At 37.9% G+C, this 138,659-nt stretch overlaps 6 protein-coding genes, 2 long non-coding RNA genes and 1 pseudogene across 15 annotated transcripts in view; 6 read left to right on the forward strand and 3 right to left on the reverse strand.

Moving 5' to 3' along the window:
- The window catches only part of LOC310716617 (P2Y purinoceptor 11-like), a gene marked incomplete at its 3' end in the record, with an annotated part of 7,183 nt that extends 3,657 nt beyond the window's left edge, over positions 1 to 3,526 (forward strand). Inside the window, exon 2 of the mRNA XM_083523900.1 lies at positions 2,593 to 3,526. Within this exon, the coding sequence (XP_083380026.1) occupies positions 2,593 to 3,526 (934 nt within the window). The remainder of the gene's footprint in view (positions 1 to 2,592) is intronic.
- Positions 3,527 to 8,917: 5,391 nt separating this feature from the next.
- LOC310716944 (P2Y purinoceptor 11-like) lies at positions 8,918 to 15,459 on the forward strand. Its single transcript, XM_083524598.1, has 2 exons — positions 8,918 to 9,011; positions 14,500 to 15,459. Exon 2 carries the CDS (start codon positions 14,513 to 14,515, stop codon positions 15,446 to 15,448), a length of 936 nt encoding a protein of 311 aa, XP_083380724.1. The 5' UTR covers positions 8,918 to 9,011; positions 14,500 to 14,512; the 3' UTR covers positions 15,449 to 15,459.
- An 8,646-nt stretch (positions 15,460 to 24,105) lies between these two features.
- On the forward strand, positions 24,106 to 25,099 carry LOC310716953 (P2Y purinoceptor 11 pseudogene; annotated as a pseudogene). Its single transcript has one exon. The product of its transcript is annotated as a P2Y purinoceptor 11 pseudogene (transcript).
- A 2,047-nt stretch (positions 25,100 to 27,146) lies between these two features.
- LOC310717019 lies at positions 27,147 to 31,952 on the reverse strand. Its single transcript, XR_014530726.1, has 3 exons — positions 31,932 to 31,952; positions 27,339 to 27,415; positions 27,147 to 27,217 (listed from the first exon to the last, which is right to left on the reverse strand). It is a non-coding gene; the product is annotated as an uncharacterized lncRNA (long non-coding RNA).
- On the forward strand, positions 27,633 to 37,953 carry LOC310716947 (P2Y purinoceptor 11-like). Of its 3 annotated transcripts, none has more exons than XM_083524602.1 (2): positions 27,633 to 27,737; positions 35,764 to 37,953. In XM_083524602.1, the coding sequence occupies exon 2, from the start codon at positions 35,777 to 35,779 to the stop codon at positions 36,677 to 36,679; it is 903 nt and encodes a 300-aa protein (XP_083380728.1). In that variant the 5' UTR covers positions 27,633 to 27,737; positions 35,764 to 35,776; the 3' UTR covers positions 36,680 to 37,953. The 3 variants fall into 3 exon arrangements, with proteins under 3 accessions (XP_083380728.1, XP_083380729.1, XP_083380730.1); XM_083524603.1 differs by lacking the exon at positions 27,633 to 27,737 and adding an exon at positions 31,716 to 32,635; XM_083524604.1 differs by lacking the exon at positions 27,633 to 27,737 and adding an exon at positions 32,812 to 32,892.
- A 2,201-nt stretch (positions 37,954 to 40,154) lies between these two features.
- Positions 40,155 to 48,459, forward strand: eif3g (eukaryotic translation initiation factor 3, subunit G; the record flags this gene model as incomplete). 4 transcript variants are annotated; one of them, XR_014530691.1, is made up of 10 exons in its annotated part: positions 40,155 to 40,297; positions 40,375 to 40,421; positions 44,341 to 44,429; positions 44,519 to 44,578; positions 44,662 to 44,766; positions 45,403 to 45,598; positions 46,080 to 46,187; positions 46,273 to 47,071; positions 47,199 to 48,273; positions 48,359 to 48,459. XR_014530691.1 is itself a non-coding variant. In XM_083524606.1 (10 exons), exons 1-10 carry the CDS (start codon positions 40,275 to 40,277, stop codon positions 48,372 to 48,374), a joined length of 888 nt encoding a protein of 295 aa, XP_083380732.1. In that variant the 5' UTR covers positions 40,155 to 40,274. The 4 variants fall into 4 exon arrangements, 3 of the variants coding, with proteins under 3 accessions (XP_083380732.1, XP_083380731.1, XP_083380733.1); XM_083524606.1 differs by having other exon boundaries at positions 46,273 to 46,409; positions 48,167 to 48,273; XM_083524605.1 differs by having other exon boundaries at positions 40,375 to 40,420; positions 44,337 to 44,429; positions 46,273 to 46,409; positions 48,167 to 48,273.
- A 1,619-nt stretch (positions 48,460 to 50,078) lies between these two features.
- On the reverse strand, positions 50,079 to 64,787 carry dnmt1 (DNA (cytosine-5-)-methyltransferase 1). 2 transcript variants are annotated; one of them, XM_083524317.1, is made up of 34 exons: positions 64,549 to 64,787; positions 62,844 to 62,886; positions 62,169 to 62,276; positions 61,818 to 62,061; positions 61,633 to 61,705; positions 61,317 to 61,401; positions 61,184 to 61,224; positions 60,990 to 61,044; positions 60,833 to 60,916; positions 60,630 to 60,739; positions 60,420 to 60,538; positions 60,255 to 60,347; positions 60,015 to 60,166; positions 59,746 to 59,933; positions 58,155 to 58,335; positions 57,786 to 57,883; positions 57,284 to 57,437; positions 57,019 to 57,134; positions 56,431 to 56,629; positions 56,036 to 56,169; positions 55,705 to 55,884; positions 55,348 to 55,569; positions 55,079 to 55,271; positions 54,764 to 54,854; positions 54,553 to 54,684; positions 54,184 to 54,466; positions 53,931 to 54,072; positions 53,674 to 53,840; positions 53,427 to 53,604; positions 52,640 to 52,835; positions 52,371 to 52,534; positions 50,685 to 50,801; positions 50,489 to 50,579; positions 50,079 to 50,405 (listed from the first exon to the last, which is right to left on the reverse strand). In XM_083524317.1, the coding sequence occupies exons 1-34, from the start codon at positions 64,593 to 64,595 to the stop codon at positions 50,368 to 50,370; spliced, it is 4,518 nt and encodes a 1,505-aa protein (XP_083380443.1). In that variant the 5' UTR covers positions 64,596 to 64,787; the 3' UTR covers positions 50,079 to 50,367. The 2 variants fall into 2 exon arrangements, with proteins under 2 accessions (XP_083380443.1, XP_083380444.1); XM_083524318.1 differs by lacking the exons at positions 50,079 to 50,405; positions 50,489 to 50,579 and having other exon boundaries at positions 50,685 to 50,910; positions 52,296 to 52,534.
- Positions 64,788 to 71,864: 7,077 nt separating this feature from the next.
- On the reverse strand, positions 71,865 to 103,248 carry s1pr2 (sphingosine-1-phosphate receptor 2). The gene is made up of 2 exons (XM_083524577.1): positions 102,568 to 103,248; positions 71,865 to 75,010 (listed from the first exon to the last, which is right to left on the reverse strand). The coding sequence occupies exon 2, from the start codon at positions 74,916 to 74,918 to the stop codon at positions 73,809 to 73,811; it is 1,110 nt and encodes a 369-aa protein (XP_083380703.1). The 5' UTR covers positions 74,919 to 75,010; positions 102,568 to 103,248; the 3' UTR covers positions 71,865 to 73,808.
- Positions 103,249 to 103,373: 125 nt separating this feature from the next.
- On the forward strand, positions 103,374 to 121,591 carry LOC310716998. The gene is made up of 4 exons (XR_014530703.1): positions 103,374 to 103,493; positions 104,212 to 104,345; positions 108,212 to 108,277; positions 121,165 to 121,591. It is a non-coding gene; the product is annotated as an uncharacterized lncRNA (long non-coding RNA).
- The last annotated feature ends 17,068 nt before the right edge of the window (positions 121,592 to 138,659 follow it).

Genomic DNA, 138,659 nt, shown 5'->3' on the forward strand with positions numbered 1-138,659 from the left:
TTGAACTTATTTTGGCGCTTGGTGGAATCTGCTTATCACCATCATACAGTTCAGCGTCAGTTTAACAGCAAGGAGAACAATTTGAGCGGAATAAATGAAGGAAGAAACTCCTGACTCGAACTTGCAACAGCACCTTCTTTAAGTGAATTTTTTTAAGTAGTTAAAAAAAAAAAAAGGTTTTGGGTTCATTATGATTTTAATGGATATCAATCAGTTTGAATAAGTAATATCATTTAATTAATAGAGTGTGCTAAGAGTAACATTAAAGTCTTTTCACATAAACTGAGTTGATTATGCAATGAGTCTTGTGACAAATATGACAACAGGAAAATTATAGGCATAATAAATTATAGTAATCTGGACACGTAAGTACATTTAAAGGCAAATACTTTTGTACTTTTACTCAGGTTAAAGGTTTTTACTTTTACTGGAGTAATATTTTACCTCGTGTATTTCTACTTTAACTCAACTACATGGTTTGTGTACTTCGTCCACCACTAAACCAGACCAATGCAATTCTTCACCAAACTGTTGCTATAAAGTTGCTGTACAATTACAACCTTATTTCACTGAAACTAAGAAACAAAAACAATTGTTCAAGCAAGACAATGTTTCTGTGATAAATAAAAAATAAAAAAGTTTTTTTTTGGAAGAACTTGAGTGTCTTGCACAAAGCACTGGCCTTGACCCCACAGTTTTGAGATAAATTGGAATAATGACTGCACCCCAGGCCACCTCATGCAACATCATCTTATCAATTTGTTTTTTTAAATCCCCACAACCATATGAAAATCTAATAGAAAGCATTAGTAAAAGAATAAAAGAGACTAGCTCCATATTAATATGCATGAAATATGATGTTCAGTATATATACACAGATGTTCACATACTTCTGGCCATAAAATATAGCAGACCATATGGAATATACTATAAGTTCCATAATATGCAAGTGGTTTTAAATAAATATTTTTACTGTTTTAAAGGCCAAAACAATGGATAATGGCATAAGTAAAAAATATAAAAAGTAAAAAGTCTTTTTGCCCTGAAGTAAAGAGGCTCATGACATTTTAGCTTCATGAAAAACATTAGTTTTCATGCCTGATATATTTCAATACAGAATTCAGTCCTAAATGTAAATAAAAACAGAATGCAATAATTTGCAAATTTCAAAAACCCATATTTTATTCATAATAGAACATAGAAAACATCAAATATTGAAACTGAGAAAATGTAAAATTTTAAGTGAAAAAAAGGTAATTTTGATTTGATGGCTGTAACACCTTTCGAAAAGTTGGGACACGGCCATGTTTATCACTGTGTAGCATCATCTGGGAACTGAGGAGGGCACTTGCTGAAGTTTTGGGAGAGGAATGTTGTCCCATATGTGTCTGGTACAGGACTTTAGCTCCCCAACATTTCAAGGTGTCCTTTGTTGTATTTTTTGTTTCATGATGCACCAAATATTTTTAAAAGTGTGAAAGGTCTAGACTGCATCTTCAGCACTACAGAACAGCATCTACTGCATAGTCATATAAAAGATTACGTATGCAGTAAGCATTGTCATCCTTGAAAAAGACATATTCTGGATGGAAGCATTTGTTTTGCTCCAGGACCTGTATATATATTCCGTTAAGCATAGAGTCTTGCCAAATGTGCAAGCTGCCTATTCCACAGGCTCTAATGAACTCCCATACAATCAGAGATGTGGCTTTTTAAACTGAGTGCTGAAAACAAGAAAGATCTTCCCTCTCCTCTTTAGTCTGAAGGACTGAACAAAGAACGGTTTTCCACTTAGACTTTTAACATTTTAAATTAGCTTTGGCCCAGAGAGGAAGGCAGCATTTCTGGATCATTTCACACATCTTTTTTTTGCATCATAAAAATTTAACCTGCATTTGTGAATGACAGGCAAAGCTGTGTTCACAGACAATGATTTCTGGAGGTGTTTCTGGAGCCCATGCAGTGATTTCATTTACAAAATCATGACTTTTTTTTTAATGCAATGCCGCCTAAGAGCCCGAAGAGCATGGACATCCAATATTGATGTTCACCCTTGTCCCTTGTGCACAGAGATTTCTCCAGATTCTTTTAAACATTTGATGATATTATATATTGTAAATGTTGAAATATTCAACTGCAATTTTATGTTAAGGAATATTATTCTGAAATTGTTGACCTTATTTGTTTCTTAAAATAGTAAATTTCTTGTTATGAATAAAATATTGGTTTATGAGATATGCAAATCATTGCATTCTGATTTTATTTATATTTTACACAGTGTCGCAAGTTTTTTTTTTTTATTTGGGTTATATGATGTATTTGGCTCACTATTATTAAATTATTATTAATATCACTATTATAACAGTAATATCACTGTTTCTCTAAATTTTGAGAAAATAGTCATAGAAATTTTGAGCATCAAGATGTATTCTTCTAAGCGTGAATGGATATTCTATCAAATTGTTTTATGAAATTGTTTTTGTGCTGTTACAAATATGTGTCTGGAGGCAAGACATGATGACAAATTATCTGTCCTATATAGTTCTTTAAATTTATTCTAACACAAATGCTTTGTATTGATGTTTTTAATAGGCTCAATAAAATGAATAGAAGCGGCAGCATGTGTAACAGTACATTTCAAACCAACCTGTTACCTTCCATCTACGGTGTGGAGATGTGTGTGGCGCTGATGGGGAACATCCTGGCTCTGTGGCTGCTGGTGACTAAAGAGAGGAGGAACTGGCACACGGGAGTGGTGTTCTCCTGCAACCTGGTTATCAGTGACATCTTTTACGCCCTCAGTCTGCCACTTCTTATTGTCTACTATTCTAGAGAAATGAAGTGGGGATTTAGTAATGCTGTCTGCAAAATAGAGCGCTTTCTCTTCACCTGTAACCTCTACGTCAGCATTTACTTCATCACATGCATCAGTGTTAATCGATACCTGGCCATCGTTCATCCCTTCTTCACACGCAAGCACATTCGTCCAAAACATGCCAAGATCATCAGCGTGTTAATCTGGATTTTAGTGGCGAGCCTTTCATCTCCAATCCTCTATTATTCAGGTATTAGTGGGAAAAGATGTTTTTTATTTGCAAAATCCAGTAGCCCAACATCCAGTAGCCCTACAAGCCAAAAAACAATAAATGTTAACTTCAGGATATTTATGACTGTTATAGGCTGCTTAGTCCCTTTTGTAGTTACGTTTGCTTCCTATTTTGGTGTTTTGTGGGTAGTTTGTAGAAATAAAAATATCACCTTACTGGAAAAGAAAAAAGTGGCTCTTATTGTGGGTTTAGCCTGCATCCTGTATGCAGTGTCTTTTGTCCCTTATCACATTTTACAAATATGGTATTTTAAACTAAAAGAAGAAGGTAAATCTAATTGTTATGTACGTGGTGGATACCACGTGTCAAAGGCATTAGCCTGTGTGAACATGTGCCTTCATCCCATCCTGTATATGGCTGTGTTTGACAGCATTGCGGCAGTGTGCTGCCGAAGGTGCCCAGATGTATCCAGTGGCTAAAATCCAGAAGCTAAAATTGCAAACCGTTTAGATTTTCTGCAAAGCTTTGTGTTGATTTAGATGTATTTTTGGGATCATTACTATGTTAAATAAAAAAATATCTATGGCCAATCTTATCTTCTGGCAAAAAGGTTTTGGGCTCAATGTTACTGTAATGTAATTGTTAATACACTTAATATTCAAAAGCTGCTTTAATAAAAGCCCCAAAAGGTTTTTCCATCGCCCTATTTTATTTTTACAATTGGTTTGTAGGATTTTCCTTGTTTGCAGTTCTGTTGCAAAACTATTCTTCCACATTTCTTCTTTGACAGTAGCAGCACTCTTACAGTGAAATTACATACAATAAATACATACCAAATGGTGTATGCTATGAGTTCCAAAATACACAATAGTCTGCATACATAGGTTAGTCCAAGACTATATTTAAAGGAATATAAAAAATTGCATAAATGTTATTTTGTTTCAGTAGATAAGCTGATGACTGCTTATTATAATTGGAAATTAAAATATCCAAACATACCAGAATATAAATACAGAATGTATGACTATTTTAAGCACATAAACCTTTAGATAAAGCTTGAATTGGAAAATGACTGACTCCACTGGTGACAGGGGAGGAATTAAAATGTCTTTGTGTGGTAATCATTCGTAATTCAATTAGGATTTAAGGTTTTAAGAACAGTGAATTAAACCATTCATAATGGCCCACTAAGAATGTACACCTCTTTTGTTTAAGATTAAAATATTACATTTATAATTCCAATATTAGCAGGGTTCTCTGTAAATTTTAGTAAAAAAAAAATAATATATATATATATATATATATATATATATATATATATATATATATATATATATATATATATATATATATATATAATATATTTATTTATATATTTTTACTAAAATATATAAATAAATATATTATATTTATATATTATAAATAATAAAAGACTTACATTCCGCATACATTCGTAATGGTTACCACATCTAATTTATTTATCAGATTGCATTTGGGTGGCACCCAATGTCTTTCTTTGTCTAATCAAGAGGGAAGAGCAGTTAATAGTCTTTGTCCTTCAAGAACTATAAAACGAAAAGTATTAATAATATCAAATATGAACATTGTCGATGATGTTATTTATTACATTTTGAAGTGTACATACCATACCTGAATAATGGAAGAAAAGAGGTTGGGTATGAAGCTTGTCTCCAGCATCAATTTATGGCATGTTATTTAGACTCTAAACCAAGTCTACTTGTAAACATGTTCATCTCTTTTATATTTTGCTAAAAGTAATTTAATTTTTATATATGTATTTATGAATGTATGTATTTATGTATGTATGTATGTATGTATGTATGTATGTATGTATGTATGTATGTATGTATGTATGTGTATACATATATGTACATGTGTGCAGTATGTTGCAACACAAGACAGAAGACATTGAGTTATGTAGCAGGTAACCTGAGCATCCTTTACCAATACTATCTCAGGAATTTGATTAGGTCTAAATCCTGAATTATTTAATCGATATGAATGATGCACTGTATGCAGAAATGTATGTGGGCATATGACCATCACAGCTATAAGAGTTTAAAAACCGTGAGCAATAATGTGTGGTTGGTGACACCTTTGCAGCTTCAAAAGGTCTCTGCACTCAATCTGTGTAAATCTGTTCCCATTCAGTCAAAAGATGTGTAAGGTCAGGCACTGGTGTTGGACAAAGATCAACATCAATAAACATTTTAATTCATTTTAAAGATGTTTCATGGCTCTGTGGTACCTCCACAACAAACTTGTCAAAGCATGTATTTTTGTAATTTAGGATTTTGACTTTGTCTTTTGTCCACTAGTTGTCCCCATTGTTCCCCTAGCTTGTTCTTCACCGTTTGTTACCTTATTCCCTGTTTGTCATAGTTGACTTTGGACTGTATTATTAATCTTTGGGTTTTTTTTTTTATTTGTTTTGTTATTGCCTAATTTTCTCTTTTGTATTTTTTAATCTCTAATTATTTCTGCATGGGAGTTCACCTACTATCAGGTAGCTTGAGTCCTGGCCCTGACATTTAGCTTTGCGCACAGGAGCACTGTCATGCTGAAACAAGAAATAATCATCCTAATGATAATAAAGAAAGTAAAATAAATTGTCTTTGTATTGCTACAGTAAAAACACTACACTTCACAGGTACTAAGTTGCTTAGCCTAAACCCTAAATAACAGCCTTTTGGTACAATGTGTGCAAATGCACATTGAACATTGTGTTTCTGGAGTTTGTTGATGACTCCACTTTCTTCATTTATTTTTATGTAACCATTAACTATACAAAGAAAAATATACAGTAGGTCTAGGAAATTGAAAAAAATTTTGTGGCTGAAAAGTAAGAAAAATAAAACAACCACCACTATTTCCTGACCTCAGGATGACTTAGGAAACTTATTCTGAATGAATGCAAATATGGGTCAAGATACAAGACTAAGTGAAAAAGAATGTCTTATATTACTTCATTTATTTTTTCTTTGTGCTTTGTATCGATGTTTATAGAAGACTCAGTAAAATGAATGAAAACAGTAGGTGTAACAGTATGTTTCAAAGAACCTGTTATCTAATATCTACAGTGTGGAGAACTGTGTGGCACTGCTGAGGAACATAATGGCACTGTGGCTGCTTATAACTAATGAAAGGAGAAACTATTGCATGGGGGTGGTGTTCCATGGAATCAGGTCATCATTTACAACTTTTACACCTTCTGTCTATTACTTCTTATTGTCTACTATTCAAGAATGTAGATTAAGAAATTTGGTAATGCTGTCTGCAAACTAAAGCACTTTCACTTCACCTATAATTTCTACGTCATTGATCCCTGGCCATTGTTGTTGCCATTGTAAAAAGTTTAAGTTAAAGTTAAAGTTAAAGAAGTTTGGGCTCTGACATGTACTTAAGTAAAAAGTAGCTACTAATACTACTACCTGTTTTACATTTACATTTACAATCTCTGGTAATGAATAAATCTACAATGGTACGCCAGATTACAAACTTAATATAAATATAATCCTAGAATTCTACAAACTAGGAAAATGCAAATTTAAGTGTTTCAGGAAGAGGTAGGACTTTAGTCGTCGCTTGAAGATAGTCAGGGACTCCGCTGTACGGACATCTAGGGGAAGTTCATTCCACCACCTCGGTGCCAGAACAGAGAAGAGCCTTGAAGTGTACCTACCTCTCATTCTGAAAGAAGGTGGTACCAGTCGAGGATCTCAGACAGCGTGGTGCAGTGCGAGATGTGATGAGGTCACTGAGGTAAGATGGCACTGGTCCATTTTTGGCCTTGTAGGCAAGCATCAGTTTTAGTGTCACACTGGTAACCTCAAATCATATTAATATATTATTACAAAATAATTTTAAATGTTGTTATCTAATGAATGTATCCAGGCTGAAAAACCACCATATAGAACACAAGCAGAGAAAAGGTAATGATGTCAAGTTTACATCACTGACTCCCTCTGTCTCATCCATGTTAGTCCCATACTTCGTGTTGCCTCCATGAGCTTTGTAAACTAGGCTACATCTGTGGTGAGTGAAATACAGGAAATGATACGCCAGTGATAGATTGAAAAAGCCACACAATGACAAGAAATAGGTTGATGGGCTAAATAAAATGCCGCAATGAGAAGAAACTTTGTTAATGTTCTAAAGTAGATTTTCTAGTAGCAGTACTTTACTTCATTATTTATTTTTAGGACAACCATTTTTATTTTCATTCAATTAATTTTTTTTTTTACACAAAATTAATGAATAAAAATAAAAAGGTTGTCCTTAAAATAAATAATAAAGTAAAGTACTGCTGCCAAAAAAATCTACTTTAGAAAGTATTTGTACTTAATTACTTTTCATCTCTGGTTATTCACCTTTAAGCTTTCAAATTAGATTAGATTAGATTCGACTTTATTGTCATTACACATGTACAAGTACAAGGCAACGGAATGCAGTTTGGGTCTAACCAGAGTGCAATAGCAGCAAGTGCAGGATATACAGTGTTTACATGATTTACATAAATTAAATAAAATGGTATTATAGTACTATAAACAGTCATTTACAGATAAGTATGTACTATGAATATAATATACAGATTAATATATATGTACTATAAATATAATATACAGATGAATATATATGTACTATGAACAAAATATACAGATGGCTATTACTATAAACAAAAATTCACAGCAGGATGTGAACGGTGAACATAATATATTACTATTACTGTAAACAGATGACGGATATATATATATATATATATATATATATATATATATATATATATATATATATATATATATATAATGGTAAATAGGTTATGGTGAGCAGCAATGTAAAGAAGAGCAAGTGTGCAAATAAGCATAGTTTTGTGTAAACAGTCCATTAGTGCAATAACAAAGTGTAAGGTGAAAATGAGCAGTGTACAAGTGAGTATCAGTTTTTGTGTAGACAGTCCATTAGCGCAATAATGGAGTGTGAGGTGTGGGGGGGAATGTAGCAGTGTATGAAGGGTAGTAGGATCAGTGAGGGGCAGAGTTCAGTAAAGAGACAGCTCTAGGAAAAAAGCTGTTCTTTAGTCGGCTGGTCCTGAGGCACCTGAAACAGCTGCCGGAGGGCAGAAGAGAAAACAGTCTATGGGTGGGATGAGAGGAGTTCTTAAGAATGCTGCGAGCTCGACGCAGACAACATGTCGAGTGATATTGATGAATGTAAGACATTACATTAATGCTATCTTTGTTGCAAACATTTTCTTTTTCACACAGTAGCATTGTCTTTTGCTGCAAATGTTACTAAATGACTATAAGCAAATGATGCATTGGCAACCAGTTGTAATTCCTGAATCACTGAGAAAAATTTCTATTGGACAGACTGCCTGAAGTCTCTATAAGGCAATTTTCATGTCAGAAGAGTGCACACGAAGCTTTTTTGACTTTTGTTGAGAACATTTTACTTGCCTTTGACAAGTAACTGCATCCATTACTAGATAATGAATAACTTTTAACTCTCAATTTGCTTAAAATGTATGTACATACATTAGACACCCTTATCCAGAGCAACAATTATCTCGTTTACACAATTGAGCATTTGATGGGTTAAGGGTGTTGCTCCAAGGCCAACAGTAGCAGCATGAATTAATCAATTTATGGAATAACTTATGAAAGAATGGCACCTCATTCCTTCAGTACAGTTCCTAAAACTTTTGGAACCCATGTGAAGGTTTTCGATGGATCAACTTTTTTATTACTTTTTATTTTAATCTCAACTATACAACCAGATATATACATTATATAAAGTAAATTGAATGACAGTGGTCTACCACTATGTAATGCTCTCACACTCAGAGATGGTACTCAAATGGCATGCTTAGAATCCACAGACAACTAGTAAGTTGGGAGACAAACTTGGGACCAAGTAAAAAAAAATTACCAAGGCATTCCCAAGGTATGTATGATTTGATTCTATATAAATATTCTGCAGTAGCTTTTTTGGTTAGATATTTGGTTTTGTCTGAGTTAACGCCCTTTGTACTGTACCTTAATAAATAAGTAACAGACCAGATTCTGATATTAAAAGCGTAAACTAAAATTAAGAATAATGTTGTATGTTCAAATTATCACCGGACACTGAAACAGAGCACGTCCAGGTCTAACCTGGTGCATGCGCCTGCTGCCACAAACATATATACTGAATATGCATATATACTGAATATACTGTATATACTGAAGTTTATACATAACGATAGTGTCATTTGGTCTGCTCTGCTAACTTATATAGTGTGATTTGAAAACTATTAACAAATAGTATATAACAGTATATAACCAATACTGATCACCATTTTTTGAGATTCCTTGGTGGGCTAGGCCATGTCTTGAATTACAATATTTTGACAATGTATATATATATATATATACATGCATGTATATATACAGTAAGAAAAATAAGTATTTGAACACCCTGCTATTTTGCAAGTTCTCCCACTTAGAAATTATGGAGGGGTCTGAAATTGTCATCGTAGGTGCATGTCCACTGTGAGAGACATAATCAAAAAAAAAATAATCCAGAAATCACAATATATGATTTTTAAACTATTTATTTGTATGATACAGCTGCAAATAATTATTTGAACACCTGTGTATCAGCTAGAATTCTGACCCTCAAAGACCTGTTAGTCTGCCTTTAAAATGTCCACCTCCACCACATTTATTATCCTAAATTAGATGCACCTGTTTGAGGTCGTTAGCTGCATAAAGACACCTGTCCACCCCATACAATCAGTAAGAATCCAACTACTAACATGGCCAAGACCAAAGAGCTGTCCAAAGACACTAGAGACAAAATTGTACACCTCCACTAGGCTGGAAAGGGCTACGGGGAAATTGCCAAGCAGCTTGGTGAAAAAAGGTCCACTGTTGGAGCAATCATTAGAAAATGGAAGAAGCTAAACATGACTGTCAATCTCCCTCGGACTGGGGCTCCATGCAAGATCTCACCTCGTGGGGTCTCAATGATCCTAAGGAAGGTGAGAAATCAGCCTAGAACTACACGGGAGGAGCTGGTCAATGACCTGAAAAGAGCTGGGACCACCGTTTCCAAGGTTACTGTTGGTAATACACCAAGACGTCATGGTTTGAAATCATGCATGGCACGGAAGGTTCCCCTGCTTAAACCAGCACATGTCCAGGCACGTCTTAAGTTTGCCAATGACCATTTGGATGATCCAGAGGAGTCATGGGAGAAAGTCATGTGGTCAGATGAGACCAAAATAGAACTTTTGGGTCATAATTCCACTAAACGTGTTTGGAGGAAGAAGAATGATGAGTACCATCCCAAGAACACCATCCCTACTGTGAAGCATGGGGGTGGTAGCATCATGCTTTGGGGGTGTTTTTCTGCACATGGGACAGGGCGACTGCACTGTATTAAGGAGAGGATGACCGGGGCCATGTATTGCGAGATTTTGGGGAACAACCTCTTTTAGACCTCAGTTAGAGCATTGAAGATGGGTCGAGGCTGGGTCTTCCAACAAGACAATGACCCGAAGCACACAGCCAGGATAACCAAGGAGTGGCTCTGTATGAAGCATATCAAGGTTCTGGCGTGGCCTAGCCAGTCTCCAGACCTAAACCCAATAGAGAATCTTTGGAGGGAGCTCAAACTCCATGTTTCTCAGCGACAGGCCAGAAACCTGCCTGATCTAGAGAAGATCTGTGTGGAGGAGTGGGCCAAAATCCCTCCTGCAGTGTGTGCAAACCTGGTGAAAAACTACAGGAAACGTTTGACCTCTGTAATTGCAAACAAAGGCTACTGTACCAAATATAAACATTGAGTTTCTCAGGTGTTCAAATACTTTTATAATTAAAAAATCATACATTTTGATTTCTGGATTTTTTTTTTTTATTATGTCTCTCACAGTGGACATGCACCTACGATGACAATTTCAGACCCCTCCATGATTTCTAAGTGGGAGAACTTGCAAAATAGCAGGGTGTTCAAATACTTATTTTCCTCACTGTATATACAGTGGGTACGGAAAGTATTCAGACCCCCTTAAATTTTTCACTCTTTTTTATTTTGCAGCCATTTGCTAAAATTATTTAAGTTCATTTCTTTTCCTCATTAATGCACACATAGCACCCTATATTGACAGAAAAACACAGAATTGTTGACACTGTTGCAGATTTATTAAAAAAGAAAAACTAAAATATCACATGGTCCTAAGTATTCAGACCCTTTGCTCAGTATTTAGTAGAAGCCCCCTTTTGATCTAATACAGCCATGAGTCTTTTTGGGAAGGATGCAACAAATTTTTCACACCTGGATTCAGGGATCCTCTGCCATTCCTCCTTGCAGATCCTCTCCAGTTCTGTCAGGTTGGACGGTAAACGTTGGTGGACAGCTATTTTTAGGTCTCTCCAGAGATGCTCAATTGGGTTTAAGTCATTGCTCTGGCTGGGCCATTCAAGAACAGTCACAGAGTTGTTGTGAAGCCACTCCATTGTTATTTTAGCTGTGTGCTTAGGGTCATTGTCTTGTTGGAAGGTAAACCTTCAGCCCAGTCTGAGGTCCAAAGCACTCTGGAGAAGGTTTTCGTCCAGGATATCCCTGTGCTTGGCCGCATTCATCTTTCCCTTGATTGCAACCAGTCGTCCTGTCCCTGCAGCTGAAAAACACCCCCACAGCATGATGCTGCCACCACCATGCTTCATTGTTGAGACTGTACTGGACAGGTGATGAGCAGTGCCTGGTTTTCTCCACACATACCGCTTAGAATTAAGGCCAAAAAGTTCTATCTTGGTCTCATCAGACCAGAGAATCTTATTTCTCACCATCTTGGAGAACTCCATGCAGGTTTTCATGTGTCCTGCACTGAGGAGAGGCTTCCGTCGGGCCACTCTGCTATAAAGCCCCACTGGTGAAGGGCTGCAGTGATGGTTGACTTTCTACAACTTTCTCCCATCTCCCGACTGCATCTCTGGAGCTCAGCCACAGTGATCTTTGGGTTCTTCTTTACCTCTCTCACCAAGGCTCTTCTCCCCCGATAGCTCAGTTTGGCCGGTCGGCCAGCTCTAGGAATGGTTCTGGTCGTCCCAAACGTCTTCCATTTGAGGATTATGGAGGCCACTGTGCTCTTAGGAACCTTAAGTGCAGCAAAAGGTTTTTTTGGAACCTTGGCCAGATCTGTGCCTTGCCACAATTCTGTCTCTGAGCTCTTCAGGCAGTTCCTTTGACCTTAATGATTCTCATTTGCTCTGACATGCATTGTGATCTGAAAGGTCTTATATAAACAGGTGTGTGGCTTTCCTAATTAAGTCCAATCAGTATAATAATTTCTGGACTCAAATGAAGGTGTAGAACCATCTCAAGGATGATCAGAAGAAATGGAGAGCACCTGAGTTAAATATATGAGTGCCACAGCAAAGGGTCTGAATACTTAGGACCAAGTGATATTTCAGTTTTTCTTTTTTAATAAATCTGCAAAAAGGTCAACAATTCTGTGTTTTTCTGTCAGTATGGGGTGCTATGTGTACATTCATGAGGAAAAGAAATGAACTTAAATGATTTTAGCAAATGGCTGCAATATAACAAAAAGTGAAAAATTTAAGGGGGTCTGAGTACTTTCCGTACCCACTGTATATATATATATATATATATATAGATAGATAGATAGATAGATAGATAGATAGATAGATAGATAGATAGATAGATAGATAGATAGATAGATAGATAGATAGATAGATAGATATACATGCACACACACTCACACCACTCACACATACACACATTTTATCCTATAGTAACTGTTAATGCAGACTTTACAACCAGTATTCAATTTAAAATTGGTTTTATCATTTTTATAAATCTTCATATGATGACATTTTTGCTCTGAGGGACATATTTACCACATATGGAAGAAGTCACTGTGTAAGTGTTTCCCCCATTTCTTGGTAAAAACGACAGGATGTACTGTGGGCATGTGTGTGTGCATGCGTAAGCATATATGTGTGTAGGCTGGTGCAGTGTTAAGTATCATGTTCAATGTTTATTACAGCTATAATATAGGTGAGAGAGGTGGAAAGGAACTGACTAACCATGTAGTGCCACAAAATTACATTTTATTTAAATAAATAAAAATAAATTATAAACCGTTAACATGAATTTCATGCTGCATGACTATAATGAATATTGGCAGCACTGTGATTTAGACATAATGATGTAGCTAATCCCAGATTGCAAGTGAAATATAGCTTTTATACACCAAAACAAAAGTCATATTTATGACAATTTACCATACCTTACAATTGCATAAACACTGCACGGAAGTGTTTCTGTAGTAAGCCAATGAGTGAAGTGTTACCCACAGTGTCTCTCACTTGGCTTTATTTAAGCAAAGTCAGTAAAAGTCTTGCAATTGTGGAAGCTTATGTGGATTAGCATGTTGAGTCCTATGTTCAAACATCATACTCAATATTCTTCATATACAATATTCCCCAAAAAAATTTATGTTTAATGTTAAGAAATGTAAAACAGTGTTTGAATGCAAATATGGGTTCAGAGGCAGGACTAGCTGAAAATGAATGTCCAATATTATTCCTAGCGAGTAATTCGATTACAAAAATTCATTGAGGTAAATTAATTTGCCTCGATGCTTCGTTTACTTCATTAAACAAAACACAAAGGACTGTGTTTCCCAAGGATCATTATTTCTGACGCACCGCCCGCTAAACTCTGCAGATTGAAAAAATTGATGAACGGGGAGAAAACAGCGAGGGGCGAGGACTAGATTTAGGTCAAAAACTTTTTTCCAAAGATTGGGCTCATTTCAATTTGGATTTAGTTTTCACTGATATTTTGTATGCAATACATACAATATATTTCAGCAATAACATAAAAAAAATTTCTAAAAAGAAAAAAAAAATGTGTTATTCATTTAAGAGACTCGTCTTTTTTTCAAATCAAGAATCAAGTCAAGAAGATTTTATTGTTATTTTAACCATATAAAGCTGACACAGTACACCCAGATCTCCTCACCCTACATCAGTACCTGCCTTTCATAACACCCTTGTGGCTGATGAACAAAAAATATCCATAAGCACACCTCAAAATCTAGAGGAACATCTTCCCAAAAGAGTGGAGGTTATTATAAAAGCAAATTGGGACTAAATGTGGAATGCGATGTTTAGAAATCACAGACTGTACTGATGACGAGGTGACTCAATACTTTTGAAAGTATAGTGTAAAGCTACATCACACAACATAGAGCTACACACATTCTCTCTCTTAATTAGTATTGCTTAAGAGTAAGTACTTATTATCCGATTACTTGATTAATCAGAGAAATAATCTTTAGAATACCCAATTACTAAAACATTCAATAGCAGCAGCCCTAATTACTAATTTATTCTAATTTATGTGCTATTTCTGTTCTTAGGAGGCTCAATAAAATGAATGGAAGCAGGTGTAACAGTACTTTTCACACAAATCTGTTACCTCCCATCTACAGTGTGGAGATGTGTGTGGCACTGCTTGGAAACATAATGGCACTGTGGCTTCTTGTGACTAAGGAGAGGAGGAACTGGCACATGGGGGTGGTGTTCTCCTGCAACCTGGTCATCAGTGACATCTTTTACGCCCTCAGTCTTCCACTTCAGATTGACTACTATTCAAGAGAACGGATTTGGAGATTTGGTGGTGTTGTCTGCAAAATAGAGAACTTTCTCTTTTCCTGTAACCTCTACGTCAGCATTTACTTCATCATGTGCATTAGTGTTCATCGATACCTGGCTATCGTTCATCCCTTCTTCACACGCAACCACATTCTCCCAAAACATGCCAAGATCATCAGCGTGTTTGTCTGGATCTTTGTGGCAAGCATTTCATCTCCAATACTCTTCTATTCAGGTGTTGCTGGGAAAAGATGTTTTTTTTTTAATCAACACAGTAAAAAAAATAAATTGTATATCTACAGGATGTTTATGGCTGTTATAGGCTGTTTGGTCCCATTTGTTGTTACATTTGCATCCTATGTTGGTGTAATAAGTGCTGTTTTTCAAAATATAAAAATTACCAAACTGCAGAAGAGAAAAGTGGCTCTGATTGTGGGTTCTGGCTGCGTGCTGTATGCTGTGTCCTTTGTCCCCTATCACATTCTACAGATATGGATAGCTAACTTGCCAAAAGGAGATAAGTCTAAATGTAACAAGTTTTTTGCTTACCAAGTGTCAAAGACATTAGCCTGTCTGAACATGTGCCTCCATCCCATCCTGTATATGGCAGTGTTGGACAGTATCAGGGCAAAGTGCTGTAAAAAGGTATCACAATCCCAGGTGGAGAACTCAAATCAAACAACAAATACCATTGCACTGATACCCAGAGACTGAATTTATATATATATATATATATATATATATATATATATATATATATATATATATATATATATATATATATATATATATATATATATATATATAATTCCATTGATAAAGCCAGTAATTTGATGCTCTCCAAAAAAAATAAATAAATAAATAAATAAAAAAATGGTCCTTTTGTGCAATTCCTCCAAAACGTGTGTTGTTATGGAAGTGCTTACTTTTAAAACCCTAACCCTATCCCAACCCCACTTAAAATAATAAACTTTACAGTTCTGATATTGTAAACATGTATTCTGCTGATTTAGCTTTAGATTATCTACTTTCTATGTACAGTGACACTGGTCTACATTTGATTATTTATTATTGTATTAAATTATATGTCAATTAAATGCAATGATAAGAGAGTGGCTATTTTTGAAGGTTTTTCACCCGTGGGGTCGGGGATCCATAATGTAATATTTGATTTATATTTAAAATAATGAGTGCTTATTATTAAGATTTCATTAGCCATTATTAGCCAGTTGAAGTACGTAAAAAGAATCAGGAAACTGTCAGGATCTAAGGCATCCTGCTAATTCATTAGCCTTTTGGGGTTTTTTTGTCTGTTTCTTGTGTTTTTTTTGTTTTTTCTCCCACGAGATGTCGCCATTTTAGCCCTATGTCCCTAATTAGCGCCCATTATTCACACTTGCATCCTGTTAAGCCGGTGTGTATATAAGTTCCCCCTCCTGTTACCCTGGTGTGTATATAAGTTCCCCCTCCTGTTACCCTGGTGTGTATTTAAGTTCCCCCTCCTGTTACCCTGGTGTGTATTTAAGTTCCCCCTCCTATTACCCTGGTGTGTATTTAAGTTCCTCCTCCTGTTACCCTGGTGTGTATTTAAGTTCCCCCTCCTATTACCCTGGTGTGTATTTAAGTTCCTCCTCCTGTTACCCTGGTGTATATTCAAGTTCCCCATTTTTGGGTCTGTTGCTGTTTGTTAAGTTGTGTGGTCTGGTTTCCTGTTTGTCTTCCCAAGTTGTTTGCCTTTTCTTGAGTTGATATTAAGTCTTTGTGTCTGAGTTTGCTTTTTGCTTTGGTTTTTTTTGCCACATCCTCAGAGCTGAGTTTCTGATGAGTTTTTTATTTTTCTTTCTTCAAATGTTAACTGAGTTTTGAGCTGTATTTATGTCAGACATTTGAGACCTAAATAATTTGGAGTTATACTTTAGCAATTTTTTTTTTGTTTTTGTACATTTTAGATGTGTAAATAAAAATTATGGATTTTCCTACATTTCCGAGTTTCTCTCTCATGCAGTTGACCCTGGGTCGAGCCCTGACACTGACAGTAACAATCATGGTCAGTGTGACACAAGCAGGTAATGTGTGTGTGTGTGTGTGTGTGTGTGTGTGTGTGTGTGTGTGTGTGTGTGTGTGTGTGTGTGTGTGTGTGTGTGTGTGTGTGTGTGTGTATATCTAGTCATTTACATATTATTTATCCAAAACAGCCTTACAACAAATATGAAATAAAAACTGATCAGCATAAACTTACACAAGAACAAATATGCAAATAAGGTTTATCACAGAAGTATTTGCTAGCCATAACAAATCAATAGTCAAAGATTAAAGATGAATAGACTAAAAAGGTTTTCATTTTGAAGAGATTATCAAATCGAATGGAAAAACAGGAAATAGGAAAATGCAAACACAGAAAGAATTTCAGGCTTACTGCTGTTTTAATGAATCATTAGCATTTTGTTTAACTCTGAGAAAATCTGTGTTATTACAGTGTTTCTCAGTTGCTTTGGAGCGTTTCTCAGATCAGAAATTCTCAAAACTACCTGTTCCTCTGTGTCATTTAGTCACTTGTGCACATCATAAAAACATTTCTTGTTGCTTTGATCAAAATGCGAATGCTTTTGTAGATTCATTTAATCGATAGTGTATAATCGTCTGTTTCCTACATTATCAGTTGTTTATGGTAATGTTGATCCAAATTTTTAATACTGGTTTTACCTGAATAGTTTTAACCCCCAAAACATCTCAGCATCAGTTCATTGTATAAGTCATTGAATGTAAAATGGTTAAACCAGTTGTCAGAATCTGTCATCTAAAATTTCCATTAAGCTTTTTTTCTGGTAGATGTTTCTTGAATGGATGAATTGTGCAGATGAATCTTGAATGTCACTAATGAAGGAGAGTAAACGGCATCAGATCAACAAATAATCAACTAGTTCTCTAAAACAGGTCAAATGTGAATCTTGTGAACCTTCAGTTGGAAAGTGAATACAGACAGAGCAAAACACAGAATTCTACATTCTGAAAATGGATGAACAACTAAGAAATTCATTACATTACAGTAAAAGTGTGAATCCAAGAAATACTGAGACATAGCGTCATACTGACAACACGACTAAACATTTTGACGACCGTGTTTGTAATCAATGAAAAAAGAACTTGTTATTCTGATGGGAATGAGATGTATATTGACACAAATACTTTTGAGAGATGAACTATCGATTTTGAGAAAAATACAGGCTTTTGCGAGACATCCAAAGTGATGTGTTGCTTGTACAAATTGTTTTGAGAAATGCACCTCCTGGTTTGCGAATATTAAGAATGATTTGTGAGCAAATGAGAAAAACCAAGTAACCAAGTAACTGGTGTGATGCTATCATCCTGTAAGTGCTTAATGCAATTGTTACAAAATCTAGTCTATGTTTGTCAGAAGACTGCATGAGAAGCTGTTTTGGCTTTTGTGAAGAACATTTTGCTTGCCATTGTCAGGCACATGCATTCATTATTATATTATTAAATACAACCTAACTATGATACAATGACTAGAATCTGATTGTTCATAGTTTGGACATCTTCAGCATTAATGAACAATGTTGAAAAAAAACAAACAAACAATGAAAGGGAAGGAGTGTCCAAAATTTTTGCTGGTACTGTAAACCTTAACTGTACAAAGAGATATGAACAGTTTATCCAGTAAATTGAATATGACAGTTGTGTCTGTGAAGTTAGAAGAGGAAATGAAATACCACTATACAATGATCTCACACTTAGAAATATTCAGAATTCTCAAGCAGACCACAAGTGAGTCGGGAGACAAACTTAGTACCAAGTAACATTTTACCAAGACAGTTTCAAGGTATGTAGGATTTGATTTTATGCTACAATATTATGTGGTAACTATTTCTTCTGCATACATGAGGTCTAGGTGGTATTATTAATATTTAGTACATAGGTAGTATTTTTTTCACAACCTTTGCATTGTACCTCAATAAATAAATAACAGACCTGATTTTGATATTAATAGCAAAAAACACCAAAATAAAGAATATATATATTTGTTAAATTTTCAGTGTTATTCATTAAAGATTGCGTATATACAATGCATTCGGAAAGTATTCCGACCCCCTTTACTTTTAAAAATTTTGTTATGTTGCAGCCTGATATTAAAATCTTTCAAATTGATGTTTAAAAATAAAAAATCTACATTCAGTATCCCATAATGACAAGTGAAAACTAAACTCTAGAAATGTATGTAAATTTTTTTTATAGAAAAACTGAAATATCACATGTACATGAGTATTCAGTCCTGTTCACTGAATATTTAGTTAAAGCACCTTTAGAAACAATTACACCCTCATATCAATTGTGTATTACAGAACAAAGCTTAGCGCACCTTAATTGGGGGATTTTCTGCCATTTTTTTATTGTAAACCTCTCAAGCTGGATTAAATGAGGACCGTCAGTGGACAGCCAATTTCAAGTCTCTTCAAATATGTTCAATATGGTTTAGCTCACAAATCTGTCTGGGCCACTGTCTGACATTTACAGAGTTGTTCCTGTGCCACTCCTGTGTCATCTTGGCCTGGTGTGCTTTTTGTCATATAAAAAGGTGAACCTCGGTTCAGTTTGAGGTCCTAAGTTGACTTTTTTTTTTTTTTTTTTTTTAGAATATTTCTTTACTTTGCTCTGTTCAGTTTTTCCTTAACCCTGACCAGTTGCCAAGTCCCTGCTGTGGAAAAACACCCCCACAGCATTATGCTGCCACCATCATGCTTGACTTTTGGGATGTTTTTGGACAGGGGATGAGCAGTGCCACACATAACGTTTAGAATTGAAGCCAAAAAGTTCCCTTTTGGTTTCATCAAACCAGAGAATCTGTTCCACACAATTTTAGAGTCCTTCAGGTGCCTGTTGGCCAACTCTAAGCGAGCTTCTATGGTTTTTGCACAGAGGGGAAGCTTCCGTTTAGCCACTCTGCCATAAAGTCCAGATCAGTGGAGGGCTGCAGTGATGCTTGTTCTTGTACTTTTCCCCCATCTCCACACAGGATCTCTGGAGCTCATTCGTCATGACAGACAGGTTTTTGGCCACCTCTCTAAGGTCACCTCAATAAGGCACTTTTCCACCGATTGCTTAGTTTGGCCAGATGACCAGCTCTTGGAAGAATCCTGGTTATCAAACACTTCTTCCATTTGAGAATTATGGCAGACAATATGTTGCTAGTCAGTTTTATGTTAATCCTGGTTAATATTTTTATACTAAATAGACAGAAATGGACAGAAAATGGTATAGGAAAATGGTATAGGTAGGGGCATAGACAGAAATGGTAGCTAGCAGAAATTCGCAAGTAAAACCTTAGGAACATTAACCTTGTACAAGGACACTTTGCCATACTATGCGAATATCTGTGATAAAACTTATTTTAGAATTTGGGCTGGATATACTGTACTGTATACAACTAGCACTCGACATCTAAAATTATTAATAAACATTTTTAAAAATGGGGGGAGTGGTGGCTCCAGCGGTTAAGGCACTGGGTTGCCAATCGGAAGGTCTGGGGTTCAAGCCCCGGTATTGCCAAGCTGCCACTCTTGGGCCCTTGAGCAAGGCCCTTAACCCTCTATGCTCCGGGGGTCCCTTAAGAGGGAAATATCAAGGTGACGTGGGGCCGCCTTCCCGTGGGCTCACCACCTGCAGGAGGGACCGTAAGGGACGGTGCTTTGAGTATTGGGCAGCAGGCGGGGGCGGGGGCAGAGACTGCTGCCCCCGCGACCAGAATTACGGATAAGCGGGAGAAAATGAATGAATGAATTTAAAAAAATGGGTTATTGTTCATCATATGTTCATATATATTTTTATTCTAAAAGATTTATATTCAGGATGTGCTGTGGGCTTTTTTAGGATGTGCTGTGTGTGTGTGTGTGTGTGTGTGTGTGTGTGTGTGTGTGTGTGTGTGTGTGTGTAAGCATATGTGTGTGTTTGTGACATCTCAAAATGCTTTATTAATGTTTATTACAGATATGACGTGAGTGAGAGGGGTGGAAAGGAACTGACTAACCATGTAATTAAATACAATTATAAACATTAACATGAATTTCAGGCTGCATGACATGCCAAGAGTATGGCTATAATGAATATTGGAAGATCTGTGATTTAGCCATAGTGATGTAGCTAATCTCAGATTGCAAATGGATGCTTTTATACACAAACACAAAAGTCATATTAATGACAATTTACCATATCTGACAAGGATATCATGAACACTGCTGTTGTAAGTGTTTCTGTGGTGAGTGGACAGAGAGGAGTGATACCCACAGATTCTCTCACTTGGCTATATTTAAGCAAAGTCAGTAAAAAGTCATGCAATTGAGCCATCTTATGTTATTTAGCGCATTGAGTACTATTTTGGAATCCGTAATTCGCCTATTTCGTAATCAATATTCTACATTCAACGTTACCAGAAGATTTATTTCTAGTCACTAAAATAAACATGTGCTTACTTCGTCTTTACAAGTTCTGCTGTGGAGTTAAAATTACATACACAACAGACCATATGGCAAATAACAAGTTGCACAATACACATTGTTGAAAGATTTATGACCAAACTCTTGATGTCACCCATATGAGGATGGGTTCCCCTTTGAGTCTGGTTCCTCTCAAGGTTTCTTCCTCATATCATCTAAGGGAGTTTTTCCTTGCCACTGTCGCCACGGCTGCTCATCAGGGACAAACGCACACCATTCACCTTCACTGTTGTTTTCTGTAAAGCTGCTTTAAGACAATGTCTGTTGTGAAAAGCGCTATACAAATAAACTTGACTTGACTTGACTTGACAAGAAACCCTGCTTAAATTGTTTAGGCCAATACTATAATCAATAATAGTTGCTGTGCTTCAGATTATACCGTAGAGAGTCTGATAAACATTGGAGTATCATGTCAAACAGTATGCTTCATCTATCACTTTCCTAAACTGACATGACATTTTTATTTAGCTATCAAAATATTTCACATTACGCCAATTAAGTAAATCTACAATGTAATTATTAAATTAATAATATATATGAAAGTTCTTAAAGTTTAATGTTAAGAAATATGGAAATATTGCAAAAATGTGTCAGGAGGCAAGACTAGCTGAAAATAACTGCGTATATTATTTTTCTAATTCATGTTCTTTGTATTGCTGTTCTTAGGAGGCTTAATAAAATGAATGGAAGCAGCAGCAGGTGTAACGATAGATTTCAGACTGCCCTGTTACCTCCTGTCTACAGTGTAGAGATGTGTGTATTACTGCTGGGGAGCATACTGGCACTGTGGCTTCTTGTGACTAAGGAGAGGAGAAACTGGCACATGGGGATGGTGTTCGCCTGCAACCTGGTCATCAGTGACATATTTTACGCCCTCAATCTTCCACTTTATATCGACTACTATTTAAGAGGACAGATTTGGAAATTTGGTGATGTTGTCTGTAAAAATAGAGCGCTTTCTATTTCCCTGTAACCTCTATGCCAGCATTTACTTCATCATGTGCATTAGTATATACATATATATTTTTACTCTGCACACATATTTGTATTATATTTATGCCACCCAGCTGCAATTGCTTTGGCAGTATAAATGCACATTTTTTTGTCGTTTAAATAAAGCAAACCTAAATTGAAAATAAAATTTAAGTGGATATTTTGAAGTTTCTCAACCTTGGGGTCAGGGATCCATAATTTAGTATTAATTTATAAATTTTGTATAGTAAAAACAATAATAATAATTATTATTATTACCATTACAATTACAATTACAATAAACTGATGATTATTATTAGGATTTCATTAGCCATTATTAGCTATCTGAATTTGAAAAATAATGAAAAATAATCAGGTTATAGTGATTTGTTGAAAAAGTATTGTTGAGAGAATCTGTACTCTTCAATCCAATTTACTGGAGTGAGGTAATTATAAGTTTGCTTTATACAAATGATACATAATTTAGGTCCAGTCCACATTTATACAATTATGCATTTAAATTACTGCCATAAAATAAAATTAAAAAAAAATTTATTTAAAAGGGATTTAGTCAGGGAGTAGATGCTGCGAAGAGATTAAGTAAACATGACATGGTGGCCATCTACTGTTAAATTTTCCAAGATTACCTCTAATAAAATATCTTATTTTTCAAATTTTAAAAGCCACTGAAAAATGGTTGGTGGTCTGGGTGAATTTCCAAAGAATCAAAAGATGGTCCCTGGCTATTAAAAAATGTGAAGGGGAAAACATCTAATTGCTTTGTGTTGTACCAAGATAAATTCAATGGCTCACAAAAAAATTGCTACACAAAGACAAATAGCCACATTAATGTTAAGAATTGCAGATATAGTTTTAAAGTAATCATACAAGGACCTTTGTAACATTGGGCAAAAGAAGAACATGTGACTTAAATTGCAAGGTAAATGATAACATCTGTCACAGCTGTCATTATTAATAGGGTAAATTGTGGATAGCCTAGTTTAGAAAAACAAACTTTGTACAACACTTTAAATTGTATAAGAGTAAGACAAGAACACAGAACTTGAATGGATTCATTCTATTGACCTTTCCCACACTTTTGGAAACACCAAATTACGATTTACCAATTCTGTCAATTAAATTAACCAAATTATGTTGCTTGACCTCGGAGGTTGAATAAGACACTTTGATTTTCTTTTGACAAAAAGCCCAAAAGCATCTTTTTTAAAGCATCCTCAGAGCACAATGCTGCCACCACCATGTTTCATTATTTATTTCCAGGTTCAGTGTAAAACAGCATTAGAATGTTGAATGCAAATATAAGTTTCAAAGGCTTAAGCCTGTATGAACATGTGCCTCCATCCCATCCTGTATATGGCAGTGTTTGACAGTGTTAGGACAATGTGCTGTAGAAACTTAAATAACCTTGAAGTGATATGACTATGCAGATCTGACGTTTGATTTGTTTGTTTTTTACCCTTATGTCTTTCTTTTTGTGAGCGTAATTCCCCAATGTATTTTTTTACTATGATTTTCTTTTGACAAAAAGCCCAGATTTTAAAGCATCCCCAGACCACAATGCTGCCACCACCATGTTTCATCATTTATTTCTAGGTTCAATGTAAAACAACATTAGAATGTTGAATGCAAATATAAGTCCATAGGCAAGACTAGCTGAAAATAACTGATATTATTCCTAATTTATTCTAATACATGTGTTTTTCCTTGCTGTTTTAGGAGGCTTTCTAAAATGTCAAGTCAAGTCAAGTCAAGTTTATTTGTATAGCGCTTTTCACAACAGACATTGTCTCAAAGCAGCTTTACAGAAAACAACAGTGAAGGTGAATGGTGTGCGTTTGTCCCTGATGAAAAATGAATAACAGCAGCAGCATCTGTAACGGTGCATTTGAGACCGCCCTGTTACCTCCTATCTACAGTGTGGAGATGTGTGTGGCACTGCTGGGGAACATAATGGCACTGTGGATTCTTGTGACTAAGGAGAGGAGGACCTCGAACATGGGGATGGTGTTCTCCTGCAACTTGGTCATCAGTGACATCTTCTATGCCCTCAGTCTGCCACTTCTTATCGGCTACTATTCAAGAAAACGGATTTGGAAATATGGTGATGTTGTCTGCAAAATAGAGCGCTTTCTCTTTTCCTGTAACCTCTACGTCAGCATTTACTTTATCATGTGCATTAGTGTTCATCGATACCTGGCTATCGTTCATCCCTTCTTTACACGCAAACACATTCTCCCAAAACATGCCAAGATCATCAGCGTGTTCGTTTGGATCTTTGTGGCAAGCATTTCATCTCCTAACCTCTACTATACAGGTGTCAATATGTATAGATGTACCTTATTTGCAAACCCATTTAATAACTCAATATTGTATATCTACAGGATGTTTATGGCTGTTATAGGCTGCTTGGTCCCATTTATTGTTACTTTTGCATACTATGTTGGTGTAATAAGTGCTGTTTTTAAAAATAAAAAAATTACCACACTGCAGAAGAAAAAAGTGGCTTTGATTGTGGGTTTGGGCTGCGCACTGTATGCTGTGTCCTTTGTCCCCTATCACATTCTGCAGATATGGAAGGCTAAATTGACAAAGGAAGATGGAACTAATTGTTACATGCTTAATGCTTACCAAGTTTCAAAGGCATTAGCCTGCATGAACATGTGCCTCCATCCTATTCTGTATATGGCAGTGTTTGACAGTATCAGGGCAAAGTGCTGTAGAAATGTACCAGAATCCCCAGTGGAAACTTAAATAACCTTGCAGTGATATGACTATGCAGATCTGATGTTTGATTTGTTTTTTCTTTTACCCTTATGTCTTTCTTTTTCTGACCATAATCTTTTGTAATTCCCCCATGTATTTTTTTAACAGATTTGAAAGCATTCCCAGAGCACAATGCTGCCACCACCATGTTTCATCATAGACACTTTTAATAAAGTTTCCAAATAAAGTATCTTGGTCCTTTGGTGTGATTTTTCTTTTAAGCCAGTGTGCAACACTAGCTGACTTTTGCATTTTATTCTCTGTTGACTTGTTTCTTTTCCACTCTGGTTTTGTCATTGTTCTTTGTGTTTACAAATTACAGGAGTGGTCTTCTCCTGCAACCTGGTCATCAATTGCATCTTTCAACCCCTTAGTTTGCCATTTCTTATCGTCTAATAATCAAGAGGACAGATTTGGGGATTTGGTGATGCTGTTTGCAAAATAGAACACTTCCTCATCACCAGTAACCTTTACATCTGCAATTACTACATCATGTGCATCAGTGTCGCTCTATACCCGGCCATCATTCATGTTTCCTTCCCACATTTGTTTAAAACGTGCCAAGATCATTAGTGTGTTAATGTGGATTTTTGTAGCAAGCGTCTCCAGTTCTCCACTATTCAAGTGTAAAGGAGGACAGATGTGTATAATTCGTTTAACCAGGCCAGGAATCTAAAAAGGTTTGTGGCTGTTATAGGGTGTATAATCGCATTTGTTCCAACATCCTCATTTTATTTCGGTTTAATGGTGGCTGTTTTTAAAAATGCAAATATATCTTTCATTAGAAAAGAGAAAAGTGGCCCTGATTGTGGGTTTAGTTTGTGTTCTGTACACAGTGTATCACATTCTACAAATTATTATGTGTGTAATGAATACCCAGAGTCAAATGCACAAGCCTGCCTGAACTCCCATCCTGTACATGGCAATGCCTGGCAGCATCATGAATATTTATGAAATGTTTACCAACAGCCCTAAAACATCTACACTATATAAGCTTAGAATCAGCTAACAAAAAAAATCAGTCAAACAGTCAAAAACAGGTTAAACCATCAAAGGAGTCCTTAAAGAAAAATGTTCAAAGCAAAGCAGAATAAAAATTAAAAGTTAAAGGAGCTGTCAATGCTCCTTAAGATAAAACTCAAACCAGTGTCTACACATCAGTGGCTGAACTAGCACAATTAAACCAGGTGATGGCGATGTTGCCAAGTTATTCAACATGATTGAACGATTTCTAGTTTTTCATCTCGTTGGTCCATTTCTGGTTTATGGGATACTTTCAAGTAAACAAGAGCTTAGTTTAATTGACATAAAAGAAACAATGCTCTAGATGCTTTGGCAAGATTCCCACCTAGTGAACAGAGTTAAGAGCTTTTGTACAGTCACAAAGTAGCTAAAAGTGAGCTCTAAGTAAACACAAGCGTTAAGCACTACTAACATAAATTTAGTGTGACGTGTAATGTTTAAGGGCCTCTTTGTTGCATTCTAACAGGCCTGATTTACTCACAACTGTTATGGAAACACAGCAAGCTGCAATGATGATTACAAGCAATCGAACAGAATGCAAAATAAAGTCAACTCATCCTATTTACACAGGTCATAAATTACGTACACAGCACCTGGCACCTGTCGCACCAGCCTATGTGAAAAGACGTTCCAGACTTTTTCCATGGCTTCTACATCTATAACAGTATTAAATGCAATCTTTGAATGTTGGATCAGACACATCTTTGGTTAGGACAGGTCAAACAACCCATGTGCATTTAAGTAAGAGATTTTGGGGATTTTGGTGAACTGTAAGCCATACAGAGTCAAACAATGAAACTGTGGTGGCTAGAAACTAGTCTTACTAGATTGGACTGGCTGGTCAAAGTAAACCCACTGATGTATTTTTTTTGAGTCATGCACTATGATACACAGTATTTCCTGTTGCTTTTAAATGAGGCATGGAATTGTTTCCTGTTCACTCATCAGATTTGAACAACCACACAAACAGGATGCACAAATAGTCCAATCCAGTGGTTCTGAATGCATTTCACCTGGAGCAAGTGTAAAAAAGCAAAACATTTCTGGGAAAGCAACACAAATCCTCCATGACATTAGGTGAAGGAAAAGATGATCAAATTCAGAAGGATTGTGAGATGGAAAAAAACTGTAAAACAAGCAAGGAATGAGGATGAGGATCAGAAAATCTGATGAAGAACAGCCAGTTTCATCAGACCTGAGATGAAAACATGCAACACAGAACATAGAACATGATGCAAAGTTAAAAGAGCAGTTAATACTGAGATAAAACCTGAAGCAGGATTTGCACATGAATGGATGAATGAGCAGAATTGAACCCAGTGGTGGCGATGTGGTCCAATCACTCAGTGAGAGAATTATTCTTCTTTAAGCAGCCATGGAGCCTGCATCCTTCCTGGAGTTATATAAAAAAAGAAATTGTTCAAATTTCTTGCATTTTTAGTAATAGATATTTTAACTCTTCTAATCTCTAGTTGCTAAATTATTCTGTGTTTTATATTAAAATGAAAAAAAAAAAAAAAACATGAGGAGGAAATGAAAGTCATGTTTGAGCAGATGTACTGTATGTGATGCGTTGATTTGACGTGAATGTCACACAGGAAAACATAGGCGTAGATGTGATCTATCTGAGCAGCAGAGTTTGACAAAAGGTGTGAGTGACTGCACTACTACTGAGCAAGCAGAAAAATTCAGCAATTTGTCTTCATATTCTGAAGGTAATTTATCTAAGTTAATTTTTTTACTTGGGGAAACGTGAGTGATGATTTTTCCAGATCCTACTCAGTACCGTATTTAATATTTGATCATTTTGTTTCAAATTTGTAATCTTTTTATTTAGCATTGATGTATCGAGCTAATTATATTAAAATATTTCCTCAGTTCACCAAATAATAATCACTGATCATTCGGTTCAAAGGTTTTCAGACCTTGTTGCATGGTGCCCTCTTCAGAATAAGTAAACATTTGCACCCTTTGTAATTGTGTGTTTGTGTGTGTTTGTATGAGTTTGTATAAGTTTTACTCCCCGTGTGTATAAAAGATGGTTCTTATGAATGTAGATGTCAAATATGTAGAGGTTACTGGAAAATAATAATGTGCAAATAATGTCCAGTTCTTAAAAAAGTTTAATTATAAAGAATGGGCAGTTTACGTGCTCAAAGACAAACAAGGGACTCATGAAGAGCTTTTGCAAAACATAAGAACAGTCATTGATCATCCACATAACAGCGTGGAGTATTAAGAATCAACATGTGTACACTCTTGATCTGGTTTATTTGTGTCAATTCGGTAATGATCTTGTCTTTTGGATAAACATCTTCCATGTGAAAAAAAAATTCAGAGCATAATAAAACAAAGGACTCTATCATACTACAGTTAACACCCAGGAAGCATGATTTCTCACATTTACAGAGGTAGAGCAAACATAAAACCACAGCTGTTGAATTAAATGCGCACCTTGATTCTCTATTTCCCTGTTTAGAGCTCAACAGTGTATCTATTCATAGTCAAAAGCTTAAATGGTGCCAGCTGCGAAAATCTTGTTCTGTGGACAATATGAAACATGTGACCCCAGAGTGAAGCACAGGGGTGGATCAGAGATGGTTTGGCCTACAATCTCATGGCATTCCCTATGCCCACTATTTATTCGAGATGGGCACGTCACTATCAAGGGCTCACGGACCATTATAGAGGACCATGTGCAGCCAATGGTTCAAATACCGTACCCTGAATGTGGTGCAATGTATCAGGATGATACATGGAAAGACTGGTAACAGAGTGGTTTGATGAACATTAAATATTAACATCTCCCATGGCCTTCACAGTCACAAGATTTGAATATTAGTGAACCACTTTGGTGTGTTTTAGAGGATCATTTTGTGACTTGCAAGAGGAATGGCTCAAAAAAAAACCTGGCCCTTTGTATCTGTCATGTTCAAGACAAACTGATGCTGTATTGGCCTCAAAGGAATTTCTGTCCAACCCCCTTACTTCTTCCAAGCTTTTGTTCTGTCACTCATGCTGCAGCTTAAGACATTTTAAGAAATGCGCTGTCCACCTTCTTCCACGTACATGAGCTCACAGATGCACATAACTGTCTGCTGTTGCTGTAATTGACAGCATTTAATAACCAAATTGAGACTTTGCTCCTAGATTTTAACTTGTGCTCTCTGGATGATAGCACAAACACTTTCACTTTTTCACCTCCAAGGAGCCCTGTTTAAATTTTTATATTTTAATTGACCAAAAAGATCAAAGTCACATCCTTTTACTTTCTGTTGGCTCACAAAACCAAAGTGACAGATCAACATTCACCTTGTCAGGAAGAAATGAAAGTAAGTTACCAGAAGTGAGACTTTCACGTCCATGCATTCTTTTTCAGTTTAAAATTCTTTTTAGGTTTTGGGTCGACAATGAAAATGTCTCTCCCAGATAGTAATAATAAAGTGATCTTCAAGATTAAATATATAAAAAAAAAATCTAAAAAATATCATTACTATGTAAGAACAAAAAGTCATGCAAAATTGCTAATTTAAAGCAAGATCCAATTGATTTAGTACGTAGGCTTAGTGGTCTTCTGCTGTTGCAGGTCATCCCCTACAAAATTCAATGCTTTGTGCAGGTTGGTATGTTTTTCTGCTCAGCACGGATGTAAAGACCGTTTTTTTTTTAGTTACTATGTGTATCATTTCTGGCAGCTCTTTTCATTCTAGCCATTTCCTCTGACCTCTCTTATCACTGAAGACCTGAAACACGATTTAGAGCAGCAACAACAGTGCCCCAATCTTGTTGCGTAAAACAGAAGCATTCAGTGCCATGATTTTAATATTTAACGGTAAACTTTATGCCAATTTCTATTATAAAGCATATTTTTTCAGCAGTATTATCAAATTATATTTATATTTTAAATCCCATTTCACCAGTGTAAACATAGCATCTAACAAGTAGATGATAAACCCTATGCTACATTATAATGCCATAGTGTATCCAGGAGTAAAATTACCTTAAAGACTTGTGATAGTGTTGCAGCTAAATAATATAAGGGTAACATTTTATGCACAAGATCCCATAAGCACTGCATCCCGATGGGACGTCCTGAGTTATGAATCTCAGAGTCAGTCCCTGTCATGCAAAGAGAAGAAGCATAACATATCCAAACTTCTGTCATTTTCTTATAAATCCCAATACCTGTTCATTTTTATTATTCATACACACATTTTACACTTCAGTGTCTAGCATTATTTATTTGTAATGGACTGTGGTCCTTATTCCTCAGAATTGTGAAAGTGCCAGTATTAACAGGGGTGATGATCTGTGAGAAAATGGCAATTCACCTTCAATTGCATGAGTGCAAGCGACTTTCTACTACTTTACATCAGGCTTTGCGACTTTATCACGTAGGGTTTGTGACCGTGAGAAAATAAATGGAAAAAGCTTAGCCAGTTGCATGTTTCCCAGCAGATGAACAGACTTGATATTGTAATTGATCAAAGCCACAGAGAGGTTAAATATCTGATATAGCATCCTTCCCATTAGAAGCAGATTTTAATGCATTTCAGTCACACAAAATAGAAGCAAAAAGGACTAGACTTGGCAATGTTAGCTATTTAATAAGGAGGGCGGTAGTAGCTAAAAAATAACAGTGTATGGTGCGAAACAGACAACTTGACATGTTTTTAATCCAAGAAATGCGTACACAATGACACCATGATATAATTCAATTCACAATATCAGGATTAGCTCATTTCAGGTTTCAGTTAGCTAATGTGCTTGTAGTATTAATTGTTAGCTTGTATCTGTGCTGTGCATAACGATCATATGTTAATTAATTTATTAAATACAGCTTTTTGACAGCACAGTGCTTAGTTCTTTTTGAATTAGTTATTGTTTGAGTATTATAGTATTGTTTTTTTTTTTTTTTGAGTAAAGTAAAAACACATTTCCAAAGCACACATTAGTATTATTAAAATTTGTTTTATGGAATTTCTTTTAAACTAAGCGCTTAACAGCAGCCCATCATAACTATATGCTTGCTTTTAGTTTGATGTGTTTAGTTAGCTGGGTTTAAGGAGTGCTTTTTTTTGATGGTTTGTTCGAATTATGATAGTCATAAAAAAATGCAATGAAGATGGGATGAAATGGAAAGAAACTGTGAAGAGATGAAAGATTTTATAAATGCGTCAGTATGTGTCATCTGGGAACTTTCTACCCATTCTACTCTCCCTCTGAGTGTGTGTGTGTGTGTGTGTGTGTGTGTGTGTGTGTGTGTGTGTGTGTGTTTTGTAACAAGACCTGAATGCGACAGACTTCTGTGTTGCCAGGTCAGCAGTTATGTCGCCTTACTGTTTTTTTAAATGATCTTTCTTTCTTTCTTTCTTTCTTTCTTTCTTTCTTTCTTTCTTTCTTTCTTTCTTTCTTTCTTTCTTTGTCTATGTCTTATTTCTATACTCAAAGTACTATACAAATGTATATAAGTATGTGTGTGTGTGTGTGTGTGTGTGTGTGTGTGTGTGTGTGTGTGTGTGTGTGTGTGGGTGTGTATGTATGTGTGTGTAATGGGAACTGATCACACACACACACACACACACACACACACACACACACACACACACACACACACACACACACACACACACTTATATGCACATGCTTGTATTTTAAATTTAATTTAATGTAATTATTTACATTTGTGCCTATTTAGTAGATTACTCAATTTAATCAGTATAATAAAAAAGTGTATTGCATTACTTTCATTTATTCTATTTTAATTTAGTTGTATTTTTTTATTTCAAACAAGCATGCATTATATGTAAATAAATTGTCAAATTAAAGTGTTTATATTCACAAATGTTAATAGTAATAAAACTGCGTTAATAAAAAAACGACAAGCGATTTTGTTTTGCATTACTTACCGCTAACTGTACCGAAATTAAACCACAACCACATACGCGCGCGTGTGTGTGTGTGTGTGTGTGTGTGTGTGTGTGTGTGTGTGTTCAAAACTTTGTGTATGTCTAACCATTGTATTTGCATGTTGAACATCCCAGTCAAACTTATTTCTCATTTTCTGTAAAATAAAACAATGTTGTTAAGAGCATTATAAGTTTTATATTTGCTTTAAACTTTACCAGTAGTTAATACTGTATATTTGTGGTTCACCTTCATTGACTAAAAAAGTGATACACTAGGTCTACCGCTAATTAGGCCTAATTGATTAGTTCGGATGAATTAGAGCAAACCTGGCAACCCTGCGAGCTATGTAGACAGCAGTCTGAGTAAGGCATCTCGGGTCTGAGAGGTGTATTCATAGATATCAGTCTAAATATGTGACTTGTTATTAGACGTTGTTGAGTATTTTTGGCGTTATTTACTAAGACTCTTGCCAGTCTTTGGATGTTATTATTTTTAATATTTGAGCTAGTTCAGCTTCTCAGCTCCAGGTGCTGAGGCATTTCACTGAAGCGGCGCGTATAACGGTTTCCTGTTAAGAGTAAAAAGGAGCCTGTGTACTGAAGAGGGTCTGCGGGTCAGAGTTACATCTGAGCGGCTCCTCTCTACATAGTAACACTGACGTGCATGCAAAGTGAAAGAAGAAAGTTTATACATTAAGTAAAAGGTAAGAGCATGCGTTCATATACACACACACACACGCATGTGTGTGTGTGTGTGTGTGTGTGTGTTTTGGTAATTTAGTAATTGATTCATTTTTTGTTTCTTTTTTTTATATTTATACTATTGTATGTTCTCTAACTATTCTAGGCAAATTGCAACTGATTTAATGCTGGGTGACAGCTTTAATAAAAAAATCAATAAATGAATAAAATAACATTACATACATTTAAAACATTTAAAAAAGAAGAGAAGAGAAAAAAGGTCTACTTTTAAGGTCATTCTTTCATTCTCGGTTGTCACATTTAGGTGCATGCAATGTAATAGAAATGAAAGGGTCCACTTGGAAATGTGTGTGTGTGTGTGTGTGTGTGTGTGTGTGTGTGTGTGTGTGTGTGTGTGTGTGTGTACAAATGCAGTTTGTTCTCTCAGTATTGTAGAGCTGCCTGGAAACATTGCAACTGATTTAATGCTGGGTAATGCCTTGATTTTCAAAAGGAAAAAAAAAAAGAGAGTTAGCGAGAGAGAGAGAGAGAGAGAGAGAGAGAGAGAGAGAGAGAGAGAGAAGGGTCTATAGGTCAGGTTGACTTTCGAGGTCTTTTCTCTACCAGGTTGTCTCACATTGCTAGCATTCTTTCATTCTACATAGTAGCACTGAAGTGCATGCAAATACTGTACATGAGAGAGAGAGAGAGAGAGAGAGAGAGAGAGAGAGAGAGAGAGAGAAAGAGAGAGAGAAAGAGGATAGAGTCATTATCCTAGCCGTGGCATGATTTGACAGAAATTAGTAGAAATGGAAACTTGTTTATAAATGCATCTATTGTATGTTCTCAGTATTCTACAGCTGCATATATGTCAACTGCTTTCATTTTCCACACACAAAGAAAAACAAAAAAAACATCTGCTTTTCCTTAAACAGCCAGAGAGATTTCCCTCCCCTACATATTTAATCTCAGCGCTCATTCCATAAAGATTACAGCAGGGGCAGCTTGTGTAGCTCAGCCCAGTGGTTTCTCCGTTCATACACTACTTTCCACTGCAGTATTCTTCTGCTCTCCAACAGCTCGTATTTCATTGTATGCTTTTACTGTATTAGAGGTTTTCTCAGTTGCTTTGGAGCGTTTCTCAGATCAGGAAATTAAATTCTCAAAACTACTTGTTCAACCTCCACATCATTTAGTCACTTGTGCACATCATAAGAACATTTCTCGTTGCTTTGATCAAATTGCGAATGCGTTTGTTTGAAACTAAAATGTCTATTAAACTCTTTTTTGTAAATGTGACTTGAATGGATGAATTGTGCAGACGAATTTTGAATGTCACTAATGAAGGGCGAGGGAACTGCATCAGATCAACCAATAATCAACTCGGTTTCTAAAAGATAAGATAAGATATACCTTATCTTTTAAAACAGGTCAAAGGTGAATCTTGTGAACCTTCAATTGGAGAGTGAATACAAACAGAGCAAAACACAGAATTATACATTTTAAAATGGATGAACAACTAAGAAACAAACGAACACTTGTACAGTTCAGTAAAAGTGTGAAATTGATGAAACTGATGAAATTTAAAGATGATCGGTCACATTGTTCACTGTAATCACTGTAAACCAAACCACATGGTGAAACTGTGCAGCGTCATACATGACAGCATGACTAAACATTTTGATGATCGTGTTTGTGAACAATGACAAACACACTTTTTTATTCTGATGAGAATGAGATGTTCATGGACAGAAATATTAACTTTTAAGGATTTAGAGAAAAGTACAGGCTTTTGCAAGAAATCCAATGAGTTGTGCTGTTTGTACAAATTGTTTTGAGAAATGCACTTACTGGTTTGCAAATATTAAGGATGATTCAAGAAATGCTCCAAAGCAGCTGAGAAAAACTGTAATGAGAAAACCAATTTGAATGATCATGGTATCAGGCTGCAACATAAAAAAAATGAAGGGGGTCTAAATAGTTTCTGAATGCACGGTATATATAATATAGTATAGATAGATAGATAGATAGATAGATAGATAGATAGATAGATAGATAGATAGATAGATAGATAGATAGATAGATAGATAGATAGATAGATAGATAGATAGATAGATAGTGTGTGTGTGTGTGTGTGTGTGTGTGTGATATTGCAAATTGTAATAACAATTAAAACTGGAAGTTATGTTAATGATAACATTTGCTCTTGTGCAAACTTCATAAAATTAAATAATGTGGTTTGTTTACGGCGTATTATTTGTAAATGTGACCCAAAAAGCACAGAGGTGGAAATGTAGATAGAGTAAAGGTTGTAAAGGTACAACAAGGAGAAGGTTATAAGTCTATGGCATTAAAATATTTTAAAATGCTGAATAAACAAGTCCACTAGATATATGTTTACGTATATATGAAATATTAGGCAGGATGTACAGTATGTAAGTTATATATAGATACACATACATATAAATGATGTATCTGTATAAATAATATCTTATGAATGTATATAATATGTAAATAAGGTATTATTGGGTGGAGCTTGGACCCACACAGCTAAATCTAAATCGTCAAATGCTCTTAAAGCATGCGTTGTTTTATTTCATTTGTGCTTTGTGTGAATTCCTATGAGTTCAGTATTTTTTAGAATGCTGTCAGGCGCAAAGAACGTACTGGAAACCGAAGTGATTTCAACGATGGCCTTTTAATAAGGATCAAAAAAGGGCAAGGCAGAAAGCACGAATAGCACCAAACAAGGGTAAACTAAACCAAGAGAAAACTGTGGCAGAGTGAGAGCAAATAACACACAGAATCTTGCACGCTAAAAGAAACCGAACGGAGTGGCTTGGGTAGTCTGCAGTGTTCATTAGCCTAAGCTGTAGAACAGACAATGAGCTTGTGGATAAACGGGGTTATTATAGTGTGGTGACTGATTTGGACCAGGTGTGGATGATTAGTAAGTTGGTGAGCTGCTTGGAGTGATTGGAGGGTTTGGCGAGGGTGTGGCTGGTGGATCCCTGACAAATGCATAACATTCATAACTTGCTAACCTACTTGTCTTGGCAAACTATTTGAAGCAACTGGAAGTTTTTTTATTGTCAGCTGATACCATATGTATAGCTGTACGGCAGAAATTAACTTTACATTTATTTTGCAGGAGACACCGTAAAATGGCAGGGAACATGAGCGGCAGTGGCAGCTGTAACAGTTCATTCACAAAGGAACTGTTACCTCCCATCTACGGTGTGGAGATGTGTATGGCGCTGATGGGAAACATACTGGCGCTGTATCTAATAGTGACTAAGGAAAGGAAAAACTGGCACACTGGAGTGGTGTTTTCCTGCAACCTGGTCATCAGTGACATCCTGTACGCCCTCACTCTGCCTCTTCTCATCGTCTACTATTGGAAAGGACGAATTTGGGGATTTGGTAATGCTATGTGCAAAATAGAGCGCTTTCTCTTTACCTGTAACCTCTACGTCAGCATTTACTTCATCATGTGCATCAGTGTTAATCAAAACCTGGCCATCGTTCATCCCTTCTTCACACGCAACCACATTCGACCGAAGCATGCCAAAATCATCAGTTTGCTGGTATGGATTTTGGTCGCAGGCTTGTCATCCCCAATCCTCATCTATTCAGGTGTCAAAAAAAACAGGTGTTCCTTATTTGCAGATTCGGAACATGAATATAAAAAGTTTGCGTACAGGGTGTTTCTGGCTGTTATAGCCTGCTTGATCCCATTTTTGGCAACATTTGCCTCCTATATTGGTGTCATTTGGGTGGTTTTCAAAAATGTGAATATAACATTGCTGGAGAAGAAAAAAGTGGCTCTGATGGTGGGTTTAGTCTGTGCTCTTTACTCCATCTCTTTTGTACCTTATCATGTTTTACAAATATGGCACTTTAAACTGAAAGCGGAAAAAAATCAAAATTATTATGTGTGTTACGGATACCAAGTGTCAAAGGCATTAGCCTGTGTAAACATGTGCCTCCATCCCATCCTGTATATGGCAGTGTTTGACAGTATCATGGCAGTGTGCTGCAGAAGGAGCTCAGATGAATCTAAATGATCTACCAAAGCTTTTTGTTCTTTCAGGTTCTGATTATATTTGATATATTGATTTTTTTTTTTTATATATTTGATGCGCATGATCGAAAATGTATAAATAATGTACTGGATGTAAAGATGGGTTTTTGTTAACATAAACAGCTGCATACACATATTTACAAATAAACGTGATGAAAACCAAGTACCTTAGTATGGTTATTGTCTTTATAATGAAATTGTCATAGATTTTCTACATGTCAAATACAAACAATTGATACAATTAAAGAAAGTTGATTAATTTCTTCTTTATAGATGCACAGAAGCTACAGTGATATAAATATGATCGTTGTTTTCTAATATGTTTATTACCAGAATATACATGTCTATTTAACATACACTACATTGCCAAAAGTTTGTGGACACCTGGCCATAAGTATGGTATGTGCTTTCTAAACATTGCATTCTACAATTAGTCCTATTATGCTCTTATAATTCCCTCCACTCTTCTGGGAAGATGTTCCACTAAATTGTAGAGTGTGCTTGTGGACATTTGTGCTCTTCAGAGTTGAGGTGGCTTGGGGTCCTGTCAGTGTTCCAATTTATCCCAAAGGTGTTCAGTATGTGTGAGATCAGAGCTCTATAGCAGGCCAATCAAGATCTTCCTCTCCAAACCATGTAAAGCATATCTTCATGGAGCTCACTTTGTGCACAGGGGCATTGCCATGCTGGAACAGGTTTTGATTTCTAAGTACAAGTGATACAAAGACATTCCATACAATTCTGTGCCTCCAGCTTTGTGGTAACAGTTTAGAGAAGAACCATATATGGCAGGAAAGGTCATGTGTCCCAATACTTTTTGCAATATAGTGTATTACTCATTCTTCTTTAACTTTATACTTAACACATTCGTCTCAATTTGTACATGAAGGATTCCAGTTTATATCTTCTTAAAGTCATTACTTAAAAAGTAATTTGATATTTGACAATTTATGTGTAATTTATCATTTGGTATATTATGTAATGCTGCCAAGACACACTTCTTTGTTTACAGTTTTATTAGACGTACCTCACGTTATACAAGTTTTAAACAGGAGCTCTAAAGCCTTTGGCATTAAAACCCATAGTAGACCTTTTTTTTGTGACTTGTATACCAACAATAACCGCAAATTTGCTGTACATTAGTGAACTGTTCTTTCATTTAAAAATCTAATATCTCCATTATCAAACAATTTAACAAAACAGTTTTGTATTTATTAATTTTTTTGTTAATGAATAAACCCTATTCGGTAAATTGCATTCTTAGATGTCCATTTCTATTCTGGATGTACATGTGAACTTAGTAGTTTGCTAATGTCAAAAACTATTATTATTAAACACCATTAGTAAGATCAGGCCATGATGGTGAGGAAGTGAGGAGGTCTGGGGTGGATTCAGTGTTCCAGTTTATGTTCTTTACAACATAGTTTGGGGAACCATCACAAGGATGTGATGATCAGGTGTATGCATGCATTTTGGTCGTATTATGTATGAATGTTTAGGGTTTTTACAAGCTTTGGTATTTTAAGACATAAAGTAATCATTTCAATAGTTTTGGGTTGAATTAGGCTCATAGATATTAAATGTACCTAAAATAGGTAAAGTACGAAGCATGTAATATTGGTCAAATGAATGAATTGGAATGCTAGGGAAGTCAAACAATATAAAATTAAATAGTTTAGAGCAAATAAAAAAAAAAAATTATATTAATAATAATCTTCCCATGGGCTCACCACCTGCAGGAGGGACCGTAAGGGACGGTGCTATGAGGATTGGGCAGCAGTCGGAGGCGGGGGTCTGCTTAGACTGCTGCCCCCGCGACCTGAATTACAGATAAGCGGGAGAAAATGAATGAATGAATGAATAATAATAATAATAATAATAATAATAATAATGGCAGGTATATACACTGGCGATCAAAATTAGAGAACAATTTATAAACAATTGAACAATTCTGAAATAATGTCATCTTCACTGCTCAACAGTTGAAGGAGTTTTTGTCCTGTCTATACCATGCTACCAGAACACCTTTTCCACAAAATAACTAAGGCATTAAAAAAAAAAAACATTATTTTGCAGAAAACACACTGATCAAAATTAGAGAACAACAATGACTGTAGCATAGAAAAAGATTACAACAAAATGTTCTGAAGGTTACAACAGTCAGCAATTAGTAGGAAGTGTACAGGCCTCTGCTCTGAATGACTTCAGCACATCTGCAGCCACAGGACAGCACTAGTCTCTCACACTGCTCTGGTGTGATTTTGGTCCACTCTTCTTTCAGTCTCCTCCACAGTTCGGTGACTGTTGTGGGTTTCTTGGCCATAACTTTGTCGCCAAGGATTTTCCAGAGGTTCTCTATTGGGTTGAGATCAGGACTCTGGGCAGGCCATGTCATTTTTTTTTATGTTTTCAGTTTCAAGGAACTGCTTTACCCGTTTTGCTGTGTGACATGGAGCGTTGTCCTGCATGAACACTGCGGGCTGATTGGGTGATGAATGCAGGGAAGGAACCATATGTTGTTGAAGAAGGTTCTGATAAACATTTGCATTCACTCTGCCATGTAGCTGTATAAGAGGCCCAACTCCTACTGCAGAAAACATGCCCCAAACCATGACACTTCCTCCTCCACTTTTCACTGACTTCTTTACACACTTTGGGTTCAGGCTTTCTCCAGTTTGTCACCGAACATAATGTTTCCCATCGGACCCAAATAAATTAAACTTGCTTTCATCACTGAAGTGAACTTTGGACCAGTTCTCCTCTGTCCACACAACATGCTTAGTCTAGCCTTTTGATTCGTTCTGCTAATGAGAGGTTTGGTCACTGCAGAGTGGGCTTTTAGTCCAAATGCTCTTAAACGTCGAGACACTGCATGACGAGACAGATCCTTACCCTGTTCAGCGCTGCCCACTGAGATCCTCCGCAGTATCCTGTCCTCTCTTGTATTTGTCTTCCGTGGACAACCAGCCTTCTTGGCAGACTTGAATGAGTTTGTGATGTTGTAAAGATTCAATATTCTTTAAATCACAGATTTGGAACGACCAACTTATCTTGCTATGGCTGATAGGGTCATCCCTTTGGCCTTCATATGGACAACCTGCTGACGGAGGCTTTCAGTCACTTTAGAACGACCTACCATCTTGCAGAGTTGGTCCAGTTAAATAGGGGTTGACAGATAATCAAGGAAATTAGCACCAGGTTCCAGATTAACACCAATAACTGGGAGGTATCTGAAAGTGTTCTCTAATTTTGATCAGTGTGTTTTCTGCAAAATAATGTTTTTTTTTTTTTTAATGCCTTAGCTAATTCGTGGAAAAGGTGTTCTGGTAGCATGGTATAGACAGGACAAAAACTCCAACTGTTGAGCAGTGAAGATGACATTATTCCAGAATTGTTCAATTGTTTATAAATAGTTTTTTAATTTTGATCGCCAGTGTGTGTGCAGTACATGTGCACGTGTAGTGAGCGTAGCTAAAGACTTCCCGTTGACGTCATCAAACACGGTCAATCTCGCGAGATTTCCTTCTTCGCTCACAGGCAACCCGAGCTAGCACAGTGGTGATCAGCGCTGTGTCAGAATGCCGTCGATTGAATACGACGAGTAAGTATCTCTTCCACAAATAAGACAATTTTGTGTTAATTATTACACACCAGTCTGATTCCTGATATCTTTCGTAGCTCGAAGCCAAGTTGGGCCGACCAGGTGGAGGAAGAAGGGGATGAAGGTAAGGTTTAGCACGCGCGTGGGCTACAAAAAAAAAGCCAGGCCAAGCGGCGGAGTCCCAAATTACTGCGCACTTCCTGTATAGGCTAACTACATAGGGTACAACGTTCACTTAGGCATTACATGTAGTGAACTTACACATGTAAGGGCACTACATGTGTATTTGGGATCGACCCCGTAAGACGGCCGATTTAGCTTTACATGCATTATACCCGCGAATGTATCTATTTGTATATGTATTACACAGAATGTCGTTACATTTTTAGCCAAATAGCTTCATAAGTCAGCCTTCGGTTTCCAAACTGTTTTTTTTTCACCGTTAGTCCTACATGTCCCGCCTCTTCGCCGATAGCCAATTGTGACGCAGGCTCTTGATAGATAACCAATCAGGGGCGGAGTTATGAATGTAGTATATGTGTTATAATCGTGTAGGAGAGTGGAGGTTCGGGTTGGTACTTTAAATGTTGGTACTATGACGAGTAAAGGGAGCGAGATAGCTGATATGATGGAGAGGAGAAAGGTAGATATGTTGTGTTCAGGAGACCAAGTGGAAAGGAAGTAAGAACAGGAACATTGGAGGTGGAGGTTTAAACTGTTCTATCATGGTGTGGATGGAAAGAGAAATGGTGTAGGGGTGATTCTGAGGGAAGAGTACAGTAAGAGTGTAGTGGAGGTGAAGAGAGTTTCTGATAGGGTGATGATCGTGAAGGTGGAAGTTGAAGGGATCATGATAAATGTCATCAGTGCCTATGCTCCACAAGTCGGCTATGAGATGGAGGAGAAGGAAATATTCTGGAGTGAATTAGATGAAGTGGTAGATGGTGTACCTAGAAAAGAACAGTTAGTGATTGGGGCAGACTTTAATGGACATGTAGGTGAAGGGAACAGAGGTGATGAGGAGGTGATGGTAGGTATGGCTTTAAGGAGAGGAATGTGGAAGGGCAGATGGTGGTAGATTTTGCTAAAAGGATGGAAATGGCAGTGGTGAACACTTATTTTAAGAAGAAGGAGGATCATAGGGTGATGTATAAGAGTGGAGGAAGGTGCACACAGGTGGACTATGTGCTATGCAGGAGTTGCAACCTGAAGGAGATTGGAGACTGTAAGGTGTTGGCGGTGGACTGTGTAGCTAGACAGCATCGGATGGTGGTCTGTAGGATGGTTTTGGAGGTGAAGAAAAAGAGGAGGAGAGTGAGGACTGAAAGAAGAATAAGATGGTGAAAACTGAAGGAGGAAGACTGTAGTGTGAGGTTCAGGGAAGAGGTCAGACAGGGGCTCGGTGGTGGTGAGGAGGTGTTGGATGATTGGGAAACTACTGCAGGAGTGATGAGGGTGGCAGCTAAAAAAGTACTTGGTGTGACATCTGGAAATAGAAAGGAAGACAAGGAGACGTGGTGGAATGTGGAAGTGCAGGAGAGCATAAGGAAAAAGAGGTTTGCAAAACAGAAGTAGGATCGACAGAGTGATGAGAAAAGTAAGCAGGAGTACAAGGAGATGCAGCAGGAGGTAAAGAGGGATGTGGCTAAAGCCAAGGAAAAGGCATATGAGGAGCTGGAGGAGAAGTTGGACACTAAGGAAGGAGAAAAGGATTTATACCGATTGGCCAGGTAGAGAGACAGCTGGAAAGGATGTACTGCAAGTTAGAGCAATAAAGGATGGAGAGGGAAATGTGTTGACTAGTGAGGAGAGTGTGTTGAGAAGATGGAGGGAGTATTTTGAGCAGCTGATGAATGAGGAAAATCAAAGAGAGAGAAGGTTGGATGATGTGGAGATGGTGAAGCAGGAAGTGGATAGGATTAGTAAGGAGGAAGTGAGAGCAGCGAATAAGAGGATGAAGAGTGGAAAGGCGGTTGGACCAGATGACATACCGGTAGAAGCATAGAGATGTTTAGGAGAGATGGAAGTGGAGTTTTTAACCAGATTGTTTAACAGGATTCTGGAAGGGGAGAGGATGCCTGAGGAATTGAGAAGGAGTGTGCTGGTACCGATCTTTAAGAATAAGGGATGTGCAGACCTGCAGTAACTACAGGGGAATTAAGTTGATCAGTCACACCATGAAGTTATGGGAAACAGTAGTGGAAGCCAGGCTGAGAGAAGAGGTGACCATCTGTGAGCAACAGTATGGTTTCATGCCGAGGAAGAGCACCACAGATGCATTATTTGCTTTGAGGATGCTGATGGAGAAGTATAGAGAAGGACAGAAGGAATTGCATTGTGGATTTGTGGATTTAGAGAAAGCATGGAGAGAGGAGCTGTGGTACTGTATGAGGAAGTCAGGTGTGTCAGAGAAGTATGTGAGGGTGGTGCAGGACATGTACGAGGACAGTGTGACGGCAGTAAAGTGTGCAGTAGGAACGACAGACTGGTTCAGGGTGGAGGTTGGACTGCATTAAGGATCGGCCCTGAGCCCTTTCCTGTTTGCAGTGGTGATGGAAAGGTTGACGGACAAGGTCAGACAGGATTCTTCCTGGACTATGACGTTTGAGGATGATATTGTGATTTGTGGTGAGAGTAGTGAGCAGGTTGAGAAGAGCCTGGAGATGTGGATTTATGCGCTGGAGAGAAGGGGAATGAAAGTCAGTAAGAGTAAAACAGAGTACATGTGCGTGAATGAGAGGGAGGGTAGTGGAGTGGTCCGGTTGCAGGGAGAAGAGGTGGAGATGGTGGAGGAGTTCAGGTACCTGGGGTCAGCAGTGCAAAGTAATGGAGAGTGTGTTAGGGAAGTAAAGAAAAGAGTGCAGGCAGGGTGGCGTGGTTGGAGAAGAGTGACCGGAGTGATTTGTGATAGAAGAGTATCTGTAAGAGTGAAAGGGAAAGTTTATAGGATTGTGGTGAGACCTGCACTGTTGTATAGATTAGAGACAGTGGCATTGAGTAAAAGGCAGGAGGTGGAGCTGGAGGTAGCAGAACGTTTTCCCTACACTTGAACTAGGAGACCCAACCCTGTTCCAGCCTGACGGTGCACAAAGCTTTACATGGGCTGGAGCAAAATATGTCCTGCTATAGAGCTCTGACCTCAACCATGTTGAACTTTTTTGGGATGAATGTGAACATCATCCCAAACATGTGACAGCACCACAGGACTCGCCACCTACATCAGTACCTGACTTGACTTGTGTCTGAATAAAACTCGCACAAATCTCCACAAAATTTAGTGGAACATCTTACCAGAAGAGTGGAGCTCATTATTAGAGCAAATGGAGTATAAGTGTGGAAAGGGGCATTAAAAAAAGCACAACTTTAAGGAGCATTATGGTCAGGTGTCCACAAACATTTTGTCCATGTAGTGTAAATTTGAAATTCCTGCCATACACAACAAGTAAAGGGAATGCTTTTAAATGTATATTTGCATGTCATGCAGGTTGTTATATAGGTGAAGGTGCTATTTGCCTTTCATTTCCCTGATGGAGATGTGGTCATTGATGTGTATCTGAGGAGCTTCTTGTTCAAACATGTTTTGAAACGTATTAATTAGTGAGGGTTTAGGGCTTTGGTCAAGATTAGTGGTGCTGGGGCTTGAACCCCTGACTTTCCCATCAGTAACCAAAAACTTAATAAATGAACATCTGTATATATTTTCCTTCCTTGTCAATCGAAATTGTTCTATTTGTTGCCTTCTGTTTACTTTTAAATGTTACTTTTCAATCAGCATCTTTTAAATCAGTCTTTTGACCATTTCCCTGCGATTGTGTTCGGTCTCCTCGTCGTACACCTTTCACTTTTATCTCTGACTTGGTTTTAAATGATTGTGTGAAAGACAGCTGTGCTTCTAAACAAACTGTTTTAATGTTTCCTGTCATGTCCTCTGCAGCATCAATTGGTAGGTAGTAGGGAAACTACATCAATGTAAAGGACGGGGTTAAAACTGAGCTGCTTTTGTGCGAGTAAATATTTATATCATTTGTTTGTATTTGTTGAAGGCACCCTTCCATCCCCAAAGGAGACCGTCAAAGGCAACATCAAGACTGTAACAGAATACAAGATAGATGATGATGGAAAGAAGGTCAAGGTGAGAACAGTTGTGTAAACACTTCGTTAAATTGTCTAGGTTCAAAATTCATTTCTTACCTGTACACCGCCGTTTCCTTTCGATTACAGATCGTCCGAACTTTCAAAATCGAGACGAGGAAAGCCTCCAAAGCTGTTGCTCGGAGAAAGGTATGATTGTTGGAGCTGCCATGTTATATTTTATGCATGTAATCTGCCTATGATTAATGAAATTCCTGTCTCCCTTTATGCAGAATTGGAAAAAATTTGGAAATTCTGAATTTGACCAACCCGGGCCTAATGTTGCTACCACCACAGTCAGTGATGACGTCTTCATGACCTTCATCTCCAGTAAAGAGGTGCGTAATTACATTTTCTGCTGATATTTATCCAGTTGAAGGTGTGGTACAGTACAACACTACATTTTACATTTTGTTGTACATGCAGAATTTAATCAAGTGGGAAATGTCACACGTCAGTGTAGTGGTTTAAATGATTGATAATTGGGATGAATAGAAAGTAGAAATGGATGATTTTAAGAAAGGCCTTATTGTAGGGGTGCAAAGGATTGCGGTTCACCCGTATGGATCGCGACTCACGTTTCTGTATGCACTTTTTTTTTTTTTGCTGATCTGAAAATTGATCTGATCCATAACTCAAAAGCCGTATGTTGGTTGGCTGCGGAATTGATTGATTTATTGAAGATAGATAGATTGATTGATTGAACAGTAGTGGCAATGGATCAATTTAATGGGTGAATTGTTGATTTAATGGACGGATGGATAGATTTATTGATGATTGAGTGGATTAGATCAAATGTTGGGTGAATGAATAGGTGGATATTAAGGCTTGTTAGATCGATAAATGAATGGTTGATGTTGATGGATGGATGAAAGAGTGGATTTGATGAATTGATGGGCTGAAGATTTAATTGATACATTATCACCCTGAAACCTTTAGTGCAAATCAGACCCTGACATGATTTTCCTTTTTAGGACTTAAATTCTCAAGACCAGGATGAAGATCCTATGAACAAGCTGAAAGGCCAGAAGATTGTGTCCTGCCGTATTTGTAAAGGGGATCACTGGACCACACGTTGTCCCTATAAAGACACTCTGGGTCCCATGCAGAAGGAGCTGGCTGAGCAGCTGGGCCTGTCTACTGGGGAGAAGGAGAAGACTTCGGGTGGGGGTGAGTGTCAGAAAGCTCATTTCTTGGGGTTTAATAGCTCTGATTCCCCTGAAGGGGTTTCACTTGGGTTATTAACACTGACTGTCCCATCATTCTTTTAATCCATTTAATGTTCCAGTATGTCTGAGAAACAGGTCAGGTCCTGTTATGAATTCTTTAAGCAACTGATTTCCCATGTTAGAAGATTTAGTTTCAACTTTATATCTGTCACAGCTCTGACACGGGAGATTCCTTCTTAAAATTCGATTAAAAGTCACTTTCCAGAATTTATGTCCATAACAGAAATTGGACTTCCTCTGTTGTTTAGATGCTGAACTGTTACATAATTTCCTACTTTTCTGTAAATGCTTTCATAGAGCCGGAAATTCCATTTTTATGAACTCCCTGCTCTATAGGAAAAATTTTTCCAGAGAGTCACAATACAAAGGCTTGTAAAACATCACAATCCTACACTAACAGTCTTCCCCGCTTGTGATTTTAGAGCCTGAGCCAGCTCAGCCGGTCCAGAGCAAAACCGGGAAGTACGTTCCTCCCAGTCTGCGAGATGGAGCCACGCGCCGAGGAGAGTCCATGCAGCCCAACCGCCGAGGTGCGTCAAGTTCCATGCAGTATTAACACTTTCCCCTGTAAATGTGTTCAGTTCTTATTGTTTTAACGTGTTTGTTTACGCCCAGCTGATGACAATGCTACAATCCGTGTGACCAATCTGTCCGAGGACACGAGGGAGACGGATCTGCAGGAGCTCTTTAGACCATTCGGCTCCATCTCTAGGATCTACTTGGCCAAGGATAAGAACACGGGCCAGTCCAAAGTAAGTCTGATTACTATCTAAAAGTATGCAAGTGCATAATAATGTAGTACATTAGTACTGATAACACGGCGAAATCAGGATCATCTCTTTATCCGACAGTGGAAACTTTCCACATCTGGATGAAAAGACATGCTGCTACGAGTGCTGCATGTTTAATGGTATTGGAATCTCGAAATCATCCTGCGCGGTTATACAACGGCAAAATGTTGCTAGTTTTTTATTTACAATAAATAAGCGCACAAGTAGACTTGACGCCGCCCACTTTCTGAGGAGAGTTTGCAGATTTTCCGCACCACAAACAAAATTTTAAAAGTCAGTTTCTATGTGGCGTGTGGTGTCGCATAGCTTTCCGGTGTGCACTGTGGAGACCAGGTGAAGATAAATGCTGAGCGGACAAGCCAAAAAAAAAAACCGCTACCTCAGTTGTATGGCGATATTTTGTCTTTAAGTTTGCCAACACTGAGCAGAGAGAGGTACTGTGTAAGAGCTGCTAAATTAAAGTTCATACACCATGTGGCAAAACCACAAATTTATACCAGCACACAGAAAAATATGATGAATTGCTTGACTGAGAAAACCCAAACTAGTAAAGAAACAGCTGAACGAAACAAGACAAAACCTTTTACCCGATTAGAACAAAACACAATTCCAGATGTTTGCGAGTGTCACGCCATATGATGTGTAACAGATCTCACTGGTTCTGGGTTGGAAAAGAACCTTTTATTTCATTCACTTTTGCCCTGGTGCTTTCCTTCTCTTGAGTGGTGGGTCTGACACACTCACTCGCAGGCTCTCACTTCTACCCTCAACGCTGATATCTCTCTATCTCTCATTAATCATCTCATTTGTTACATCCTGTGTAAATGTCCCACTTTGTACAAAATCAGTTTACATTAATTCAAATGAATTTATTATGACGAACGTTTCTACTTTTAAAACATTAATTTCCTCATTATCGCTGTGGGTGCATTTTCCCAAGTTACTTATGATGCAATTTATTATATTACAATTACATATGGCAAAATTGACCTCATTAATTGCAACATGACATTTTTCCCAAATCGTAGCAGCCCTAGCTGCTACCCTGAGGAGGACGAGGTTCCCTTTTGAGTCTGGTTCCCCTCTAGGGTTCTTCCTCATACCATCTCGGGGAGTTTTTCCTTACCACTGTACCCACTGGCTCGCTCATTATGGATCAACAATATGAATGTGTTGAGCTGCTGTATTTGCATTTTAATTCCGCACCAGATTTGTACTCTCTGAAGCTCCTGTAGATAACGTGCGGTTGCATGTTTTCCCCTTCCCACTACTTTATCTGCTTCAGACAGGATGCACGTACATGCTGCACCTGCACACTAGTAGAGGTGTTTGCTTTGTTACATGTCTAAGTGGAAAATCCTCTGCCTCTGCTAAAGAGAGCGAGAGTAACACACTTTTTTTTTTGTGCAGTCAGTCTTAAACAGGGGATGGCCTGTGTGAATTTATCGTTCACACGGATAGTTTTGGAACCAGTAATAGTTCCTCTTCTTATTTACGTCCTTGAAGATAAGACAAAAAATCTCAGCTATTAATAATACAGACAAACTGCAAGCACTTTTGACTTTACTGTTACAAAGCAATTAATTTCACTAAAACATCTCTAATAACCTTTTTTTTTCCGATATCAGAGTCCACCAACAAACCGTGATATTTGTCTTGAATTCTGCTGTGCCGTGGTAACCATCTGAACTGGACTGCTTTTGATTTTCTCTCCTCAGGGTTTTGCTTTCATCAGCTTTCACCGGCGTGAGGATGCAGCCAGAGCCATCGCAGGAGTGTCGGGCTTCGGTTACGATCATCTTATCCTTAATGTGGAATGGGCCAAGTAAGTACTGCTGAAGGAAACCGACTAGACAGTGTGCACATGCTCTTATACAGGAAATGAATAATAACACTTCTTTCCCCTACAGACCATCCAACAACTGAGAGTAGGTGCTCAGTTTATATTCCAGGATGAAGAGGATTGTTCCAGTGGTGAATTACTGTTTAAATAAACACGATGATGAATAATTTGCTGCTTGGTGTGATTATTCTTTATCTAGGATTTCAATCGTAACATTTAGATTTATAAGACATGCAGGTTTTCTTCATGCATGTACATCTTGTGGTTTAGACTGGAGGAACTGATATTAAGCAGCTGCAAAAATTAAATCTATTTTTGTAAAAGAAGAACTTGGTTGAATTTAATTTTTTGTATCATAGTTAAATAAGTATATAGTGTATTTTAAATAACTAGCTGCAGGCGAGGTGGTACGTGGTGTAGGGTTCATGTTGACATTAAAGAAAATGCTTTTTTTATTTCGAGTAAAATCACATGGGAAAGTCTTAGTTTGATAACGTGTGAATGTGTGCCCAACCTTCTGACTGTTTTCTTTCATAGTTTGGACATGTACCAATTATTTAGTAAACAAGTGTTTAACAACCCAGAATATTTTAGATTATGTTGAATGGAGCTACATTTATTTGATGATCGCTCTGCACACTCATGGCATTCTTTAATCAGATTCAGAGGGTAGTCACCTGGAATTGTTTCCAATTTACAGGTTAGTCAAAAGCCCCATTAGTGCTTCTGCAACTGCTATACAAATCAAAATTATAGAAAAAAAAAAGTTAAGGGAAAAGACTTTAAAGAAAAAGGTCAGTCAATCTAATGGTTTTGGCAACCGCACTTGATTCAACACTTGAAACAGGCTTTAATGAGGACCATGCCATGAAAGGAAGAACAAGAGCTACCTCTGCTGCACAGGAAAAGTTTTAGTATCACCAACCTCAGAAACTGCAGATTGCTTCAGTTCTCTAAACTAGCAGATATTACAACATCCATTTTTTTTAGAAGACAGTCAAGGCCTTCATGGTCCAATAGCAGCAAATAAACCATTACTTCAGAGGAACACGCACATGAGATTTGGGCATTAGGATCGCCATTAGATCAGTGAAAAACTGTCCTTTGGGCTAATAAAATAAAGTGTGCTTTTCAGCTCTAAGTGCACTTTGTTAGAGGGCAAACAGAAGGTTCCTGGATGTGTGGTTTCCACTGTAAAGCATTAAGGAGGTGGTGTGGTGGTGCTTTGTTGAAGACACTGTCGGTGATTATAAAAATTGAGGGCACGTTGAACCAGCATGACATCTTTTTGCAATGACATGGCATTCCAATCTGGATTGCACTTGGGATTATTTGTTTTCACCAAACAGGACCATGAACCCGATTGACTCCTCCCACTGAAGTCTACACCATACAGAGAAACAAAAACTAAATGTCCAGATCAAACGTCAAAGAAAAGCTCAAACACTTCACAACTTGTGCAGAAGAGCATCTTGGTCAGAAAAAAAAAAAAATTTAAGACTCCTTCAATTAAATGCAATGCCTTTATCTGCATATTTATTTAATGGCTGATTAGATAATTGCACCTATAAGCAAATGCACATGTGATCCTAATGAAAGTAATAAAAGAATGCATCAGAAACCTCCCTGAGAATAGACAAATCCTTCACTCATAACCAGAAGCCATTTAATTAATTACATAGCATTTTATTGCTGATGTTTATCAGAAAAAAACCACCGAAACAGAAAAGTTTGAACTGAATGAGTTGTCTCTATGACGGGCAACAGAATAAATTTCTCAATACACATTTAAAGAGTTTGACATCCAGTTGATAAGAGCTTTATTTGAAATATTACAACATATAAAAACTACACAATTTATTCCACCACTCTGGGTAGATTGCAAATACACGATTAAAATTACATTTAGAAAATGAATAAAACATCACTTTTAATGGCACTGCACAGACTGCACGTCCATAGAGGAGCCACCTGAGGGGCCAGGCTCAACACCAGCACATGGGTTAATGGAATGAGCTGAATAAGAGGGAGGTGCGGAAAAACCTCCATGCGGAATCGAAATAGTCGGAGGAACGGCTACTCACACACGTCCATCTTCTCCTGTTTTACAGGCTCTGAAAAGGAAATCAAAGAGGAATGAAGTAGAACAACTTTACAGTGCAGGCCACTGATCTTTAAAAGTCAGACATGATCACACCTGTAGCATTGTTCTTCATCTTCTCCTGAACACATTTCTTGATTTCAAGACCGATGGCTTTGGAAAGAGGTGGAGGCACTGCGTTGCCAACCTAGCAAAAAAAATGTTAAAAGCCGATTAGGATTAGTGTTTAAATAAAAAACAAACAAAAGGAGCGTCAAATTAGAGTAAAATATGCAGTGTGAAGAATCCATACCTGTCTGTGTTTGTCCAGGATATTACCAAAGAAGCGATACGTATCGGGAAATCCCTGTGACCGAGAGCATTCTCGAACACTGACCACTCTGTGCTGCTCAGGATGTAGTACACGCCCCTAAAATGCACACAAACAGCTCAAGATTTTGATCGGTCACAGAAGTTGCGTTGATACGAAAAGTCGATTTGCCACTCAGTTGTTTAAGTAAAAGGTCTACTAGTATAAACTAGTAAACAATAAGATGAGAATATGTGATTAGGTGCTATTTAAAAAAAAAAAAGCGCAGCTAATATATTTACCATAATTTCCGGACTATAAAGCGCACCCTCATATAAGCCCACCCACTGAATTTGGCAAAGATTTTTAACATAAACAAGCCGCACCTGTCTACACTAAAACTAATGAACTTTACACAGGCTTTAATGAAAGACACTAAATGCAATATGTTGCGCTTCCTTTAAGAGCATAGCGGTATTTTGGGAATAGACTGCCACTGCATTCTTCCGCTATTACTGGGTGTGTGGAGACCGAGGATTAGGTTATTTTCTGATGCTCATTTCTAAGTTTCTTTGACTAACCCATAACACTGTTGCCAAAAATTAAAAACGCACGAGTTTTGGAAACCTGTCTGTGCTTATGATTTCTTTAGCTCTCCCTTCACCCAGACTCAACGCGCTACAACAGCTTGTATCTAAACAGTAGCCGACCAAGAAAGTCATTGTTTGTCTTCCTCCTTCCTTTCACAACTACAGTGGTCCCTTGATCTACGAGTGCATAAATGTACTAGTTTTCCGAGGTACGAGCGGTCACTCTAGATTTTTTTTTTTGCTTTGTTACGCGAGCAAAAAATTGAGACGCCGCTGCTAGATGGCGAAGCGAAGCCAGAAAGCGAAGAAAAATACACTGAATAAAACCTTATTATATCTTTACATACAATTTCTATTATGTTTTTATACAAGATGTTATTTAGAAATGTATTTTCCAATTTAATAACATGAAACAAAAACACGGTGTCATTTTGAGGGTTGGAACGGATTAATGCCATTAAGTATTTTCAATATGGAAAACTGAATTGATGTGCGAGCAAATTGAGATACGAGCTCGTCGACGGAACGAATTAAACTCGTAGGTCAAGGTACCACTGTATTTCTCTCGGGAGTTTCTTTTTTTTGTCATCGTCATGGAAGTTTTTCTCCCGATGCCGTGCAGCTCAGAAAACAGGTGAGGTGCGTTTTTTCATTCGGAAATTTCATTGGTCTAATGTTATGGGGTTCAGGTTTTTGGCTTGAAGTTTGTGGAACCAGGAAAAACTCAGGAAAAATCCATAAATTAGGCGCTTCATTGTTTAAGCCGCGGGGTTCAAAACGTGGGAAAAAGTAGCGGCTTATAGTCTGAAAAATACGGTAGACATGCAAAAAAGGAAGCACAACATGCAATGGAGGAAGAAATTTAGCAATGATTATAAAACTGTAAGGTGCAGATGCAGAATGAAGATTTATGGGATTATGGGCTATTACGCTTCAAAACATGAACAAAATTGCAGTTCTCAACTATTCTACCATGATATACATGTTTACTGATTAGGGGGGAGGAAAAAAAAACAACCTCTACAACTAAATACGATTCTATAAATCATAAGTGTTGAGTGATTGCGCTCGTGTATGCCCGGATTTTATTGTGCTGTACCTGCTTGCCCATGGGCTCAGGGTTGGTAACGGTGGTGCTGAAGAAGCCGTCCCACTCCAGCCTGCCGTACAATCCGGCCCAGTGGTTATGACGGTTACCCGTGTGAGGCAAACACCATGGGATTAGTGTGTTGAACTGCCTGTCTGCTGGATCACATGGCTTACCTTTACAGTAAATAAAATAAAAGAAGTCATGAGTAAGCAAATTCCACAGGCATGCGTGTCCAACATGGGGGAAGGGGTTTGGGACAAAACCAAAACACACATTACCTCCAGCACATGTACACACTCCTCTCAATGAGCCGGTGCCACTGCGACCATTTTTCTTGTCAGGGTGCGTATACCGTAGCTTTTTTGTGGTGGTTCCATCCCGTAACCGCACATCAATGTTAGGCAGGTCTCTCCAGTCAGAGCCTGGTGCCAGAGGAATGTGACGCATACGTGCTTCCACCAGGGCACTCATATCCTGTAAAAGCCAAACATGCCTGAGTAATGTAGTGAGGAATGGTGAGCTGTATGCCAATGTTTAACAATAGTGACATCTGTGCCACCTATAGCCCATGAGTGGGAACAGGAATTATAAAAAAAGTTTAAAAAATGTTTTAAAATCCAATTTCGATCATCTGCAGCAAATGATTAAAACTGAAATGACTTTACGACCACTTTATGGCAACATGCTGCTATAATAGAGTCTGTTTCGAACAACACAATAAGTATATCCAGTTAGCTGCATTGTTGAGAATAGTGGTCCCCAACCCTTTTATTTGCACCATGGACCGGTATATTGTCAGACAATATTTTCACGGACCGGCCTTTAAGGATCAAGAGTGAGTCATAGATGTGGCAGAGAGAATCTGTTAATTTTCCAAAATAAAACATCGTATAGAATCAGAATAATAAACCGAAAATTATGCAAGTTATGCATTCTTTCTGTGCGGCCCCGCAAGCAGGTGTTTTCCTCTCCAGAATGTAAGAAATGTTTGTATTTAAATTACTCGAGGAATCATTTCGGCTCTAAACCCTCAGGGTGGCCATAAAGAAAATAAACGAGACCAACCTTGCAGATATGGTCCCTGAGGATAGGCTGGTACTGTGCACCTCGAATGTGTCTCTGGAACCAGGATTGTGGCTCGCCATTGTAGGAAATCTCCAAAGCAGAGGCCCCGTTACGAATCTCTGGTAGATCAGACATGGTGTCCCGGACTGTAATAGTTCGATAGATGCCACCATTCCCTCTGAGGAAGAAAAACTTTAGTACACAAAAGAATATAACAGAAAAACGAGTCAGTAGGTGAAGTAGTTACCTGGTTACATTGGAGACGTATTTTTTGTCATCAACCGCTACACTGAGGGAGCATGCCCTTGGAGCAAACACATGCAGGGGTTCTGGGTAGCGTGGAAGTTTCTCACCAGGAGCAGCAGCCAGTATGATTGCCCTGCGTCGTGTCTGGGCCACCCCGTACTGCCCTGCCTACAAAGAACATTAAAGAAATTAGTTCAAAACACACACCAAAAAAAATAAAAATATATGGCTTCTTCAATCAGGAACAAAAACACTTACTTGGAGTACACCAAATGTGCACTGGTATCCCATGCGCACCAGGCACCGCAGAGTGAGTTTCAAGACCATGGAGCGTTTAAAGGACACAAAGTTTCTCACGTTTTCCAAAAGGAAGAACTTTGGCCTGTAGTAGTCACAGTAACTGGAAACAGAAAATGCATAACGATGATTGCATTAATTAAGTCTTAATCTTTGAATAAAAATTTTATTTACAGTAAATAGGCCTGTAATGTTAGGCTTCTTTAATACTGACCTCAAATAAGAGACAACAAGGGAGTTTTTAAACTTTGAGTAAGTACGTGAGTTGAAGCGGTTCATTCCACTGAAACCTTGGCATGGCGGCCCTCCACATAGCATCTCCACATCACCTTTCTGTGGGAGTTTCTGGCCGAGAGAATTGGTCTTCTCTCCAGACATCACCAGCTTCAGCAAAACGTTGCAGTCCTCTGTGAACACTGTGGTACCTGGGTTATTCAGCCTGAAGGCCTGTGCAGCAGGATCCCACATCTCAATTGCCCAGTGGGTCTCAGAGATTCCTTAAAGAAAACCATGGGGTTACATTTTAATAGGCAAAAAGGGAGGAGCAATTATAAATGAAACTGCAGTTGATTGAAAGACTTACCTGCTTGATGGAATCCTTCAGACAGACCACCACAGCCAGAGAACACATCCAGTGTGCGCAGTTTCGGGACTTTGAGCTCTAAAGGCTCCTGCTCTTGGGCATCCTGCGAGGAAGCCTTTCCTTTCCCTTTACCTAAATGACAAAAAGATGCAATGTTATTCTGCAAAGAATTCAGAAAATTAAAACTCAACTAAAACAAATGAAAACGCACCTTTTCCCTTTCCTTTTCCTTTCCCCTTGTTCACAACAGAGCGAGCATGGTTGGGTGGGTCTTCAAAGGTTTTTGATTTGGCATTGTAGGCCTGTGGTAAACAAAAACCTTGTGATCGCAGTCAATATATTGCTTTGCTAGAATTCGTTTGCAAAATAAACTGAGTGTTGGCTTCAGGTCAGTTTAAAGCTGTATAAAATTTATTAATAAGAGAGTCATAGCAGTACGTCATGGATTTCAGTGTTAAATTAATGACTATAGTAATCAGTGCTTTTATCAGTTTTACTAGGTAAAACTAGTTTGTTCCAGTTTTACCTCTAGGAAGTAGAAGCGATCAGGTCCACCGCTGGAGTAGTCCTGCACGCTCTCCACCAGGTCTTCCCCATACTCCACACGACAGCGTCCCAGTACATCTGCCATGTTTACAGACACCTCTTCATCGCTCCAGTAAAGCTGGTTTATATCAGTGTGGTAGCCTGCTTTTGGTCCCTTGTGAGTGTTCTCTGGCCTGTGAAGAATTGTGTTGAATATTTATCAATCCATAAGCTTAAATTGTAGAGATGATTACGAATAGGAATACTTGCCTATATAATTTATAGATGCGCAGTTTGACCTCAGGGTCTGGCTTGCCATTGCTGCGCTTTGTGCAATAGATCTCTTTAATACGTCCAATACGGAATGGCTCGGGAGCATCCAGATTGGATCCTTTGATGTAGTCAGAGGACTTCCTATAATATTCTGGATAAAGGTCTTCATCTACATCCTCTTTCCGATGAGGACGTTTTACTGGGCTTGCAGCTTTCACCCTGGGAGAAAGATTGTTTACTTGCACTACTGTTATTTATAATACTACATAAATATATATATATAAAAAAAAAAAAAGAGACAACGGTTTTAACACATTTATGGACCCGTTTGACCAGCCTTTGCTCTTTACTTACCCAAAGCTAAAAGCCTCAGGTGGCAAGTACACGCTGTCTCCCAGTTTGTACTGCTCCCCCTTCAGGCAAGCAATGGAATACAAGACTTTAGTGTCACTCTCCTCATCCTCCAGGGGATCCAAGGCCCGAGGTATCTCCTGTTCCTCCTGCTCATTTTTTCTAGTGCAGCTGGCACAGAACCTGCATTAAAACAAACCCGTAGAAGACATTAAAATAAATGTTAGGATCGAAAAGCTTTCCTGTCTGCATAAACCAATAGTTTTTATATAGTTTAATATTCTAAAATATTAAAGTTTTGTTCACTTAAAATTGATCAATTATAAAAACAAACTTGTATTTGGAGTCTTCATCTGGGATAACCTGGGGTGGTGTCTCAAACCGAGCAAAATCCCCATCATACCACAGCTGATAAAAGAAGCTTTTTCCATCATCCTCAATGACCTTTATGTCATCAACAAGACCACCCTAAAAGGAAAAGCAAATTTAACAGGACACCTTTAAAAGAATAGTCATAAATCTAAAACAGATTACGATACACAAACCACACATGCACAACTGATTAAAGTAGGCAGGTAAGAGAACTGATTATACTCCTATTAGATTATCTGCAATGTCTACAAGCACAAACCTGAACAGCATACTTTCTGTAATCTAGCACATGTACCAAAACCCAGTACAATCCACCAGTTGTTTACAAGATTAAAAGGAAGCAAAAATCAATCACACCTCCATGAACCAGTCCTCTGAAGGAGCCTTGTAGAACACGTTGACTTTGCCCTGCACAAAGCTTAGCTGCATGTCCTCACACTCATCCACAAGAACGAGTTCTAGAGGATCAGAGGACTCCCCAAGAACGGTGTCTGTGCCACGGAAGAACCAATGGGCATGAAACATCTTCTCATTGTCCTCCCACAAAGCTGTGATCCTGAAATATAAATAAAAATGTCTCAGCAGGGAAGAATTTTGCCACATAACCTACACGAGCCATGAGATATTTGCAGTAAATAAAGAATTTTAAACTTAAAACCAAACCTGACCATGTTTGGTGAAGTACACATGCATAATAAGTAACAATCTAGCTAGAAGCTTGTTTGTGATAAATTTTGAAGTTTTGCATTAGTAAGGGAAATTACATTTAAATTCATTATATGAGAACCAAAAAAAAAAAAAAAAAAAAGTTTCATTATGGGTCTCAAACTAGTCAAAAAAAAGTTTCCCATCAAAAGTTTATTTTTCAACCCAAATATTAAATTAGTTGGAGAGCAGTTTTGGAAGTTAATCTCATCTTTCTGCAAATATTGAAGCACCAGTTACCTGGCAAGGTACAATGCATGAGAGGGGTCATCTGGGCTGACTGAGACACAGTCTCCAACTTCCAGCACCTCATTTTCCACACGCACCTTCATATAATAGTCACGCTTTCCTTCAGACTGTAGAGGGGGAGAAAAACCTTTAAATGAATCACTAAACAATAAATGTGACCAGAGGAATGATTAATTATTAGGCAAACAAGTCAACCACATTTAAGGTTTTTTTTCCTCTTCAAATGACTGTTGTTGCCACTAGTAAACATACATACCCTAATTGGGTCTCCCACCCAGGTGATCTTATTCTTGGTCTGTTTTTTCTTTGCTTGGGACACCTTTTTTGGCACACCTTTAAGAAGTGGCAAGACCTCTTCTTCGTCTATATTCTCATCATCCTCTGCTTCCTTCACTGCCATGTTGGGACATCTGGATAAAATACAAATCTGTTGCTCAATTCTCCAGCAATGGGATTATTAGACCGTTCCAGCATCAGCCAGCAAACATTCAACAGAAACGATCCCTGGTGTTCAATAGTATTACTCACAACCAAAACACACTTTCTTTAAATGGAAAGTATGAGAACACAATACAGGGTGTCCAGGACACAGAATCATTACAGATAAGCCTAGGTTTAAGCACAACTAATACCAGAGATGGTTAAATTAAACGTGAAAATGTATCACGCTAGCCACGTCTCGCACAAGGACTCGTTACAAACCAAAAAAAAAAACAACATTTCCACAATGTAAGAAATGATCCAGCAAAAGTACATACCTTCTTTTTTGACAGGCCTGCTTGCTGCGACCACCACCTCCAAATTTAATCATGTCCTTACATGAAGAACATTTACCACAATCTGGAGCTTGGCACACCTGGAGGAATATAGTAAACATTAAAACCAAGTGAAATGGGAATCCCCTAACTTTTAGGCCAAATTGCAAATGTTTGGTGCAGATTGATGTTTACCTCAGACTCTAATAACACCTGTTAATTACTTGCAAAATCACTTAAGCAGTTTTATATGAACATCTGTTATTTATATAGCAGTCCTTCCACACATACAGCATGGCATTAGGTTTTTTTTAAACCCCAAACAGCCCATAATAGCTCAGTAAACATGTCTTGCTTTCTCCTTAAACTCACCTCACAGACCCCACAACGCTGCCTCTTGGCTCCTCCATCCTTATTATTTTGATCGATCTGCTCTGCAAAGAAGGCATCAAAGATCTGATACACCAGCTTTGTTGTGGTAGCTTTTGTTGGGCCCTTGAGGTCCTTCTCAATCTTTGTAGGATGACGAATAGCCTGTCTTCTGGCTGCTCTCCTAAAAACAAAAACAAAAAGAAATAGGGGAAAGGGGACACGCATTAGAAACAAACAGCTGAACAAGATGAAACCACTTACTAACTAAGCAGCAATGGAGACATGCGATTTTTTATGAGGGGCGAAAAAGAAAAAAATAATCAATGCAGAGCTCTTCAGGGCAGGGTGATGCAGGCTTTTTTTTTTTTTTTTTTTTTTTTTTTTAGAAACAATTCACAACTAATTTTTAAACCTATAGCAAGGGGTTTTAAATCTTGGTGAACAAAGTCCATAATGCAAATATTTCTCAACATGATTAAAGATCCACTGCTCGATAGTTAGAGGTTCATTTTCAGGTCATATTTAGGCCAACAGTACAATGCACACTAAAAATTACATCATGAGCACTGCAACTGAGCTACACCACCCCTCCCTTACAGCCAATCATGAGCTCCAGCAATCAGGGCTTCCCATTAAAAAAAAGAAAAAAATAATAATATTCACAAGCACTCCAGAGGCGCAAATTAGAGGTTACCTACCAGTACAGCAGCATGCTGCATTAGGGAATGCCAGAGAAGCATTAGACATTAACATAGCACAAGCAGCAGCAAAACCATTTGTGAACCCAAACCCACAAATTGAACACAAAAAAATTGATTCTGTAACAAAAGAAGGAGGAGTACCTACACCTTTAGATTATGTAATACAACCACTACTGGGAAGGTTCTTCCCCATGTATTTTTGAATTGGTATTTATTTTCTGTTAATTCTAGGTCCTGTGAAGTCCAACTCAGTTTTAGGTCTTGTTTTCACAGTTTGTCATACAGCAGAGGTAATTGTTTTCGGTTGACTCGAGTGAATGAATACATCAGTAAAGTAACTCTGTAGTCAGTTAAACAAAAATAGAGTCACAACCTAGACATGCATATAAAGGAAACATTTTTACAAATATTGCAAATATTGTTTTTGTTCTGCATATACAGTACAGACCAAAAGTTTGGACACACCTTCTCATTCAAAGAGTTTTCTTTATTTTTATGACTATGAAACATCACACTGAAGGCATCAAAACTATGAATTAACACGTGGAATTATATACATAAAAAAGTGAACTGAAAATATGTCATTGTAAGTTCTTCAAATGACATTTTCAGTTTACGTTTTTGTTATGTATATAATTCCATATATAATTCCACATGTGTTAATTCATAGTTTTGATGCCTTCAGTGTGACTACAATTTTCATAGTCATGAAAATAAAGAAAACTCTTTGAATGAGAAGGTGTGTCCAAACTTTTGGTCTGTACTGTATATATCTTTAAAAAAAAAAAAAACACATTATGGGCCCCAGCCTTATGTTCAAGCATACACCTGTCAGCCACCCTGATATTAATGTTGACTGTTTGCAAATCCCCCCCGTAAACACTGCATACCTCTTGCCAAGAGTGACTCCAGCCAGTTTAATGAGGTCCCTCATGCATGGGGTAACAATGATGGGCTGTTCATCAGAATCTCCGGCCTCGTCGTAGCTTTCCACTTGCTCCACAACAAACTGGGCATGGCGAAGGAGTGTGTCCTCAGTAAAGCGATTGAAGTTCAGCCCAGCCGGAGGTACTGTGGTCTAAAAAGTGATTATAGCAACTTTTTCAGAAAACTTCTAGTGAAACTCATTAAATTGCTTGATGATACTTTAAATATTAACCTCAATTCTGTTAAGCAGGTCCTCATATGTAGCATCTGGGTTCTTCTGAAGAAACTCTACCACAATCTTACTCATGTAGATCTTCTCCTGCATCAGTGCAAAGATTAGAGAGTATTCCTCACTTGGCTCCATTAGAATGTAGTCCGCAAATGCTGCAGAAAGCAAGAGACAAACCACATTCAGCTAATGCAAAACAATTTTGGTTGTAGGAGCACTACCTATAACAGATTATGATTCTACCTGTTGTAAAGCCAATCAGAGCTTTCTCTCCTCCATCAAAGCCAGTAATCCACCAAGCATTTATTGGTCCCAGCTTTTTGGCAGGTACACCACCTTGAAAACATAATTTTAGTCATAAGGAGGCAAATATAGCGCATTTACTGTTGCGGGATTCTTCAAACATACCATCCATACAAGGATTGTCATCATAGATGGGCTTGACAGAACAACTGAAGTACAACTCAACATTCTTCTCGATAAGGCCAGAATCAAAAGGACACAGATGGCCACGTTTGTCATAGACACTGAAAAGAAAAAAAAAAATTAAGTGATTGTTTATACTCAATATTCAATTCAATTGAAACTAAACTCAATTTAAACCTGAATTCTTCCTACCTAAAGTTTGTAATCTTGTGTTGAGGCAGATCATCATAACTTTCAAACCCATCTTCATTAGAGTCAAACAATGAAAGACGTTCATCCGTTAACATCTCTGGTTCATCAAGCTGCCATTAAGATACAATTAGGCATTAATACAGGGGATTTCTTAATTAAAAATAAACGTCAGTAAAAGAAGAAAATAAATAAAATGACATTACTGCATCATCAGGATCTCCCTGGAAAAACTTGAGGTCAGAGTCATCTAGGTACTGCCTGCAGTCAGGACATTTGGGTGGAGGTGTCTGAAATGGCAGAAATGAACATTAGAGATGTATGAGCCAGCGAAGGTAAGAAAAAGCAGGCTGGACAGATCACCTTGGCTGTGTTCTCAGGCTTGGTCTTCTCAGCATTGGAGTTTTCAGTGGTTGGTCTAAGAGGTAAGTATAAGTGTAAAGTCAGTCAGAAATGTGATGACAATGCTAAGTGCCTTAAAGTCCCAGATAAATACCCAGAGCATCTTCAAGGAGACAGGTACTGAAAAAAGGTAAAAAAAATAATAAACAACCTACTTTTCATCCTCTTCTGTTTTAAGGCGCTTCTCTTCTCGGGCCTTTGTTTAAAGAAAAAAAAAAAGAAATACATTTTAATTAGACTCTTGAAAACCAAAACTTACTTCAGAAGACAAAATACACTGCTGTCTACCTCCTCAGCATCAGGTTCCTCAGTGTTAACCTCCGTTTCACCATTTTGTGCCTCACCATTCACCTCATCAGACTTGCGCTTGGGCCTGCAGGAGAAATTTGTCAAAAAAAATAATAATAAATTGCACCCATTTTATATACTGCATATAAATCTTTAATATCACGTTATTTCTGCTTTTACAGGCAAGCATGAAATTTTAATATTTCAATGAAAAAAAAATAGATAGATGCTAAAACATTTGTTAATACTTTAATAATTAGAGTAAAACGTTGCAATACAAAAAACATTAATAAAAAAAAATGACTTGTATCCTTACACTCTTGAGAACATTGATAGGATCGTTTGTTGTTTCCCGGAGTTGCGTGTGACCCGTGAGCTTGCAGGAGATTCTGTTGGATAAATCAGAAAAGATCATACAGCGTTACACACAAACTCAGTGTGATGGATCATAAAAACGTCACTTGCTCGGCCAGTCCGAGGCAGTAAAAAGTAATGACTCACTTTTAGGCTCAGAGTCTGCTTTACTGCGTCTGCCACCCTTGCCCTTTGATGTGCTGGGAGATTTCACGGTTTCTCCTTCATCCCGAGTTTCCATAGCTCCTTCTTTTTCACTGTTATCTTTATGAGAGCCATTTTCGGAGAAGCCGTTTGAGTGTCCGTTCTGCTCTGCCTCATCGCTGTGACCTTCCTTCCCCAAACCTAAAGCCTTCTTCAGCACAGCTTTTACTTCGGATGTGTATACTTCCTAAAATTAACGGCAGGAACAGGAGTAGTGTCAGTCATGCGATCATAAATAATATTAAAAGCATTAAAAGAACAAATAAGAAAAGAAACAGCACACAAGACACTCACCGTAGTAAGTTCAGAGTTTTTCAGCTTGAGCTCCAGGTTTTTGAGTTGGACACGAGTATCATCACGCAGGAAGTCCTGCAGTAGCTGGAGCTTCTCCTTCACACAATCCTAAATTGGAGATCATGCATTCATCCATCAGAAGGGTAGCAGTTTAAAGTAACTTAAAATAAATAAATAAATACAGTTAATTGGGAATGGTTTTCTCTGAGAAATCTGAATAAAACCCATCACATGTTTGGACCATTCAGAATGAAGTGCTACTGGATACCACCAGAAATTGTTCAATAAAGTTAATCAAAACACAAGCAGCTGAAATCCTGCACATTTCTTCTATTTAGATTTTTTTCCCCCTTTCTTTTTAAAGTATTTAACCCTTCAGTTTTTATAATAGAGTTATAAAAGACACCAATTAAGAAAATCATCCATACATTTCATGCAAGTTTTAAACAGCTGTACTTTATAGTTAAGCAGAAATCCAATCGACTACACAAGTCAAGAATTGAGGTTACAAAAAAAAAAGAAAAAAGAAAAAATGCTTTTTACAGATAAGATAAAGGTGTAGAAAGCAATGCCTCCATAAAAGAAAGTATAATGCATCTGGTTACCATTTTGCAATACTATAAAATACTCAAATTAAAGCAGATAGGAAGCCATGTTCATATATTGTATACGCACCTCATCTGACAAACTGCTGTCACCTTTATCCAGTTCCTGCAGTCTGGAAGTACATATAAACACATTTTAGCTGGAGATGAGCAACATACAAAAGTTTACTATCGTTATATTCATCATGAACGTGGTAATCATTGCTCAGCCAAAAGAAATAAACAGGCATACAACAACAAAAACATGCAACAATGGAAAACTTTGCTATAATAACTCACGGCATGAGATTTGACCACAAAAAAAAAAAAAAAAAAAAAGCCTGTTTCCACCACATTAAAAAGTTTGCCCAAAACTATTTTCCTTGCAATTCTGACTTTTTTTCCCCTCTTAAACATCCAATATTTCTGGTACATCCACTGGTATTCATGTTGTGGGCCTGAAGTTTGGAGCCGTTTGTGTATGAATGAGACCACTTTTGCTTCATCAGTCTTGTTCAGTCTCTGCCAGAGCTGATTGTTAGGAGTTCTCAGTTCGATACAATACCAGCCTCTTGATTGTAGACAATTTTATTCTTAACGTGTAAAGCTTTCTGGCACTACAGAAAGAGTGATGCCAAAAAATAAAAACTCAACTGCGAGCAAAACACCTGATTTAGGCAAACTTTTTATTTGAGGTGGAAACATCATCTCCTTGCCGTTTCCTCCCTGTTCCTTCATTTTGCAGGTGTTCCGAGTTCCCTGTCCAGAACACTTCAGAGTTTAGATAGTGGTGCGTCAGTAATAACGGTCATTACAATAATACATTTTTTTTGTGAGCAAATTACTCAAGGAATCATTACAGCCCTAATGTTTACAAACTGGAGTGCTTCTAATGGGTTCTTTAGGATTGATTAAGATTATTTAAGGGTTCTGTAAACTCAATTGAGATTAATCTAGAATGCTTGGCTTCCTAAAGAACCCTGACTGGGAGGGATAGTAAACATATTGACGATGACATGAGCTTTGATATGTAGGATGGATCTATTCCCCCTTCAGCCAGGATTCTTTAAGAAGCAAAGAACTCTAATCTCAATTGACCTTACAGAACCCTTAAAGAACCCTCATTTTCAAAACGATTCATCTTCTGTTGTTGACAATTAGTACCTGTAATAAAAACATGCCCTGGCTCCTCTATTAGAGGTAAGATTTTTACTAGAAATATCGCCAAATCGATATATCGTCAAACCTCCCCAAGCCCAGGGTCATGCCTCCTAATTTTAATTATAACAACCCAGAAAATAAAAGTTTTTCCAAACGCCATGAAATAAAAACAGAACGCATTTCTCGTATGGAAAGACGGTCATCTCTTATTATTGGTTATCTTCCCTTTACAGGATTTAACAGTAAATAAAATGAGCTGAATGATGGAGCCGGATGACACGCGGGATAATCACAGCAAGCAGCCATTATTATTTGGCGCCAAATTCATCCAGGCTGCTGGATGACAGCGGGCGCGTGAACCAAGAAAGCTAGCATGCTAACACCCCCCACCCACACACACACACACACACACACACACAGACAGACCAAAACAAAACCATAGCTAGCGGCTAGTACGGGTTCAGTTACTGCTGCAAAAGCAACTGCTGGCTTTATAGACACATGAAAACCCCACTTGAGGTATATAGTAGATAGTTACCGCAGGTTCGTTGGGAATTCTGAATTTGTGTTTCATTAAAAAATGACAGCCAATAAAGCTACATTTCTATTCTCCATTTTGTTTGAAGCTAACCTACCGCTCTTTGACATCCTCCGGCAAACACAGCGAAGTCCTGGTAGGCATTTTCAGCAGATAAAAACGACAACGTAGTGCAGGCTAAAAGGATTATTCTTTTTAAAAACCACAGTGATTTAAAACAACCAGGTTTAATAAAAACAGTCTGGAGCAGTAGCACAGCTTCACCGCAGCTACCGGGACGTGGCTTTAAACACTCCACAGCAGCCGGGCCGCGTTTTCGCGCGGGTAATATGGACAGTACCACGATTCCAAAGAATAGGGTGCAACCAAGGGAGACACGGCAAACAAACAAACAAATAACCTGTCTATTTGTTTATATTTGCAAATTGTGATTGAAATAGGTTTTTGGAGCAGTTTTGCGTAATTTATTAGATAAAATCGATTTTTAGCTATTAATGTATTACCAAATTATGCATTCGAAACCCCTGCCGTTGCAATGGAATAGTCCAAAGTGTCTCTTCACCATATGATAAACCGTAATGTCGGGTTGCCAGACCCTCGGCTAACACACCACTTCAAATTGTTTGTAATTGCTAATACAAGAGTTTTGATGTCTATTTTTTAAAGTCTGGATTTGGATATATTTTAAGTGTTGCTCGTTTATCTGTGAAGATATAAATGTAAAATAATAATTCTATTTTAGAGTTTTGGATAAAAAAGATATAGGAGACCTTTTTATTTATTAGTGTCTAATTAAAATGTCTTAGATTACTCTAAATTATATTTTAACATTATTATTATTAGACCAATCTATTATGAAATTAAAGTAATGATGTATTTTAGAAGACTTGTTATTTGAATATGAAGACTGTGCTTTTGGGTGATTTAAAAGATAGGATTTGAAAAACACAATCTGGCAACCCGGTATTGTACCGCTTTGATTGGTGCCAGGAAAGGCGGGAGATTGCAGCATGGCCTACGCTGCATGCTGATGAGTCTATTGAGATCACCAATAACAAGAACAAAACTATTACTTTTACTACAATTACTACTAATTATGAGGATGATAACAATAAAACTACTAGTACCACTACTGATTATTATTATTATACCACCAACAGCACCACAAACAATAATAATACTCTATTACAATTTTGCATGTTTCCTCATCTTTCTTCAGTGCTTTGCTCAATTGCCAGAAATATTCAATTAGGTTGTTTGGCCAAGATAAACTGTTAATATAATTGAATCATCAGTGGGTGAAATAGTGTGTGAATGATGTCCTGCTACCGACTGGCATCTCATTATTTTCTTACTTAGGTTCAAGTTAAAATTCAAGTTCAGGTTTATTTCTATAGTGCTTTTTTACAATGGACATTTTCTCAAAGCAGCTTTACAGAACTTAAGAATTAAAGTGAATTATGTGTATGTATCCCTGATGAGCAACCTGGAGCGAATGTGGCAATGAAAAACTCCCTAGAGAAATGAGGAAGAAACCTTGAGAGGAACCAGACTCAAAAGGAGGAACCATCCTCATTTCTGTGATATCAAGGGTGTGATTATACAATTTAAAACAATACAAAACACTGGCGAGTGAGAACTACCATTAGTACCATGAGTGTGTTTGATTATGAATAATTTTTAATGTACAGTCTAATACAGTCAGTTGACATTGTGAAACCAGGAGCTATTGAACAACTGATAAAATAGCTCAACATTTCATATTATCATAGATCCAACACCACCTTCCCCATGCCTGAGTCTTTAAAAATTGGAAGTGGTCCAATGACAAACTGTACATGTATGGGATCCAAATGGCGCTGGTACATGTCTAGATGGTTCGGGATGTTTGCGGGGTGGGCATCTACTACTTTGAAGGTTCATAATCTTCATGAGGTGGGACACGACTGGAGCTTGCGCAACCTCAGGATGCTTCAGGATGGGTAAAGAAAGAGAAGCAGTGGAGAGAAATTAGTGTAGCTGCTGTTCATAATATTAACAAGCATAAGTTGATAATGTGCATTTGATCAGATGTACTGGAACACAAAGCTATGATATGTGTTATGTGTTATGTGTAGGACTCTCTAAAAATATATATATTTTTTTAGGTTCTTTTAATTTGCGCCTAATCTGGGAGGGTGGGTCTGAGCCACGAACACTGTCAGGAAGACTATTCAAAAGTTTAGGAGCTAAATATGGGAATGTTCTACCACCTTTAGTGGACTTTGCTATTCTACAAGAAGTCTAAAGTTTTGAGATCCCCTTGTGATTCAAAACTTAACATGTAGCCAGTGTAGGGATGATGAGATTGGGGTTATATGGTGATATTTTCTCGATCTTGTGAGAACTCTGGCTGCTGCATTATGGACAAACTGTAGCTTGTTTATTAATTATGCAGGACAACCACCTAGTAATGCATTGCAATAGTCCAGTCTGGAGGTCATGAATGCACGGACAAGCTACTCTGCATCAGATATAGACAGCATGTTTCTTAGCTTAGTAATATTTGTAAGGTGGAAGAAGTCTGTTTTTGTAATGTAGGTGATATGATTTTCAAAAGACAAGTTGCTGTCTAAAATAACTTTTAGGTCTTTTACTGTTGAACTAGTAGTTACAGTACATTCTTCTGAATGTAAGTTAAATAGCTAGAGCTTCTGTCTACTGGTTTTTGGGCAGATGAGCTAAATATCTGTCTTATTAGAATTTATCAATAGAAAATAATACGTTATCCAATCTTTTCTTTCCTTAACATACTCAGTTAACATGGTCAATTGAAATGTTTTGTCTGGTTTTGATTAGATATATTTAGTTGGGTATTATCAGCATAACAGTTTAAGCTGATCCAATATCTTCTAATAATATTTCCCAAGGGAAGCATGTATATTGTAAAAAGCAGGGGTCCTAGAACTGAACCTTGTGGCACCCCACATTTAACATGGATTAAACTGGATTGTCCTCCATTTAAATCTTCAAAATGGTAACAATTGCTCAGGTAGATTTTAAACCAACTTAATGCCTGTCACTGAATCCTGATGTAATTCTGAAAGCGATCCAGGAGAAAGTAATCATCTATAGTGTTAAATGCAGCATTAAGATCTATCAAATCTAACAGAGTGATGTAGCCTTGGTCTAAAGATAAAAACAGGTATGTTGTGATTTTAACTAGAGCAGTTTTTGTGCTATGATGGGGCCTGAAACCCGACTGAATCTCTTCAAAGATATTGTTTTCTTGTAAGAAGGAACATAACTGGGCAGACACAATCTTATCTAAAATCTTTGACATAAACAGAAGGTCTAAAATAGGTCTGTAATTTGATAGTTTATTTGGATCCAAATTAGGTTTCTCAATGAGGGGCTTAATAACTGCCAACTTGAGGGGTTTAGGGATGTGACATAAAGATAACGAGGAGTTAATAATATTCAGAAGAGGCTCACCAGCTGTATGTAATACTTCTTTCAGTAGTTTACTTGGAATGGGATCTAACAGACATGCTGTTAGTTTGGCTTTGGTGATAATATCGTACAGCTCTTCCTGTCCTATACTTGTAAAGCATTGCAATTGTAATTGTGAAGCTTTAGGTGGGATTGGATCACGAGATTCACTCAGAGGTTGAAGTTGGGTCTCCACAATTGTGTTTCTAATACTTTACATTTTTTCAGTGAAGACATTCATAATGTCCTCACTACTAAACTTGATTTGGAAAACCTTTTTCAGATATGATATGCAGTTAATTTTAGCCACTGGATTAAAAAGGAACCTGTGATTGTTTTTGTTGTTTTCTATGAGTTTGCTCAGGTTTTCAGCTCTAGTAGTGTTTAGCAGTCAAGTCTAGTCAAGTTTATTTCTGTTGTGCTTTTCACAACAGACATTGTCTCAAAGCAGCTTTACAGAATTTAACAGATAAGGTTGCATCTCCTACATAGAATATAGTCCACCTGTGTGCACCTTCCTCCACTCTTATATGTCACCCTATGCTCCTCCTTCTTTTTAAAATAAGTGTTCACCACTGCCATTTCCATCCTTTTAGCAAAATCTACCACCATCTGCCCTTCCAAATTCCTCTCCTTAAAACCATACCTACCATCACCTCCTCATCACCTCTGGTTCCTTCACCTACATGCCCATTAAAGTCTGCTCCAATCACCAATCTTTCATTCCTAGGTACACCTTCTACAACTTCATCTCACTCACTCCAGAATTTTTTCTTCTCCTCCATCTCACAACCCACTTGTGGAGCATAAGCACTGATGACATTTATCATCACCCCTTCAACTTCCAGCTTCACGTTCATCACCCTATTAGAAACTCTCTTCACCTCCACTACACTCTTACTGTACTCTTCCTTCAGAAGAGATCTGGATCATGAAAAGTAGCTTAATAACAGGACTCTCTCCGTTAGCAGTAGTAATTTCTCCTTCTTCTTTCCATACTATTAACATTGAAGTTCCCTCTTGCTCTATTCTTGCCCCTATTTTTGTATACTTTATTGGTCGTATACTACAGAAGTATATCTCTTATCAGTGTCTACACCTTCCTGCAGCTGATACTTGGTTTACCACAGCTAAAGATCTGGTAAGTGTCATTATTCATGCTCTCAATTGTTGCTGTATAAACTACTGCACTTCTATTATTTCTAGTTCAAAATGCAGCTGCTAGGCTTCCAAATGGACGGAAAGCATGAGTCCAGGCTTTCCTCTTTTGACTGCCAGGTAAATGCAGAATGAAAACCTAGGTTTTGTTGTTTGTTTTTAAGCTACTATACACCTCCAATCCCTTTTCTCCCATTTTTACCTCCAGAACCTTAAGATCATTTAATAAGCAGAAAACTGTTCCATGCTCACAGATGAAACTCAAAGGTGACTTTTCCTTTTCTGTTGCAGCTGATGGTGGAATATTTTACTGTTTGTTATAAGGTTATCTGCCACCAAAGACATTTTTCAATTCCTTTTTGAAAATATTTTTATGCCCCAAGACATTTACATTCCTGTAATGTCTCTTTTATTTGTCTGTTATTTCATCTATTTGGTTTCCTAATTGGGTTGTTTTTATTTTTTTTTTGTCTGTCAGTGTTATACTAATTTGATTTTATTGTGCAGCATTGTGTCTATCTATCTTTAAGAAAAAATAATACAATTTCTTTCACAATCTTAGAAACTCCCTAAACCATGATCTACAATTTAGTTAAAATATATTATTGTAAAATAACAAATATATAAATAAGATATTTACAACAATGATTATCATCATCATCATCATCATCATCATCATCATCATCATCATTATCATCATCAATCCATTCATTCTACAATTCAAGACGAAATGTACAGATGGCGCTATAGTCTTAAAAGTGTAAAAATGAATATGCCTTTATAGCTCTAACCACTAGATGGTGGTGTTTTCTATCGGCATTGATTTATTATTGAGATTCTTTCTCATATTCTTGTTTTCAAGCTCTACTTCACTCATCAACCAATGATAAACTATATCCTGAGCTGGACCAAGTATGATCAAGGTTAAATCTATTAATCCTGGAGTTCCCCGGACAAAGGAGAATTGTGTTATTAGGAGGAGGAGGTTAGGAAATAGAAAAAAATTTAATATACAGGACTCTAACTAAAAGCTTGAATTTTAGAGTGCAGCTGTTGTACAGCGGTTTGTTAAACCTGATGTCATTTCCTGCTGACAGTAATTGGCCTTTATCCCAGCACTGTGGACTCCCATGGGACTGCATTGCATTCCCACCCAGGAATCGACTGACAGTAGACTGAGCCACACTTCTTTCCAACTGTGAATTTATTCTTTAAAATGATTTTTTGTTAAACACATGTTCACAAAACAAGAATTGCAAAATGGCCCCTGAAGGGTTCTTCAGACAGTTATGGGTTCTTTTCATCCCTGAATCATTTGGCACATTATTGATGCCTCTCATCCTGGCGAGGCTTCGATCCTGAGCTCGGGTTACTGTCTCTGCAGAGTTTCTTATGTTCTTCACTGTCCATGTGGTTTTCTTCTAGGTTCTTCGTTTTCCTAAAATTGTCTTTCTGCCAGAAAGTGCTGGTAGATGGATAGAATACTCAAATTTGTTCCTAAGTCTAAATGAGTGTCTGAGTACAGGAAAGTGTGTGTGTGTGTGTGTGTGTGTGTGTGTGTGTTCAGTACACTGTGTTGACTGGCTATTTTTCAAGGTCCTATTCCTGCCTTGAACCTGTTCCCGATAAAGGCTTTAGATTCACCATAACCCTGACCAGGATAAAGGGGTTCTGAAGATTAATGTGTGAATAATTTGGCTTTTCCTAATGTCAGAAAAATTAACACAAAATTACATAATACAAATACATACATAATACTATTTCTTCTACTCTTACTACCACTATTCTCTAACTACTGCTAATGCTACTAATTCTGCTTCTCCTCCAACTCCTCCTCCTCCTACTAAATATGATGTCACATCTCTGTCATGTCTGTTTGTCTACAGTATGTTCGGCGACTGCAAAGGGAACCTTTTCGCACCCTATTAGTACTACTACTCACCTTAAACTTTCATTAAGGTTCTATTAGTTCTTCAGTTTGATCCTCTAGGCGGAAGCCTATAATGGTTCTTCGTAGAACACATGAACACGAGTTGTCCCATTTACAAAAGGTGGCCCCTATGCTTTCTACCACAAATTATACTACTTATGAGTATTCAAAGTAGAGAAATGTTTCACAGTCCAAAGTTCAAATAGTAGGAAAATAAAAATAGAAATTTCAAAAAAACACTTTACCAGAAAAACATCTTCCAAATACTTCTGAGTCATTACAAAGCTTCAGGCAAAAATATGTCTGCCTCAGCGGAGTGAAGTGCTTTGTCAAAGGTTTTAACATTACAAACCGCGGCTGCGGAAAAACAGCACTGCGTGATGACCTTGTGCCTAGGCTAGGTGTGGATGAACACCAGGCTGCATGTTTTCCATGAACGAAACTCCTTCTGAGTCAAAATTCACACAATAAGTGTTAGGTTCTATGAAGCATAGCATTTCTTATAAAAAAGCCATTATCTTTTACCTCACATTACCCTCTTACCTCATATCAATACCAGGCCTGTGTGCTATAACAAGCTGATTCACCCCTGTAACTAGCAGGCAGTGGTGTGTAAATAGGCAGAGCCGATGGTTCTAGGCAAATGTTTTTTCATGTCCTAGCGAGCCTGGCCTCATCCTTGTCGGTGCATGTTCAGTGTAATTTCATTTCCAGTGAAGCTATCGTTCAAGTAAGGACACCTCACATCTCTTGTCTCCCAGGTCACAATAACAAAAACACCTTTTTAGATGATTCCCCACAATACAAATAAGCACCCATGATTTTAGATTAAAGACACCTCACACACACATCTACCGGGTATAAACACACCTTTCCATAAAACTTTTATTTTCCATACTACAAAGTGGCTATGACGTTAGATTATGAAAGATCAATTCTGGCATGAAAAGTTGTATACGACAAGAGAAAATGAGACTCGAATATGCATTTGTATTTTTTTATCTAATTTATTTTATATAAAAAGTATTGAACAAAAAAACGTTTATGTACCAATATTAGTGTTTAGGACTGTACCGATTTTTACACAGGTAGCTTGCTACTAGACACACAATGCTATTGCACACGAGACATTTCATACATATACACATATTCGACATAAATACAATACATACATCATCATAAATGCATAATACAAAACTTTTTGCACAGGGATTTACACAGAATGGAAGTGACATGCTTGCACAGTCTTCACATAAAAAAGCATAACAACAAGCAAAAAAAAAAAAAAAAGGAACGAAAAAACTTAAATGATTTTGGAAAAGCTGCCAAAGTGCTTTCTCTGATGCTCAATAGACAAAAAGACAGCAAGACATTCTAGGATCAAATCTTATGTTTTTGCTTGTGTGAGTGGTATGAAAGAATATTAATGAAAGATGAGATCAATCCTGAACAACAGGAAGTACCATTGGAAACACTGAACTTCCTGCCATTGCAGGAAGTGTGGTTTTAAGCAGAATAATTAGCCTCTGACCCTTGACATAAGAGTGCAGCCTCCGCCCCTCATCCGCCTGAAGTGTGTGCGCTTAAAGGCCATGACACAAATCAACCAAAAATAATGGTGTAACCTGTTATTTTTATCTCAACGTCATAAGTTTTCATCTCTGCAACCCAATGTGTGTCATCAGAGATTTAAAATGTGGTGATTGTTTCAAGAATTCACAGTGACCCATGCCTCTTTATTGTCTCTGACAGCTCAATACTAAAAAAAAAACACCAACAACAACAACAAACAATCAGTGTTCGGTAATACTGTCACACAGAGAAGCATTTCGCTCCAAACACTTCATGCATACATTCAGTTTTAGGAGAGAACAAAAACAGAAAGCAAACGCTGATGCAGGGACGCTACAACGTTGTCAAGACAAGTCCGGGGGATTACTGCAGGCTTGGTGAAATGCGTCAGTGCCATTTCACTTAAAGAAATTTACTTTCTGTTTGTGTCCTCCTTTAAGGAAACACTTATCATTAAAAAAACACATACATACATACATACATACACATTCAAACATACACACACATGGACAAACGTAAGCAAAGGCCAGAGAGGCTGGGAGAAAAGGGTTAATGATGAAAATGTACATGAATATGCCATAGATCAGTTTTACACAGGTTATGCCATGCAATATAATGAAGTGTAGTACATTGTTTTTATTGTAGTTAATTAAAGGGAATATAATGGAATACATGTGTTCAACATTTCTTTGCACCCATGGCTCATGAGGAGTGCAGTGCGGAGTGTAACTACTCCATAACTCCTTTTGCTTTGTAAATCAAATCCGCTGAGTCACTCCAAGACTCACCTTTCCAGGTTCATGCAACGTTGCCTTTGTTAGTTTGACTGACTCACAAGTCAATCACAAATACATACAATCACAGATATGCATGAAAGTGCATTATCTTAGACTTAAACAAAACTTTTGGTCACTGCCAAACGGCCAAATAGGACATGGTGAGTCAAAACGGTATCAAAACAAGTAAAAATTATTCAGTGGAGATCATAAATCTTTGACATACACACAAAAAAATAATAACAATACAGTAATGTGTCCATACCACAATAGCAATACTTGCTTTTAGCTCGTAAGAGTCCATAGAAAGTGATTAGAAAAATTCACACAGGTCTGATTGCTTTGTGAAAAGTCACATGCTAAACCTCTACACCAAATGCGTCAACTTCTTTTCAGATCCAAACCCACTCAGAGACCTTTGAAGATGCGGCATGGGCGCTCTCTCCGAGTTTAAACGCAAGTTGTACAGTCCTGCATGATGGGAGTCTGATGTTCATGTTTACTGGTGCAGTGGTCCATTGAGCTTGAGCTCTTGAGCTGCATCAAGCAGCGTTCCGCCGGCCGACCGCTCTGAAGGAGCCCCCAGCAGCATAATACGCGCAGGAACTCCCGCCTCATGTCCTTACTGCGCAGCGTGTAGATCAACGGGTTCAGAGCCGAGTTCAAGGTGGCAATCCCAAAGAAGATTTCAGCTTGGCTGAGGATGGGGCAGGAGGACATACCGCACGAAGTATCAAGGAGCAGGATGCTGAAGGCAGGCAGCCAGCACATGATAAACACGCCCAGGACAATAGTGACAGTCTTAAGCAGGGCGTAGGAAGCTGAGTTAGTAGTTTCCTGGTGGCTGGAACGAACAATCAAGTAAATACGGACATACAGGATGACAATGGAGAGCAGAATAAGGCTGAAGATGGTCACCACAAAGCAGATGTAGTACCTAGAGTTGAGAGGCAGAACGGCCGAACACGCTTTTAGATCATTTATGCAGTTCCAGCCTAAAATGGGAAGTCCTCCAAGAAGGATTGAAGTGACCCAGCATGCTCCGATAAGCAAGAACATGCGGCAGGTCTTATTGGAGCCGTAAACTTTGACTTTAGTTATAGCAATGTAACGCTCTATAGCAATGGCGAGCAAACTGAACACCGATGCAGACAATGCAATAAAAACAGTCCCTTCTCTTATGAACCACTGCAAAGGCATTAGATGAAAAGTCTTTGTGCCCGACAGGAATATATTAGCGATGTAAGCTGAGCCAGCAAGCAGATCCGAGAATGCTAGATTGCCAATGAAGAAGAACATGGCCGAGTGAAACTTTTTGTTTCGGAAAACAGCAATGAGCACCATGAGGTTCTCCAAAATTATGATGCTGCAGATGATGATAAACAGAATGTTGAGTGCACTGGGCCCTTCTGTGCCCTGTCGTTTCCTTATGTCCTCCTGGCTCATGTTCTTGACACAGAAATAGTGCATCCGGATGAGGTTTGAATTGAAGTACTGTTCGTACTTGCTCTTCGCCTTGTCCCCATTGCATGCTATTTGATCCATAGTCTTTGTTAACATTCAACCAGTGATCTGTTTGGAATTTTGTGTCCAGGAGAGTGCACCGAGCCTGGAATCACGTCTCAGTGGCCCAGGAGGTCCCTCTGGGTTGCCTGCAGAATAACACAAAAGAGCATAGACGGGTCAATAAACAAACAAGAGCAAATTAAACAATATTTACACAACTGTGTTGACTGAGAGCAGATCATACAGTAGTCATTTCTTCATTTCATTAACAAAGGCAAAGTCTAATCATTGACATAATAAAGTTCAATTTAAAAAATATTTTATTTAATATTTATGGAAGGAGTCTCCACTTTCAGTGCTAACTTTGCAAGTTTCGAGGACAAAGGGTATTGAGTTTTCTAATTTCTCTTTATCTGTTATTTGTCATATTAACTTTAAACAAGAAGAAATTATTGGCTGGTGATTGTAATTAATAACATAACCGATAAAAAAATACAGTGTTTTACATTTTTCAATTTTGACTGTTAAAGGGATTAGAAAATTGTTTCTAAAAACCAAAAAACAATTGCTACACTTAAAGATAATTAAAACACTTAAAAAAACTTGCTGTTATAGCAAATAAATCAACTTTAGGAATGTAAAAGTAACCACATTTCCTAACAGGTTACACACCACGCTACACCACACCGCAGCATAACAAGCTGTTGTTGATTATTTTCCCTGAACTGGATGTGCTATGGTGTTTTAGTTCCTTTCTAAATCAAGCAATTTTTGGAAGGTTTCCAAACAAACTATAGGCTTTAAATGTTTTCACATTCCATCCCACTTGAAGCTATAACTGTAAGAGTCTAACAGACATGATATTAAGCAAGTATGATGGATTTTCAGTACATTTCTTGCAGACTTGTGTGGATTACACATGTTGAAGAAACAAAAATAGCTTCAGTGGAGCTCTGGAATTTCCCCTTTGAGAAAACATTCACCATGCCAAAACCCATGCTATACACACACACGCACACACAGTGGAGTGAACCAAGTTACTTGCCACAGATTATTCTTCACACCTACCCACATGCTGTAGGTACAGAAGAAAAATCAAAGACTTGCGCATGTGGTACAAAATCTCGGAACAATGCGTGAAGTGTGAAAAAGGTGACAAAGTTTAAAAAACCCAGACAGCAAAATTTGTGTTTCATTTCAATCAGCACTCTGATAGATTACACACTTTCCTCAGGTCAAAAATCCCCGTTATCTGGAAATGAGTACAGAATCAGAAAGGTGACAGACAGACCCAAGACACCTTACAAAAATGAAACTTTTTTCCATCTACAGACGTAATTTGTCCATTCTGAATTCCTCCCTCATCGTTTGCTGACACGTTATGCATCTCGCTTCTTTGTCACTTAAGCGCTAATTTTTCACAATGGAGAAACAAAGAAAACAATGTAAATCTGCTTAAACAACTAATGTTTACTATTAACAGTGTCATGGTCAGGTAGTTTTACACACCCTTAGCTCTTAACTCTTTAGTCAGCTTAATGCCCTTCCTAACGCAACCCTCCCCAATTTATCCGGGCTTGGGACCGGCACTAAGAGTGGCTGGGGATGGTTCCCTGACCGGGAATCGAACCCGGGTCGCAGCGGTGGGAGCGCTGCATCTTAACCACTAGACCACCAGGGGACCTAGCTAAACCCTGCTGTTATCTAGTATTTATTGGTCTGCAATCTAATCTAGCCTGTATCCATTATTTGAGTAAACACTGTTCGTGAAACCATGTGATCAGCTTCCTCCCTATGTTAGCCAATGGATTTGAATAACAAAGTCAGTCATTTGAATTTTACTTGTCTAGATGGCGAAAAAGTAACGGATCTTCAACTGGTCGTTATGAACATATAGCTTTGGCGGGCAAGATAATTTTTTTCCCCATGAGGACAGAAATAACGAAATAGGTCAGAATTACAAAACTACTGGGTTTCCAACATCCCAGTAATAATATCTAATTCAATTTATAATAAGGACTGTATTTTCAGACAAAAATGGTAAAAAAACGACACTTTATAAAAACTCTGGAAAATCAATTGGAAGTGTCAAATAGACTGTATAGATCTAAAATGTACAGTCAAAAGGTTTGAAACCTGACCATAAGATTCCTGTGTGGTATTTGAACACCCCATTTAGTCCCCACTTGCTGTTTCAATAACCTCCACTCTTTTGGGAAGATTTTACAGTGTTTGAGGAGATTTGTGCTCAATCGGCCACAAGGGTGTTAATAATCATCCTCGTTCCAAGAGCTCTATAGCAGGACACTCAAGATCTTTGACATACCACTACAACATTCGAAGATATCCTACAAGAATATTATAGTAATATAATACAACATTACAAAACACTTGAACAGTATTAAAAAATGGCTGATATTAATAGAACTGATTTTAAAAAGAAATGTTTGCAGTCATTTTAGATATATTATTCATGTTAAACAGCCTGTTTATTTTTTTTTTTTTATATATCCTTCTATTTATAAGACACACTTTATAATTTGAGTTAAAGTAGTTTTTCTGTAAATTACCCTCAATAGTTCCTTTCATTCAGACAAATAAAAAAACTGTCTCTTGTCTTGTTTTCAGGTCAGCATGTCCTGAATATCGGTTTCAATTTCAGCCAGAAAATTTAAATACAGTGCTTTACTTTATAATAAATGAAAAGCACACATTGTAAATCTGTAACTCACATCTTGAGTATTCCTTTACATATGTTCTTTATAAATGGTAGAGGTTGTTGGGAGGATTCAAGGTTAGAGTAAGAAGTAAGGTTTCCTGTACATCAAACAATAAACTTTGGATCTTAAAACTTAAATTGACTTTGTTATTTTTTGGTCAGCATTTCTCATTTGACTCATTCATTGACTCTATTCAACTGTCTGGTCGTTACAAAAAATGTTGAACGATATGACGATTTAAAATGAAACATGGCTATTTTTAACTCTCGTCTCTCTTCTTTTTACTTGTTAGTGAGAGTGCACTTTTCCCAAAGTAAATTGATTTACATTAAATCAGTTATTCATTCATTTTCTCCCGCTTATCCGTAATTCGTGTCGCGGGGGCAGCAGTCTAAGCAGGCAGCAGTCTAAGCAGGCCCCCGCCTGCTGCCCAATCCTCACAGCACCGTCCCTTACGGTCCCTCCTGCAGGTGGTGAGCCCATGGGAAGGCGGCCCCACGTCACTCTGACATCACGGACCTTGATATTTCCCTCGTAAGGGACCCCCGGAGCATAGAGGGTTAAGGGCCTTGCTCAAGGGCCCAAGAGTGGCAGCTTGGCAATACCGGGGCTTGAACCCCAGACCTCCCGATCGGCAACCCAGCGCCTTAACCGCTGGAGCCACCACCCACCCTTAAATCAGTTATTGACAGGCATAATCATTTATCAACAACATAATCCATAGCAATGTATAATTAATGTGAAATTGCAAATTAATAAAAAGGTCTGTCTGTTACACAGAATTGCTTTAGATGACATGATACAGTTCTACACATTTTCATTAAGCACAATGACATGCAATTGGAATTTCTTTTAATATTCTGACATTTATAAGTAAGCAATAAAACACATATGGGCTGCTGTTATAGGACAATATTCAACATTAGAGAGGTTACTATTACCAAAAACATTACATCTTGAAATGTTTTATTTCTATTAATTCACAAATATTTAACAGGGTAAAAAAAATGAATGAATGAATGAATAAATGAACAAATGAATTAAAAAAATATATTGTAGTTTTCAAAATTTTTTTGTTGCTATTGGAGAAAGTTAAGACTCACATTCTAGCAGCTAAATGCATTCTCTCACCATTTTCGTTTCTTTACTTTTCTAAAGTTAATAAGGGTAAAGATGCCTGTTACAAAGAAACCAGAAAGTCTTTTAACACTTTCTTTTGATGGAAAAACAAAGTTTTCACTAAAGCTTTTAAGATCAGACACATTTCTAAACATGTTTATGTGGCACATATGTATACATGTCTGACATATATGAAACTTGTTTGTAACCTTTAATATCCCTTTTTGTGCAAAAACTACTGTCAAAGCTGCTGTGATAAAAATGCATAAATATTTTCTATATTCGTAAACACTTAACACTGCAACATACACATAACACCTTTTCAGTATAGATCGATACTCATGAATGCTCAGCAGCTCTTTACTGAGTAGAGCAATGCTGCAGAGATGACTATCAAGCGGAATGGCATCTTTACACAAAGACAGGAATCTGAGACATCTGCACTACACACACACACATACACTCACAGAGCTCACAAACACACATTGCATACCAACACGAAAGCTAACTTGTCAATAACACAGACACACACGTACTCACGCACACACACACACACACACACACACACACACACACACACACACACACACACACACATGCACGCAAACTTAAGCAAACCATGACACATGGGTCTAGCTTTAACAAACAGACAAAAAAACGTGCAGCTGCGCTCGGGTCTGTCACCCGTCTGCATTATAGCCATTTCCTCAAGATCAAACAATGAACAATGAGACTACATCTGCACCTTGCCAAGCATGATGAAAACACATTCCTAAATAAATCTCTATCCCATCAGTTAATTAGATTAACTACAGAGTAGTGATGCAAAATAAAAAATTTAAAGCATGCCCTTTTAACATTAGCAGACTTTAATGCTTAAATAAAGGCCATGAAGTAAATGCAAAGTAAGTATATATATATATATATATATATATATATATATATATATATATATATATATATATATATATATATATATATATATATATATATGTATACATACACACACACACACACACACACACACACACACACACACACACACACACACACATATATATATATATATATACAGTGAGGAAAATAAGTATTTGAACACCCTGCTATTTTGCAAGTTCTCCCACTTAGAAATCATGGAGGGGTCTGAAATTGTCATCGTAGGTGCATGTTCACTGTGAGAGACATAATCTAAAAAAAAAAATCCAGAAATCACAATATATGATTTTTAAACTATTTATTTGTATGATACAGCTGCAAATAAGTATTTGAACACCTGTCGATCAGCTAGAATTCTGACCCTCAAAGACCTGTTAGTCTGCCTTTAAAATGTCCACCTTCACTACATTTATTATCCTAAATTAGATGCACCTGTTTGAGGTCGTTGGCTGCATAAAGACACCTGTCCACCCCATACAATCGGTAAGAATCCAACTACTAACATGGCCAAGACCAAAGAGCTGTCCAAAGACACTAGAGACAAAATTGTACACCTCCACAAGGCTGGAAAGGGATACAGGTAAATTGCCAAGCAGCTTGGTGAAAAAAGGTCCACTGTTGGAGCAATCATTAGAAAATAGAAGAAGCTAAACATGACTGTCAATCTTCCTCAGACTGGGGCTCCATGCAAGAACTCACCTCATGGGGTCTCATAGATCCTAAGGAAGGTGAGAAATCAGCCCAGAACTACACGGGAGGAGCTGGTCAATGACCTGAAAAGAGCTGGGACCACCGTTTCCAAGGTTACTGTTGGTAATACACTAAGACGTCATGGTTTGAAATCATGCATGGCACGGAAGGTTCCCCTGCTTAAACCAGCACATGTCCAGGCACGTCTTAAGTTTGCCAATGACCATTTGGATGATCCAGAGGAGTCATGGGAGAAAGTCATGTGGTCAGATGAGACCAAAATAGAACTTTTGGGTCATAATTCCACTAAACGTGTTTGGAGGAAGAAGAATGATGAGTACCATCCCAAGAACACCATCCCTACTGTGAAGCATGGGGGTGGTAGCATCATGCTTTGGGGGTGTTTTTCTGCACATGGGACAGGGTGACTGCACTGTATTAAGGAGAGGATGACCGGGGCCATGTATTGCGAGATTTTGGGGAACAACCTCCTTCCCTCAGTTAGAGCATTGAAGATGGGTCGAGGCTGGGTCTTCCAACATGACAATGACCCGAAGCACACAGCCAGGATAACCAAGGAGTGGCTCTGTAAGAAGCATATCAAGGTTCTGGCGTGGCCTAGCCAGTCTCCAGACCTAAACCCAATAGAGAATCTTTGGAGGGAGCTCAAACTCCGTGTTTCTCAGCGACAGGCCAGAAACCTGACTGATCTAGAGAAGATCTGTGTGGAGGAGTGGGCCAAAATCCCCCCTGCAGTGTGTGCAAACCTGGTGAAAAACTACAGGAAACATTTGACCTCTGTAATTGCAAACAAAGGCTCCTGTACCAAATATTAACATTGACTTTCTCAGGTGTTCAAATACTTATTTGCAGCTGTATCATACAAATAAATTGTTAAAAAATCATATATTGTGATTTCTGGATTTTTTTTTTTAGATTATGTCTCTCACAGTGGACATGCACCTACGATGACAATTTCAGACCCCTCCATGATTTCTAAGTGGGAGAACTTGCAAAATAGCAGGGTGTTCAAATACTTATTTTCCTCACTGTATATATATATATATATATATATATATATATATATATATATATATATATATATATATATATATATATATATATATATATACACACATACATATATATGTATATGTATATATATATATATATATATATATATATATATATATATATATATATATATATATATATATATATATTACTCAATCTGGGTTATCAGGTGGCAGACTGTGATCCGGATGTGGTTCCAGTTAACAGAAATCTTTCCCTGAAAAAATGCTGTAACTGAGCTAAAAAAAAAAGTGCAAGTTCAGTGACTCTGTGAAAATTTTGTGTTGTGGCTTGCTGAAGTCAATCAATTACATTTATGTAAATGATATCACTGAGAGGCGACATAACTAGCTAAAGGGTTACAGACAAACCATGCAAAGGTTTTTCTTTTTTCCTTTTTTCATCTGATTAGCAAGCATGTCTTGAGCAACAAAACAGATATACAGAGAAAAACACAAAAACACTAAAATTTAAGTATAATCCCTTTGAGCTGACTAATATTTAAATAATATATAGATCAACTATAAATAGTTTAAAAGTATAAATTGTCCACTGTGCCCACTGTCAAGTTAAATTGTGGTTTGAAGTAATATCAAGTGATTATTTTTGACATTTTATATCAGGTTGTGGGATCGAGGTTCCTACGACCACAGGTAACTGCTGAACATTAAAAAAAGCTTTGCCTTGCTGCTGCTCACAAACTTAGTTAAAAATAAAACAAAATGAAAGGTGTTTTTAAGGAGCAATTCTGTGAGCTTTCACACATTATTTTTGGACAAGTTTTGCTCTCATTTCTCAGGCCCTCTAGATCTACACTATGCTTCAGTGAATCTTAACCACAGGCTTGTGGCCTTGACATCACTGTAGAGACAGAGTTCTGACAGCGTGTGAAACCTGATGTGCTGGTTTGGCTGCGGTGCTACTGACATCTTCATCCCTGACAGCAGATCCCCAACCCCACAAGCATATTTAAACTCTCTCACACACACACACACACACACACACACACACACACACACACACACACACACACACACCGCAACCTTTTCCATCTTTATGGTCTTTCTGACACACATTTAGACATCCCAATTCATAATGTAAAAAAAATAAAAAATAATAATAATTATTGTTTAAACGTTTTTTACTTGACCGGTTCCCCTCACTTATGTGTCTATGGTGCATTTTGGCAATATATTCCGTTTTCATAATCAAATCTCGATCTCGAACTGTCTTGATCTCGATAATAACGTATGCATAAATAAAGGAAACTAACATCATCCTTGTCCTGTGCACGCAAACAAATCATTTGTCAGAGTGCATCCTCTATCTCAATTTGTGTGCTCAAGTTCAACCTGCTACCAGAACTATAAAAAGGCCAAAGGAAGTCAATGTGCTGACAGATGTAACATCCTGTTGTACTGTGGAGAATGAGAGTGAGACAGAGAGAGAGAGAGAGAGAGAGAGAAAGAAAGAGACAGGATGGCGCTCTCTGTCTTCCAGGTATGGGACAGGAAACACATTTAAGCAGAAATAAAAAAAAAAACATAAAAAAAAAAAAAAAAAACTCCCTCTAAACTAACAGGTGAAAACCACATTATGGCAAACATTTGCACTTTTGCGGTTTGTTTCTTGAGCTACTGATTTTTGAGAATGTGAGCCACAATGGTGGCATCTTATGTAATCCACAGCTACAGAACAGGAACCCTATTTGTATCACCTGTTACCTATTACTGGATTCACCTAATTGTGAAACCTGAAATGAGGGCCTCAGTAAGGACACTGTCCCCTGACAACTGCACAAAGGGCTTGGATGCTTGTTTGTGTTACTAAGCAACACCCGATAAGCACCAATCAGCTCCTTTGTGAGTAAATGTGACCCAGATGCACATTCTGTGGTGTTTTTAGCAATGAAACCATCAGCATGCAGTCGTACATTTTCGTACGAATCAATGCCTGATGCCTCTTACCCATTAACCATGTATGCATGCATTAAAAAAAAACACATTGCTGCATGACTCTTGACCACATACTGGTTTAGATATTGTTGCAAACATCAATCAATTATTACTCACTGGTAAAGCTATATTAAAATACCAAGTGGATGAAATGAGCAAATCCATGTATTTAGAAATACAGTAAATGAGAATTTATGACATTGACACATGTAGTGACTTGATCCCATGACTCCATGTCACAATAACCACACAAGCAAACTTGATGATAAGCGAATAAGCGAAGCCTTAAGGAGAAGTACAAACACTAACCGCTTCTCTACCTCTACCTCTACCTCTTTTTTTTTTTTTTTTACTTTTTAATACAAATGTAAAAGCATGAGAAAATCACAAGAAAGCATTATCGTACATTTTTATCATAAACTGAGCTCAGGTTACTGACTGAGCAAAGTTCTGCATGCTCTTGCAGTGTCTCCATACGTTTTTTTCTCAGGGTTCTCCGTTTTCATCCCACCTCCCAAAAACATGCCTTTAGATGGACTAGTTTACCTAAATTGCCCTTCGGGTGTGCCTGCATGTGTGTCTGATTCACTATGACCCTGACCCACGAGCAAGCAGTCACTGAAAATTCGTGAATGAACGACATACAATAAAATCATGCTAGTGCAAATAGTCTGTGGGCCAAGAATACAATCAGGCTGACACTTTGGATTTGAAAAGAATTAATGCAAGAGTCAATATAACAAAGAAAAAAGTTTCTTTTTAAATATAAAGATTTTTACTACATGAGCTCGCTGCATCGGGTATAAAAAATAAAACACTACTTACAAATAATATAAATTTTTCTTTTACATCTGATGCATCATTTTTAAAGAACTTTCTTTTTAATCAAAACCATTCATTTACGATAACCATCATAAATAGCGTCATCTGGCAAAGTAGAATCGAATTGATTCAAATGTGTTTTGTTGTTCCTTATCTTCGAATATTAAATCGTGTAAACGAACACCACTGGCCGCCCTGGTGTGTGGGTGTGTGCATGCGTGTACATGCACATGTTTTAGTCGGCCCTTTCTCCTATTTATCCGTGTTTGCGCAATGATGTATGTCACAGTAATGGTCCTGTTAGTTTGTGCCCTTTCAGCCTTGAATGGTGTGCAAAGAACATTTATTCTGCTTTGATGCTGTAATCACTCATATCAACATGCTCATCGCAGTAAGTTTTCAAAGCCGCAAAGCACGACTGCTGTCACGAATGCAGCAAGAGGTGTGAAAAAAAAAAAATTACAGCCACAAATCTCGTACACGAGGATAGTTTTTTCCCATACAGAATTTAGCCCCATGAATCTGAGCTTTATGTCTTGACACATCTGACAGGGAAAATGACAAGCTACGAATGCAGCAGACGGTTTAACAGAAGTTTGAAGCAGCTGTAAATCTTAGCTCGCATAATCTGCTGTACTGTACATTGTCAAACGTAATGATATTGACTAGATCTTAAGTAATGTAAGTGATATGGGAGATGAGAGCATGGGGGAGAGAGAGAGAGAGAGAGAGAGAGAGAGAGAGAGAGAGAGAGAGAGAGAGAGAGAGAGAGAGAGAGAGAGAGAGAGAGAGATATTGAGAGGAGAAGGAGGAGGAGAAAAAAAATTCCATGTGGAGAACAAGGCCACAGAGGGAGTCATGGGTGAATCTGTATGACCTTAGCTAAACTGATAGATCGTATTCCTCTCTCTCATACTCCAAGGCTAAACACTATCATGCTATTAGCACACTATCAGGCCACTGTCATTCATTCACACCTCCCTACTGACCTGGCCCAAATACTTTCTCTTGTTACTGATTCTGTCCGACAGTACAAACTAATAATACAATACAATACAATACATCATGCATAATTGATACAAACACGTGTATGCATCCGCAATTGCCAAAGCCTGAGCACACTAATAATGATCTTTGATTTTAGCAGTACCTGCAAGCATTTGCTATATTACTGCAGGCCAATTATTTATGTGTTGCCAAATATTTGTTACTTTCCAATATTAGCACCTCTTAACTCTTTGCTCTATGGCGAATAAATAGTCCTTTCTATTGTGACTACTGACTTTCAGGGACTTGATTCTTCTGGTTATACATCTTCTATGCTGCAGAAAATAACTAATATTTCTATATTAATAAAAGGTCTTGGTGGGTGCAAAATGTGACATAGAAAGTTGAACATTCTGTTTTCACAACAAGCTACCGTGTGTTTTTTTTTTGTCAGCGTCTTCGAAAGAAGAATTAATGTAAGTGATAAGAGAAACTAAACAGAATTCTTATCTGATTATTCAAAAAATGTATGAAGCCCAAATGCTATGGTGTAAAGCAAGCTGCAGGATCTCTTGTGTTGGAAACAAATCAAACTTCAGGGTGGTAACAGTACAGTAACTCCAATGGTACTTGGTCGCTGATTGCATTATTTATTTCTTGAATAATGTACTGTAAAGCCTTTTGCAGTCTCATTGGTTGGCAACTGCAGTGTTTGTCTACAAATACAAAAAAAAAACGTTTTCAAAACCCCATATTCAGATGTGGTTATATATTAATTTGCAATCAGAATTTCCTATAAAATTCAATAACTGCGTAATAATACTACTAAGATCCCAGACTTGAACAAAAAAACAATGCTCAGCCGGTAACAATGATGTAATAAAGAAAATGTCAAAGCCAGAGACACTGCAGACTCATCACAAGATATTAAGGTTGGAGTCAGTAGCACAGGGGTGAACAGGTACGAGACAGGACGCATGCAAAGTGAGAAATGCATAACAAGCACAGCAAATCGGAAACAGAACAAGTCGTTTAGTTTTGCATCTTGCTGTCCCTTCATTATCCATGCCCACATACACGCACACACACATCACAATCCAAAATCTCAACATTAGGTCTGCACATATGCTTGCATGGAAGAAGTGATGCAATGGACTAAAAGAGGCAGCACTTTGCACTGACCTTTAACCTTTGCCTATTAATATCAGAGAGAGGAGAGAGGAGTTCAGATTGTGTAAAGGTCTGCAGTAAGTGCTCTTTTACTTCTGCCTGCCTGACGTCATGCCGACCCCATGCTCAACCATCAGCAAGTGCATTTCAAAGCTCACTAATAATACATTAGGCCTGCATATCTCATTTCAGCAGTTACCGTTGGTCAAATGCTCATTAAAGACAACACACTAAGACATCTGATATCCAATCTAAGCCATTATTGGATTTCGAGACACCTGGATTTTAGTTCGGTAATCAGGTTATTCGGGGCATGTATTCTGGTAATCGGATATATTCTGCTTTTCCTAGTCTGCTAATGTGCACTCTGTGGTGTCGATACCTAGACTTAACATGAGTCGGTGTAGGACTCAGATTCAGAATCAGTGCAATATGATTGGATGGTGCACTTCCATAAGCTGGTTTTGCAATGGAGATGCAACTGTGATATAAACAATAAATAAATAAATAAATAAATAAATCACAGCATCACATCTAAAAATTTTTGTTCAGCAGACACCTGAAGTCTTAAAAGTAAACCTCTAAACATTATAAGCCAGACATTTGCATTGTCAAACTCCTCTTCCTGTGTAAACAGGCCGATCTTTGCCCTATTAAGTAAAACAGTACCAGCCGCTCTAATAAAAACGTATACATTTGGCTTGTGAAACTACACGGCACCTTTTAAAGACATTTTCATCATTCACGGTAAGTATTTAATTTCATTTTATGAACATTTCACAATGTTCCAGCAAAGGTGTGGCATCAAAAATGATAACAAACAAACATAATAAACGAATAAAAACACTTGGGAGTGACACTGGGGTTTAAGGTACATTATGAATGAGAATGTTTATTACTATCATATCACTCATAAAGAACACAGACCTTGATATACAGCTAGACGCCATTTATTTGTGCAAAGTCTTCTGACAAAGCATTATTTTTTTTTATTCAAAGCAAAAATCGAAAAAAATCACCTGCAAAACAAAATAAATGTAATGCACTTTCACAGTAACCTGCTCGTCAGACTTTGAGAGTTTAGTTGCATGCTCCAGGTGCAGATTTACCACAGAGGTGCGTGTTGTGAATTTAGAAAAAAATCTCCCTATGTTTGTGGTGTGGGTTGTGTGATTAAGGCAAATTAACACTAATCCATTATCCCTTCCACATGGTACAAGCGGGAATTTATGTTTTCATAAATTCTATTGTGATGTGGTTCATAATTTATCATTTAGGCTTTGAACACAAAGCTCTCGTGCAACCATAACCAGATATATAACAGCTGTGAAACTGAATCTGAAATGGCTAACTCAGCAAAAACAAACAAAAAAAAACCCTGAACCTAACTGATAAACCAAGTTGTAAACACCTTTATGTTCCAGCTTTCTACTTTAAGTTTATTAGCATGTTCAGTAGCATGTTCATAAACTGACATTATGCCACTTCCTCTTTCAGATGGCCTGTCGAAGAGGTGCCAAATATTCCTTGATTTCATTTCCTTACTTAATTATTTATTAATCAATTATTTTTAAATATAAAAAAGCATGCATTTAAAACACCATATCACCAATTTAAAGGCATTTTTGGGTCGATAAATCAGGTCTTTCCGTGCATGCAGTGTTTTAATCAGCTTTTGCTTTTTATGCCAGCACATGATTTAGATATTAAGTTGTTTGCATTTATTTGAAGTTTCTGTACCGGGTGAGATGATCGGTGTGCTGTAGATCATATTAAGATCCTGCCATAACACATTTGTGTATGTTTTGCTGCTCTCCTACATGTTTCCTGTACTGTGGTGCGTTTGGTTAACTGGGACGTTGTTTACCGTTCATGTTTTCCACCTCACATTCTTAATTTTGCACGCTATGGTGCTGTGTTTTCCTCCAAAATCTCAGTGCATAAAACGTCACCATCCGTCCTGATTTGACTTATGTGTGAAAACATAAAGAGAGTTGCAACGATGGAGAGAAAGTATTTGGATAATGGATACTGTAGCAAATAACAGCAACAACCAGACAGACATTTACTCTTTTACTCTTCACTATATTTCTCCCGTCCCATATCAAAGAGGCATGGCTGATAACTACCACACACAGTGATAATACACATGGGCTAAAGGGCTAAACTCACACAAACACACACACACACACATACACATACACAAAGTACAAACACATACACAAAGCACAAACACATGCAGACAATCTGATTCATACACACACTTGTACAACCTGAAAAGGGAATCAGTCTTTAATTATTAACATTACCACATACACATACACAAGTACTTCTTACATGTAATAGCTGTTAATGGTTAAAGCTATTAATTGCATCAATACATCACCTTTTATGTTCCGTGTGTGTGAAACAGTATATGGGGTCTTTGATTCCTTCACTTTGTGTGTGTGTGTGTGTCTGTTAGTATTAATATATGAAGTCTTTAATTCCTCTTTCAGTTTGCGTGTACCTTTGTCTGTATGTGTGTGTATTTTGTGTGTGTCTGGCAAGTACATGTATAAGGAGTCTGCTTTCAGTTGTGTTTCTGCATGTGTATGTGTGTGTATGCTGCATATATGTGTGTGTAATATTGGTATATAGAGTCTTTAATTCCTCTTTCAGTATGTGCATGTATATATGCGTGACTATGTTTGTGTGTCTATGTGTGCATTAAAAATGTGCACACACTCACCAAAATTCTGTCAATCGAATACCTGCCCACCTACCTCAAAGCCCTTATCACATCCCACACATCACCACACATCTCTCCGATACCCCAACACTGCTTTATCGTCCCACCATCTCTCAGGAAAAGAAGAAGACCTGCATCACGATCCTTCTCTGTTTTGACATCTAGGTGGTAGAATGAACTTCCTGAACCGCCGAGTTACTTAGCGGTCTTCAAGACCTTCCACTTTCCCAGAAATATTTACCTCAGCACTTAAAAAAAACTTTCACATGCTTTGAATAGAGTTTGAAGGCTGATAGTATTGGCTTCATGAACCAGTATCAGGATCAAGAGCATCTGCCTAATGCCATAAATAAAAAAATGTTGCCTTGTGCTTTTTTTTTCTAAGGTTCACACAACAATAAATGCATTTATCTGCACCTGATTGGTCAGGAAGATTTCCAATTAGAAATTCTTGATTGTTCAAAAGGCGTCTTTATTTTAAATAAAACACAGCTGCTCGCTATCTTACATTACCATGCATGAATACGCTATGACTCTACATCTAAATGAAAGAAAGAAAAAAAAAGTAAGCATATAAATGCATGTGGTGCATGACGGAAAAAGATCTGCTTCGCGATAATTCAAAGCTGTGATCTTGAAGGTTGGCACAAATAGCAGAAGAACAAAAGAAGCATGTGTGAAAAAAAATTTGGCTTTACTTAACTGAGACCGTATATACGTTTGTGTCTGAATTAAAGCAATTCTTTTAAATTAAAACTTACATAATGGACTGATCATAACCATGCCACCCTAGATGATGTAAAAGCAGGAAAGAAGTAGTTTCACCCCACGTCTTGAGACTTTGTAGGCTTCTCAAATTGTTTGAAATGTAATGCCTGTTAGTTTTACTCTGGCTTCTTTTTGAGAATGTGAAGAAACTGCATGTTTCAGTTTAGCCACAGTTTCCTCTTAGACCTAGTGCTAAATATACAGTGTGTAGAATACAGTCTGTATTTCCCCTATGGATTAACGATTTACAGGAAAGTCAGAAATCCTTAATTTTGCCATAATGGCACAAGAAGTGCAGAACTGGAGGTTGAATATACCACTGGTGAAGATTCGAAAGCATTTTGGAGGATATGAAATCGGTTTGAGGATGGCTGTTATAACGACAACTGATACGAGACCATAGAGAATCATTAGATAGTATTTACATCTGAGGAAAAAAGAAGAAGTGATGGAGACTGCCTCGAGTTTCTTTGAGGAAATTTCAAATTTTTGTCGTAAGACTTCTTTGCACTAGCTAGCTGCTAGCTTTCGTCCAAGACTGCAGGCACACTTGGGTAGCCTCTTGTGATTTTTTTTTTATGGTTTGTTTATTGCTGTTGTTCACTTGCTGCCAGGTTCTTAGCATGTGAGTGAGAGGAGACAGGAACAAACAGACATGGGTATGTAAAAATAGACAGCAGCCCTGGTGATTGACACTTTCCTCAGATATGCCCTATGGGGTGGAAGTCAGTTAATGTACTTCTTCATTCTCTTTCATCCGCTTACAAGGACCACATCGGTCTCCACTACACACAGACACAGACACAGACACAGACATAGACACACACACACACACACACACACACACACACACACACACACACACACACACACACACACACATATATTTCTCCGACATTAAAACTGAGATCAAAGCAACAGCCACAAAGAGCCGATTGAAGCATATCTTGACTCAGACATGATGCAGTTGAGACATTAGCCAAAAGCCTTCACCAAAACAACATCATCCCATTAGCTGTTAAATTCACACTAATTCACTACTCCATGTCTTGTCTTTAAGTACGTCTAGACAAGACAAGGGCCACCCGTTTTTGTCAAGTCAAGTCAAGTTTATTGCTATAGCACTTTTCACAACGGACATTGTCTCAACGGACATTTGTTCCAGTAAAGATGTCTGAGGCTGAGAACTCTTTTAGATACACATCAGCCAAACAGGCGCTGAACACTCATCGCATCATAAACGTGTTAAAACTAAGCAACGTTTTGTTGTATGGATATTTTAGCCACCTCTCAAATAGTTTGTAAGACTGTGACTTTTACACTAGCACATACACTCCAATACACACATGCACATCCGTTTATGGAGAGTTTACAGGCTTGTTTGACAGCCATACTCTGGTTGCCACTGCACGTTGCCTCCTGAACGCTAACCCTATCATTTGACAAGTGCCCTATCATGTGCTTTATCAGTGTGAGAGAGAGAAAAAGAAAAGTAGTGTGTACATACAGGCACCCACACAAGTGAAACTAAAAAATTTTTTTAATTAACACCCACTTCTTCTGGGCTCCTGATAACAGGATGCAGTATATTTCTCATACTTAGTCAAAAATGAACGGAGAACTAAAACAGCTCGCTTATCTCTTCCAGGAGAGAAAATAAGTCGACCGCAGAAGTTTTTTTTTCTTCTTTGCTTGCTGGGACATGAATGTTTCATAACACCAACTCGAAATTAGCAATGATATTCTACATATAAATGTCTCCTCAGTGAAAAGGTTACCAGTAATAATAAAATTTTTTAAAGTTTCATATGGAGTATCTGCCGAACTGGTGCCTGTAGACATCATACGGTTTACAAGTACATAAAATAATCAGGTGTCTACACTGAAACTAATGAACTTTACACAGGCTTTAACGAAAGACAGTGTCTTTTACACTGTGTAACGGGTGAAATATGTTGTGGCTCCTTATGTGTGCAAGGCCGAGGAATATGTCCTTATTATTTTCTAATGCTCATTTTTAAGTTTCTTTGACTAACCTGTAACGCTGTTGCCAAGAATAATAAAAAAGCAAGAGTTTTGGAAACCTGTCTGTGCTTATATGATTTCTGTTGCAACTGGAGTTAGCGAGCTCTCCCTTCACCCAGACTCAACGCGTTACAACGGCTTGTATCTAAACAGTAGCCTACCAAGTAAGTCATTGTTCACTGTCTTCCTCCTTCCTTTCACAACTATTTCTCTCTAGTTTTTTTTTTGGCATCGTCGTGCGTTTAAAAAAAAACGTTTTTTCTACCGATGCCGTGCAGCTCAGAACACAGGTGAGGTGCGTTTTTTCGTTTCCGTTCGGAAATTTCATTGGTCTAATGTTATGGGGTTCAGTTTTTTTGGCTTGAAGTTTGTGAAACCAGGAAAAACCCAGGAAAAATTAATAAATAAGCCGCTTCGTTGTTTAATCCACGGGGTTCAAAACGTGGGAAAAAAGTAACGGCTCATAGTCCGAAAAATACGGTAAACATTTTTTTTCTGACCAATCAGAATTACAAATCAAACTTAAAAACGATTTCGTAGCATTAATCCTAACTTTTACCATTAAACTTGTTGAAAAGTTTAAAACACTGCAGCTTTCAATCAGAGTTTGAAACTATTGAGGCTGGAACTAACGATTATTTTGATAATTGAATAATCTGAGGATTAAAAAAAAAAAAATGGATTAACCGGATAAATTTGATGTTTTGCTTATTATTACCACATAAAACCTGTATTCAAGGTATTTATGTATAAAATCTTACTTAAAAAAATGCAAAAGCCACATATTGAGTTTAACTATCTTTAATTTAGACATTTTAAAGCTTATAGTAGCTGCTTGTTGCGTGAGGATTTCTCCTTTCACCCATTTCCCCTTGTCACTCATGCTGGGTTGTGTCTGTAAAAAAATAAAAAAATAAAAATTAAATAAATAAATTCAGTACAATTTGTGTAAATCAACATTTGTATTGTTTTTAATGATAATTGCTGCAGATGGCAAGTTGACAACCATGCTCAAAATAATCAATCTTAAATATAATAAAACATTGTTTTGAGAAATACACAGAAATTTTTTTCAGTTGTGAAGGATATAAGCGTCTAGAATTAATAATTAAAATAACTCATCATTCATTTAATTTTGTATAATAATTAATGATATATGCATAAAATTAAATATACAAACATCGAAAATAACATAATGAACGTAGTAAAGCCGCAGTAAATCACGTTTGAAAACTGATAAGTTAATGTTGTAGACAAATGCTATAAAAAAAGAGAATGAAACGGAGAAACGCAGAAAGCTAACAGGCTCGATAGGAAAAAAAAATAAAAATTTGCATTAGTGTAAAACCAATGCAGTGTGATAATTTACTGCTGCTGTTATTTGCTGCTTTTAGATTTAGGTTTAGTTCATCACTATGTCAAGAGCGAGGTGATTGCGCAAGTCACGACCGAACAGATCCAGTGCGACTGTCACGAAGTTAGCAAACAAACAGTCTACACAATAGCACTCATTAAACTTTACCATTTTCACATGATGAGGAATTGAACAGTTTTTACTTACTGTGGTGATGTTGTACCTTCATCCGTGACACCAGTGTGTTTTCTTTTCATGTGCTCGTGCATCACTGTGGTGCTTCCATGCCCAGGCTTCTTTGTTGCGTTTAATATAAAATGCTCCCATGAATTAGATGACTTTGGACGCACACATTTTCCTGCTGCCGGTTGACCCTGTACTCTCTGCCATTACACAAGCGGCTGTTTTATCCTGCCGTCACGCAAACCAGCAACTTGATCAGCCCAACTAATCTTCTTTGTCATCGAATTTCATTATCCATTATTTTGTATTTTTCTCGATTAGTTGTTTATTATTTTAATAATAAATAGCTAGAATTGTGAACAAACTTACCAAACAGAAAGGGAACACTGATTTTGCGATCTATAGTGTGTTAAAAGCTCAAATTGTCCATCTTTTTTTACTCGTTTGATGTTTTACCCCAAAAAAAGTAAAGTGGGCTTAAAAAAGTTTAATGACGACTAATATTCTCTTGAGAAAACTTTTAGGGAATTTGGGGACCATTGTGTCCTTCCTAAAAAGCTCCCATGGTTGCCTTTAACGTTCACATTGGGTGTGGCTCGAGCAGGATTCAGTTCATGCTATTGATCTGAAAGCAGATCAAATTCAGACAGGTCTGTTTCACTCAGACTGTTTTTGTTTGTGTTTTTTTTTTTTACACAACACAAAGAGTATAATACGAAAGCAATGTGAGAACCGTGCAGATCTAAGTCTGAAGATCAGTACAGTGTTTTAAAAAAGAAGTCAGCTGTGAAATAGGCTTTTGAGCAAGGCAGTGTAATATATACATAATCAGAACAAGAAGATCATGTGGATCTTTTTTCGCAAATATTTCGGTACACAAATGAAGTCAGAAGAGTGCGCAGTCAATGTCATGTATGAGTCTGATAATCTGCTGGGAAATTCCCCTATGGATCTCTGTTTAGACACAAAGATGCAATGATGCTATTTTATGAGAGAATAGAGACCAAAAAGAACAGCTTAAAAACCCTATGAACTGTTTTTGTTCACTAACTAGCATGACATGCGATCAGAGGCAGAACGAAAGGGGGGGTGCTCTTCAATTCAGGAAATTATAGCTATATAAATATATATATATAAATTCTCTACTAGGGGGGCATGGAGTTTCGCAACAGCAGTAAAACTAATAGGAGCAACATGCACATAAAAGAGTGAAGAATGTTAATTCTCGACCCGTCGACAGGTCCTAGCATTTTAAGTGGTGTCTAGCTAAAAATGTGAGCAAATGAACTCACGGGAATTTTAAAAAGGTGCTTTACAATGTTGGAATTTTAATGAATGGTTTGCTGTATGTCCCAAAATCAGCAGAAACCAAAATCGTCTAAACCTGCTCACATCCCTGCACATGAGTATTTTTGGTTCTTATCACTGTGCGTACAACTTATCAGTGACCCACGTCTTTGTCACTGCCCTTTTTGGTGCATTCACAAAAAAAGCTGACACAAACTCACACATGCACCCACATACCCAAACACATACAAAACCACCGTTCCATTTACTGACAAAACACAAGAGTCTAGAGAGACAGTCAAATTAACATGACATTACTCTTATTAATGTACAGGTGTTGATATTTCCACACTGAAACAGTTTATTCAAACGCATTAAAACGATTTTATGCAAATTCTCATAGTCTCTTCTGCAAATGTCCCATAGAAACATTGCGTAATCTTCAATCTCCTGTTTCAACATGCGACTATGCAATGATTAGGCCACACAAGTCAACGGCAACAAATCCCAGAAGAACACAAAACTGTGAGTTTGGGCATTCTCATGTTAAAAAGCACAGGATCCATCTTCAACTGCCCTTCATGGACATTCATGACTTCTCATTACCATGCGGATGGGTCTAATCCCATCACAGAGGTCTGAACTGAAAGGACGGGCTCGACAGAGACAGATCAGAAAGAAAGTCTTAGCTCTGGAAAACACCCCCGTCCCTCTCAGGAACGTTTCATGAACCATCCAACTTTTTTTTTCTTCTCTTTCTGCATCCCAACAGGAGGGATCTGCACTAGCTTCTCCAGCTGCACAAACAAAAGCAAGGAGAAGAAACAATGCACCAAGAAGATAAGAGGAGGGGGAACGTACAGACCCTTGTGTGTCCCTGTTTCCATTTCTTTACCTGCTCTGGCCTTTCAGACTCTCTGCAGCCGAACCACTGCAGTAGATCCTCAAAGCTGCAGACAGCATTAAAGACCACAAACGCCAGGGTTGGATGGAGCACATATAGCCACTAATTCATCTGAATCCTGCGGCCTGGAAAATGGAGAACATTATCTCTATGTGGGAAACAACCAGACACAAAGCATTTTTATGCTAGTGTAAAAATTGCACCTGTTTTTCCTACCCTCAAACTGTAAAACTGTGGTCACAGATGGGCAAGCTGTCACAGTGCATGATGTTTAACTGTTTTAACTGGTGGTGTGATGATTTTTAACTTTTAAAAAAAGAACTGCTTGCGTAGGACATTCAATTGTGATGATTCACTTGAAAAATTTCCTCAAAGTAAAAGAAAAAAAGAAAACCCCACACTTGAATTTGTCAATGTGGCACAGCGGGTAGACTTTTGTTCGTGTTACGAAATTTAACAGACGCTTAAACTGTTATTTTATACCAGACATCAGAAACCCTACGATTTCTTCATTCTTACCAAATGTTAAAAAAGTTTACATTTAAATTTTGCGGCATTCCCTACAACAGAAGTCGGTTAAGGTAGAGTCGAACTGCTGTGGGTATCTACACTGTCTGGATTACACTTGTACACATTTGGGGAAATCTCTGATGTTATATACTGTAAAACCATACATAAGAAAAAAGATAGTGTCAGATAGATACATGAAGAACCCATGTAGGTGGCCAAGAACTGGTTAGAAAAAAAAGTGGAAAACCCTTTTGATTCCCTTCAGTTTTTTCCTTTGTAGGAACTTTTTATTATTTAATATAGAACCCATTATTATTCATTTATCTATTATAGAACCAGATTTTAAGGATTCTTCAGGTACCCTGCCCTATTTAGGCACCATATCAGACAGCGTTCCTATAAGTAGTCCTTTAAATCGCTTGGTAAACTCTATTATCAAAAGCACCCTGAAGAAATCATTTTTATTCCGCACTGCTGGTTGAAAGCATTACTTCACTCCTTACAACCAAAAGAAGCTATTTCCCGAAAACAAAAAGCTACATGTAAAAAACCCATTCATGTTTTCATGTGTTTCTTTTGAGAAATCTCTATGGGTTGCCTGTAGACAGACAGCAAGTGTTTCTATTTCTAGTGAAGCTTACAACCCTTGAGGTAGTTAAGAAACCATTATTATCCAGAGAACCCGTAATAAATCATGTTGAACACCCGTATGCACAAAATGGTTCTTAAAAATGTTTGTTCATTCCTTTTGGGGGAATTCAGAATGGTTGCATGCGGAGTCCTACGAGGAGTGTTTTTTTACTTATCAGAGAAAGTTACAGCTAGTACCGTGGTAGGAAGCCAAAATGAATTATAAGATCAAAGTTGACTTTTTAAGCAAGAACAAACACGAACAGCAGCGACCTTTAAAAGCAGGACCATTGAAGGCGCTCTCTTTTTTCTCATGAGTTGAAAATGTGTCCTGTCCTAAAATGGATAAAGTTTTCCTTAGCTGGATCCCTGCTCAGTAAATATTTATAAAGTTTTTCCCCACGGAGCCTGGGCTACATTTGTCTGCGAAAGCCAGACAAATTGTCCTGGGTGTCTATTCTGTATACAGCATAAATTTTGGGACGTGCTTTTCAATGGTCCCTTTGCTAAATGAGCGCATGCTACTGTTTATAAGACAGACATGTCAGACAGGCAGCAGGCAACTGATTGGGAAAGAGACAGGCCATGTGTGTTTTTGCAAGGGAACGGTGCTTGAGGTGAGGCTGTTTCTGGCTTTACTGGGACACGCCCATTACTTGGCACAAAGGTTTAAGAGCGCCACGCTGCCGGCTGTGAGTTGCAACTTGCCGAGCAGCAGCCACCGCTAAGCAGAAGGCGTTTATTTCGCAGCTGCCACACCCAGAACGAAAAGTGTTTCTCAGTCCAGACATGTATGCTGGCTCAAAACCATCAAGGCGGTAAGCTCTTAATGGTTCTCACACCACTAATAACAATTAATATCACGCAAACGAGCATAGGCGCCAACAGAGATGGTGCGTGGAGAGCTGATGAATGTTAGAGCTTCCATGCTTCTGCAGAGTTCTTCAGCATCCAGCATATTAATTATCATTTTAGAGTGGACAGTAAGCAAAGTGATCGATGTATCCAACTGTAGAAAATTGCATTATGCACACTAGATACATGCATAAACGTGTTCGGACAGTTATATGTTAGTTGCTTACTTGGGGAAAAGAAGGGCTTTTTTACAACACTTTAAAAATTTGTGACTTTCTTTTGTTTCGAGAATTCTCAGAGGATTTTTTGGACCTGATTTCTGCAAGAAAAGAAAAAAGAAAGAAAGAGAGAAAGGAAGAGCAGAGAAAGGATAGCTCCACCCCCGTGTTACATTACCCCGCCCTTAACCTCTCGTGTGACCAAGCCCAAGAATCCCACACTTCCAGTTCCCACCACTGCACGCCTCCTCCATTTGTTTATCCTTCCGTTCACTCATACATATGTTTATTTATTCGGCTGTTTATTTAGTTTCCTTTCTCATGCACTGGTCATAGGGATTTTTTAAGATTCAAAAAGTGGCCTGGTTACACCATGTGACCTTGGGCAGACCTGATCACATGGACCGAATTTCCCTGCTTGAACTTAGTGCCTTCAGGGAAGAGTTGAAGCGTAGGTTAATAAACTTTTGTGGTCGTTTTCAACCACTTTCAGTAACTGTGATTCAGAACGTGACCAGACTGAAAGCGTCATAAATCTGTTTAGTTTAACGTACATGTCTAGCTTAATTCTGGGAAACAAGCCCAACAACAAGTCAAATACAGCAAGCAACCAACAAATATTTACCATGCGGTTTACAAGTGGCTAATCATTTTTCCTATTAACATTTATTTACCTTATCTAAACACAGTTATCTTAACCCTAGTGTTGACCCAATGACACAAATTTAGGGAAATCCCTAATCAGTAACGAAGGAAGGTGTGAAGTACGCTGTGTAAGTCAGGGTGAAATGTCCTAACTCACATAAACAGTTAGGTTAGAACACGGACACTTACGGCAGCAATGCAACTAGCGATCATTGGAACTCAGTTATGTAATGATATAAAACAAGACATGACATGCCGTTTCGTCAGCTGTGTGTAACTTCGCTTACACCAATCAGACGTTGGTTGATTTACTTTAACAACACATGATGACGTTATTTGTTTCATGATCGCAACAAATATATTTTTAAATAATATTTTCCTCCTGTTCTAGTTATAATGAATTTTGTGGTATATCACGAAAACAAGTTTCTTTATCGTTCTCTTGCATTACAATAGCTACAAACAATAGGTCCTTTATCAACCTGTTTTCTGACGTGTCATTCCGAAGAAACCTACAGCTTTAAATCTGACATTGGAGACTCCTTCCAAACATGCTAGAGGATGTTCTCCTCACTGGGAATTTCACTCAAATGTGTTTATGTTGAGTGTCTACCTTACTACTGTAAGAGCTGCTTTTATAGAACACTGATCAACATCTAATCACCTTCTAACTAATCAACATTGCTGTAACACAAATGCCGCGATGCATGCTTTTCTCACAAATTTATCATGCATAATAGCAACACTCGCTGATACATCCTGATATTGTATTGCCCTGATATTGAAGTGTTGCACGACATCTTTTGCCTCCCATAACAATCTAAACGTCAAGAATTTAACTTTATCCCACAGTGTGGCATTTAATTTCACAACACTGCGATCAGAATCTACAGGAAACACAACGTCCATGACCTTGATGCAGATAGCATTTTTCACATTTGTTATGACATATTTACTTAGCGTAAGAGCTGTTACCTGACAAAGGAACGGTACACAAAAGAACAGAAGACAAACAGAAAACTCTCAGTTTCCGCAGAGGATAAATCTGAAGAACATTCAATGGTTATAGATAGAATTGTTTTTGTTTTGTTTTTGTTTTTCCTCAAGACTTTACCTGCTAAATGACACAAACACATTACATCCCAATGATTTTTATCATTGCACTCGGACGTTTCACTGCATCTAGTACGATCTTTTTTTAATTTAAAATGATAAAGCATGTTTAAACTTTTAATTGCAGCAGTCTCAATTGAATACTAGTTCACAAAAAAGTCAAAGGTTCTACAGTCAGGAACCCTAAAACAAGACCAACTAAAACCCCTAAACAATTCCAAGACCTTTTAAGGAATCTATTTTTCAACAACACCAAAAAATGTTCCTTCAGGTTGTTCCTCTGGGAACAATTTTTTTCAAAAAGGTTTTCCTGCAGAACCTTTCAGCAGAGTCGTGATTGTATAAGTTCTCTAGCAAACTAAAAATCTGTAATTATTCAAATAGATGATTAAAACTTAGCACGCATGGCACCAAACACTACAGGGTTCAAATTAGAGTCCCTCTCTTGAACAAATGTCAGACTCTTAAACAAAGATTTTGAAGAACTTTAACTATTCAAAGGACCTCAAAAGAACTCTTTTTTTAAGGGTACAGTTTATTGTTGTTAATGGACCTTTAGTTTGTTAATTTGGAAGAAGGATTTACGTAAACCACAATGTTCTACAACTTTTTCCCTGTAGGTAACCAAACCCTTTAACATGAACAAACAAAATAATTTTTTTTTTTTTTTTTTTTACAAAGAGCCTTCAAAAGGTTCCTTTAAAAGTATATTTTTTATCTGAGAGTCTCAGAACAGCTGGAGAGTTCCTTATGTTACAGTAAGACACTGAATTATATTGTCATTATGATGCTCTAGAAATGATGTTATATGTGACTTGCATTAAAAAAGACCCTCTGTCTGAAAACCCAGATGTCTCAGCACAATCTAAAGAATAATGGAAGTCTGGGTACAGGGCACACCACAGTTTTATCCACAGCTGGGCTTCTCTATCAATGAATCCTGTGAATGTGGGTGTGAAGAACGTTGTCAGCAGTCAGTAGTCATCAGGGACGTCATTGACGGCTTTATTCGAAGCTAATGAAGCATAGAGTGGCATAAGACAAACACAGACAGTAGACCTGAGATATAAAGTACACCAAGGAATTGACCTGCCAAAACCTAAATATGACCTTCAGGTGTTGAAGGAGGCCATCAATAGAGCCTCAGTCAACACCTGATATTTCTGCCATGCTCCATCTGTCCTCTCCTGTCTTACTGGCCTTTAGAACAGCTCTTATCATCACATTTCACTGTTTGCTCTTCTCTACATCTCATGCACTCGAATGTATTGTTTAAAAAAAAAAAAAATCAGCCGCAGATCTTTATAAAACAACAGAGGCCAGGCTGCACACTTAGCACATACACAAACACATTCCCTTCCAGAGTCTGAAATGCCCGGAATGATGGATGAACACCTTTCAGCAATGCAATGAGTATTTCCTCCTCCATATCAGCTTATCTGTAAACTAAAGAGAGGAATCTCGTACTAGAGAAACACCCCCACCCCATCTCTTCCTCTGCCCTCTCGCACTCTCCTGCTCCCTGACATGAAGGGGTACCAGAGAAGAGAGGGATTAACCTTGTGTTCGAAAGGCCACGTGTTTTTTTTCCAGCTCTTGGAAGCATTTTTACCCGAACCTTCGTTTCGGTACTCAGCAGTGCCAGCACACAGTTTCATCAGAAGTAAGTTCTGGTAAAAAAAGCAGATTGAGACACCCAAGCTCTCAAAGGCGCACCAGCATTCTGCTGTCTTATTTCACAATATTGTATTGCTGTTCTCTTCAAAAGAGCACACAGAAGACCTGTCTGAGTCTGTATCACTTCTGTTATCAACGTTTTTAGAAGAAAATGTGTGGTTTTGCTTCTTCTCTTGTATACTCCTTGGGAAAGGGAAAAAAAAATAGGGGTGTAGCCTATACTGATATGATACCGAAAATGCTGGATTGGGTATCAGGTCCGATTTTCCAGACCGATCCATTTATTTTAGGATATTTTACACGGATCTTGCATGCAAACATGGTTTATGCATTTGTTAAGGGGGGATTATGCAAATGTATTCTGCCAAATTAAAATAAGTCTTAGAAGTAGTTATACTCAGTGGTTAAGGTTCTGTGCTTCTGATCAACTAGTGCGAGTTAAAATCCCAGCATCGCGCTCAGAACCACAGGGGGTTCAGCAAGTTGTTTCAGAAAAAATAGCATCAGTCTTATCAGCCAACACCCAACCCTTTTCCACTGGACAAGCATTAACTAAAGTAAATTTCTGCTAGAAAGAAAAAAAAAAAAAAATTTAAAAAAATTTGATGCATGCATGGAAAGAGCTTTGGGGCACCAGGGGCACTCCGAAAGCACATTTTAACCCTAACACAAAGATATAATAGATCCTTTGTCTTATTAATACATCCTTCTGGAACAATGCAGCCATTGCGGATGAGAAAATCCCCCGAAACTCCCAATACAAGGATGAAGTGGGTGTGAAGGGGGGCGTCTTTCATAGCATTGCATAATATAGAGCAGCACCCTGCAAGGTGTGTGTGTGTGTGTGTGTGTGTGTGTGTGTGTATATATGTGTATGCATGCATGTATATAAACGAGCACAGTCCCTCCTGTTGACAAATGAATGACTACAATAAGGGACATACAAAGAAGACCCCCCCTCCTTTTGTTTTTCAGACTGTTGATGTTTAACTGCAGGCGCGTTACACATTAAATCCTGCTCCCCAAACGCGCGCTCGTGACAGATGTGAATCAGTCTAATGGATCCTTTGATATAGACGTCTTTATGGGTTTATGGGTGTATATTTAATTCGATTCTCTACTCTATTCTGTATGCATGGACTAGTAATCCTCCATATTAATAATGCATGTGGAAATTACACATCATCGAATGAAAGAGGCAGACACGCATTGTATAGATAGAATTGGTTGTTTTGCATCATTGAGTCAAACCAATTAAGCCCGTGCATGCTATGATTTGTCGCATAACACTTTATCATATATATTTATAAAGAGGAATAAAATCACTCACCCCATGTGAGATGCCCGGAGCAGAGAGAAACAGGGCGAGCTGGTGAAACGTTACACACTCCTTTACATTCATTTACAAAATTCAGTCAGTTGAGTTAATTCAGTCCAAGTCCAAGTGGTTTCTTGATCCCTAACAACAAACCAGTCAATGAATCTTAAAAGAGAAAAAAAAAATAAAACCCCGCCAATAACACTACAGAAAGTTCAGCTCAGCCGAGAAGCAGGAACATCTACAGGAACAGGCGGCAGTGGTTAACAACAGCAGATCTGGTGTAAAAAAAATGGTGCAAATAAAAAAATCCTTAGGAAGAAAAAAACACTGTCTATCGTCCTTCCTATAAATAAAAAAAGTTCACATTCCGTTTGAAAAACACACTTTCTCAAGTGAAACTCCACGGACCAGACGAGTGAGAGCTTTACTGCAGCCTTCTGTCGGTCAGTACAGCTATCACACACTCACACACACACTCTCACGCACACACACACACACACACGCGCGCGCACGCACAAGTACACGCCTCGCACACACCTCCAGCTCGAGCGCCTACCTGAACTGTCTGTGTCCAGACAAAGAACCATAAGGTGCCAATATTTGTGCAATGATAAGATCTTGTTTAGAATCAACCAAGTAAAAATGTTTGTGTTTGTGTTTTAAAACGCTTTTTATTGCTGCCTTAAAAAAAAAAAAAATTTCTCTTTTCCCCCTAGGGTCCAAATGAGCTCCAGATGTTTTTCTTCTTTCTTTTTTTGTTCTTCCTTCTCCACCACCACCACCACCACCTCCTCCTCACTTCCTCCCTCCGCAGCGTCGTCTCACACGTTAAAATGGGTTTCTCAAGAAGCTCCCAGGTGTGTTTCAAAAAAGAAAGAAGAAGAAAAAAAAATCAATGAAAACACCAGCAAAACAGGAAAGAACTTCTGCTATAGGTATTAAACACTAGTGCTACTTTGGTAGATCATCTCATATCTGGAAACGTGGAAGTCTCATATAGATTAAATTATACTCATATAGAGTATAAATGAAAATGAAATCAATAAAAAAAAATGCTAGTTCCACAACGAATACAGCTATATATATATATATATTTATATATAGCTGTATTCATTGTGGAACTAGCATTTTTTTCTCATTGATTTCATTTATATATATATATATATATATATATATATATATATATATATATATATATATATATATATATATATATGTTGTTTGTGAACCCTTCATCACTACTGGGTAAGATGAACGAAACATCATGTCCTGAAGTTTCTGTAAATGTTATTTCCATGTCTATACGAGTTTCCTCTAGGTTCTCCACTTTCCTCCCTTCTCCCAAAAACATGCCATTTGCAAAACAAGAGTGTGAAAATGTGTGTGTGTGTGTGTGTGTGTGTGTGTGTGTGTGTGTGTGTGTGTGTGTGTGTGTATACCCTGTGATGGACCACCATCCCTTCCCCCATCCTGGGTGTATTCCCACCCCATGCCCAGTTTTCCTGAGTAAACTCCATACTCAGAAGAAAAAAACAATGAGTGAAAATGAATGCATACCTTTATCCATAATTTAAATACAGGAAATTATAAAAAATATGCATGTCTGTTTGGAGTTTTATATCTTCACGTGCATTCTTGTGGCTTTTCCTCCAGGTTCCTCCAGGTTTCTTTGTCTACATACATCCTGGTGAATCGATGGTTATGCCAAATTCACCTTTAGACCCAGTGTTCCTGAGATATCCAAATCCATATCAAACATAACCCTAAACAGGATAAAGAACTTATGGGTGAATAGATGAATAAATTAATGAGAATCATCCATCATCCATGGATTAATCTGTGTTTTGGGTCCATAAATTAGATCAAAGTAGTTCATCATTATGAAATTTTTCTTTGTGAATTTCCAGTTCAGTTTTTGTGGTCTTCTTTACACCAGTCTGAAATTCCTAAAAAAAACAAATCATCAATACGAATGGGGTTTTTGGGGATTTTCATTACACAATTGACACAAACAACACAACTGCAACATAAACTACATACCCATTTATCACCACAAGTTTTAGCTACAACAATCTTTTATCCTAATTTTCATCTTTGACTGCTATACTCATTTTCAGATATGCTGATTTATATTATGACTGGTCCATCTGGGACTGCCCTGATATTTAAAGGAAAAATTGCAGATAAAAATTTTCAGTATTCATATGATCAGTTGCAGATACTGAGGTTAGTTGTAGGGACGGGGAGAATCATTTCGTTTGCTGTCATTCGTAGGAAAGTGAATCACATCCACCCACGTTCATTTGTCATAAACTCAGGTTTGCGTGTACGACTAATTCATATGATGACAAATCGATATCGCTTTCTGTGTTGTCGTAAGGCACGCACATATGTGTTCATATGTTTTTGTTTTAATGTTTGTGTTTATGTATGTTCCAAAGCAGTCGGTTTGGTTTCTTTGTGTAATCATTATAATCCTTTGTGTTTTTATTTTCTTTTGGCTCCGGTTGGCCTCAGGTGTGCTCAGGTCGGCCCGGGCTTGTTTCTTATTGAGTTTGTGTTACATCGTGCTCCGTCATGAACAAGCAGGTTATGAATCTCTTCAGCATGCATTAAAATCTAACCACAAAATGACAAGACGCTGTTAACAAACGTCAGATGCATATACTGGGATGAGTACCGTAATAATGGTTCCACTTTGACTCCTTCTGGTCATGATATGATTTTTAGCATGTTCGTTGACAAGTGCACCTGAGTAGTTAACTGGAAAGTTGTTAGGATTGTGTGTAATCGTGAGCTGAGAATTCATTCGGGTAAAACTTTTCAGCAGAGATGATGTCATGATCCACAGATCGTGCCAGGTTTTACTCTTCGGTCTCTGTTAGACCTTGAAGCAATGCGATTTTGTTTTATGTAGATCCACTGAGCATGTTGCTGCGGTTTGCTTTTCATTCAAACCCCGCATTTCTTTCGGTTTGTAGGAGGGGTCAGGAAGCATGACCTCAGTTCCTGTTAGCGTGTCTCCCACAGGCACGGCATTGTCTGTGAGAACGTGTTAGGACTTCTGGGACACTCACACATCTGGCAGCTGTTTTGAGGCCCGGCCGCTTTAAACCTCAGGATGGAAGGTCCCTAACGTACTGGGTGCTCTGTACAGGAAACGCACTTCCATTTAGAGCCATTTCTCTACATTGTACAGTACAGAGCACTTACGAAGTATATGGAAATTCCAGTAGAATTGTCACTTTAGCAGTGAGGGACTGCTATAAATGTGGTTGGTTTTGGCCGCATTTTGGTTTCCACCACCAGGTTTCCTCTAACTGCACATAGCCTTGTTTTATGTGGCTTGTGCTGAAAGTGTCATGTCGTGCCATCCCCTACACTGTGAAAACTCTTTCGTTTAAGTTGTGGCTGACGTTTCTTTGTCCCGTTTGCAACATGGAAACAACCTGTAAACCAGCCGTCAGTTGTTGCTAAAATTAGAAGCAACACAATTAATCATTAAAAAAGTTTTCAGCATCAAAACAGCAATCTATTTATTTTTTTTCAGGCATGACCTAGAGCAATTTAAACACCCCACCTCCAAAATAAATAAATAAATAAAAGCATATAAGATAATTTTTTTGTTATCCATTTTCATGTACCGGATATTGAGTAAAAAAAAGTTTCAAAATGTGTTATGAAATATACAGTATGCCCACATGCTCATACTCACATACAGTTATTTTTCTACCACATTATTATTTGTCATATTGATGTTTCGTTTCCAAAAGATCAAACCATAACATGAGTTATGGCCGCAAATATTTTATACATATATATATATATATACTTATTTTCCTCACTGTGTGTGTGTATATATATATATATATATATATATACAGTGAGGAAAATAAGTATTTGAACACCCTGCTATTTTGCAATTGTCATCGTAGGTGCATGTCCACTGTGAGAGACATAATCTAAAAAAAAAAAATCCAGAAATCACAATGTATGATTTTTCAACTATTTATTTGTATGATACAGCTGCAAATAAGTATTTGAACACCTGAGCAAGTCAATGTTAATATTTGGTACAGTAGCCTTTGTTTGCAATTACAAAGGTCAAATGTTTCCTGTAGTTTTTCACCAGGTTTGCACACACTGCAGGAGGGATTTTGGCCCACTCCTCCACACAGATCTTCTCTAGATCAGTCAGGTTTCTGGCCTGTCGCTGAGAAACACGGAGTTTGAGCTCCCTCCAAAGATTCTCTATTAGGTTTAGGTCTGGAGACTGGCTAGGCCACGCCAGAACCTTGATATGCTTCTTACAGAGCCACTCCTTGGTTATCCTGGCTGTGTGCTTCGGGTCATTGTCATGTTGGAAGACCCAGCCTCGACCCATCTTCAATGCTCTAACTGAGGGAAGGAGGTTGTTCCCCAAAATCTCGCAATACATGGCCCCGGTCATCCTCTCCTTAATACAGTGCAGTCGCCCTGTCCCATGTGCAGAAAAACACCCCCAAAGCATGATGCTACCACCCCCATGCTTCACAGTAGGGATGGTGTTCTTGGGATGGTACTCATCATTTTTCTTCCTCCAAACACGTTTAGTGGAATTATGACCCAAAAGTTCTATTTTGGTCTCATCTGACCAAATGACTTTCTCCCATGACTCCTCTGGATCATCCAAATGGTCACTGGCAAACTTAAGACGTGCCTGAACATGTGCTGGTTTAAGCAGGGGAACCTTCCGTGCCATGCATGATTTCAAACCATGACGTCTTAGTGTATTACCAACAGTAACCTTGGAAACGGTGGTCCCAGCTCTTTTCAGGTCATTGACCAGCTCCTCCCGTGTAGTTCTGTGCTGATGTCTTACCTTCCTTAGGATCATTGAGACCCCACGAGGTGAGATCTTGCACGGAGCCCCAGGGAGATTGACGGAGCCCCAGGGAGTAATGTTTAGCTTCTTCCATTTTCTAATGATTGCTCCAACAGTGGACCTTTTTTCACCAAGTTGCTTGGCAATTTCCCCGTAGCCCTTTCCAGCCTTGTGGAGGTGTACAATTTTGTCTCTAGTGTCTTTGGACAGCTCTTTGGTCTTGGCCATGTTAGTAGTTGGATTCTTACTGATTGTATGGGGTGGACAGGTGTCTTTATGCAGCTAACGACCTCAAACAGGTGCATCTAATTTAGGATAATAAATGTAGTGGATGTGGACATTTTAAAGGCAGACTAACAGGTCTTTGAGGGTCAGAATTCTAGCTGATAGACAGGTGTTCAAATACTTATTTGCAGCTGTATCATACAAATAAATAGTTTAAAAATCATACATTGTGATTTCTGGATTTTTTTTTTTAGATTTTGTCTCTCACAGTGGACATGCACCTACGATGACAATTTCAGACCCCTCCATAATTTCTAAGTGGGAGAACTTGCAAAATAGCAGCGTGTTCAAATACTTATTTTCCTCACTGTATATATATATATATATATGCAGATTTGTATGGTACACTCTCCATACATAATGGTAATTTGTATTATTTGTATTGTTTGGGTAATTTGTGATAGGGAGAAGTTTTTTGTGACAAGATATTTCACATTTTTGGAAAGGAGTCTTCAGTGTCAGCCTTGTAAGGAGTCTCACTCACAGCTCTTTTTTTTTAAACAGGGAAAGAGAGAGGATGAGAGAGAAATAAAAGGGGCTGATAAGAGAACTATTAATAGCTGCTATAAGGTAAGTGTTAATATGAACTAGCTTGTTTCATAGACATTCCACAACATATCACCTTAAAATTCATGCATTGCATATATCATCCTTAAATAAGGTTTATATACTTAAGAAAATGTCTAGATCATCCATCACTGAAGGTTTCTGATAGCGACTAGTCTCATGAGACAGACTTCCAGCTATCAATAGATAGTCTGGTAGCCAATTACCTCTTGTGGTAAAACGGAGCGGAAACTATACAGAAATGTAATGATGTAACATGTGGGATCTTAAACTTTCACAACTTTGCAGTCAAATGAGTCAGAAATAAAGTTGTTATAAATTTAACTTCAGGCAATGCAACTTGCTTATGAAAGGTGATGGTGTTTAAAAGCTTTGTTTCCAAGATACCTAAAAAAGATTTTAAGACAGTCAGACAGTTTGTGGGTGGATCTAAGACTGAATTCTTAGTAGAATGGATTTGGGATTTTGCACATAATAAAGACTTTTTGTATGTAATGAAGGCAATATAAGGAAAAGAGTGCAGATTTACAGATTCCATTCCTACACTGTAAAGAATTTATCTTATTTCTACAGTAACACAGTATAATACATTTCATGTCTTTACAGAGCTGGAGGATAATATTGCATTGTAGAGGTACAGAATGACACTACAGAATGACACTATTTTTCTCTAATGTAAGCTTCCCTGGCAAATGGGTTGGATGGTAGGAGCTCTCTGGTTAAGTGTAGCTGGGAAGGTTGTGTGTTCAAATTCCAGTACTACTAGCTCTTAAACAAGGCCCTTAACCCTCAACTGCTAATCAGAAAAAAAAATTAAGTTCCTCTGGATAGGTGTAAACACACAAAACACACCAAATCAAACAGTAGCATTATCTTTATTGTAAATCTAGCCAAACAAAAACTTTTTGAAGCAGAACTTTTCACAATTTCTTTACATTTTCATTTATTTCATTTTGTAATAATCATACATAGCTTCAACTGTTGTAATAAAGCAGTGTAACTGCAACCGGAGCTAAAGCTAGGAAATGCTAGTTATTGTTATCCTAGATAGCTAGCTAGTTAGTCTTTGCTAGCTAGTTTGAGTTTCAATTAGATCATCTATATATTATAGTTTATGTTCTTCATGGTGTTTAGAACTGAGACCGATTCCCACCCCCTTGTCCATGCAACATTCAAATGTTGTTTTTTATGTGATCAAACAAAAGCATTTAATAAACCATTTCGGGTTATTTTGTTTGGATTTTTGACTCTTTTGAATAGGTTTAAGTAAGATTACTGTAAGAATGTTGTAAATAGTAATGACTACCTTGTAACACTACTGACAGAAACTACACTAAATAAATTCACATGATAATTTTTAAATAGTCTTGAAGACTAGAAGAGATGTGAAAGAATGGCTGTGCCTACTTTTAGTATAGCTTTTGTACACTCTGGGAATTATTATAGCCCTGACCCCTGCTTTTCTCATGCTCTGTATAAGTATTCTCCCATCCTTCAGCTGAAAACCTTTTACTTACACAGTAAGTAAACCCAAAAAGTAGAATAGTAAACTTTCCTAAACATAAAAAAAACCCCAAATTATTATTACAGTATTTTAATCTAATGCACTATAATTTATCTTTGGACATTTCTGGGAAATTACCTTTATAACTCCTAAGAAAATGAGGATATATGTACGTACATTGATACCTGATACGTCACAAAGAGAAATCAGTTATTGGCTACATAGTTCATTTTTAAGTAGAGGAACTAAATCACTCATCATTTCCCTTACAGAAGAGAGTAGAGCAAAAGCACACACTATGTTCCTCTTTCTGCCACGCAAATACATTTCTAGAACATTTGGTGAATTCTTCAGTACCATGTGCTTGGAAATCATGTGATTTTAATCAGAGCCGTCTTTTTTTTTTCTTAAAAACAAAAAAAAAATCTGTTCAAATGGTGAGAAAGAGTAAAAGATGCTGGAGAGACCGTTCAACTTCATCCAGAACAGATGAACAGATGGTACTTTATGCCCATGAATTTGATTACAGGCATAAACAAGTCCTGGACTGTCATGTTCATTTATCCTGATGCAAGCAGCAGAGGTGCGTTCGTGTCACATGATCCTATTGTTTGTTTTCAGTTATAATTAACGCCTACACAGTGGCGAGGACACGCCCTTTCCATGATGTTAAAATGTCATTTACATGTTTGTTCACATCTTTTGCCTACAAATGTCACTGATGTCATGCAACTTCTGCAATTGTTGAGGTTTAGTTTGGAAAAATATTCTCTCTGCCCATTTGGAGTAAAGCTACCAGCACAATTATTTGCACTCCTAATGAATATTGAAATTAATAATTTATTCAAGGAATCTTTTGAGCTTCAAGCTTTAAAATCAACACTGTTCCTGTTTCTATTGAAATCTCCAATGGAAATCCCAAGCCCGTTCAACTAGGCCCAAGTTTTCTTTTTATGGAATTCATGTAAACATTTCTATAACTTTAATTTACACACAAACAAACAAACAAACAAATAAATAAATAAGAGCTAGAAAAAATTTCGCTAGTGGTCTCACACTTTTTGCCCACACTTTACAATTTTTCTTAATGCTAGAAACTGTATAAAATTGTCTGAAATGAATAGCTAATACATTATTTTTACTAAAACTATATTTTAAAATAATCAATAAACAGTTATGAGAATCAATAATCAAGAAAACGCATGGATGAGAAACTATGACAATTATGACAAATAGTTTCACTCAAAGAGTGCCAATCATTTTGGAGTTTCCTTTCAGCCGTTGGTACTTTTGCACATATATACATATATTATACATTCAAGCTCATATAAAGCCACATTAAAACCTCAAGTTTCACATTACACCATTGATAATCTTGTGTGTTTAGTAAACTGAAGTTACTGTTTTGCTGGTGATAAAGGTGTTGATGGTAGTGATGATGTTGGTGTTGGTAGAGGAGGGTGTTATTGAGTGTTTGCTAGGTGTTGTAGTGTTATTCCAGCCTTTTCACCCTTTCCTGTAGGGATTAAACAGAGGTGTCTGGAGTCAAGATGGCTGATCTCTGTTCCTCACTAATCATCCATTAGTGGCTTAAGTGTCAGTCCTGCCTCATGTCTCGTAAAGCTCGCAGGTGATTTTTCAGAGGTGACCCCATACACACCTTCTGCGACTTACCTATTATCACCTCTTCCTCTTTCCTCTGCTGAAACCCGGCTTTTCTCAATTCAAGTGCCGTCTGGACTTTCTCATCGCCGGCATGACTGTGACCTCTGACTAGAGGTTTATTCATCGGCGAGCAATGCGAGCGAGAGAACTCTTCCTAGAAGATGTTTATCAATTCTTCACAAGTCTGCTTAGGTTTAGATTCAAATGACTCTTAAGAGAAATGTGGCTACATTATTGACATTTTTAGAGGTTTGTCTCTCTCACAGGGTTTTAGTGTTCCCAAATTATTACTGCGAGGGCAGAAGAAAGTCTGTTCCCATGCTCTAATGTGTGTATTTGTGTCTTCATTCTGATTGCTATGTATGTGTGTGCTTAGTGTTGGGTTTCATTCTGAAAACCCCAATCCTCCTGTTCAGGCAGAGAATGTGTGCGAGTGTGTTTGCATGTGTGTGTGTGTGTGTGTGTGTGTGTGTGTGTGTGTGTGTGTGTGTGTGTGTGTGAGAGAGAGATATATAAAAGGTAGCTTGAGACTCCTTGAAGTGCACTCCTTAATGAGACACAGGATGGGCAGAAGGACATGAGTTCTGTGACTTCCTGAAGATTAGGCCTTTATTTACAGAGCAGATTTTCTTAACAAAACACATTTTACCTCCATCAGTGTTTTCTTACATATCAATATGCATCCCTGTTAATCTTTACAGCCCTGACCTGTAACGTGTTTTAACACGAATTGGAAATCGGAGTTCCACTGACATGTGATCGGCTCATTTAAGTTGGAAATTCAAACATGGGTTTAATGAAGTCGAGGAGTCGCTTCAATGAAAAGCAGAATTGACCTCTTGTCTTGTTGAAAGAAAAATGGGAGTCAGAACAACAGACATATGGGCGGGGCGAAGTGACTCCATCACTGCTGCTGATATTTAATCTTGGAAAACTCAGAAGGGGGCAAATTTAAAATCTGTTGGTTTGACCTGAAACCATATGGCGGCCATCCTGACTCACAGGAAACCTAACACTGACAGACGTTTATCGCGTGACTGGTGTCAGTTCAAAGACTCGTACCTGCGTTCAGTCTTCATGTGTGGGTGTACAGGACGTTTTAGTAAAATAGGATTAGGACGTCTTTAAATTGGTCATGTCAGACTTCTTTCCCAAAGATTTTCCAGATGGTCCTTCTAAATACAGAAAGACTTTTGCAAATTGTATAAAACATTTTAAAACATAATGACCATGATGTATACAGTTTCATGCATTTCAGTTTAAAACTGAGCTGTAAGATTATTATACATTTTGATTAAATAAATTGTACCAAAATCCAACCATATGACTCTCTTTTTGAAATGTGTACATTTTTACAATTACAGTGTTAAAAAATATTAGCCATGTATAGCCAAAGGAAAGGAAAACTGTCTGTTTTATGCTAAAGGGGTTATTAATATATTTGGTATGGTTTGGTTTCACTTGTACCTTTAGAGAAAAACATCAGTGAAAATAATCCACTGATTCTTCTGTCTGATCACCTTTATCTCCATCTGTCTATCCATTCCTCTGTATTTATCTATATCTCTATCCCATTACATGCAATCTCTTTCAGCATGAATCGGCCTACAATCTTCAAAACACGAGAACTGAAGGGTGACTCTCAGATTTAAAACAAAGTCTGCATTAATGGAAGATTTTCTCTGACATCATTAAAACCCCAAATGAGCAAATATATTTTTGCAAGAATGTCGTTACATCTTTATTCCACAATTTGTATGCAGAGGCACAGTTAAACTGAAACTGAATAATCAAAAATGTAACCTGTTTTTCACAAGACACTGGCTCCATAATAGGACTGTATTAGCTCATTAACTTTAGATTTTTTGTTCATCACAGGATTTGTCAACGATTGCAATTTGGAACAACTTATATACATTTATGGTTACATTCAGTGCTGTGCTTTGCAAAACAAGTTAGTTCCTGAATAGCTTGCATTCGAAAAACAGCTATAAATAGTTGTTGCCTCTGCAGCATTTCTTGAATTTAATACGATTTTCATGTTTTTGAGAACCCGCAGAAGCATAAACTCCTCTCTCATGAAGATCTTCCCACGTTTGACGGATAAGTAGTGCTGTCACTGAACACTTTATCACTACATTTTCAGAAATAAATGACAGATAACTATATCAGATGCTTTTCTTGTAAATATCTGTGGCAGGAAACTAATCTACATATTCGTTCAATGTATAAAGAAGAAGCAAGAAGTTAACAGGGCTGTGGTATAACATAAAGATGGCATATATATATATATATATATATATATATAGAGAGAGAGAGAGAGAGAGAGCGCACTTTTACACTCTAGCTATTGTTTGCAGGTCAAATTCAGGTATATTTTTGTCTTTATATATATGTATATAATATTTATATTATATCTTTATGTATATTTTGCTCAGGACCTGTTTTGTAAGCATTGGACAAATTTTTGTCTTCTGCAAAATGTGTATTTGACAAAAATGGCGTTTTTACCTTTAAAATTATTTTTTAAGGATGGTTATGCTGTTAGGTCAAGTCCCATGAGGATGTTTTTGACACAATAAAAACTGTGCTGGATATTAAACAAGATCTGGATGCAAATTGTCACACAGCTTAAGGTGAGTCAGGAGAAAAGTGGGAGGATGAAGGATGTGCAACCAAGAGCCGGATGAGCGAATGTGCACGGAGGAGAAGAGAGGAAAGGAGGAAGTGCAATGAAGTAGATCAACCGAGGGTGAAAGCTTTAAGAGAGCAGGTCATGCATGTGACTGTTGGAGTCTACAGAGACCGGCTTTGGCTTCCTATGTGAACGTATTAAGCATGAATAGTGTGTGAAAGTGGTTTGGGGTGGAAGAGGATTGTCACTTTCATCTTTTCCAAAACCTCCCTTATTAAATATGTGCTCATGAGCACACAAAGGAAAGCTTCATACAATGTGTTCATACAAACACCCGTGTGTGTTTTATCAGTCACTCCTCGCATTCCTCGGGACTGAGAGCTGATTCAGAGGTCAATATTAGGGGTCATCTGATAACACGGAATATGGTAGTCCTTCAGCGGGGGCTTTCATGTGTCCACCTGCTAACATAAGCCATCTCTCTGCCCCACTGCGTACATGCAACCATGCAACACGCACATGGAATAGCTGTGTGAAGATTGATGAACGCAGAGGGTGAAAAGGCCTTAAACGTGATGTGGAAGGAGGGGGCAGTGGGGGAGATTCAGGAAACCAGATGGCAGCCTGATGTCACCCAGTGGTCCATGGGTCTTAAGGAAGGGAGAGGAAATTAATGATAAACTAAACAGGGACGTGTCCACAGATCAAACCTTATTATATTTTGGTGCAGATTTGACAAACGTAAGACAACCGTATTGAGATAAATTTTTTGCTCTGTAAAACAGACTCAGCCTGAAGAGGCCTCACTGTCAGTATCATAAAATAACAAATAACTAAAACATTCAGGATCTCCTGAACCAGACAACTGTTGAGGAAATGAGACTTTGTGGTGCTCCTTTGTCGTCTGCTTTATTTCCTGTCTATTTGTTTTATTTTCGCTATGTGAGAGTGTGAAATTTCCAATTATTGGAAACCACCTAGCTTTCATGATGTAAAAAAGGTGTGTGTGTGTGTGTGTGTGTGTGTGTGTGTGTGTGTGTGTGTGTGTGTGTGTGTGTGTGTGTGTGTGTGTGTAACGAAGCAGGCCAACAGCACGTCAACAAAAAAACTAAACCACATGACCACATGCTTATGTAAACCAATCTTGGTAGACATGTTAAGTAAAAGTGACAAGACCCATAGTAGATGAAAATTAAACCGCAACATATGGAATATAAAGCTGCAGAATATAAACAGACCTTGTGAGAAACGTCACATGCCTGACTCGAGTTACCTAAAAGTGAAGTACATGTGACCTTTCTGTTATGGTGGGAGGATGGGGGGTGGGGGTGGGGCTGCAAAAGTAAAAGTCATGAAGGCAAAAGTTAAAAATTGGAGATGTTACAGCACATGTTGAATTTCTATAATGATCCTCTCTGTGGAGAACCCAACAAAAAAAATCTACATTTGCACACAACAGAATGCCTCCTTAAATTCCCCACTGCTTTCCCATGACTCCTTTCGTCATGGATGCTAATCGAGCTGCCTGTTTTTTTTTTCTGATTCAAATTGTGATACCTTTTTCTTTTCTAAACATTTTTATGCCTTATTTATGAAAAGCACCCGTATTGTTTGAATAAGAGTTTGGTTTTGACATGTAGCTGTAACTTCTTGTTCTGCTTCTGGCATTTGATTTCAGAGTGCAGGTTTGCATGAATTTTATAGTTCTTTGGAAGGAGTTGGATAAGGGGGGTATGGGGTGTTATACTGGCTCAGAATTCTGCATAATCGGGCGTGGAAGGAACTCTGGAAAAGTTTGCGGTAAATGTTGATACAGCTGCAGTATGACCTCATCGGCTGCAGCCAATCAAAACTAAAATAACACGGTAGTCTGAGCCAATCAAGAGTTCAATAATGCTAGTGATTAAAGGAAGAATTATAGACAGTGATTGAGACGAGAGTTTAATATTTGAATGCTTGGCATCCAGGACCAGCTTGACACTCAGAAATGAGTTAAGTGGCATGCCAAGAAACATAAACTCCTTGAAAGAGGCACACAGCCTGGCTGTTTAAAAAAGCTTGATATACTGAGGCTTTTCAACCCCCCTCACTCAAAACTGCAGCCACTTTTAGGCATCTTGGAGACAACGATGATGGATGGCTTAAGCATGTGCTCATCCTTTGGCCTGTCCACTTGAGGATTTGCCATGAGCTACAGTGTCAAGCAGAGATGGTTGCCCCAAAGGTCTGTGTCTGAGACTCTCTTTGTTTTTTTTTTGGAAAATAACCTGTACAGAGTTTTTATCCTGTTCTCTCTCAGCTGCAATCGCATGTGTCTGCAGATTGCAGGAAGTTGTGTGTGTTGAACCATGCAATCAAAGTGGAGAAATAACGCGTGACCGGGGCTCTCAAAACACCAATCACAATCCAGCTGTGAGATGGTAATCGGTGGGGAAGCCACACCGCGATATAATGATCGTCTATCATTTATAGGATTAAAAAGATATGGACGTGACAGAGATTAAAGTTTTGATACGCGATTTCAAAAGGAGATTTTGTAAACTAAGCAGACTATGTAGTGGGTTAATGATATTTTTTTATCGTTTTATTGCATGTGCCACTATTACATTTTTTCTGTAGATTGCAAAATGGATATTTACTGAAGTGCAAGTATCCATTTGTCTTGACTTTGTAATTTAGTGATATTATTAACTTTTAAGAGCCCTGAAATGATATATTCAGAATGTACTAAAATTCATATAAGTATGTATACAAATTATACTGTTCTGAAAGAACATTGTAAATATATAAAGATTAAACTTGCTTATGCATTCATGTCTCATGTCATTCAGTTTTAATCCTGATCAGGGTGTTGGTAGATCCTGAGCATGTCCCAGAATTACTGGGTATGAAAGGAGGAAATACCCAATGGTGTCATGGTTACCATGAATACAGCGCATGACTATGGTTCCCATCAGCCCCTGCACCTCGCTGGATCACATCACATGACTGTTTGCACCTGACCACCAACATTTTGTTTTATTGTACACTAGTATTTAACAGATTTTTTGCACAGTACTCATTATTGTTGTATGTCATCATTGTTGTATGTTGTCAGGTTGTATATTCTTGTGATATTCAGTGATACCCAGTGCATCTAGCAACCAAGTACCACCAAGCTGCCACTGCAAGGCCCTTTATCCTCAATCTGTGTAGCTGAGAAAACTGTAAGTCTCTCTGGATATGGGCATCTGCCAAATGTCCTAAATGTACTGAAAATGTAAGTCTACTGTATTTGATAACAATGAGCAAGTAAAAAGAAAGTTGAATTTAGCTGAGAAAAAAATAGGGCAACTTCCCTTGAAACATTGAAAGGACATGTCCTCCAATCCTCTAACATATCTAAAAGTATAAAGGATTTTTTACGTTGTGACCCTAAAATGAAAACGTTTGCATTTTTATAGGATGCAAAGAAGGCCCACAGGGCCCAGGAATTTGTGTCACGCCCACATTGCTTAAATAAGGTACTAGGTTCATTGGGAGAATTGTCCAGAGGCTATGAAATTGCACTGTGAAATTGTGTCCCAAGGAATCATGGGAACTTCCCTTATTGTAGGCCTGAGGGCGGGTAAAGGAAAACAAAGGATTAAAGCTGCTTTTGACATTGTAATGCTGTCAGATTCAACAAGTGCAGGGTCTCCCAACAAGCAAGTATACAATTTATATTGTGTCTGTGTGTGTCTTGGATGTGGAATACTGTTGGGAATACAAATCTTTTTTTTTTTTTTTTGGATGGCCATGAACCAAAGAGCTAAATTGGAGAAGTTCCAAAGTTTATCTTTTAAAGTCAAAGTTTGGCAATGGTGCAGCTGCGAGAAAGAACACTCCAGAAAACTATGAACATAGCTGAACAAAAGGCCAGGGTGCAAGAAAAGGAGAGAGAAAGAAAGAGAGAGAGAGAGCGAGAGAGAGAGAGAGCGAGAGAAAGAGAGAGAGATGCTTTTAATCATCAGCTCACAAGAGTCCTGACATGCTGGTTTGTGGGGGTGCAAACTGAAAGCAGATTGCACCTAATGGACCAACACTCTATGGTGAAACAGTGAAGTGCTAGAAAACCCGTGAGGGTTAGTCATTAAGGATGGAGCCTTGTGCTCTGAGTGCGGAAAACAACTTTCAAAACTTGAACCGAAAAGAGACAGATGTAGTCATGTGATCGGCGTGATATCATTAATGGACTCCCGTACTGAGCGCTTTACTGCGTCCTCTAGCTAAAGCCGTCTTATGCTCTTATCTCCATCACTCGAGAGCTCTAGAAATAACTGACTCTAAACCAAGGGAATCTTTAATCTGTCTCTAAACACACAGACTATCCAGCCTAAAGAGGACTTCTTGACCCCCTCTAGGCTCCTGCTCTGCCGTGGGTCAATGCCAGAGGCATGAGTTTGCACTCAGACCCTCTGCTATCATGTAACACTTTTAACTCTCCAGAGCTTAACCCGGTGAGGAAAATGAATCTTTCGACAGAGACTCGGGTATGTAACTCTAATGCAGGAGGCTATTGTGCAGGTCAATAGACTAGTTCCAACTCTTCATACATCTGGAAGCCAATTGATTTAATGGCTGCAGTAAAATATGGCCCTTTCCCTGTCCTCAGACCATACTCTCCCCACGAGTCCCTCTCCAGTTCCTCAAGCTCCTTGAAAAAAGCTAGAGATTCCAGGAAATCTGGAGTGGAGTACACGGGTTCTATAAATCAGCTGCCCCTTGGGTCAAGTGAACGGAGACAGAGAGTCCCTCCATATTTTTCTCTCTCGACACAATACTGCAAGCGGTGGTGGGTGTGTGTGCGGGAAGTGGTGGTGGTGGGGGGTAAATGCATTGGACGCTCTCAGAGCTTTCCCCAGGTGTCCTCTCAGCTTGCACTGTCTCGGATCATGCTGAGAAGCTTTACGGCAATGTCAGTGTTCAGCTACTTCAAAAGTTCGCCGTTAGAGCCAGCATGCATGAGGCTCATGGTGCTATTCGCACTTTACTGCCTGCAATCAAAAAAACAGAGAAAGAAGAGTAAAAAATGGTTCCTACAAAGGCTCTGGTTTGTCTCAGAGCATTGACAAAAAGGGGGAGGGAACGAGCTTGTAGACTAAATATATACAGTGATCAAAATTGCTTTATACGTGCAGCTTTATTGTGATCTATACTGTTTTCTTTAACAGCCTTGAGGCAGTGTGATTAATAGATGTGTGTCTGTGCTCGAGGCTAATTGGTAACTGCTTTCGAAGCACCAAGCCCATGTGACTCAAAAACCTGTCAGTATCCGCACATTAAAACACAACATAGGCAATTAACACTGGTGCAAGGTTCAGAAGGGAATGGCACATCCATCACTGCATACATCCTTTTTAGGTGACTCTTTTTTCCAATCCTAATCCAAACACTGCACATACATAAACATTCTGAGTTTGGGACTCACATCTTTCCAAGCAAACAAGGGGAAGAGAGTGAACTTTTCCAGCTGACTTTCTATCAACCCTTTCAAAAAGGGTGGAGTGACTTCAGCCTGTTTCTTCTCTCCTGTGGGACCAGCCTGCCTTCTCAAAGCATACCGATCCCTGGACCTTTAGTCTAATGGGAACCAGACCTGCTCTGGCAAACACATACATGTATAAACACACACTCACAGGCACTAACAAACAAACACACACACACACACACACACACACACACACACACACACACACACACACACACACACACACATGCAGGCATGCATGCAGTCACACACATTCATTGTGCTCTCCAGCTGAGCAAGGCAATTTAATTATTGCAAACAGACCCAAAACTGTTCCCGCTTCCTTTCTTTCTGTCTCACACAGCAAAATCTGATGAATTTCCATCTCTAAAACCGTTACAGAGACTATACTAACATCTGGATGCCGCTAACCGGCCTGTCTTCCTGTATCACATCTGCACACATCCACAAACCTCCACAAACCTGCACATTTGCACGTACTATTCTTGTTTTTCTGAGCACATCTCTTTTTTTCTTACCTTTACACATGCTCGTATCGTCTTCTCAAATTTTTTCCACATCCTCTCTTTCATCACATCTTGCATTTTTTCTTTTCATCTGCTTAAACTGTTTAAGTAAAGTTTTTCTAGCGTTTATTTTTTTCCTAGTTAATAATTTATTTTTTTCAAACAGACTTTTGTATTTTAGCCAAGCTCTCATACCATGTGGAGAAAAAAAAAAGCATTTTATTAACCACAAGGGTGACTAGCATTGGGGAATGTAGCCATTCTCAGTGTTCTCTTTGTTGTCCTCTAGGACTTATATCTCCCCTGGATCGTGTTTAATATTTAATTTCAAAGCCTTGATGTGCTACTATTGCGTGTATAACTACACAGAGGAAATCTGTTTTTTTTGGTGGAAAGAGTCTTCAAGAAAGAAAAAACCCACTGAGCACTGAAACATTTGTTGCTCTACCCACACGGAAAGAGCTTTTCCTCCTTTTTTCTTTAACAAAGAATGCCTTTATAGGCTGTAGTGACACCGAGATCGGCCATCAACCCACTGAATGTACAGCTAATTGGCCCATGCTCTTTTATAGTCTGCCAGTCTCATTTTTTGTCCAGTATTCTAGAGGCACGTGCATGTAATTGTGTCGATCTTTCAGTGGTTTGTAAAATAAACTGTCAATTATTTCGAAAACCATGGTGAGGTACAGAGGTCATTATTGTTTTGAGTCAATATGCTGCACACCAGAATCCCGTTGAAACACTGTTGCATACGCTTTCCTTCATCTCTGTGTGACTGTGAGTGGGCATGTATTTATCTCAGTGTGGGAACTAAATGATAGCAACATTTGACTGTGTTAACCTTGGATACATTTGACTAGTTCTCATGAACACTTTTTTATGTGGCTTCTTTTATTTAAAAAAAAAAAAAGAGGAAGTTATCTCAAGGTTCAGCGAAGGTACATTTTAGTAATACTGATTACAAAGCACTTGAAATACCACACCAGAATAGTAATACAAGAAAAGACTGTGAGTGCGTGTGCGTGCACGTGCGCGTGTGCGTGTGTGTGTGGTTTTTTTCATGTTTTGCAGGAGTGGCTGTGCTTGGGCGCACCCCTCTGGAGGAAAACAAGAAAGATGGAAACATAGTGAGGTAAAGCCTAAAAGAAAACGAGATATATATAAAGTTTGCTTCTTTGTGCAGTTTCAGCAAATTGAGCATATTGAGTCAGATCTTAAGTAAAACAGCACAGGTGCGTCAGACGGCTGTCCTGCTTTTCCTCGCACATGAAAAGCGTTTTGGGTGAGTCTGGAAAAAATTGCCTGAGGATCTTGGTTCCAGATGTCTCATGCCTCATCAGTCCATCTCATAACTCACCCATCTACCTCAGGAGTCAAAATAGGCTTAACCCGACAATACTTCTACTCCTTCACTGCATTTCATACTCTCTCAGCAGTTATTAGTCACTCATTAATGTTGTTTTAGATTTAGAACATTTTGGGTCATGTTGTTCCATTAAAACAACATCAATAAAAGCCACAAAGCAGAGTGGCTTTTACCAACACAAACATTTTATTTTACAATAAATGTATGTCTTTGAGTGTTTTATTCTTTTTATATATATTCCTCCTAAATTAGCAGTTACTAGATCTTAGTACAATACATTTCTCTACATTATTAGAATTAGAAGAGGTATCTCAGTGGTTAGGGCTTTGGTTTACTAATCAGAAGGTTGCAGGTTCAAGCCCCAGTATTTCCAAGATGCCCTTATTGAGCCCTTAAGCACGGCCCTTAACTGTTTGTGCTCCAGGGGAACTGTATCATGACTGACACTGGTCTCCAACCCCAGCTTTTTTATATTACTCATACATTTAAAAAAAACAAATTTCACTGTGATGTAATGCTGCAAGTCATGCTGTTCTAAAAATTAAGCAACACTTTGGACCAATCAGAATCCAAAACAACAATGTATACAGTACAAAGTTAATATTTTCTCTTCAAGGATTTTTCCCTGAAGCCTTGTTATTCCTTAAACTTAAAAAAAAAAAAAGAATGTTTTACATGAATCTGTACATCTTTAGAACGGAACAGAAACAAGGAATAAATCATCCTAGATGAGTGCATGATAAACTGTAGCTCACATGAGCGTCTGGTAAACATTAACGTTGGACTCAGGAGCTGCACTCAGTCCCTCTCAAATTAGATTCCATTCAATTTGCCAAGGAAAGGTCTCTTATAGGATCTGGCATAAAATTTCTATTTGCTTCCAAAGTCTCTAAGTGTGTGCTATGTGTCTGATGGTATGTGTGTGTTGTGTGTGGTTGCATATGTGTGTGTGTGGTATACAAAGAGAACTCTAGGGATATGTAGGTCTGTGAGAACCTCTACTCCCTTTTCCTAATCAGCTTCCAGTCCTGATAGGCGTTCTGGAGACTAAGGAGGAACAGCTGGCTTGGGTTTCTTCATTTTCTGCTAATTGTTTGACTCATCTCTTTTTTCCAGACAGGAAGACAAAGATAAAACATCCAGTTCACTAAACTGCACAAAGACCAGTTCTAACTCTGTCTGTTTTTCTCTTCAGAGACCTGTTTTTGCATGCACGCAGACTAATTCTGATTATGACGCCTACTCAACTACACCTGTGGAGAAAAATGCTTTATGACACATTTTCAGCTTACATCTAAGCTTTCCATCTTTCTTTAACATTCTCCCTCGGTTTGGACCTTTTTGTAGGCCATGCATTTGATCTCCAGCTGCCACGTTTTCTTCCAGTAATCACAATTGGCTTTGGCAACGCAGATTTTTTATTAATGAAGGAAAAAGGAGAGAACTAGTTCATCCAAGCATGGATTATATGGCATGAGCAAGAAGCAAATAAACTCGGTGCCTCCAACCCCCCTTTACTCATTCGCTCTTTCTCCTCATATGAAATATTTAGGGAAGTGTGGGATTACATTCACAAGAAGAACTTGAACCCCCCCTCCCTACTTCCTGCCCAGTGATGAGGTCACCAGTCTCAGAGGGAGAGTCTGTGAAATGCCAGGGTCAGGGTGGTGCTGAGAGAGATGTGAAGAGGAGTGGAGTGGGGGGTTGGATGGGAGATTGGTAGATGGAAGGCAAGAGTGGAATGGAGGCAGTAAGCAGAGAAAGATAGAGGCAGAGTGGTCGGAAAATAATCAGAAAAGGAGGGGCAGATGGTTGAGGGACTTGCCAGATCTCCACCGTACCCCAGGCACTTTACACAAGCCCAGCAGGAGTTCAGGTTATGGCGAGTTTCTGCTCTGTTAACCCATATGGATGGAGGGGGGGGGGGGTGTTAGGGGTGCTAGACAAGCAAGGAATATCATGTGAAACAAAGCAAAGCAGTCTGTTGTGTGCTGAGACCCTCATTTCCTACAGACGTCCATGCGAGGGGTTGTTTTTGAATTTTTGGAGGGGAGGTACTGTGCTGCTGATATATGAGCAGAGATATGTATCTATAGAGCTGATGGATGAGCAGAGATAAGGATCAGAGCTGCTTTGCTCCTCCAGACTAAGTCAGGACTTTGTGGGATTTTATGATCTTCAAAGCACTTATTCTTCAGCGAAAGCCACACAATGTCCAACATGAATGCAACTAGTGAATAGTACACACTGTGTGCTGCTGCTGTAAGTATCTTGTATAGTTGGCTGGCTGCAGCTGGTGTAATATCTTGGGTTAGAAGGGAGAGCTCCAGACATTAATCTGTGTCTGGCCTTTGCGAATTGCATGTGACTTGCACACACAAAGCCGTGTTGTTAAACTCCATGGGCCAGATGGTAGGAATCTGTTGCCAAGGGTGCTGATCATAACTTCCTGCCTGAGACTGCAAAGACCAGTCTTCAAATAGGGTCTATTAACAAAGAGTCTTACAGTAATGCAGTAATACAATCACACACTTTTACTCAACTTATATCTCATTCACACACATATTGTCTCACAAACCCCACTCATACTCCACACATACAGTATGTGGACATGCATATACTGTACATTCCAACATGTGAATGTAGGAATTAGCAATGGGTTGTTCATGAACGATTCGTTAATTTTGAACAAGTCTTTAATGTGACTCAGTAGAACAAGTAGTTTCAAAGAGTGATTCGTTCATTTTCTACTGGAAGCGCATGAGCAAATCTCTGTAGTTTATGCACAGAAAACAGAATCGAGTAGTTTATCTCTCGACTCTTCTAGTCAAAACTGTTCGTTCTTTTATCCCTGGACTCCCATAAACATTAAGCAGAGCATTAAACAAGAAACAGGAAAAGGCAAGTAGTTCATCTCATGAGTCCTTGAATATAGTTCCAATTTATATATATATAAATTGGAACTATATTCAAAGTTCATGTATGTAGACATGTTGGGGAATCTGTTTATCTAAAATGCAACATTTTACTGTATTTCTTATCGTTTTCAACATGAAAAAAATGTTATTTCATGACTGATTGGATAAACCACTCCCTTTTAGCAGCAGACTACTCTATAACTCCTGGCTTGAATATTTGTTATGTAGCTTACTTGCTAGAAAATTCAAAATGTATATATATATATATATATATATATACACCAAAGAGGAACCTTATAGTCAACTAACCTTACACCAAGAGAGGGGGTCTATTTTTCACCATCATCTCCCTGAACCCATATACTCAAAGATTTACCCAGACAGGGTCCTGTGAAATCTGTGGTATCTCTCTTTTTACATTTACATTTGCAGCATTTAACAGACGCCCTTATCCAGAGCGACGTACAAAAGTGCTTTGAGTCTCTAGTAATGAATAAATCTACACTGGTACGCAAGATTACAAACTTAATATAAATATAACTCTGGAATTCTACAAACTTGGAAAATGCTAATTTAAGTGTTTCTGGAAGAGGTAGGTCTTCAGTCGTCGCTTGAAGATAGTCAGGGACTCCTGACACTGTCAACCACTCTTTTGATTAAACTGTGGCCGCTGGTATCAGAAACATCCTGAAAACAATAAGCTGAAAGATTGTAAAGCTTTAAGTGACTATAAGGAAGCATCAGATCATTTTGTTGGTTGTACTTTGGAAATTTCTGAGGCATAACTGTTTCCAGTAGAGCGATCAGGTAACTATTTAACTTATAACTTTATATGATTATCCACCCAGTGTTAGATATATACTTTTGTATACAGGATTTTGGACAAAATTGCCTCTTAAATATGTTTTTGCACATTTATTTATACAAAATGTACATTTACATCTTTAGAAATATTTGTAAACCTTCCAAGGATTCAAGCAAAGCCTGTAATATAAGGTTGAATTGGCAGATACTGGCCAGGACGACAAACTCTACCTACAATAGTAATCATCTTGGAGCAGATATTTTTAGATTCAACAGCAATTTATATTACTGCAGAAACAGCAACAGACATCAACAAACAGGCTTTGTCTCCTGTGACACCAGTGTAGAACAGCCAGATAAATATTATAGCAACCCTAGGCTAAAAGGTATATTTGTTATCATGGTTTTGTCTTTTGCAGAGGTTGGTATTGGTCATTCAGAATATATACTCTGCACTTACCTTCTGCACACTTTTGGAATTATGAACCCGTTTGAAAAGTTTACAGAGAGGAAGATGCTGTAACAGAAAGTGGCCTATGCCATATATTACTACATAATGGCATATCTAGAGAAAGCAGTCCTTAGATTCTGGTGGATTCTTAGTGATGTAGTGTGAGAAGAAGTGGTTGTGGTTTTGTCACTGCATAAAGTCTGCATGCGATGTGCTTGATTTATTAGAGTAAAAGGTAAGGGCCATATCCAGAGGTACGATTGTGTAGAGGGAAACATGACACTTTAACATAAGATTCGAATGCCAGCAGGCAGTGAGTCATGATTATCACCATTAATCAATAGTCATGATTAAAATTGTATATGAAACAAAGACATTTTAGAATAGGACTGCAAATTGTTTTAAAAAAGTGAATCATTTAGAGATTATGACATTATTCCTTCTGTATTGTGATGGTCAGGGAGTCTGTGTTTAAAACTTGATAGATTTTCTGAAAGCTTTGAGAGTTCTGAGCTCAGTTTTTCTGATGTTTATTTGGTGGTTCAGCACCAGTACATCTTATCTGTGGTTCTTGCTGTGCTGTTAACACTACAGTGTAACTGCAGTGAGGGACCATATCATGCTATATAATCTCTGCAAAGCCCCATCTGATTCGTGCCTTTCTCAATAAAGTCATGATTGTACAATGTACATAAAGCCAATATTGGTGGAATTTAATTCCAGTGAATTCACTCAAACTTTCTATGGTATAACTATGGTATCTATTGTCACCTCAGATTGCACAGATAGATGAGTTTAAGGTACTACTGGGGCCACAGTTATATTTGGTTTCTGAAATGGCTTTTACCTAAGGTTTATTAAAATCTATTCTATTGTTGCAGCTTTTCTGATCTAAGAGATTTACCAACCCTCCAAACCATTTCTCTACACGACAGAGAAGGAATTTATATTATCTTTTTAAATTTTGTTTAATCTCTAATATAGTAATACAATTAAATTAGAGATAACATTAAAACTTCATACTTGGTGAAAATATCTCAATCATAAAGAAATGGAAAGTGGGGTTAGTGGGGCCTGTTCTCCTGTACATGTATCAAACATGCAGGCCCTCTAATGACAGGCAAGTCCCCAACACAATTCCACTTCCATGTGAACCCCATCCTTCTCCTCTCACCCCTGGCCAGCAACAGACTAATGTTTTCCAGATGCTGTATTTACTGGTCTTGCCCAACACTAAAGCTGCTCCTCTTTTAGTAGCCTTAACCAGCCCAAGGGGCTCTGAAGGGGGAATACTTTTTGAGCATTACCCCCTAACATCTTTTCTCTTTTCACCTTCTTTACACAGATTTTACACATTCATTCCTCGGTGTTTGATCTCCAAAACCTCCATTTCCTGGAGGTCAAAAGAATTCATGCGTAACTTTCACGTCCATCTGGTTCACCATTTATTCTATATGCTTAGCTGTTAAATGGCTTGCCTGTTGTTTATGTATTGATGATCCCTGAAAGCCAGGACCATTGGGAGTTCATCATGACCCTCAGGTGGCCCTGTTTGTTTTATTAAGGCCTTAGGACTGCTGAAGCTAAGCTGCTGTTAAGTCCAGCAGGAGAGGAAACGAAAAAAGCGTGCAATGCATTTAGAAGCCAGAGGCTCAGTTTTCAGGGCTTCGACTCTATCCTCTTGTCTCCTGATCTTCCAACTCCAGAGGTCAGCAGCTCTATATAAGCAATTTTAATTGGCCACAACCGCAAGCTGATCCATCTTGCGTTCACAACTGTGTGGCATCCACATGGTACTCTGTTTTTTTTTCCTCTGTAGCGAGAGCCAAGTTGAGTCGTCTTCAGTGGGGGAAGAGAGTGAAGTGCAGCTCTGGACTGACTTCAAGTCTCTCCTCTGAGACTCAAATGTCTGAGACAAAGTTCTCACAGGGAAAGAGGAGGGTGGGCTGCAATCTGGGAGTTTGAGAAAAACAGACACCCCGGCTGCAACCTTCTCTATACTGCAGAGAGAATGAGAGAGGGATGAAAAGACAGACAGGGTGAGAAGCAGATGAGTGGGTAAGAAGTAAAAAGGGGGAAGTGAGACAAAAATGTGAAAATAAGAGAAGTGAGAGACTATAAGAGGGTAAAAGCAAAGGAAAAAAGAAAGAAGGAAAAAGAGACAGTATTGTTTAAAAACATGAGAAAAGCAAGTAATGAAATACAGAAAAAGATGAGGATAAGGGCTTTAGGGAGACAAAAAGCCAAGAAATAAAGATTAAAGATGATAGAAAGATCTTTTTCTTTGCATAATTTCATTGCCTGCTCTTTCAATAGACAAGTGAGACTTATTAAAAGGTATTCTTGTCCCATGTCAAAAATGGGGCACATCTAGAGCAGTAGGGTATCAGGGTTAGTTTAGATTAAAAATAAAACCCACACTGGCTAAAAACCTAGTCATGGGTGAAGGGGCATGAGTGCTGGAGTCCAAATCAGGAATGGGAACAGCTAAAGGATGAAGTGCCTCTGTGAGAATATGTCCGTCTAGAACACACACACATACACACAAGCTGGATCTAAACCAAAGCAAACACGCTAAATTTATACTACTCTACGAGAGTAGTATAAATTTTATACTACTAAATTATATTTAAAGTGGTAAAGCACAGTGGATTAACATGTTTAGGATATTCAGATTCAGACAGTCGTCCACAATTACAGCATTCAGCTCGGAAGGAAGTAAACATCTGGTTAGACTTAATGCTACGCGTTGTCTGGTCATGATACTGATGCCAGTAGTTTTTAAACATATTCATAAAACACACTGTAATTCACTTGAAATTTCCTGTAAGATCCAGAAAGATTTTATTTATTAATTTATACACCTACATTGTAGGAATGAAACAGTTGTTAAAGTGATTTTAGAGGAAAGTAGTCAACAATGGAGCTGTGCGATTTTTCCAGACACGCAGAAATACTGTTGGCACTATGAAATCTTATGGAAGATTATTGATATATGAAGATTATTTTCCTGTAAGTCTTTAAGTTTACAATTTTTCTTTTAACACAGCAAGTTGTCAAATTGAATTTCTATTTATTGAAGAATGACACATCATGCTTTTTATCCATTTATAATTACAGTGAATGCTGTGCATTATGTCCACAAAATATGAGTTATAATAAGTTAATTAATGAATAAATAAAAATAAGTTCATTAAATAATTAATGATTTTATTAGTTAATGAAATTAAGCTTCTTTTGTCTTTATAAAAAGTTATATATTCATCATTAACTTTTGCCAATAATAACTTACAGAAGAAGATGAAGCTTCTAATGACATACAGTCATAGTTATAGACACTGGAGCCTCCTTCCAAAAAATCCTGATCAAATATCTTCTCAGATGAAAATTCACACAAAACTCCATGTGAACAATTTTTATATCTGTTTTTGTGGAACTTCTGCCTGTGAACTGGCTGAAACTGTGGAAAAACATATAATGCATTAAAAACTTAACATTTGTCATTTGTCTTGGAGCTGTTTTTACATCAAAATTGATCAACACCTTCAGAACCAATCAGATTAGATAATTCGAAAGCGCTCACTCAAGCAGTGATTATACTCAAAGACAAATCGTTGCAAGCATGAGGTGCCCAAATGTTATTAGAATGACAGCACAGATGTTAGTTTAAACGTAGTTTAAAGTGCCTCATCTATCAGCACAATGGTGTCAACAAACCGAGCACAGCTCTTTTGTCTATGATTGATAGCCCCTTTACATCATCCATATAAAGCGATGTTTGTTTAACGACATATAACAGGGCATGCTGAGAAAATGCAGTGCTGGAATCTCATCCCAGACAACTTTAAAAAAAGGTGTGGTGTAATTCTTAAGTGAAAATGAATCCAGTGCAACAGCACATTTTTTAATGGATTGACTCTCAAAACTTATACGTTCAATAATCATGTTATATTATCTTTACAATTTTGATGACTGACATCCTGTTATCAGAGATTCACCTCTGAGCATAGCTGAGTTTCATACTTACCACATGAACCAAAAGGCCATGCAAAAGCTGCCTCTGATAATTTCATCAAACAGAAGCTGGAGTGGAGGTGTTGCATGCAGCACAGTTTAATCTCGCCTCTGTTATCTGCTTTATTGTTTATAATAGCATAGCTCAAGTCTATCTTGTGAAAAGATATCGATAAATTTTCTAGTTCTGACTGTAAGCTTCTTGCAAGGTAAATGATGGTTTAATAGTGGTGTGTTTGTTCTAATCATTATTACCATTATTTTGTATGACAACTCTCATTGACAGGCATTGAGAGTAAAAAAAAAAAGAAAAAAAAAAAAGATAAAAAATTATAATTCTATAATTCCAATATAATTCTATAATTCCTCAGTAATTCTATAATTCTATAATTCCTCAGTAATTCTATAATTCCAATATAATTCCTCAGTAATTCTATAATTCCAATATTTTAAATACTGTATATATATATATATATATATATATATATATATATATATATATATATATATATATATATATATATACATATAAAGTAATATGGTAATGGGTCTCCATGTCTGTCTATGACAAGATATTTGTTGAGTCTCCAGTGTCAGAGATTTGCAAAAAAATTTTTTTTAGGTTATTCAACACAGACAGAATATTTTTTTCTGATATTACATGACATTTAATTTCTTTTCTTAATTTTAGAAGTAAGAAAAACGAAGGGAGTGGAGCTGCTGGAACATATGTGCTAACAGAAACACAAACGTCTTTACACAACAATAAATGTAGTAGTAAGTGGATAAATAAATCACAAAAGGATTGATCTTTATTTAATAAAATAATATTGGAAATTTGCTGTGGTATACGGAGAAAAAGATGTTTCTTAGTGGTTTGGAAATGAATCAGCATCACCTTCTAAAATTAGCTGGGTTTGTTTCCTTACAACCAACCATTTCACTGTTTTTATATTGCCTGGATGTAGTTTAACATCTAGATATATCTAGCGTACATTGTGTAGACGTTAAAATTAATTCTTTAATTTAAAATGAAAGCCTTTTAAAATTAATTATATGGAAGGAAAAAAATGTTTACTTTTTGGTGAGGTTTACTGCTTAAACATGTCGCTGTGTTACTGTGTAATTAAGTATATTCAAAAAGCATGTTTCTACTTACCTTGTTGTTTCAGAATAATATACAATTAGTACATCATTATGTCATTTTCTTTTTTTCCTAGTACTTACAACATTTTACTTACAACACCGACCCCCCCCCCCCCACTACCCTTTTGTATGGACAGCCCATTTACCCATGTAATTGCCAGAACCAGTTTGGCTTCACCTTCACCTTTGCACACACGCGCGCACACACACAAACACACACACACACACACACACACACACACACACACACACACACACACACACACACACACACACACACACACACACACACAAAAACAAAAAAGGTTTGTTGCTATAGTTTGTTACAAACACTCATTTTAAAGTTTGAAAGAAAGATTAAACTCTGTACTCTGATAAAATAAACTTTGATTAATGTAGTGGTTTCATTAAAAATCTGACATGGGTATAGTTAAGCGGCCATATAAGCGGAACTTCAAGAGCATTCCATGTTTAAGATGGGCTTTAGGAACATGAGCCCTCCACATCAGACAGCGTAGCAGTAGCTCAGTTTACTCACAGCCGTGTGAGCCTTGCCACATGCTCGGCCTCAAAATGGCTTCCTGAGGTTTCTGTGGTTGAGTTTCCCAAATCCGCAAGAAACTGGAGAATACTGGCTACTTGGATCAGCCTGATCCTGAGTGGACGGGCCATCTGTCAGCATCAGCCAAACATTTCAAACAGCACAAAGGTCGGGTTTCAGCAATGAAATTTTTGTAATCTGGTAACCAGTTTTCAGCAGTCAGACTACAGCTGGAAGATGATCCTTTACTATGAGACTGCCATCTTGTGTTGTGAAAGGAAATATCCATGTGAAAATCTGATATATTGCCATATATAAACATATAAAATGATAATATATGTAAACATATATGAACATATTTGTAGTTCTATTGGTTGCTTAAAACATATTTAATAAAGACCATTTTTTGGACTCTGCGGTGGCCTCAGCTATCTTCAATGGTGTGGTCTGCTGGTGCAGCAGCATCTCAACTGCAAACAGGAAAAGACTGAACAAGCTGATCAGGAATATGCAAAGAATATTTGTATTAGCAAAGGAAAATGTACATCGAGGTGAAAAAACATAAACATGAACTCTAAAACAGGATGCATGTAGTCACTATACAGTACATCTTGTGATGATCAAAGTTCTCTCTCTCTCTCTCTCTCTCTCTCTCTCTCTCTCTCTCTAGTTGATACTGTATATACAGTGTGGAAAATAAGTATTTGAACACCCTGCTATTTTGCAAGTTCTCCCACTTAGAAATCATGGAGGGGTCTGATATTGTCATCATAGGTGCATGTCCACTGTGAGAGACATAATCAAAAAAAAACAATTCAGAAATCCCAATATATGATTTTTAAACTATTTATTTGTATGATACAGCTGCAAATAAGTATTTGAACACCTGTCTATCAGCTAGAATTCTGACCCTCAAAGACCTGTTAGTCTGTCTTTAAAATGTCCACCTTCACTACATTTATTATCCTAAATTAAATGCACCTGTTTGAGGTCGTTAGCTGCATAAAGACACCTGTCCACCCCATACAATCAGTAAGAATCCAACTACTAACATGGCCAAGACCAAAGAGCTGTCCAAAGACACTAGAGACAAAATTGTACACCTCCACAAGGCTGGAAAGGGCTACGGGGAAATTGCCAAGCAGCTTGGTGAAAAAAGGTCCACTGTTGGAGCAATCATTAAAAAATTGAAGAAGCTAAACATCTCTCTTGGACTGGGGCTCCATGCAAGATCTCACCTCGTGGGGTCTCAATGATCCTAAGGAAGGTGAGAAATCAGCCCAGAACTACACGGGAGGAGCTGGTCAATGACCTGAAAAGAGCTGGGACCACCGTTTCCAAGGTTACTGTTGGTAATACACTAAGACGTCATGGTTTAAATCATGCATGGCATGGAAGGTTCCCCTGCTTAAACCAGCACAAAACAGAACTTTTGGGTCATAATTCCACTAAACGTGTTTGGAGGAAGAAGAATGATGAGTACCATCCCAAGAACACCATCCCTACTGTGAAGCATGGGGGTGGTAGCATCATGCTTTGGGGGTGATTTTCTTCACATGGGACAGGGCGACTGCACTGTATTAAGGAGAGGATGACCGGGGCCATGTATTGCGAAATTTTGGGGAACAACCTCCTTTCCTCAGTTAGAGCATTGAAGATGGGTCGAGGCTGGGTCTTCCAACATGACAATGACCCGCAGCACACAGCCAGGATAACCAAGGAGTGGCTCTGTAAGAAGCATATCTAGGTTCTGGTGTGGCCTAGCCAGTCTCCAGACCTAAACCCAATAGAGAATTTTTGGAGGGAGCTCAAACTCCGTGTTTCTCAACAACAGGCCAGAAACCTGACCATGGCCGCAGGAAGTGGGGGTGCTGGGGGTGCTGCAGCACCCCCTATTGGCGAGAGAGAGATTGTTTTAAAATGTAGGCCTATTAAAAATATTTTGCACAATTTATAAATTCCTTATGAATATTTTAGGAAATGATTTTGACACACGTAGGCTATTAGGTGTATTTTGGATTTTAATTTAATGATTTTTTATATTTTTATTATATTGATTTTTCAAGTTCATTTGTAAAGGGCGTTTCATACGCGTGGGTGATTTTGGTTTGGCTTTCTCTGGCAGCGCGCAAACATAGCCTAAATGCCTTGCCCTTGTGGAAGATAAAATTAGCTCTTCGTACCTTTTACAACAACATGAAGATATCAGAAAAAGAGATCGGTGGTCTCTTTCCTGCTCGTGTTTCACATCCCTCTCAAAGCGCAGAGCGGTAGGCTATAACGCGTCTTTGTGTGGAAATATAAAACTATTATTATTATTTTTTTTTAATGGATTCAACTTTATTATATTATGTAAGTTATTTACTGATATTTATTTCAAAGGTCCCTTACGAGGGAAATATCAAGGTCCGTGATGTCGGAGTGACGTGGGGCCGCCTTCCTGTGGGCTCACCACCTGCAGGAGGGACCATAAGGGACGATGCTGTGAGGATTGGGCAGCAGTCGAAGGCGGGGGCCTGCTTAGACTGCTGCCCCCGCAACCCGGATTACAGATAAGCGGGAGAAAATGAATGAATGAATGAATGTATTTCAATGCTTTACAGGCTTTAGTGTGTTTTGTTTTTTTTTATTATTATTTCAAAACAACCCCCCAACCACTGCAACACCGCATTTATTTGGTCCACTACCACTGCGGTGGTAAAAAAAAAAAGTGCCATCGTCACAGCCCTATGTTATTTTCTTAAAATGTATTCTAAATAGGCCCATAGGCTCATAGGTTTTTTTGTCCAAAAAAAAAAAAATTTCACTGTTTAAAATTACTTCCAGCGGCCCTGAACCTGACTGATCTGGAGAAGATCTGTGTGGAGGAGTGGGCCAAAATCCCTCCTGCAGTGTGTGCAAACCTGGTGAAAAACTACAGGAAACGTTTGACCTCTGTAATTGCAAACAAAGGCTACTGTACCAAATATTAACATTGACTTTCTCAGGTGTTCAAATACTTATTTGCAGCTGTATCATACAAATAAATAGTTAAAAAATCATACATTGTGTTTTCTGGATTTTTTTTTTTTTAGATTATGTCTCTCAGAGTGGACATGGACCTACGATGACAATTTCAGACCCCTCCATGATTTCTAAGTGAGAGAACTTGCAAAATAGCAGGGTGTTCAAATACAATGTTGCCATTTTTGTAATATTTAGAAATATATGTGGCAAATATGTAAGAGTATTTTATATATATTTCTACATCTGTGAAATCCAAACATGAATATGCATGCAATATATGTGCTTTGCATATATTGCTATATATCATATTTCCGTATAAGTACAGTTTATGGACAAATGTAATGGGACACTTAGCTTTTACAACCATATGTGCTTCTTCTGCAAAGTGTTAGCACAAAGATGGAGACTGTATAGGATTGTATAGGATGTATTTGGATGTGGTAGCATTTATCTGAAACTAGGTGACCCAAACCTGTTCCAGCAAGACAATGCCCCTGTGCATAAAGAATTGAAGTGCCTAATCATTACCTTTTTAAAATTCTGTTATTTAGCAAAGATGCACAAATACTTGTTGAAATTATAATGCTTTTTTGAGTAGATATTTATTGTTTTTATAGAAAGGGGTTTATTATGTCAGCACTTTGGAACAGACAGTGGTTTTCCTACACAGTGAACTCTTCAGGGCAAAGGGCTTTCTGTTTTCTGCTTACGTGGTATTTTTTAGAATAGTTTTTTTGTTTTGTTTTTTGGATTAATAAATGAATCTGAAGAGAAAAACTAAGCGGTGAGGGAATGACTGCTTATAGTTGCTATAATGTAAGTGATAACAGAAACGTAACATTAACATGAAATGTAATTACTAATAGTTAAATGTATAATGTGCCTTTCTTTAAAAAAATAAAAATAAAAATATATTTATGATAGATCAACTCTTGCATCACCACACTCTGCTGATGAGTGTTTTCTCTACAGCCTTGTGTGGTAAGTGTATATATATATATATATATATATATATATATATATATATATATATATATATATATATATATATATATATACACACATACACACTCACCCACCCACCCACCGGCCACTTAATTAGGTACAACTGCTCGTTAACGCAAATTTCTAATCAGCCAATCACATGGCAGCAACTCAATGCATTTAGGCATGTAGACATGGTCAAGACAATCTGCTGCAGTTCAAACCGACCGAGCGTTAGAATGGGGAAGAACGGTGATTTAAGTGACTTTGAGTCAGGTCTGAGTATTTCAGAAACTGCTGATCTACTGTGATTTTCACGCACAACCATCTCTAGGGTTTATAGAGAATGGTCCGAAAAAGAGAAAATATCCAGTGAGCGGCAGTTCTGTGGGCGCAAATGCCTTGTTGATGCCAGAGGTCAGAGGAGAATGGCCAGACTGGTTCAAGCTGATAGAAAGGCAACAGTAACTCAAATAATCACTCGTTACAACCGAGGTATGCAGAAGAGCATCTCTGAACACACAACATGTCGAACCTTGAGGCGGATGGGCTACAGCAGAAGAAGACCACACTGGGTATCACTCCTGACAGCTAAGAACAGGAAACTGAGGCTACAATTCGCACAGGTTCCCCAAAATTGGACAATAGAAGATTAAAAAAACGTTGCCTGGTCTGATGAGTCTCGATTTCTGCTGCGACATTCGGATGGTAGGGTCAGAATTTGGCGTCAACAACATAAGGGGTTGGATCCATCCTGCCTTGTTTTAACGGTTCAGGCTGGTGGTGGTGGTGTAATGGTGTGGGGGATATTTTCTTGGCACACTTTGGGCCCATTAGTACCAATTGAGCATCGTGTAAACGCCACAGCCTACCTGACTATTGTTGCTGACCATGTCCATCCCCTTATGACCACAGTGTACCCCATCTTCTGATGGCTACTTCCAGCAAGATAACGCGCCATGTCATAAAGTGCGAATCATCTCAGACTGGTTTCTTGAACATGAAAATGAGTTCACTGTACTCAAATGACCTCCACAGTCACCAGATCTCAATCCAATAGAGCACCTTTGGGATGTGGTGGAACGGGAGATTCGCATCATGGATGTGCAGCCGACAAATCTGCAGCAACTGCGTGACGCTATCATGTCAATATAAACCAAAATCTCTGAGGAATGTTTCCAGTACCTTGTTGAATCTATGCCACAAAGGATTAAGGCAGTTCTGAAGGCAAAAGGGGGTCCAACCAGGTACTAGTAAGGTGTACCTAATAAAGTGGCTGGTGAGTGTGTGTGTGTGTGTGTGTGTGTGTGTGTATATATATATATATATATATATATATACACAATATCAACTTTTAAAGAATTTAAGTGAGTTCCTCAAGGCCCAAGCAGTGACAGCTTGGCAATGCTGGGATTTAAACTCATGCAAATGCTTAAACTTAGATGTTAAACATCGCGGTTTAAAAAATATTATCCACTAGGGGGAGTCCTTGAATTACAACCTTGTTTTGGATGGCCTTGTGTGTGTGTGTGTGTGTGTGGGGGGGGGGGGTGTGTGTGTGTGTGTGTGGGGGGGGGGGGGGGGTGTCGTCTGCTGGGATCAGTTTGTAACTGGCACGTTGCAAAATGTCACGTGTCTTGAGTGTCAGGCTGAAAAAGGAAAGTGTAAATGCACCCGGGCCGTATATATACTGCAGCTTTACATATCATTACACCACTTCAGTAGATCAACAACACATTTTTGTCACAGGGTTAAGCACATATCTTTAGCTGTATGTTTCGAAGTGCACTACACCAGCAAAAGTTTATGGACAACTGAGCACAAGATTCCTATGTGCTTTTTGCAAATCCCATTCCACATTTAGTCCCCATTTTCTGTTATAATAACTTCCACTCTTCTGGGAATATATTCCACTAGATTGTGGAGATTTCTGCTCATTCAGCCAAAAGGACATTAATAAAGCCAGGTAGGGTGAGGAGGCCTAGGGTGCAGTCAGCATCCAATTTATCCTAAAAAGTGTATAGGTTTGAGGTAAGAGCTCTATAGCAGGTCATGTAAACCATATCTCCACTGAGCTCATTTTGCGCACAGGCGTATTGTTCCAGCTGGAACAGGTTTGAGTCTTCTAGTTCAAGTGAAGTAAATATGTTATTCCTCCACAAAACCAAAGACATCCTACATAATTGTGCACCTCAAACTCTGTGTTAACAGTTTGTGAAAGAACCACATATGGCTTGGAAAGGCATGTGTCCCAATACTTTTGCTCCTATAGTGCATCTATAAAGTGAAACAGCTATCAGATTTCAACAAAGTGACACTCTTTTGGTGTGACATGTAACAATGTGGTTACAATCTGATGAATTCAGATATAAAACTCATTCTCACACATCTGCTTCCTCACAGGAACTTTGGCATGTAATGAGGTAAGGGGCTCTTGGGTAACAGTTAGATAAATATTAGTGTATGTTCTGCTGTGTGAAGTGAATCTTTCAGGCTGAGAGAAAACATGAACCACCCTACACCCCTCCTACCCAAAATACTTTGCTCCCAAAGTGGGGTCCAAGAAAGGAAAATGAAGAAAGACACTGATGCAATACAGCCCTTTTCAGCTTTAAGTAATTTACTGTATACATGATGGGAATCTTCCCAATCTGGCAACACTCAAGATTTTATCTCGTGATCTGGTTGTTTTAATTATTTTCAAACTTCATTGTAATTGACCTGCTTGATATTTAACACAAATGCAAGGAAATAAAAGCTTGTTTTCTTTCTCTATAGTGCTACTGTAATCGCAGATATTGTTTGTGCGGTTATATTGTTCTAAGTGCAGCAGGAAATTAGAAAATATAAAAAGTTTATAAATACCCACATTAGTGCACAATGATGTTGTTATATACTGTGTGTGTAAATATATATATATATATATATATATATACAGTGAGGAAAATAAGTATTTGAACACCCTGCTATTTTGCAAGTTCTCCCACTTAGAAATCATGGAGGGGTCTGAAATTGTCATCGTAGGTGCATGTCCACTGTGAGAGACATAATCTAAAAAAAAAATCCAGAAATCACAATGTATGATTTTTTTAACTATTTATTTGTATGATACAGCTGCAAATAAGTATTTGAACACCTGAGAAAGTCAATGTTAATATTTGGTACAGTAGCCTTTGTTTGCAATTACAGAGGTCAAACGTTTCCTGTAGTTTTTCACCAGGTTTGCACACACTGCAAGAGGGATTTTGGCCCACTCCTCCACACAGATCTTCTCTAGATCAGTCAGGTTTCTGGCCTGTCGCTGAGAAACACGGAGTTTGAGCTCCCTCCAAAGAT

The sequence above is a fragment of the Silurus aristotelis genome (genome assembly GCF_946808225.1).
Source record: "Silurus aristotelis genome assembly, chromosome: 21".
NCBI lineage: Eukaryota > Metazoa > Chordata > Actinopteri > Siluriformes > Siluridae > Silurus > Silurus aristotelis.

Coding starts and splice junctions, on each gene's coding strand:
- LOC310716944 (XM_083524598.1), top strand. CDS start 14,513: ATGAATGGAAGCAGGTGTAACAGTACTTTTCACACAAATCTGTTACCT.
- LOC310716947 (XM_083524602.1), top strand. CDS start 35,777: ATGGCAGGGAACATGAGCGGCAGTGGCAGCTGTAACAGTTCATTCACA.
- dnmt1 (XM_083524317.1), bottom strand. CDS start 64,595: ATGCCTACCAGGACTTCGCTGTGTTTGCCGGAGGATGTCAAAGAGCG. Junction 55,272..55,347: donor CGCATCTATAAATTATATAG/GCAAGTATTCCT, acceptor AATTCTTCACAG/GCCAGAGAACACTCACAAGG. Junction 50,406..50,488: donor GATGAAGAACAATGCTACAG/GTGTGATCATGT, acceptor TTTCCTTTTCAG/AGCCTGTAAAACAGGAGAAG.
- s1pr2 (XM_083524577.1), bottom strand. CDS start 74,918: ATGTTAACAAAGACTATGGATCAAATAGCATGCAATGGGGACAAGGCG.